The 121,890-nt window shown below is 45.3% G+C and overlaps 1 protein-coding gene across 1 annotated transcript; it reads left to right on the forward strand.

Moving 5' to 3' along the window:
- Positions 1-33,317: 33,317 nt before the first annotated feature.
- On the forward strand, positions 33,318-91,166 carry LOC128699495 (uncharacterized). The gene is made up of 2 exons (XM_070080711.1): positions 33,318-33,423; positions 88,732-91,166. The coding sequence occupies exon 2, from the start codon at positions 89,066-89,068 to the stop codon at positions 90,698-90,700; it is 1,635 nt and encodes a 544-aa protein (XP_069936812.1). The 5' UTR covers positions 33,318-33,423; positions 88,732-89,065; the 3' UTR covers positions 90,701-91,166.
- The last annotated feature ends 30,724 nt before the right edge of the window (positions 91,167-121,890 follow it).

Raw genomic sequence — 121,890 nt, forward strand, 5'->3', positions numbered from 1 at the left:
CTTATTTCAGGGGAGAATCTCTTGATGCAAGGGAGCGGAGCGACCCTCCCTAACCTCGAATCACTCGCTAGGTCCCCTTTACCTATTAGGGTGACAGTGACCCCTTAAGTGGACCCATACAACTACAAATAGGGTAAAATAAAGGGAGGTGCCCTGTTTTCCGGCTTAGGTACCTCGACAGATACTTAGATATGTTAGTGGGTACTTAGGGCCATCAGTAGGTACTCAGGATGTTAGTAGGTAATTAGGGTCTCGGTAGGTACTTAAGGGTCTCAGTAGGTACTTAGGAACTTCAGTAGATATTTAAGGCCTCGGTAGTTACTTAGGAGCCTCAGTAGGTACTTATGGGCCTGAGTAGATATTTAGGGGCCTCAGTAGCTACTTAGTGGCCTCAGTAGGTACTTATGGGCCTCAGTAGGTACTTAGGAACCTGAGTAGATATTTAGGGGCCTCAGTAGCTACTTAGGGCCTCAGTGCTCAGGGCCTCAGTAGGCACTTAGGGTCTCAGTAGGTATTTATGGGCCTCTGTAGGTACTCAGGGCCTCAGTAGGTACTAAATGTCTCAGTAGGTATTTAGGGGCCTCAGTAGGTACTTAGGGCCTCAGTAGGTATTTAGGATGTTAGAAGGTAATTAGGGCCTCAGTAGGTACTTAAGGGTCTCAGTAGGTACTCAGGAACTTCAGTAGGTATTTAGGGCCTCAGTAGTTACTTAGGGGCCTCAGTAGGTACTTAGAGACTCAGTAGCTACTTAGTGGCCTCAGTAGTATTTAGGGGCCTCAGTAGGTACTTAGCGGCCTCAGTAGCCTCTTAGGGCCTCAGTAGGTGATTAGGGCCTCAGTAGGTACTCATGGTCTCAACAGGTACTTAGGACCTTCAGTAAGTAGTTATAGCTTCAGTTGGTACTTAAAGACCTCAGTAGGCTCTTAAGGCCTCAGTAGGTGCTTAGGGTCTCAGTAGGTACTTAGGAGCCACAGTAGGTACTTAGGGCCTCAGTAGGTACTCAGGGCCTCAGTAGGTACTTAGGCACTCAGTAGGTACTCAGGGCCTAAGCAGGTACTTAAGGCCTCAGCAGGTACTTAGAGCCTTCAGTAGGTTCTTAGGGCCTCAGTAGGTACTTATGGCCTCAGTAGGCACTTGGAGTCTCAGTAGCTACTTAGGGCCTTCAGTAGGTACTTAGGGCCTCAGTAGGTGCTTAGGGCCTCATAGGTACTTAGGGCCTCCGTAGGTACTTAGGGCCTCAGTAGGTACTCAAGGCCTCAACAGGTACTCAGAGCCTTCAGTAGGTACTTAGGGCCTCAGTAGGTACTTAGGGGCCTCAGTAGGCTCTTAGGGCCTCAGTAGGTACTTAGGGTCTCAGTAGATACTTAGGAGCCACAGTAGGTATTTAGGGCCTCAGTAGGTACTTAGGGGCCTGAATAGATATTTAGGGGCCTCAATCTTTGAAAGGGTCCTAAGAAGCAAGATCACCACCCATCTAGAAACCCATCAGTTACACAACCCAGGGCAACATGGGTTTAGAACAGGTTGCTCCTGTCTGTCTCAACTATTGGATCACTACGACAAGGTCCTAAATGCACTAGAAGATAAAAAGAATGCTGATGTAATATATACAGACTTTGCAAAAGCCTTCGCCAAGTGTGACCATGGCGTAATAGCGCACAAAATGCGTGCTAAAGGGATAACAGGAAAAGTCGGTCGATGGATCTATAATTTCCTCACTAACAGAACACAGAGAGTAGTCGTCAACAGAGTAAAGTGCGAGGCAGCTACGGTGAAAAGCTCTGTTCCACAAGGCACAGTACTCGCTCCCATCTTGTTCCTCATCCTCATATCCGACATAGACAAGGATGTCAGCCACCGCACCGTGTCTTCCTTTGCAGATGACACCCGAATCTGCATGACAGTGTCTTCCATTGCAGACACTGCAAGGCTCCAGGCGGACATCAACCAAATCTTTCAGTGGGCTGCGGAAAACAATATGAAGTTAAACGATGAGAAATTTCAATTACTCAGATATGGTAAACACGAGGAAATTAAATCTTCATCAGAGTACAAAACAAATTCTGGCCACAAAATAGAGCGAAACATCAACGTCAAAGACCTGGGAGTGATCATGTCGGAGGATCTCACCTTCAAGGACCATAACATTGTATCAATCGCATCTGCTAGAAAAATGACAGGATGGATAATGAGAACCTTCAAAACTAGGGAGGCCAAGCCCATGATGACACTCTTCAGGTCACTTGTTCTATCTAGGCTGGAATATTGCTGCACACTAACAGCACCTTTCAAGGCAGGTGAAATTGCCGACCTAGAAAATGTACAGAGAACTTTCACGGCGCGCATAACGGAGATAAAACACCTCAATTACTGGGAGCACTTGAGGTTCCTGAACCTGTATTCCCTGGAATGCAGGCGGGAGAGATACATGATTATATACACCTGGAAAATCCTAGAGGGACTAGTACCGAACTTGCACACGAAAATCACTCACTACGAAAGCAAAAGACTTGGCAGACGATGCAACATCCCCCCAATGAAAAGCAGGGTTGTCACTAGCACGTTAAGAGACCATACAATAAGTGTCAGGGGCCCGAGACTGTTCAACTGCCTCCTAGCATACATAAGGGGGATTACCAACAGACCCCTGGCAGTCTTCAAGCTGGCACTGGACAAGCACCTAAAGTCGGTTCCTGACCAACCGGGCTGTGGCTCGTACGTTGGTTTGCGTGCAGCCAGCAGCAACAGCCTGGTTGATCAGGCTCTGATCCACCAGGAGGCCTGGTCACAGACCAGGCCGCGGGGGCGTTGACCCCCGGAACTCTCTCCAGGTACTCCAGGTAAATAGGTACTTAGGGCCTCAGAAGGTACTTAGGGCCTCAGAAGGTACTTAGGGCCTCAGTAGGTACTCAGGGCCACAGTAGGTACTTAGGGTCTCAGTATGTATTTTGGGGTCTCAGTAGGTACTCAAGGTCTAAATAGGTACTTAAGGTCTCAGTAGGTATTTAGGGGCCTCAGTAGGTACTTAGAGCCTCAATAAATACTTAGGGCCTCAGTAGGTACTCAGGGCCTCAGCATGCACTTACGGCCTCAGTAGGTACTTACTGCCTCAGTAGGTACTTAGGGCCTTCAGTAGGTATTTATATCCTTAGTAGGTACTTAGGGGCCTCAGTAGGTTCTTAGATCCTCAATAGGTAGTTAGGGCCTCAGTAGGTGCTTAGGGCCTTCAGCAGGTACTTAGGGCCTCAGCAGGTACTCAGGGCCTCAGCAGGTACTCAGGGCCTCAGCAGGTACTTAGGGCCTTCAGTAGGTACTTAGGGCCTTCAGTAGGTACTTAGGGCCTTCAGTAGGTACTTAGGGCCTTCAGTAGGTACTTAGAGCCTCAGTAGATTAAGCTTAAGCTTGCTATACAGTGCACGCTGCTTCAGCAGAAAGGTGAGAGAGTCACAGGTGAGCACAAGTTTTCCTGGAGCGGAGGGTAGATCCCTGAGGGTGTCAGGGAGAGGAATACAGCCTCCATCGCTTGTCTTAAACAGTAGGAGGTACTTAGGAGCTTCAGTAGGTACTTAACGAAACCAGAGGAACCTCTCATCCCCGTGGCCTGGCTGACGGGTGCCCCTGTGGCCTGGCTGACGGGGGCCCCTGTGATCTGGCTGACGGGTGCCACTGTGGCCTGGCTGATGGGTGCCCCTGTGGCCTGGCTGACGGGTGCCCCTGTGGCCTGGCTGACGGGTGCCCCTGTGGCCTGGCTGATGGGTGCCCCTGTGGCCTGGCTGACGGGTGCCCCTCTGGCCTAGCTGCCTTTAGGATAGATGGCCAAACACTTCAAACCTCACTCAAGGAGAAAGATCTAGGAGTGAGTGTAATACCGAGTACATCGCCAGAAGCACACATTAACCAGATAACTGCTGCGGCATTTGGGCGCTTGGCAAACCTGAGAATAGCGTTCCGGTACCTCAGTAAGGAATCGTTCAAGACTTTATACACTGTGTACGTCAGGCCCATACTGGAGTACGCAGCAACAGTTTGGAACCCACACCTGGTCAAACACGTCAAGAAATAATAGAAAGCGCAAAGGTTTGCAACAAGGCTAGTTTCAGAGGTAAGGGGAATGTCCTATGAAGAAAAGTTAACGGAAATCGGTCTGACGACACTGGAGGATAGGAGGGTCAGGGGAGACATGATAACAACATACAAAATACTGCATGGAATAGACAAGGTGGACAGAGACAGGATGTTCCAGAGATGGGACACACAAACAAGAGGTCACAAGTGGAAGTTGAAGACTCAGGTGAATCAAAGGGATGATAGGAAGTATTTCTTCAGTCATAGAGTAGTCAGGAAGTGGAACAGTCTGGCAAGTGATGTAGTGGAGGCAGGAACTATACATAGCTTTAAGATGAGGTATGATAAAGCTCATGGAGGAGGGAGAGAGAGGACCCAGTAGCGGTCGGTGAAGAGGCGGGACCAGGAGCTGAGTCTCGACCCCTGAAACCACAATATTCAAAATAAAGTTGCTAGTAATGGCAAATCAATTGATCAACAAACAAAGAGAGATAGTAGAGGGCAACTAATGACTAGCTCCCATAAGGTTTACTATACAAATAGTAGGAGTCTAAGAAATAAGATAGATGAGCTAAGATTACTTGCAAGTGTAGGTAATATAACATTATTGGTATAACAGAGACCTGGTTCAACCTGAAAGATAGAGAAATGCCTTCTGAATGCAACATACAGGGTTATAAACTATTCCACACTGATAGGGTCAACAGGAAGGGTGGTGGAGTGGCGATGTAAGTCAGAGAAAATTTAAATTGTTGTCTTAGACATGATATAAGATTAGAAACGTCGAACACAGAATCTGTTTAACTACAGTTTCTGGAGGGACGTGATTCGTTGGACGGATTCGTTGAACAATAAAGCAGACCGTAAACAGACGGGGTTTTAGGCGCCCTTATCAAACACAAACAATAAATATAAAACAAACGTACTCCGGTAAGCTGTCCTAATATACAAGTACAGTTAGAAATAGAAATACAAATAGCTAGAGCTTCACTTTAAGGAGGTTATTAGTAGAATATTCAAGAGGTTGCTAGTAGAATTACAGTAAATCAACCATTCAAATCATTATGAAGCTGTGTGTAGTCTGCAGTCAATCAAACAAACGGGCTTCCACATGGATAAATTGTCATTTTTGTGGAAATTGGTGTCACGCCCCTTGTGTAGATATCCAAGAACTAGCTACAAGCAATATTAAAACAGGGAAGTGTTTTTGGGTATGTCCAAATGAGATAAATCTGTGGACTAAAATCACACAAGGGTATTAAAGAAGGATAACATCAAAGCTGCTTTCATAGACAATCTGGAAGCATTCTATAACAGATGGGAAAATAAAAAGTCTGGGCTGGATGGTATCACCCTTGGTGCTGGCCATGTAGTTAGAAACTGTAAGGCTGGAGGTGCTGCCCTGGTAGTCAGTAAATGTGGGGCTGATAATGCTGTCCTGGGAGACAGTAATGGTGAAGCTGGAGGTGCTGTCCAGGTAGTCAGGAAATATACGCATTAGGGAATGCACATAAATGACCTCATGGGAGACAGGAGCTGTAATGGGGAAACAAGTGTAGTCAAGGACAAGATAAAACCAATATTGCAAACTAGAAATACCACAGGAAATAGCAAACAAGAGGACTCCACTAGCAATAGTGAGGATATATTACCAAAAACAACTGGTGGGAGCTCCATTGTTAGTGCTAGGGAGGATAGGAAAGACACAGGTAAACATGCACCAACAGGGAATACAGTCACAGAAACCCAAGGCAAACGGAAACCAAGCCTGTGCACATACTTTGCACTTGGTATCTGCAGGCATGGGAAATCTGGAAAAACAGACGGGACGTGCAACTATGACCACCCTAGAAAATGCCATGCCCATATGACAGCAGGAAAATGCAAACTCCCTTCCTGTAAGCTTTTTCACCCTGAAATGTGTACCTCTTCAGTACAGGAAAAACTGTGCTATAACTTAAATTGCCAGGCACACCATCTAAAGGGGACAAAAAGATACAAAACATCCAGGCCATGGGAAAACCTGGGTAGCCACAGCCACTCAAGATGGAGAGGTTTTTTAGTGCCACATTGCCCCCTATCCACCCTGTCATACGCCTTTTCCAAATCCATAAATGCCACAAAGACCTCTTTAGCCTTATCTAAATACTGTTCACTTATATGTTTCACTGTAAGCACCTGGTCCACACACTCCCTACCTTTCCTAAAGCCTCCTTGTTCATCTGCTATCCTATTCTCCGTCTTACTCTTAATTCTTTCAATAATAACTCTACCATACACTTTATCAGGTATACTCAACAGACTTATCCCCCTATAATTTTTGCACTCTCTTTTGTCCCCTTTGCCTTTATACAAAGGAACTAACTTTTAAGGATTAAATAACAAGCAGGAAACGGCAGAAATCGTACACCAAATCCAGTCATTCCTGGAGTGGAACCACAGTCGATGGCCTCCACTCCAAACCAACAGATACAGATACTAATGCCGGAAAAAAAGTCCCCCCCCCAGTACCAACAATACCACCAGTCCGATGACATTCTTCTTTGCAAATATACAGGGTCTAAAGCCAGCAACAAACAACAAAATACCTTTCATCCGTGGACTGCTTGCAGAGGCAAATGCAATGTCCGCGGCTTTCACTGAGACCCACATAAAGGATCACTTGGAGAACGAAATATGGCTCCCAGGTTACAACCTATACAGATGTGACAGAGTGAACAGACAAAAGGGGGGGGTTGGCCTGTATATTGCAGAATCACTTGTTTGCACAGAACTGCTTAATGCCTCAAATGATGTAGTGGAAGTTTTAGCAAAAAAGATCGAGAACCAAAACCTAGTCATTGTGGTAGTCTACAAGCCTCCGGATGCAACGTCCCAGCAATTCCAGGAACAGCTGTTAAAAGTTGACCACTGTCTGGAAAATCTGCCAGCTCCTGCCCCCAACATGAGCACGGTCGACAATACGTACAAGTATTGTCGACCATGCTCATTTCTTTTCCCCTGTGCTTGCAGTGAGAGATAGATCCGTTATCTCCCTTGCTCACTGCGTGTTATAGCGCTATTTTTCAACCGGGAAGAGTCATCCACTACACCGAGTTTGTTCATTCCTCCAATAAGAACGAACAGATCCCATGTGGTTCAAATTCAAATTCAAATTCAAATTCAAAGTTTATTCTCTATAAGGATTACAATGCTGAGTTTACAGAAATTTGGTTATTGTGTGGTTTACATGTAGTAAAATAGTGATTACAGAGTGTACCACTAGAACGCTTAGCATGGCTAGGCATTTCGGGCAGACTTAGTTTTATTCTTAATTGTAAAATATTACAAATTATGAGGTAAGTTGGTATTATGGCTAAGTGACTAAATACTAGTTTGTGAGTTTAGCAATGTGAATGCTTTTGTTTTGGCACAGTACATAGTTTCAGTATTGGAGTATCACAGGATTCATTATTTTAAGATTGAGATTAATATTTCTGTTTATGGTCAAAGTGAGTGAGTGTAAGTGTGAACCACCAGGTGGTATTCGTGTAGTTAGTTGACGGGGTGTATCAGGGAGATAAGATGTTTTCTAATGGTAGTTTTGAAGGTGATGAATGTGTCTGCAGTTCTAGAGTTCTCAGGTAGGGTATTCCAGATTTTAGGGCCTTTGACATACATTGAATTTTTGTAAAGGTTTAGTCGGACACGGGGAATGTCGTAGAGATGTTTGTGTCTGGTGTTATGCCTGTGGGTTCTGTCACAACTATCAAGAAAGCGTTTTAGGTCAAGGTTGATATTAGAGTTTAAGGCCCTGTAGATGTAGATTGCACAGTAGTAAGTGTGGATGTACTGAACAGGGAGTAAGTTTAGGTCTATGAAGAGTGGGGGGGTGTGTTGCCAGGGATGGGATTTAGTGATTATTCTTACTGCAGCTTTTTGTTGGGTTATTATTGGCTTTAGGTGTGTTGCTGCAGTTGATCCCCAAGCACAAATAGCATAGGTGAGGTATGGATAAATAAGTGAGTGGTATAGTGTGAGAAGGGCATTTTGCGGCACGTAGTATCGTATCTTGGAGAGGATCCCAACCGTTTTGGATACTTTTTTGGTTATATGCTGGATATGGGTGCTGAAATTCAGGTTGTTGTCAAGGTATAAGCCTAGGAATTTGCCCCCATTATTTCTGGTAATTAGAGTGTTGTCAATCTTAATGTTAATTTGTGCATCTCCTGCTCTGCTACCAAACATAATATAGTAGGTTTTGTCAGTGTTAAGCGTAAGTTTATTGGCTGTCATCCAAGTCGATATTTTAATCAGCTCCTCATTCACAATGGTGTTGAGGGTGGCAAGATTAGGGTGAGAGATGACATAAGTCGTGTCGTCAGCAAAGAGAATGGGTTTCAGGTGTTGGGATACGTTTGGAAGGTCATTGATGTATATGAGGAAGAGCAGGGGACCAAGGACACTTCCCTGCGGAACTCCAGTATCAAGTGGCCGTGTTGCTGATGCTGTGTCTTTAATGGTGACATACTGATACCTATTAGTAATGTAAGATTTGAAATAAGCAAGCGCATGGCCTCTTATACCGTAATGATCAAGTTTGTGGAGTAGGATGTCGTGGTCTACTGTGTCAAAAGCTTTTCTTAGGTCAATAAAAATTCCTAGTGGATATTCCTTATTTTCCAATGCTGTGTAAAGCAGATCTAGCATTTTTATGATTGCATCATTAGTGCTTTTATTTTTCCTGAATCCAAATTGGCAGGGGTTGAGTATGTTTTGAGCCGTTATAAATGAATACAGTCTCCTGTGCACGAGTTTCTCAAAGATTTTGGATAGCAATGGTAAGTTAGATATTGGCCTATAGTTGTTTAAGTCTGTAGGGTCACCACCTTTATGTATTGGTGTAACCCTTGCCATCTTGAGTAGTTTCGGGAAGGTGCTAGTCTCTAGTGACTTGTTAAAAAGTAATGAAATAGCATGCGAAAGGACATGGGCCGCTCGCTTGTACAGTAATGGTGGGACATGAGACAGATTCCCCGAGTTATTTTTAAGTGACTTTATAATCTCGGTGACTTCCATGGGCTCAGTTGGTGCAAGATAGAAGGAATTAGGGAAATTCCCATCTAGGTAGTCCCCGGCATGGGCATTGGTATGTGGGATTTTACTGGCGAGATTAGATCCTATGGTTGAGAAGAAGTCGTTTATCTTGTTAGCTGTGTCAGTGGGATGTAGTGGTGTTTCATTAGGTTTAGTTAGGACAATATTCTTGGTTTTTCTCAGTTTGTGGGTCCCTAGAATCTGAGAGAGTGTTTTCCAGGTCTTTTTTATATCTCCTCTAGTGTCTGTGAATCTACTGGAGTAGTATAGTTGTTTGGCTTTCTTTATTACTTTGGTGAGAGCTGATGAATAGTGTTTAAGAATATCTTTGTGTATTAAGCCCTGTCTATATTGCTTTTCATATTGGTGTTTCTTGTCAATGGATTTCAGAATGGTGCTGGTTAGCCATGGGCAACCAAGCCGTTTGTTTGTGATCTGTTTTGTTTTTATAGGACAATGTTTGTTGTATAGTCTAAGTAATTTGTTAAGAAAAATGTCTGTCCAGTCATCAATACCATTGGCCTTGGAGAATTCTGTAGGCCAGTCAACAGTCTCTAGGTCAGCTGTGAACTTCCTTACTGAGGCCTCGTCATGGAGTCTAAATGAGACTTTGTTGTATTCAAGTGGTGGTTTACTAATGTTTGTCAGGAGGAAGGTAGGGTAGTGGTCTGTAGTGCTATCTGTGATTATCCCTGATTTAAGGGGGGCTAGTATATTGGTCCATATGTGGTCTATTATGGTTGCACTTGTCTCAGTGAGCCTGGTTGGTTTAGTTATTGTTGGTATGAGAAGTGTGTTGTTCATATTGTTGATGAAGTCAGTTACAGGCTGATCATCTAGTAAGCCAAGGTTGATGTTGAAGTCTCCAGCTAAGAGAAGGTGGTGCTTATTCATTTGTCTGTTTGTTATTAGTGACTTTAATTTCTCACTGAAATTTGGGATGTTTGTGTGAGGTATCCGGTAAATGGCACCGATTGTTATAGGCTGCATGAAACATAAAGGTAATGCTAATGGTCCTAATCCAATCCAAGTGTATCCAACTACTAGTGAACCGTGGGAAAGAGTTGCACTAGATTTGTTAACTAATTTCCAATGTTCCCTCCAAGGCAACAAACATCTGTGTGTTATGGTAGACCATTTCACCAGATATTGTGAGTTAGTTCCTATTGCAGATAAGACTGCCGAGACAGTAGCTAAAGCGTTTAAAGAACGCATTATCTGCAGGCATACCACCCCTAAGTCCCTAGTAACAGATAATGGAGGTGAATTCTGTAATGAGATTCTTGAAAATTTGTGTACCTTGTACAAGATCTCTAAATCCACCATTGTTCCTCATCATCCTGCCAGCAATGGGTTAGCGGAACGAACCAATAAGAAAGTACTTGATGTCTTGAGAGCCACTATCAATCCCAACAGTGAAACTTGGGATGAAGTTATACCTGATGTGCAGTGTGCTATAAATTCTGCTTACAATGTTTCTATAGGTGACACTCCACATTATGCATTGTACGGTGTAGATAAACGTTTGCCTTATGAGTTGCTATATTCTAATCCAAAACCAAATTACAACCCTGATGATTTCATAGCAACTCGTACCAGCCTAGCTCAAAGCATCTTTAGAAGAATCCGTGAAACACTTCATAAATCAACAGCAGAATTTACAAGAGTCGCAAACACTCAAGCAAAGTCGTCCAAAATCAAAGTAGGTTCAAGAATTATGCTGACTAACTTTAACAAAACGTCTGCAATGCCAAAGCTTGATCAAAAGTTTGTTGGTCCTTATCGAGTAGTTGAACATATCACTGGTAATAAGTATAAGGTTAGAGAAATCAGTACTGGTCAGTATAAAGAATCGCATTTAGATCATATGAAGTTAGTATGTGATGATAATGATGCTCCAACCCAGACTAATGTGACAGACTCTGACAATCCTCCTGATCCTGTACTCTCTACCTCTGATACTCAGTCAGACGATCAACCTGAATGTCGTTATTCCCTACGTACACGACAGGTATTGAGAAATCCTGAAGTATCATTTGTTACTTCCAATTCAGATTTGCCTCAAATACAGCATGAGTTAGCCAGTGCAACAGAGTTTGATCCTCCCAGAGATGACACCCATTCTGCTTATGTCAATCTCACCCTAGCAGAGTTGGGGTTAAATGTAAATAACCTGTATAGATGAATAATTACAGTATCAACTTATCAGTATTCAAGAATTTTTTTTTTTTGTGTTCGTGTTCTCTCCGAATTCTGAGAGTTAACAGTCTAGATCTGAGTGCACCGAATCTGCCTTTCTGTTAAACACTTCTTTCTTTGTATATATTCCTCCCTCAGAATCCGTAGATCACATGAATACAGAACGATCGATCAAATTTTTTTTTATCACTTCTATTGTGTAATCTCAACGTTGAGTTTCATTCGATGAATTGTGCTATATTATACCTTGTATTGCATTACAGTTTCATTACCTGGAGTTTACCTGGAGTTTACCTGGAGAGAGTTCCGGGGGTCAACCCCCCCGCGACCCGGTCTGTGACCAGGCCTCCTGGTGGATCAGAGCCTGATCAACCAGGCTGTTGCTGCTGGCTGCACGCAAACCAACGTACGAGCCACAGCCCGGCTGATCAGGAACTGACTTTAGGTGCTTGTCCAGTGCCAGCTTGAAGACTGCCAGGGGTCTGTTGGTAATACCCCTTATGTATGCTGGGAGGCAGTTGAACAGTCTCGGGCCCCTGACACTTATTGTATGGTCTCTTAACGTGCTAGTGACACCCCTGCTTTTCATTGGGGGGATGTTGCATCGTCTGCCAAGTCTTTTGCTTTCGTAGTGAGTGATTTTCATGTGCAAGTTCGGTACTAGTCCCTCTATGATTTTCCAGGTGTATATAATCATGTATCTCTCCCTCCTGCATTCCAGGGAATACAGGTTTAGGAACCTCAAGCGCTCCCAGTAATTGAGGTGTTTTATCTCCGTTATGCGCGCCGTGAAAGTTCTCTGTACATTTTCTAGGTCGGCAATTTCACCTGCCTTGAAAGGTGCTGTTAGTGTGCAGCAATATTTCAGCCTAGATAGAACAAGTGACCTGAAGAGTGTCATCATGGGCTTGGCCTCCCTAGTTTTGAAGGTTCTCATTATCCATCCTGTCATTTTTCTAGCAGATGCGATTGATACAATGTTATGGTCCTTGAAGGTGAGATCCTCCGACATGATCACTCCCAGGTCTTTGACGTTGGTGTTTCGCTCTATTTTGTGGCCAGAATTTGTTTTGTACTCTGATGAAGATTTAATTTCTCTCCCTCCTGCGTTCCAGGGAATACAGGTTTAGAAACCTCAAGCGCTCCCAGTAATTGAGGTGTTTTATCTCCGTTATGCGCGCCATGTACAGAGAACTTTCACAGCGCGCATAACGGAGATAAAACACCTCAATTACTGGGAGCGCTTGAGGTTTCTAAACCTGTATTCCCTGGAATGCAGGAGGGAGAGATACATGATTATATACACCTGGAAAATCCTAGTGGGACTAGTACCGAACTTGCACATGAAAATCACTCACTACGAGAGCAAAAGACTTGGCAGACGATGCACCATCCCCCCAATGAAAAGCAGGGGTGTCACTAGCACGTTAAGAGACAATACAATAAGTGTCAGGGGCCCGAGACTGTTCAACTGCCTCCCAGCACACATAAGGGGGATTACCAACAGACCCCTGGCAGTCTTCAAGCTGGCACTGGACAAGCACCTAAAGTCAGTTCCTGATCAGCCGGGCTGTGGCTCGTACGTTGGTTTGCGTGCAGCCAGCAGCAACAGCCTGGTTGATCAGGCGCTGATCCACCAGGAGGCCTGGTCACAGACCGGGCCGCGGGGCGTTGACCCCCGAAACTCTCCAGGTAAACTCCAGGTAATAGTACTAGGGGGAGAGAACAATCATAGTACTAGGGGGAGACAACAATCATAGTACTAGGGGGAGACAACAATCATAGTACTAGGGGGAGAGAACAATCATAGTACTAGGGGGAGACAACAATCATAGTACTAGGGGGAGACAACAATCATAGTACTAGGGGAGACAACAATCATAGTACTAGGAGGAGACAACATTCATAGTACTAGGGGGAGACAACAATCATAGTACTAGGGGAGACAACAATCATATTACTAGGGGGAAACAACAATCAAAGTACTAGGGGAGACAACAATCATAGTACTAGGGGGAGACAACAATCATATTACTAGGGGGAAACAACAATCAAAGTACTAGGGGAGACAACAATCATAGTACTAAGGAGAGACAACAATCATAGTACTAGGGGGAGACAACAATCATAGTACTAGGGGGAGACAACAATCATAGTACTAGGGAGAGACAACAATCATAACGCTACGGGGAGACAACAATCATAGTACTAGGGGAGACAACAATCATAGTACTAGGGGGAGAGAACAATCATAGTACTAGGGGGAGACAACAATCATAGTACTAGGGGGAGACAACAATCATAGTACTAGGGGGAGACAACAATCATAGTACTAGGGGGAGAGAACAATCATAGTACTAGGGGGAGAGAACAATCATAACGCTACGGGGAGACAACAATCATAGTACTAGGGGAGACAACAATCATAGTACTAGGGGGAGAGAACAATCATAGTACTAGGGGGAGAGAACAATCATAGTACTAGGGGGAGACAACAATCATAGTACTAGGGGGAAACAACAATCATAATACTAGGGGGAGACAACAGTCATAGTACTAGGGGGAGAGAACAATCATAGTACTAGGGGGAGACAACAATCATAGTACTAGGGGGAGACAACAATCATAGTACTAGGGGGAGAAAACAATCATAGTACAAGGGGAGACAATCATAGTACTAGGGGGAGACAACAATCATAGTACTAGGGGGAGACAACAAACATAGTACTAGGGGGAGACAACAATCACAGTACTAGGGGGAGACAACAATCATAGTACTAGAGGGAGACAACAATCACAGTACTAGGTGAGACAACAATCATAGTACTAGGGGGAGAAAACAATCATAGTACTAGGAAGAGACAACAATCACAGTACTAGGGGGAGACAAGTATCATAGTACTAGGGGGAGGCAACAATCATAGTACTAGGGGGAGACAACAATCATAGTACTAGGGGGAGGCAACAATCATAGTACTAGGGGGAGACAACAATCATAGTACTAGGGGGAGACAACAATCATAGTACTACAGGGAGACAACAATCACAGTACTAGGTGAGACAACAATCATAGTACTAGGGGGATACAACAATCATAGTACTAGGGGGAGAGAACAATCATAGTACTAGGGAGAGACAACAATCATAGTACTAGGGGGACGACAATCATAGTACTACAGGGAGACAACAATTACAGTACTAGGTGAGACAACAATCATAGTACTAGGGGGACGACAATCATAGTACTAGGGGGAGAGAACAATCATAGTATTAGGGGGAGACAACAATAATAGTACTAGGGGGAGAGAACAATCATAGTACTAGGGGGAGACAACAATTACAGTACTAGGTGAGACAACAATCATAGAACTAGGGGGACGACAATCATAGTACTAGGGGGAGAGAACAATCATAGTACTAGGGGGAGACAACAATCATAGTACTAGGGGGAGACAACAATCATAGTACTAGGGGGAGACAACAATTACAGTACTAGGTGAGACAACAATCATAGAACTAGGGGGACGACAATCATAGTACTAGGGGGAGACAACAATAATAGTACTAGGGGGAGAGAACAATCATATTACTAGGGGTAGACAACAATCATAGTACTAGGGGGACGACAATCATAGTACTAGGGGGACGACAATCATAGTACTAGGGGGAGAGAACAATCATAGTATTAGGGGGAGACAACAATAATAGTACTAGGGGGAGAGAACAATCACAGTACTAGGGGGATACAACATTCATAGTACTAGAGGGAGAGAGCAACCATAGTACTAGGGAGAGACAACAATCATAGTACTAGGGGGACGACAATCATAGTACTAGGGGGAGAGACAACAATCATAGTACAAGGGGGAGACAACAATCATAGTACTAGGGGAGACAACAATCATAGTACTAGGGGGAGAAAACAATCATAGTACTAGGGGGAGAAAACAATCATAGTACTAGGGGGAGACAACAATCATAGTACTAGGGGGAGAAAACAATCATAGTACTAGGGGGAGAAAACAATCATAGTACTAGGGGGAGAAAACAATCATAGTACTAGGGGGAGAAAACAATCATAGTACTAGGGGGAGACAACAATATTAGTACTAGGGGGAGACAACAATAATAGTACTAGGGGGAGACAACAATTATAGTACTAGGGGGAGAGAACAATCACAGTACTAGGGGAAGTTTACCTGGAGTTTACCTGGAGAGAGTTTCGGGGGTCAACGCCCCCGCGGCCCGGTCTGTGACCAGGCCTCCTGGTGGATCAGCGCCTGATCAACCAGGCTGTTGCTGCTGGCTGCACGCAAACCAACGTACGAGCCACAGCCCGGCTGATCAGGAACTGACTTTAGGTGCTTGTCCAGTGCCAGCTTGAAGACTGCCAGGGGTCTGTTGGTAATCCCCCTTATGTGTGCTGGGAGGCAGTTGAACAGTCTCGGGCCCCTGACACTTATTGTATGGTCTCTTAACGTGCTAGTGACACCCCTGCTTTTCATTGGGGGGATGGTGCATCGTCTGCCAAGTCTTTTGCTTTCGTAGTGAGTGATTTTCGTGTGCAAGTTCGGTACTAGTCCCTCTAGGATTTTCCAGGTGTATATAATCATGTATCTCTCCCTCCTGCGTTCCAGGGAATACAGGTTTAGAAACCTCAAGCGCTCCCAGTAATTGAGGTGTTTTATCTCCGTTATGCGCGCCGTGAAAGTTCTCTGTACATTTTCTATGTCGGCAATTTCACCTGCCTTGAAAGGTGCTGTTAGTGTGCAGCAATATTCCAGCCTAGATAGAACAAGTGACCTGAAGAGTGTCATCATGGGCTTGGCCTCCCTAGTTTTGAAGGTTCTCACTATCCATCCTGTCATTTTTCTAGCAGATGCGATTGATACGTGGCCCGGTGGCCTGGTGGCTAAAGCTCCCGCTTCACACACGGAGGGCCCGGGTTCGATTCCCGGCGGGTGGAAACATTCGACACGTTTCCTTACACCTGTTGTCCTGTTCACCTAGCAGCAAATAGGTACCTGGGTGTTAGTCGACTGGTGTGGGTCGCATCCTGGGGGACAAGATTAAGGACCCCAATGGAAATAAGTTAGACAGTCCTCGATGACGCACTGACTTTCTTGGGTTATCCTGGGTGGCTAACCTCAGGGGTTAAAAATCCGAACGATATCTTATCTTCCAATGTTATGGTCCTTGAAGGTGAGATCCTCCGACATGATCACTCCCAGGTCTTTGATGTTGGTGTTTCGCTCTATTTTGTGGCCAGAATTTGTTTTGTACTCTGATGAAGATTTAATTTCCTCATGTTTACCATATCTGAGTAATTGAAATTTCTCATCGTTGAACTTCATATTGTTTTCTGCAGCCCACTGAAAGATTTGGTTGATGTCCGCCTGGAGCCTTGCAGTGTCTGCAATGTCTGCCTGGAGCCTTGCAGTGTCTGCAATGGAAGACACTGTCATGCAGATTCGGGTGTCATCTGCAAAGGAAGACACGGTGCTGTGGCTGACATCTTTGTCTATGTCGGATATGAGGATGAGGAACAAGATGGGAGCTAGTACTGTGCCTTGTGGAACAGAGCTTTTCACCGTAGCTGCCTCGGACTTTACTCTGTTGACGTCTACTCTCTTTGTTCTGTTAGTGAGGAAATTATAGATCCATCGACCGACTTTTCCTGTTATTCCTTTAGCGCGCATTTTGTGCGCTATTATGCCATGGTCACACTTGTCGAAGGCTTTTGCAAAGTCTGTATATATTACATCTGCATTCTTTTTGTCTTCTAGTGCATTTAGGACCTTGTCGTAGTGATCCAGTAGTTGAGACAGACAGGAGCGACCTGTTCTAAACCCATGTTGCCCTGGGTTGTGTAACTGATGGGTTTCTAGATGGGTGGTGATCTTGCTTCTTAGGACCCTTTCAAAGATTTTTATGATATGGGATGTTAGTGCTATTGGTCTTTAGTTCTTTGCTGTTGCTTTACTGCCCCCTTTGTGGAGTGGGGCTATGTCTGTTGTTTTTAGTAACTGAGGGACGACCCCCGTGTCCATGCTCCCTCTCCATAGGATGGAAAAGGCTCGTGATAGGGGCTTCTTGCAGTTCTTGATGAACACAGAGTTCCATGAGTCTGGCCCTGGGGCAGAGTGCATGGGCATGTCATTTATCGCCTGTTCGAAGTCATTTGGCGTCAGGATAACATCGGATAGGCTTGTGTTAATCAAATTTTGTGGCTCTCTCATAAAAAATTCATTTTGATCTTCGACTCTCAGTCTGGTTAGCGGCTTGCTAACAACTGAGTCATATTGGGACTTGAGTAGCTCACTCATTTCCTTGCTGTCATCTGTGTAGGACCCATCTTGTTTAAGTAGGGGCCCAATACTGGACGTTGTTCTCGATTTTGATTTGGCATAGGAGAAGAAATACTTTGGGTTTCTTTCGATTTCATTTATGGCTTTTAGTTCTTCCCGCGATTCCTGACTCCTAAAGGATTCTTTTAGCTTAAGTTCGATGCTTGCTATTTCTCTGACCAGTGTCTCCCTGCGCATTTCAGATATATTGACCTCTTTTAGCCGCTCTGTTATTCTTTTCCGTCGCCTGTAAAGGGAGCGCCTGTCTCTTTCTATTTTACATCTACTCCTCCTTTTTCTTAGAGGAATAAGCCTTGTGCATACATCGAGTGTCACCGAGTTAATCTATTCTAGGCATAAGTTTGGGTCTGTGTTGCTTAGTGTATCTTCCCAGCTTATATCGGTTAGGACTTGGTTTACTTGGTCCCACTTTATGTTTTTGTTATTGAAGTTGAATTTGGTGAATGCTCCCTCGTGACTAGTCTCATTTTGTCGGTCTGGGGCTCCGCGCATACATGTCTGAACCTCAATTATGTTGTGATCTGAGTATATTGTTTTTGATATGGTGACATTTCTTATCAGATCATATTACTAGGGGGAGACAATAATCCTAGTACTAAGGGGAGACAACACTCATAGCACTAGGAAGAGAAAACAATCATAGTACTAGGGGGAGAGAACAATCATAGTACTAGTTGAGACAACAATCATAGTACTAGGGTTAGATAACAATCATAGTACTAGGGAGAGACAACAATCATAGTACAAAGGGGAGAGAACAATCATAGTACTAGGGGGAGAGAACAATCATGGTACTAGGGGGAGAGAACAATCATAGTACTAGGGGGAGACAACAATCATAGTACTAGGAAGAGAGAACAATCATAGTACTAGGGAAGAGAACAATCATAGTACTAGGGGAGACAACAATCATAGTACTAGGGGAAGACATCAAAATAGAGCCACAAAATAGAGCGAAACACCAACGTCAAAGACCTGGGAGTGATCATGTCGGAGGATCTCACCTTCAAGGACCATAACATTGTATCAATCGCATCTGCTAGAAAAATGACAGGATGGATAATGAGAACCTTCAAAACTAGGGAGGCCAAGCCCATGATGACACTCTTCAGGTCACTTGTTCTATCTAGGCTGGAATATTGCTGCACTCTAACAGCACCTTTCAAGGCAGGTGAAATTGCCGACCTAGAAAATGTACAGAGAACTTTCACGGCGCGCATAACGGAGATAAAACACCTCAATTACTGGGAGCGCTTGAGGTTTCTAAACCTGTATTCCCTGGAACGCAGGAGGGAGAGATACATGATTATATACACCTGGAAAATCCTAGAGGGACTAGTACCGAACTTGCACACGAAAATCACTCACTACGAAAGCAAAAGACTTGGCAGACGATGCACCATCCCCCCAATGAAAAGCAGGGGTGTCACTAGCACGTTAAGAGACCATACAATAAGTGTCAGGGGCCCGAGACTGTTCAACTGCCTCCCAGCACACATAAGGGGGATTACCAACAGACCCCTGGCAGTCTTCAAGCTGGCACTGGACAAGCACCTAAAGTCAGTTCCTGATCAGCCGGGCTGTGGCTCGTACGTTGGTTTGCGTGCAGCCAGCAGCAACAGCCTGGTTGATCAGGCGCTGATCCACCAGGAGGCCTGGTCACAGACCGGGCCGCGGGGGCATTGACCCCCGAAACTCTCTCCAGGTAAACTCCAGGTAAATAGTACTAGGGGAGAGAACAATCATAGTACTAGGGGAGACAACAATCATAGTACTAGGGGAGAGAACAATCATAGTACTAGGGGGACACAACAATCATAGTGCTGGGGGGAGAGAACAATCATAGTACCTGGAGTTTACCTGGAGAGAGTTTCGGGGGTCAACGCCCCCGCGGCCCGGTCTGTGACCAGGCCTCCTGGTGGATCAGCGCCTGATCAACCAGGCTGTTGCTGCTGGCTGCACGCAAACCAACGTACGAGCCACAGCCCGGCTGATCAGGAACTGACTTTAGGTGCTTGTCCAGTGCCAGCTTGAAGACTGCCAGGGGTCTGTTGGTAATCCCCCTTATGTGTGCTGGGAGGCAGTTGAACAGTCTCGGGCCCCTGACACTTATTGTATGGTCTCTTAACGTGCTAGTGACACCCCTGCTTTTCATTGGGGGGATGGTGCATCGTCTGCCAAGTCTTTTGCTTTCGTAGTGAGTGATTTTCGTGTGCAAGTTCGGTACTAGTCCCTCTAGGATTTTCCAGGTGTATATAATCATGTATCTCTCCCTCCTGCGTTCCAGGGAATACAGGTTTAGAAACCTCAAGCGCTCCCAGTAATTGAGGTGTTTTATCTCCGTTATGCGCGCCGTGAAAGTTCTCTGTACATTTTCTAGGTCGGCAATTTCACCTGCCTTGAAAGGTGCTGTTAGAGTGCAGCAATATTCCAGCCTAGATAGAACAAGTGACCTGAAGAGTGTCATCATGGGCTTGGCCTCCCTAGTTTTGAAGGTTCTCATTATCCATCCTGTCATTTTTCTAGCAGATGCGATTGATACAATGTTATGGTCCTTGAAGGTGAGATCCTCCGACATAATCACTCCCAGGTCTTTGACGTTGGTGTTTCGCTCTATTTTGTGGCCAGAATTTGTTTTGTACTCTGATGAAGATTTAATTTCCTCATGTTTACCATATCTGAGTAATTGAAATTTCTCATCGTTGAACTTCATATTGTTTTCTGCAGCCCACTGAAAGATTTGGTTGATGTCCGCCTGGAGCCTTGCAGTGTCTGCAATGGAAGACACTGTCATGCAGATTCGGGTGTCATCTGCAAAGGAAGACACGGTGCTGTGGCTGACATCCTTGTCTATGTCGGATATGAGGATGAGGAACAAGATGGGAGCTAGTACTGTGCCTTGTGGAACAGAGCTTTTCACCGTAGCTGCCTCGGACTTTACTCTGTTGACGACTACTCTCTGTGTTCTGTTAGTGAGGAAATTATAGATCCATCGACCGACTTTTCCTGTTATTCCTTTAGCGCGCATTTTGTGCGCTATTACGCCATGGTCACACTTGTCGAAGGCTTTTGCAAAGTCTGTATATATTACATCTGCATTCTTTTTGTCTTCTAGTGCATTTAGGACCTTGTCGTAGTGATCCAGTAGTTGAGACAGACAGGAGCGACCTGTTCTAAACCCATGTTGCCCTGGGTTGTGTAACTGATGGGTTTCTAGATGGGTGGTGATCTTGCTTCTTAGGACCCTTTCAAAGATTTTTATGATATGGGATGTTAGTGCTATTGGTCTGTAGTTCTTTGCTGTTGCTTTACTGCCCCCTTTGTGGAGTGGGGCTATGTCTGTTGTTTTTAGTAACTGAGGGACGACCCCCGTGTCCATGCTCCCTCTCCATAGGATGGAAAAGGCTCGTGATAGGGGCTTCTTGCAGTTCTTGATGAACACAGAGTTCCATGAGTCTGGCCCTGGGGCAGAGTGCATGGGCATGTCATTTATCGCCTGTTCGAAGTCATTTGGCGTCAGGATAACATCGGATAGGCTTGTGTTAATCAAATTTTGTGGCTCTCTCATAAAAAATTCATTTTGATCTTCGACTCTCAGTCTGGTTAGCGGCTTGCTAAAAACTGAGTCATATTGGGACTTGAGTAGCTCACTCATTTCCTTGCTGTCATCTGTGTAGGACCCATCTTGTTTAAGTAGGGGCCCAATACTGGACGTTGTTCTCGATTTTGATTTGGCATAGGAGAAGAAATACTTTGGGTTTCTTTCGATTTCATTTATAGCTTTTAGTTCTTCCCGCGATTCCTGACTCCTAAAGGATTCTTTTAGCTTAAGTTCGATGCTTGCTATTTCTCTGACCAGTGTCTCCCTGCGCATTTCAGATATATTGACCTCTTTTAGCCGCTCTGTTATTCTTTTCCGTCGCCTGTAAAGGGAGCGCCTGTCTCTTTCTATTTTACATCTACTCCTCCTTTTTCTTAGAGGAATAAGCCTTGTGCATACATCGAGTGCCACCGAGTTAATCTGTTCTAGGCATAAGTTTGGGTCTGTGTTGCTTAGTATATCTTCCCAGCTTATATCGGTTAGGACTTGGTTTACTTGGTCCCACTTTATGTTTTTGTTATTGAAGTTGAATTTGGTGAATGCTCCCTCGTGACTAGTCTCATTTTGTCGGTCTGGGGCTCCACGCATACATGTCTGAACCTCAATTATGTTGTGATCTGAGTATATTGTTTTTGATATGGTGACATTTCTTATCAGATCATCATTGTTAGTGAAGATGAGGTCTAGAGTATTCTCCAGTCTAGTAGGCTCTATTATTTGCTGGTTTAAATTGAATTTTGTGCAGAGATTTAAAAGCTCGTGTGAGTGTGAGTTTTCATCAGAGCTGCCGTTTACCTGGAGTTTACCTGGAGAGAGTTCCGGGGGTCAACGCCCCCGCGGCCCGGTCTGTGACCAGGCCTCCTGGTGGATCAGAGCCTGATCAACCAGGCTGTTGCTGCTGGCTGCACGCAAACCAACGTACGAGCCACAGCCCGGCTGGTCAGGAACCGACTTTAGGTGCTTGTCCAGTGCCAGCTTGAAGACTGCCAGGGGTCTGTTGGTAATCCCCCTTATGTATGCTGGGAGGCAGTTGAACAGTCTCGGGCCCCTGACACTTATTGTATGGTCTCTTAACGTGCTAGTGACACCCCTGCTTTTCATTGGGGGGATGTTGCATCGTCTGCCAAGTCTTTTGCTTTCGTAGTGAGTGATTTTCGTGTGCAAGTTCGGTACTAGTCCCTCTAGGATTTTCCAGGTGTATATAATCATGTATCTCTCCCGCCTGCGTTCCAGGGAATACAGGTTTAGGAACCTCAAGCGCTCCCAGTAATTGAGGTGTTTTATCTCCGTTATGCGCGCCGTGAAGGTTCTCTGTACATTTTCTAGGTCAGCAATTTCACCTGCCTTGAAAGGTGCTGTTAGTGTGCAGCAATATTCCAGCCTAGATAGAACAAGTGACCTGAAGAGTGTCATCATGGGCTTGGCCTCCCTAGTTTTGAAGGTTCTCATTATCCATCCTGTCATTTTTCTAGCAGATGCGATTGATACAATGTTATGGTCCTTGAAGGTGAGATCCTCCGACATGATCACTCCCAGGTCTTTGACGTTGGTGTTTCGCTCTATTTTGTGGCCAGAATTTGTTTTGTACTCTGATGAAGATTTAATTTCCTCGTGTTTACCATATCTGAGTAATTGAAATTTCTCATCGTTGAACTTCATATTGTTTTCTGCAGCCCACTGAAAGATTTGGTTGATGTCCGCCTGGAGCCTTGCAGTGTCTGCAATGGAAGACACTGTCATGCAGATTCGGGTGTCATCTGCAAAGGAAGACACGGTGCTGTGGCTGACATCCTTGTCTATGTCGGATATGAGGATGAGGAACAAGATGGGAGCGAGTACTGTGCCTTGTGGAACAGAGCTTTTCACCGTAGCTGCCTCGGACTTTACTCTGTTGACGACTACTCTCTGTGTTCTGTTAGTGAGGAAATTATAGATCCATCGACCGACTTTTCCTGTTATTCCTTTAGCACGCATTTTGTGCGCTATTACGCCATGGTCACACTTGTCGAAGGCTTTTGCAAAGTCTGTATATATTACATCTGCATTCTTTTTGTCTTCTAGTGCATTTAGGACCTTGTCGTAGTGATCCAATAGTTGAGACAGACAGGAGCGACCTGTTCTAAACCCATGTTGCCCTGGGTTGTGTAACTGATGGGTTTCTAGATGGGTGGTGATCTTGCTTCTTAGGACCCTTTCAAAGATTTTTATGATATGGGATGTTAGTGCTATCGGTCTGTAGTTCTTTGCTGTTGCTTTACTGCCCCCTTTGTGGAGTGGGGCTATGTCTGTTGTTTTTAGTAACTGTGGGACGACCCCCGTGTCCATGCTCCCTCTCCATAGGATGGAAAAGGCTCGTGATAGGGGCTTCTTGCAGTTCTTGATGAACACGGAGTTCCATGAGTCTGGCCCTGGGGCAGAGTGCATGGGCATGTCATTTATCGCCTGTTCGAAGTCATTTGGCGTCAGGATAACATCGGATAGGCTTGTGTTAACCAAATTTTGTGGCTCTCTCATAAAAAATTCATTTTGATCTTCGACTCTCAGTCTGGTTAGCGGCTTGCTAAAAACTGAGTCATATTGGGACTTGAGTAGCTCACTCATTTCCTTGCTGTCATCTGTGTAGGACCCATCTTGTTTAAGTAGGGGCCCAATACTGGACGTTGTTCTCGACTTTGATTTGGCATAGGAGAAGAAATACTTTGGGTTTCTTTCGATTTCATTTATGGCTTTTAGTTCTTCCCGCGATTCCTGACTCCTATAAGATTCCTTTAGCTTAAGTTCGATGCTTGCTATTTCTCTGACCAGTGTCTCCCTACGCATTTCAGATATATTGACCTCTTTTAGCCGCTCTGTTATTCTTTTCCGTCGCCTGTAAAGGGAGCGCCTGTCTCTTTCTATTTTACATCTACTCCTCCTTTTTCTTAGAGGAATAAGCCTTGTGCATACATCGAGTGCCACCAAGTTAATCTGTTCTAGGCATAAGTTGGGGTCTGTGTTGCTTAGTATATCTTCCCAGCTTATATCGGTTAGGACTTGGTTTACTTGGTCCCACTTTATGTTTTTGTTATTGAAGTTGAATTTGGTGAATGCTCCCTCGTGACTAGTCTCATTATGTCGGTCTGGGGCTCCACGCATACATGTCTGAACCTCAATTATGTTGTGATCTGAGTATATTGTTTTTGATATGGTGACATTTCTTATCAGATCATCATTGTTAGTGAAGATGAGGTCTAGTGTATTCTCCAGTCTAGTAGGCTCTATTATTTGCTGGTTTAAATTGAATTTTGTGCAGAGATTTAAAAGCTCGTGTGAGTGTGAGTTTTCATCAGAGCTGCCTCCTGGTGTTATTACTGCAACAATATTATTTGCTATATTCCTCCATTTTAGGTGCCTTAAGTTGAAATCCCCCAGGAGCAAGATGTTGGGTGCAGGAGCTGGAAGATTTTCCAGACAGTGGTCAATTTTTAACAGCTGTTCCTGGAATTGCTGGGATGTTGCATCCGGAGGCTTGTAGACTACCACAATGACTAGGTTTTGGTTCTCGACCTTTACTGCTAAAACTTCCACTACATCATTTGAGGCATTTAGCAGTTCTGTGCAAACAAGTGACTCTGCAATGTACAGGCCAACCCCCCCCCCCCTTTTGCCTGTTCACTCTGTCACATCTGTATAGGTTGTAACCTGGGATCCATATTTCGTTGTCCAAGTGATCCTTTATGTGGGTCTCAGTGAAAGCCGCGAACATTGCCTTTGCCTCTGCAAGCAGTCCACGGATGAAAGGTATTTTGTTGTTTGTTGCTGGCTTTAGACCCTGTATATTTGCAAAGAAGAATGTCATCGGACTGGTGGTATTGTTGGTACTGGGGGGGGGGATTTTTTTTCCGGCATTAGTATCTGTATCTGTTGGTTTGGAGTGGAGGCCATCGACTGTGGTTCCACTCCAGGAATGACTGGATTTGGTGTACGATTTCTGCCATTTCCTGCCAGTTTTTTTTCCTTCCTGGCACTAAAAAACCTCTCCCTCTTGAGTGGCTGTGGCTACCCAGGTTTTCCCATGGCCTGGATGTTTTGTATCTTTTTGTACCCTTTAGATGGTGTGCCTGGCAATTTAAGTTATAGCACAGTCTTTCCTGTACTGAAGAGGTACACATTTCAGGGTGAAAAAGCTTACAGGAAGGGAGTTTGCATTTTCCTGTTGTCATATGGGCATGGCATTTTCTAGGGTGGTCATAGTTGCACGTCCCGTCTGTTTTTCCAGATTTCCCATGTCTGCAGATACCAAGTGCATAGTATGTGCACAGGCTTGGTTTCCGTTTGCCTTGGGTTTCTGTGACTGTATTCCCTGTTGGTGCATGTTTCCCTGTCTTATTCCTATCCTCCCTAGCACCAACAATGGAGCTCCCACCAGTTGTTTTTGGTAATATATCCTCACTATTGCTAGTGGAGTCCTCTTGTTTGCTATTTCCTGTGGTATTTCTAGTTTGCAATATTGGTTTTATCTTATCTTTGACTACACTTGTTTCCCCACTACGGCTCCTGTCCCCTATGAGGTCATTTATATGTATTCCTTCCTGCGTATAATTCCCGACTACCTGGACAAAATCTCCAGCTTCACCATTACTGTCTCCCAGGACAGCACCTCCAGCTTCACCATTACTGTCTCCCAGGACAGCACCTCCAGCTTCACCATTACTGTCTCCCAGGACAGCACCTCCAGCTTCACCATTACTGTCTCCCAGGACAGCACCTCCAGCTTCACCATTACTGTCTCCCAGGACAGCACCTCCAGCTTCACCATTACTGTCTCCCAGGACAGCACCTCCAGCTTCACCATTACTGTCTCCCAGGACAGCACTATCAGCCCCACATTTACTGACTACCAGGACATCACCTCCAGCCTTACAGTTTCTGACTACATGGCCAGTATCAAGGGCAGTACCATTCAGCCCAGACTTTTTATGTTCCCATCTGTTGTAGAAAGCTTCCAGGTTGTCTATGAAAGCAGCTTTGATGTTATCCTCTTTTAATACCCTTGTGATTTTAGTCCACTGACCACAGACTACACACAGCTTCATAAGTACTAGGGGGAGAGAACAATCATAGTACTAGGTGGAGAGAACAATCATAGTACTAGTGGGAGACAACAATCATAGTACTAGGGGGAGACAACAATCATAGTACTAGGTGGAGAGAACAATCATAGTACTAGGTGGAGAGAACAATCATAGTACTAGTGGGAGACAACAATCATAGTACTAGGGGGAGACAACAATCATAGTACTAGGGGGAGACAACAATCATAGTACTAGGTGGAGAGAACAATCATAGTACTAGGTGGAGAGAACAATCATAGTACTAGTGGGAGACAACAATCATAGTACTAGGGGGAGAGAACAATCATAGTACTAGGTGGAGAGAACAATCATAGTACTAGGTGGAGAGAACAATCATAGTACTAGTGGGAGACAACAATCATAGTACTAGGGGGAGACAACAATCATAGTACTAGGTGGAGAGAACAATCATAGTACTAGGTGGAGAGAACAATCATAGTACTAGTGGGAGACAACAATCATAGTACTAGGGGGAGACAACAATCATAGTACTAGGTGGAGAGAACAATCATAGTACTAGGTGGAGAGAACAATCATAGTACTAGTGGGAGACAACAATCATAGTACTAGGGGGAGACAACAATCATAGTACTAGGGGGAGACAACAATCATAGTACTAGGTGGAGAGAACAATCATAGTACTAGGTGGAGAGAACAATCATAGTACTAGTGGGAGACAACAATCATAGTACTAGGGGGAGAGAACAATCATAGTACTAGGGGGAGAGAACAATCATAGTACTAGGTGGAGACAACAATCATAGTACTAGGTGGAGAGAACAATCATAGTACTAGTGGGAGACAACAATCATAGCACTAGGTGGAGACAACAATCATAGTACTAGGTTGAGAAAACAATCATAGCACTAGGTGGAGACAACAATCATAGTACTAGTGGAAGACAACAATCATAGTACTAGGGGGAGACAACAATCATAGTACTAGGGGGAGACAACAATCATAGTACTAGGGGGAGACAACAATCATAGTACTAGGTGGAGACAACAATCATAGTACTAGGTGGAGACAACAATCATAGTACTAGGTGGAGACAACAATCATAGTACTAGGTGGAGACAACAATCATAGTACTAGGTGGAGAGAACAATCATAGTACTAGGTGGAGAGAACAATCATAGTACTAGTGGGAGACAACAATCATAGTACTAGGGGGAGACAACAATCATAGTACTAGGTGGAGAGAACAATCATAGTACTAGGTGGAGAGAACAATCATAGTACTAGTGGGAGACAACAATCATAGTACTAGGGGGAGACAACAATCATAGTACTAGGGGGAGACAACAATCATAGTACTAGGTGGAGAGAACAATCATAGTACTAGGTGGAGAGAACAATCATAGTACTAGTGGGAGACAACAATCATAGTACTAGGGGGAGAGAACAATCATAGTACTAGGTGGAGAGAACAATCATAGTACTAGGTGGAGAGAACAATCATAGTACTAGTGGGAGACAACAATCATAGTACTAGGGGGAGACAACAATCATAGTACTAGGTGGAGAGAACAATCATAGTACTAGGTGGAGAGAACAATCATAGTACTAGTGGGAGACAACAATCATAGTACTAGGGGGAGACAACAATCATAGTACTAGGGGGAGACAACAATCATAGTACTAGGGGGAGACAACAATCATAGTACTAGGTGGAGACAACAATCATAGTACTAGTGGGAGACAACAATCATAGTACTAGGGGGAGACAACAATCATAGTACTAGGTGGAGAGAACAATCATAGTACTAGTGGAGACAACAATCATAGTACTAGGGGGAGACAACAATCATAGTACTAGTGGAGACAACAATCATAGTACTAGGGGGAGACAACAATCATAGTACTAGGTGGAGAGAACAATCATAGTACTAGAGGGAGAGAACAATCATAGTACTAGTGGAGACAACAATCATAGTACTAGGTGGAGACAACAATCATAGTACTAGTGGGAGACAACAATCATAGTACTAGGGGGAGACAACAATCATAGTACTAGGGTAGACAACAATCATAGTACTAGGGGGAGACAACAATCATAGTACTAGTGGGAGACAACAATCATAGTACTAGGGTAGACAACAATCATAGTACTAGGGGGAGACAACAATCATAGTACTAGGGGGAGAGAACAATCATAGTACTAGGGGGAGACAACAATCATTGTACTAGGGTAGACAACAATCATAGTACTAGGTGGAGAGAACAATCATAGTACTAGTGGGAGACAACAATCATAGTACTAGGGGGAGACAACAATCATAGTACTAGGTGGAGAGAACAATCATAGTACTAGGGGGAGACAACAATCATAGTACTAGTGGGAGACAACAATCATAGTACTAGGGTAGACAACAATCATAGTACTAGGGGGAGACAACAATCATAGTACTAGGGGGAGAGAACAATCATAGTACTAGGGGGAGACAACAATCATAGTACTAGGGGGAGAGAACAATCATAGTACTAGGGGGAGAGAACAATCATAGTACTAGGGGGAGACAACAATCATAGTACTAGGGGGAGACAACAATCATAGTACTAGGGGGAGACAACAATCATAGTACTAGGGGGAGACAACAATCATAGTACTAGGGGGAGACAACAATCATAGTACTAGGGGGAGATAACAATCATAGTACTAGTGGAGACAACAATCATAGTACTAGTGGGAGACAACAATCATAGTACTAGGGTAGACAACAATCATAGTACTAGGGGGAGACAACAATCATAGTACTAGTGGGAGACAACAATCATAGTACTAGGGGGAGACAACAATCATAGTACTAGGGGGAGACAACAATCATAGTACTAGAGGGAGACAACAATCATAGTACTAGGGGGATACAACAATCATAGTACTAGGGGGAGACAACAATCATAGTACTAGGGGGAGATAACAATCATAGTACTAGGGGGAGACAACAATCATAGTACTAGTGGGAGACAACAGTCATAGTACTAGGGTAGACAACAATCATAGTACTAGGGGGAGACAACAATCATAGTACTAGGGGGAGACAACAATCATAGTACTAGGGGGAGGCAACAATCATAGTACTAGGGGGAGACAACAATCATAGTACTAGGGGGAGGCAACAATCATAGTACTAGGGGGAGAGAACAATCATAGTACTAGAGGGAGACAACAATCATAGTACTAGGGGGAGACAACAATCATAGTTCTAGGGGGAGACAACAATCATAGTACTAGGGGGAGAGAACAATCATAGTACTAGGGGGAGAGAACAATCATAGTACTAGGGGGAGAGAACAATCATAGTACTAGAGGGAGACAACAATCATAGTACTAGGGGGAGAGAACAATCATAGTACTAGGGGGAGACAACAATCATAGTACTAGGGGGAGACAACAATCATAGTACTAGGGGGAGACAACAATCATAGTACTAGGGGGAGACAACAATCATAGTACTAGGGGGAGACAACAATCATAGTACTAGGGGGAGAGAACAATCATAGTACTAGGGGGAGAGAACAATCATAGTACTAGGGGGAGACAACAATCATAGTACTAGGGGGAGAGAACAATCATAGTACTAGGGGGAGAGAACAATCATAGTACTAGTGGGAGAGAACAATCATAGTACTAGTGGGAGAGAACAATCATAGTACTAGTGGGAGAGAACAATCATAGTACTAGTGGGAGAGAACAATCATAGTACTAGTGGGAGAGAACACAACTTTGTAGTACACACAGTCAGTGGCCAGGCTTCAAACACCTGTTATTGTAGAACAATAAAGGAATGGAACAAACTGTCTGCACATGTCAGTCATAACATGAACCAGTTCTTGGAGACAATCAAAAGATAATGAATGTAGCGACAGAAAGGGAGGAGAATGATTTTTTATATTTTAAGCTAACACACTCGTAAATATAAATGACTCATTTTACTTTATTCCTGATATATCTCCTTTATAGTACAATAATAAGATATTTTCTCCTTTATAGTGGAATAATTAAGTATTAAAAGGACTTCAATGGAAATTAGTCACTGTGTCTGACTTTTTTGTGACATCCCAGGTTGTGTTTTCTGTGACATCCCAGGTTGTGTACAGTAAGTAAGTAAGTAAGTAAGTAAGTAAGAAAGTAAGTAAGTAAGTAAGTTTATTCAGGTATACACAAATACAGTTACATAGAATTATCATACATAGCAGCATATGTGTAGACAACCTGGGATAACACAAAAAAGTCAGACAGACTGACTTATTTCCATTGTGGTCCTTTCATTTGTTGCTATATATGATAATCTATGTAACTATAATGTATACCTGAATATAAAGGCAGTTTTAGCATGTACACCAGATTGTTATACTCCATTGTACAAACATGTGTCAGGCTGAAATAAAATTATTATTATTAGCATTATTATTGTAATTTTGATTACTGGGTCTAAAAATAAATTAACATAAAAGTGTACCCTTGGAAATACGTTTTCTCTGGTAAGTGTCACTTTCCATTTTCTATGATATAAGGGTCACTGTCCTCCTGATACCGTTACTCTCTGTCACTGTTGCTGTATAGCCCTTGTGGCTTAGCGCTTCTTTTTGATTATAATAATCTGTCACTGTTGATTAATAATAACACTGACCTACTTATGTACCTACTCATTTATCTACTAACCTAATTACATTCATACTTACCTAATTACATGCCTGCTTAATTACATACATAATTATTGACCTACTTATCTAAATATCTAGAGACTGGACGCTACTCCCACGAGCCCTCCTAGGGCGGGGAAGGTCCAAGAGCCAGAGCTCGCTACCACCTGCAGTTCACAAGGCTGCCATCCCCACGAGCCCTGTGAGGGTGGGGAATGAGGCTAGGCCTGGGGACAGTTGGTCCCAGAATGTGGCTAGGCCTGGGGACAGTTGGTCCCAGAATGTGGCTAGGCCTGGGGACAGTTGGTCCCAGAATGTGGCTAGGCCTGGGGACAGTTGGTCCTAGAATGTGGCTAAGCCTGGGGACAGTTGGTCCCAGAATGTGGCTAGGCCTGGGGACAGTTGGTCTCAGAATGTGGCTTGGCCTGGGGACAGTTGGTCCCAGAATGTGGCTAGGCCTGGGGACAGTTGGTCCCATAATGTGGCTAGGCCTGGGGACAGCTGGTCCCAGAATGTGGCTTGGCCTGGGGACAGTTGGTCCCAGAATGTGGCTAGGCCTGGGGACAATTGGTCCCAGAATGTGGCTTGGCCTGGGGACAGTTGGTCCCAGAATGTGGTTAGGCCTGGGGACAGTTGGTCCCAGACCGGGAGAATACCGGCGAATCAAGAACAACAACCTACTTTACCTACTTACTTACCTTCATACAGACCTACTTAAGTACTTATCTTCATACATACATACTTAACTACCTACTTACCTGCTAACATTCCTACTTACCTACCTATTTACCTACATAACTACCCACTTACCAAAATATGTACTTACCTGTTTACCTACCTACTGATTTAACTACCTATTTACTTGCCTATTTATGTACCTATGTACCTACCTACTTACCTACCTCCTTACCTTCCTACTTACTTATTTACCTAGATAAGATAAGATAATCCTACCTACCTACCTACTTACTTATCTAAATACCTACTTACCCTTCTACTTATCATCCTATTTACCTACTTACCTGCTTATCTACTTACATACCTACCTATTTACCTACTTACTCTCCATCTTATCTTCCTTCTTACCCACTTTCTTACCTACCTGCCAACTCAACTACCTACCTATTTGCCTACTTATTCTTCTATTTACCTACCTACCTACTTACGTACCTACTTACTTGCCTACTTACCTATCTACTCACCTGCCTACCTATTTAGCTACCTACCTACTTACATACCTATTTTCTCTCCTAGTTACGTACTTTCCTACCTACTTACCTACTATTTTACATACCTACCTACTTAAGTGCCTACATACCTACTTCCTCACTTACTTACCTACATGCTTACCCTCCTACTTACCTACCAACTTTAATACCAACCTATTTACCTACCTACCTATTTACCTACCTGCCTATTTACCCTTCTACTTATATAATTTCCTATTTACTTACGTACCTACTTACCCTGTTTACTTAGCTACTTACCCTCCTGCTTACCTACTTGCCTATCTACCTACTTACCATCCTGCTTACCTACTTGCCTATCTACCTACTTACCATCCTGCTTACCTACTTGCCTATCTACCTACATACCATCCTGCTTACCTACTTGCCTATCTACCTACTTACCCTCCTGCTTACCTACTTGCCTATCTACCTACTTACCATCCTGCTTACCTACTTGCCTATCTAACTACTTACCATCCTGCTTACCTACTTGCCTATCTAACTACTTACCATCCTGCTTACCTACTTGCCTATCTAACTACTTACCATCCTGCTTACCTACTTGCCTATCTAACTACTTACCATCCTGCTTACCTACTTGCCTATCTAACTACTTACCATCCTGCTTACCTACTTGCCTATCTACCTACTTACCATCCTGCTTACCTACTTGCCTATTTACCTACTTGCCTATCTACCTACTTACCATCCTGCTTACCTACTTGCCTATCTACCTACTTACCATCCTGCTTACCTACTTGCCTATCTACCTACTTACCATCCTGCTTACCTACTTGCCTATCTACCTCCATACCATCCTGCTTACCTACTTGCCTATCTACCTACTTACCATCCTGCTTACCTACTTGCTTATGTACCTACATACCATCCTGCTTACCTACTTGCCTACCTACCTATATATTTACCCTTTTACCAATTTGTTTTACCTTCTTACCCTCCTACTTACCTACCTACTTACCCACCTACTTACATAGTGGGCTACACTGCTGTCGCCCATCAGTGTGGGTTAAGACGTCAGTGGGAGGGTGTGTGCGCCTCTCCTATCACCGTTATACCAAGAATATACACCGCTATACCTCGCTCTCTGGATATACTATATACTTGTGGGTATACTAAATATTTTTAGGTAGGCTATACACTTGGGTGTATCCACACTAGTGAGTATACTAAACACTTAGGTATATCCACACTTTGGGTATACTGTACACCTGTGGGTATACTATACACCTGTGGGTATACTATGCACTTGTTTATATATTATACACTTGGTAGTAAACTATACACTTACGTGTGTACTATACACTTGAGGGTATACTATACACTTGAGGGTAAACTATACACTTGTAGGTATACTATACACTTGAGGGTATACTATACACTTGAGGGTAAACTATACACTTGTAGGTATACTATACACTTGAGGGTATACTATACACTTGAGGGTATACTACACACTTGAGGGTATAATATACACTTGAGGGTATACTATACACTTGAGGGTAAACTATACACTTGTAGGTATACTATACACTTGAGGGTATACTATACACTTGAGGGTATACTACACACTTGAGGGTATACTATACACTTGAGGGTATACTGTACACTTGAGGGTAAACTATACACTTGTAGGTATACTGTACACTTGAGGGTATACTACATACTTGAGGGTAAGCTATACACTTGTGGGTATACTATACTCTTGTGCGTATACTATATACTTGAGGGTATACTATACACTTGAGAGTAAACTATCCATATGTGGGTGTACTATACACTTGTAGGTATACCATATACTTGATCGTATACTATACACTTGTAGGTATACCATATACTTGATCGTATACTATACACTTGTGGGTATACTACAAACCTATATATTTACTGTAGTCGATATACCAACCGTGTTATACCCGGAAACACACCTCTGGGTATACTGTATAAATCTGTATATACCTTGGAGAATATTCCAGCCATAAACTGCCCGGATATACACGTCCAGGTATACAATACGTTTCTGGGTATACCAAATACAATCTTGTATACATAAGTGCTAAAGGAATATATATGAGATATACCAGTATGATGTAAGTATTATTATTATTATTATTATTATTATTATTATTATTATTATTATTATTATTATTATTATTATTATTACAAATGTTTTTAATTTGAATACATTTCTGTATATCTCTCAGTGTATATACACTAAGAGGTGTATATGTCAGTGTATATACACCGAGAGATGTATCTCTCAGTGTATGTACACTGAGATGTGTATATCTCTCAGTGTCTACAGACCCAGATGTGCATACCTTAGTGTATATACTCTGAGGGATCTATATCTCTGTGTATATTCACTGGGAGGTGTATATTTCTCAGTGTATATACAGTGGGAGGTGTATATTTCTCAGTGTATATACACTGGGAGGTGTATATTTCTCAGCATATATATATAGGGAGGTACATAACTCTCAGTATAAATACACTGAGAGTTGTATATTTCACTGTGTATATACGACGAGACGTGTATATCTCTCAGAGTATATATTGTGACAGGTGTTTGTCTCTGTATATATAATGACAGGTGTAGATCTGTGTATATATACACTGAGAGACATATATATCAGTGTATAAATACTGAGAGATGTATATATGTCAGTGTATATGCACTGACAATTTGTATTTCCCAGTATGTAGAGGATACACACTGAGATATTCTCGTAGAGGCGAATATCTCAGCGTATATCCACTGAAAGGTGTATAACTAAGTGTATATACTGTGAAAGGTGTATATATCAGTGTATATATAATGACAGGTGTATATCTGTATGTATATACGCTGAGAGACATATATATCAGTGTATATACACTGAGAGATGTATAAATCTCATTGTATATGCACTGAGAGGTGTATATCTCTCAGAGTACATACACTGACAATTTGTATTTCCCAGTATGTATACACGTAGAGGTGAATATCTCAGTGTGTATGCACTGATTGGTGTATATCTTTGTGTATATACACTGAAATGTGTATAGTTCAGTTTATGTACACTAAGAGGTGTATTTCTCAGGATATATGCACTGAGATGTATATTTCTGAGTGTATATACATGCATCGGGAGGTGTATTTCTGAGTGTATATATATGCATCGGGAGGTGTATTTCTGAGTGTATATATATGCATCGGGAGGTGTATTTCTGAGTGTATATATATGCATCGGGAGGTGTATTTCTGAGTGTATATATATGCATCGGGAGGTGTATTTCTGAGTGTATATACATGCATCGGGAGGTGTATATCTCATAATATATATACACAGGAAGGTGTATATCTCTGCGAATAAATACTGAGAATTGTATTTATCAGTGTATATGCACTGAGAGGTGTATATATCGGTGTATATCTCAGTTCTCAGTATATGTACCGAGAGGTGTATATCTCTGCGCATGTACACTGAAAGGTTTGTATATATATATATATATATATATATATATATATATATATATATATATATATATATATATATATATACAAAGAGGTATGTATGTCTCAGTGTATATACATTGGCCGTATATACACTATATATATCATACCATATACCACTGTGTATATATCAGTGTATATTAGAGATGTATATCTCCGTGTATTTACAAAGAAACGTGATATATCTGTGTATATACTCTGGAAGGTGTTTGTAACTTAGTGTATATACTCTGGAAGGTGTTTGTAACTTAGTGTATATACTCTGAAAGGTGCATATCTAAGCGTATATACACTGAGAGGAACGTATATCTTAGTGTATATACAATGAGATATATACACCTGTCAATAGTTCAGGAAGACACAAGAACCACCACTAGGGTATATTAGACAATGTTTGAGTCCTGGGACCTGGAAAATGTTTGAGTCCTGGGTCCTGGAAAATGTTTGAGTCTTGGGTCCTGGAAAATGTTTGAGTCTTGGGTCCTGGAAAATGTTTGAGTCTTGGGTCCTGGAAAATGTTTGAGTCCTGGGTCCTGGAAAATGTTTGAGTCCTGGGTCCTGGAAAATGTTTGAGTCTTGGGTCCTGGAAAATGTTTGAGTCCTGGGTCCTGGAAAATGTTTGAGTCCTGGGTCCTGGAAAACGTTTGAGTCCTGGGTCCTGGAAAATGTTTGAGTCCTGGGTCCTGGAAAATGTTTGAGTCTTGGGTCCTGGAAAATGTTTGAGTCCTGGGTCCTGGAAAATGTTTGAGTCCTGGGACCTGGAAAATGTTTGAGTCTTGGGTCCTGGAAAATGTTTGAGTCCTGGGTCCTGGAAAATGTTTGAGTCCTGGGTCCTGGAAAATGTTTGAGTCCTGGGTCCTGGAAAATGTTTGAGTCCTGGGTCCTGGAAAATGTTTGAGTCCTGGGTCCTGGAAAATGTTTGAGTCCTGGGTCCTGGAAAATGTTTGAGTCCTGGGTCCTGGAAAATGTTTGAGTCCTGGGACCTAGAAAATGTTTGAGTCCTGGGTCCTGGAAAATGTTTGAGTCCTGGGTCCTGGAAAATGTTTGAGTCCTGGGTCCTGGAAAATGTTTGAGTCCTGGGACCTGGAAAATGTTTGAGTCCTGGGTCCTGGAAAATGTTTGAGTCCTGGGTCCTGGAAAATGTTTGAGTCCTGGGTCCTGGAAAATGTTTGAGTCCTGGGACCTAGAAAATGTTTGAGTCCTGGGACATGGAAAATGTTTGAGTCCTGGGTCCTAGAAAATGTTTGAGTCCTGGGACCTAGAAAATGTTTGAGTCCTGGAACCTAGAAAAAGCTTGGGCACTTGGACCTAGAAAACGCTTGGGCCCTGGGACCTAGAAAACGCTTGGGCCCTGGGACCTAGAAAACGCTTGGGCCCTGGGACCTAGAAAACGCTTGGGCCCTGGGACCTAGAAAACGCTTGGGCCCTGGGACTTAGAAAACACTTGGGCCCTGGGACCTAGAAAACGCTTTTGCCCTGGGACCTAGAAAGTGCTTGGGCCCTTGGACCTAGAAAACACTTGGGTCCTGGGACCTAGAAAACGCTTGGGCCCTGGGACCTAGAAAACGCTTGGGCCCTGGGACCTAGAAAACGCTTTGGCCCTGGGACCTAGAAAACGCTTGGGCCCTGGGACCTAGAAAACACTTTCGCCCTGGGACCTAGAAAACGCTTGGGCCCTGGGACCTAGAAAACGCTTGGGCCCTGGGACCTAGAAAACGCTTGGGCCCTTGGACCTAGAAAACACTTGGGTCCTGGGACCTAGAAAACGCTTGGGCCCTGGGACCTAGAAAACGCTTGGGCCCTGGGACCTAGAAAACGCTTGGGCCCTGGGACCTAGAAAACGCTTGGGCCCTTGGACCTAGAAAACACTTGGGTCCTGGGACCTAGAAAACGCTTGGGCCCTGGGACCTAGAAAACGCTTGGGCCCTGGGACCTAGAAAACGCTTGGGCCCTGGGACCTAGAAAACGCTTGGGCCCTGGGACCTAGAAAACGCTTGGGCCCTGGGACCTAGAAAACGCTTGGGTCCTGGGACCTAGAAAACGCTTGGGCCCTGGGACCTAGAAAACGCTTGGGCCCTGGGACCTAGAAAACGCTTGGGCCCTGGGACCTAGAAAACGCTTGGGCCCTGGGACCTAGAAAACGCTTGGGCCCTGGGACCTAGAAAACGCTTGGGCCCTGGGACCTAGAAAACACTTGGGCCCTGTGACCTAGAAAACGCTTGGGTCCTGGGACCTAGAAAACGCTTGGGCCCTGGGTTTCGATCGCTTCTAAGACCCAGAGATTTAAAAGTGACAGTACATATACAGGGAGAGTGAAGTGTGAGTGACACAGTGACATGATGAATAATATACTGAGATGAGGACAGGTAGACAAGTAGGTCATGTCACTCCTGTGTTGTTAGGTTAGATTGTGGGAACTTGTGAGATGCTGACTCAGTGAGTGACGTGGCTAATAAAGACCACTTTATTCTGTCTTCACAAGCTTCCTCTCCTTTACTTATTTGTAAAGTGTTAAGTGAGTGTAAGAAAAGTAGTGACCTTTTCCCCATATACACACTAGAAGATACTTGATGTGAGTCCAGCAGAGGCAGTAATTCCCTGAATCTACCAGACTCTTGACTTCTGTAAGATTTCTCTCTCTTGGATGTCTGGTGAATGAAGGAATGGTTCCTGTAACCAGATGGAAGATATCAATAATCCCACCATACATTCTAGGTGTTCCTGTGTTCATTATGGCTTCCCAAACTAGTATGTAAGGTGACCCGTGGCTGGGTTGGTAGCGCACTCACACACTGAGTTCCGTGTTTCAATACTCATTACTGGTGGAAATATTAGATGTTTTCTTAAGACTCCTGCTGTCCCTGTTCACCTAGCAGTAGATAGGTACCTGGGTGTTAGTCACCTTACTCCTGCTGTCCCTGTTCACCTAGCAGTAGATAGGTACCTGGGTGTTATCCGAAATACTCTGCATAACCGAGTGAGATATCAGCTCTCAGCTTTGAGTTCTTATTCCCACAAGTGCTGATACCAGAATGAAGAACCTGTGTCTAGTAGACGTCAGTTCTCCATGCTGGTTCAGAGATGTTGGCTTTATAAATATCATAAGATAAGATTTTGTTTATATTTTAACACGTTGGGTTAGCCACCCAGAATGACCTAGGAAAGTCAGTGTGTCACCGGGGAGTGTCTTATCTCCACAGTGGTCCTTCAGTCTTGTCCCCCAGGATGCCACCCACACTAGTCGACTAAAACCCAGGTAGCTACTGTACCTAGGTAGCTACTGTAGCTAGGTGTACCTACGTACTTATTAATGATTGAAGCCTTCAGGCATAAATGCTAATTAATACGTTAGTCTGTGTAAGGGCGCGATACAACACTCTCGCCAGCCCTGTGACCACGACCCTTAATTATTTACACGGTAGAATTCGGTACCAAACAAATTCCCACATAGGTGATGCTCTGCCTGGGTGAGTATGTTAATGTTTTTAAAAATTAGTATCTTCCAGTGTTGTGTTCTATGGTGTCTGTGACGGGGATCAGTGAGGCTTCCAAACATCGTCGACGTCTAAGATCTTGTTGATAAATTAGACACATGTGCAACATCTGGGTATCTTTATTGTAGACGTTTCGCCATCCAGCGGCTTTATCAATACAAATTCCAGACATAATTTGAAGACATTAGAATTATATACAGAAGATGAGGTAATCAGTCCCTCAACCTTGGAGTTGGTGTGAAGAACACCGTAGTCGTGGAGATTCTGGACGAACAGTGCAACTTGTCTAAGATCTTCTTCAGTGAGGATGAGTTGTGCCTCATCCCAATTCATCAAATGTCCCATGGAGTCCCTGTGGAGGACACAGGTGTACCTTAAGTTGTCTCTGTTGCTATCGTTTACATGTTGCTTGAGGTGGACCTATACATTTCTGTCTCTCTTACATATTTCTTGGGACAGTATACATAAGTGATGATGTAGACGCCGGTTGTTGATGTTAGAGGTGTGAGGCTACGTTACATAGTGAGGTCTTTGATAGATGACGTGTTTATTGTTGAAACTATGTTGTTAGTAGCGAGTATTCTTGGCAACATCACCACATGGAAGATGAACTGCTTTACTGACTTTTCCATGGAGGATTTGTTGATGCTAACTTGTGTCTTGAGACTCCAATCCCGAATGAAGAATGATGGAAACTGAAGACGTGTGAAGACTTGTGTTATGTAGGTACATTCTTCAAGGGTACAAGGGTTGGAGATGCGAAAAGCTCCCAGGAAGACGCCAATGAGGACACCTCTTTTAGTGCGGGTGTCTTGGTGCGAATAGAAGTGTATGAGATCGTCCATGTTGGTAGGTTTTCTATCCACTTTGAAGAGAAGTTTGTCACTGTCGGGAGACCTGCACAGGAGTACGTCCAGGAAAATAAGTTTGGGCATCTTTTCCGAGTTCAAGTGTAAACTTTATTGATGGTTGGACAGCACTGATCTGGTTACTCCTTCATGATAAAGTTGACATGTTAGCCAAGAAGAGTACCCAGAAGGAGAATGTAGAATATAACTTTGGTATATCTGTGTCTAGCATTAGGAATAATATTAGGAGAGAAGTAAATAATGAAAATTATTGTTATAGGCTTAGGCTTTGTTACAAGTACTGACTGATGTTGTAGTGGTCAGACTTAGGCTTCGTTACAAGTACTGACTGATGTTGTAGTGGCCAGACTTAGGCTTCGTTACAAGTACTGACTGATGTTGTAGTGGCCAGACTTAGGCTTGGTTACAAGTACTGACTGATGTTGTAGTGGCCAGACTTAGGCTTGGTTACAAGTACTGACTGATGTTGTAGTGGCCAGACTTAGGCTTGGTTACAAGTACTGACTGATGTTGTAGTGGCCAGGCTTAGGCTTGGTTACAAGTACTGACTGATGTTGTAGTGGTCAGGCTTAGGCTTGGTTACAAGTACTGACTGATGTTGTAGTGGTCAGGCTTAGGCTTGGTTACAAGTACTTCTGGCAGTTTGGGAGACACACAGATGATGATCAAACTAAATGTAAATTATGTGATCAGACATATGGTCACTGTCTTGAACACTATGTGCTTAATTGTCCACTTATTGAGGAATACAGAGACAGACAGTATAATAACCTATGTGACATGTCAAGATATCTTATTAATGAAAATAAGATACCAGATATATTAAGCAAATTTCCTAAATTTGCTTGTAACAGATAAGTGAACTGTAGATATGTAGATAAAAAATAATCCATATGCACACCTGTTAACCCTTTTGGGGCCTAGTTCCTAGGCCTTTTGTGTATCCACATGCTCTCACGCTACCGTCCACAGGATGGATATGGGGTGCACAATAAACTAGCAACTTCGGTGGCAAAATCTAATATGATGTTGTTGATGACCACCTGGATATTGAAACCAATATAACGCCAACATATCTTAACAAAGGAAACGGTGTTGGGAATGATGGTAGTGAATTCCTCTGTCTCTAGGTTCTTCATGATGTTAGTGAGCACAGCACTGAGAGGGCTGCCCATTGCCATCCCAAGTTTTGTTTGTAACGCTTGTCTTGATACTTGAAGAAGTTGAAACTAACACAGCTATCCACTAGACTGATGGATTCCAGAAGATGTAATGTGAAGTCGTGGATATCGGTGAGCCTCTGTCTCGGAATATTTATTGCAGCATCAGCAGGAACATTGGTAAAAAAGGCTGTGACATCGAAAGAAGCCATGCTTCTGTTTTTGACATTCAGGTTGATAATGCTAGAGAAAACGTCACCTGAGTGTTTGTAGCCTGACTGATGGTGCCTAGAAGTGCTGAGAGATATTAAGCAAGGTGGGCAGCTAATGTGTGTCGTGCGCTCCCAGTGCCCAGAGTGGCAGGATATAATGGGATGCCAGGCTTATGTACAGGAATGCATCTACATAACATGAGCCATCACACGTCTTCAGTTTTAATCCTTCTTCATCCAAGTTGTAGACTTAAACTCCTCCTGTTCTTCACCATTCTCTTATGTATAGACTGATGAAGCCACTGTGTGGCGAAACGTTTCCTCAATAAAGATACCCAAGAGTTGCACATGTGTCTAATTTATCAACGTGTCGGTTCCCTGAACCACTCATCTACAATCCTGTCACACACTGCAACTTCTTGGGATCTTAATACAGGAAATTCTTCACTTGCAACATAAATATACGACCTACTTCTACACTGGACAAATGTGACACCACCTACGACTGCTGCACCTCACCTGCCTACTGTACATAAGCCACTTCTTCGCACATATGCTGTATTCTTTTCAAAATTGATGGACTGATTATATCGACTCAAGACTGAGGGACTGATTACCTCAAACTCCTCCTGTTCTTCACCATTCTCCTTTGTATGGACTGATGAAGTCACTGTATGGAGAAACGTTTCCTCATTAAAGATACCCAAGAGTTGTACTGACTTTAGGTGCCTGTCCAGTGCCCTCTTGAAGACAGCCAGGGATCTAGTGGTAATCCCCCTTATGTATGCTGGGAGGCAGTTGAATAGTCTTGGACCCCTGACACTTATTGTGTTATCTCTCACCTATGTGGGAATTTATTTGGTACTGAATTCCACCGCCAAGTTCGTATGTAAATAATTTAGGGTCGTGGTCACAGGGATGGCGAGTGTTCTAGCGTACCCATACAGAGATTAATTATTGATTAACAGATTTAGGCCTAGAGAAAAATTTATGTAGGCTTGAATCATTAGTATATAATATTAGAATTAACAATGTAGATTCAGATATTAATTTTGTTATATTTAGAGGAGAGATTAGGCCTGGTAGGCAACGCTGTCGCCTCACACACTGAGTGTTCGTAGTTCGATTCTCCGTTGGGCGTGTTTCCTTACACCTAGTGTCACTGTTCACCTAGCAATAAGTAGTTACCTGTTAGTGGACTGGTGTGGGTAGCATCCTGGGGGGCAAGATTGAAGGACCACAGTGGAAATAAGACAACCAAACCTCAATGATGCACTGACTTGCTTGGGTTATCAGTGGTGGATAACATTCTGGTACCAACACTTGTGGGATTAACATTCTGGTACCAACACTTGTGGGATTAACATTCTGGTACCAACACTTGTGGGATTAACATTCTGGTACCAACACTTGTGGGATTAACATTCTGGTACCAACACTTGTGGGATTAACATTCTGGTACCAATACTAGTGGGATTAAGAACCTAAAGAAGCCCAGAGCTTATATCTCACTCGGTCTACAAAAATATTCACCTGGTAGCCAGTGAATAAGAAGTCAGAAACCTTCCCAGAGTACCGAGGATATACAGTCACTACACCAGGCTTCCATCATCACATTATTCTGGTTTCTTACACAGAAATTGGGGGTCGTCATTATTTTGGAGAACGTAAGGTATTTTAAACTATAATTTTTAGAGGGTAGGACTAGTAAGCCAGCGGAAGGCCTCGATCACATGACAAAAAGTTACCAATAACTCACTACAGTTGTGACCGGGTGTGGAAGTGTGAATTGCTCATTACTCTATAATTTGTTCATGATTGTAGCCATGTATAAACGTAAGTAACCATTCTTACAGGATTCATTACCTTTGTAACTTGTGAGTTCATTACCTTTGTACCTAGTTCAGCTATCAAAACTTTGGGAGCCCGGTCCCTGGACCCATTACGTACCTCTGTAATCTGTAAATACCTTTGTAACTTGTCATGATTGTGACTAGACCTACCTGGAGTTCATTACCTTTGTAAATTGTGAGTTCATTACCTTTGTAAATTGTGAGTTCATTACCTTTGTAAATTGTGAGTTCATTACCTTTGTAAATTGTGAGTTCATTACCTCTGTAACTTGCTCAGCTATCAAAACTTTGGAGTCCAGTCCCTGGACCAATTATGTACCTCTGTAATCTTTTGACTACCGCCCACAGGATGGGTATGTGGTGACTACCGCCCACAGGATGGGTATGTGGTGACTACCGCCCACAGGATGGGTATGGGGTGCATAATAAACATATTAAACTAACTAACTCACCCACTGACTATAAACCCAGAAATACTAATCTTAATCTTAAAATAATAAATCCTAACTAGTCATAAGTTTGCCTATGATACTCCAATATAGACACTTTGTATTGTGCCAAAACAAAAACATTCACATTGTTAAACTCACAAATTATGATGTAGTCACTTAGCCTTAATACCATAATCTGTAAGGATTTAATGTTAAGAATTAATCTAAGTCTGCTCGAAATGCCTAGCCATGCTAGGTGTCCTAGTGGCCCCCTCTGTAATGCCTAGCCATGCTAGGTGTCCTAGTGGCCCCCTCTGTAATGCCTAGCCATGCTAGGTGTCCTAGTGGCCCACTCTGTAATGCCTAGCCATGCTAGGTGTCCTAGTGGCCCCCTCTGTAATGCCTAGCCATGCTAGGTGTCCTAGTGGCCCACTCTGTAATGCCTAGCCATGCTAGGTGTCCTAGTGGCCCCCTCTGTAATGCCTAGCCATGCTAGGTGTCCTAGTGGCCCCCTCTGTAATTAGTATTTTATAACATGTAAACCACACAATACCCAAAACCTGTAAACCCCACATTGTAACCCTTATAGAGAATAAACTTGAATTGAATTGAAGTTGGTGCCCCGTGGCCTGGTAGCAAAAGGTCTCGCTTCACACGGTGGTGTCCGGGTTCGATTCCCGGCGAAGGGGTGGAAATATCGGACGTGTTTCCTTACACCGGTTGTCTATATTGACTCAGCAGTAAAATGGGTACCTGGGTGTTAGTGGAGTGGACTGGTGTGGGTCGCATAATGGGTGTTAGTGAACTGGTGTGGGTCGCATCCTGGGTGTTAGTGGATTTGTGTGGGTCGCATCCTGGGTGTTAGTGAACTGGTGTGAGTCGCATCCTGGGTGTTAGTGGACTGGTGTGGGTAACATCCTGGGTGTTAGTGGACTGGTGTGGGTCGCATCCTGGGTGTTAGTGAACTGGTGTGGGTCGCATCCTGGGTGTTAGTGGACTGGTGTGGGTGGCATCCTGGGTGTTAGTGAACTGGTGTGGGTGGCATCCTGGGTGTTAGTGAACTGGTGTGGGTCGCATCCTGGGTGTTAGTGAACTGGTGTGGGTCACATCTTGGGTGTTAGTGGACTGGTGTGGGTGGCATCCTGGGTGTTAGTGGACTGGTGTGGGTCGCATCCTGGGTGTTAGTGGACTGGTGTGGGTCACATCCTGGGTGTTAGTGAACTGGTGTGGGTCACATCCTGGGTGTTAGTGGACTGGTGTGGGTGGCATCCTGGGTGTTAGTGGACTGGTGTGGGTCGCATCCTGGGTGTTAGTGGACTGGTGTGGGTCACATCCTGGGTGTTAGTGAACTGGTGTGGGTCACATCCTGGGTGTTAGTGAACTGGTGTGGGTCGCATCCTGGGTGTTAGTGGACTGGTGTGGGTCACATCCTGGGTGTTAGAGGACTGGTGTGGGTCGCATCCTGGGTGTTAGTGGACTGGTGTGGGTGGCATCCTGGGGACATAACAAGGGACTTTCTATATAGTAGTAAGTCATTGATGTCAACTATGGTCTGTATAACTTGTACATGTACTTGTATACCTTGTACATGTACTTGTATACCTTGTATACATATTACTCGGGTAGATAATTTCCAGTAGATCCTTCGTGTGTTAGCCCAAATCACCGACCTGTATGTTTTAAATAAGTGACCCACTGATCAGATCAGACTGGTCCGAACCCTCGACTGGTCCGAACCCTTGACTGGTTTCAAACGGATTCGTTGGACAATAAAGCAGACTGTAAATGGATGGGGTTGTAGACGCCCTTATCAAACACAAACAATAAATATAAAACAAACGTACACCGGTAAGCTGTCCTAATATACAAGTACAGTTAGAAATAGAAATACAAATAGCTAGAGCTTCATTTAAGGAGGTTATTAATAGAGTATTCAAGAGGTTGCTAGTAGAATTACAGTAAATCAACCATTCAAATCATTATGAAGCTGTGTGTAGTCTGCAATCAATCAAACAAACGGGCTTCAACATGGATGAATTGCCATTTTTGTGGAAATTGGTGTCACGCCCCTTGTGCAGATATCCAAGAACTAGCTACAAGCAGTATTAAAACAGGGAAGTGTTTTTGGGTATGTCCAAATGAGGAAAATCTGTGGACTAAAATCACAAGGGTATTAAAAGAGGACAACATCAAAGCTGCTTTCATAGAAAACCTGGAAGCTTTCTACAACAGATGGGAACATAAAAAGTCTGGGTTGAATGGTACTGCCCTTGATACTGGCCATGTAGTCAGAAACTGTAAGGCTGGAGGTGATGTCCTGGTAGTCAGTAAATGTGGGGCTGATAGTGCTGTCCTGGGAGACAGTAATGGTGAAGCTGGAGGTGCTGTCCTGGGAGACAGTAATGGTGAAGCTGGAGGTGCTGTCGTGGGAGACAGTAATGGTGAAGCTGGAGGTGCTGTCCTGGGAGACAGTAATGGTGAAGCTGGAGATTTTGTCCAGGTAATCGAGAATTATACGCAGGAAGGAATGCATATAAATGACCTCATAGGGGACAGGAGCCGTAGTGGGGAAACAAGTGTAGTCAAAGATAAGATAAAACCAATATTGCAAACTAGAAATACAACAGGAAATAGCAAACAACAGGACTCCACTAGCAATAGTGAGGATATATTACCAAAAACAACTGGTGGGAGCTCCATTGTTGGTGCTAGGGAGGATAGGAATAAGACAGGTAAACATGCACCAACAGCAAATACAGTCACAGAAACCCAAGGCAAATGGTAACCAAGCCTGTGCACATACTATGCACTTGGTATCTGCAGACATGGGAAATCTGGAAAAACAGATGGGACGTGCAACTATGACCTCCCTAGAAAATGCCGTGCCCATATGACAACAGGAAAATGCAAACTCCCTTCCTGTAAGCCTTTTCACCCTGAAATGTGTACCTCTTCAGTACAGGAAAGACTGTGCTATAACTTAAATTGCCAGGCACACTATCTAAAGGGGACAAAAAGATACAAAACATCCAGGCCATGGGAAAGCCTGGGTAGCCACAGCCACTTAAGAGGGAGAGGTTTTTTAGTGCCAGGAAGGAAAAAAAACTGGCAGGAAATGGCAGAAATCGTACACCAAATCCAGTCATTCCTGGAGTGGAACCACAGTCGATGGCCTCCACTCCAAACCATCAGATACAGATACTAATGCCGGAAAAAAGTCCCCCCCAAGTACCAACAATAGTACCAGTCCGATGACATTCTTCTTTGTAAATATACAGGGTCTAAAGTCAGCAAAAACAACAAAATACCTTTCATCCATGGACTACTTGCAGAGGCAAATGCAATGTTCGCGGCTTTCACTGAGACCCACATAAAGGATCACTTGGACAACGAAATATGGCTCCCAGGTTACAACCTATACAGATGTGACAGAGTGAACAGGAAAAAAAAGGGGGGGGGGTTGGCCTGTACATTGCAGAGTCACTTGTTTGCACAGAACTGTTTAATGCCTCAAATGATGTAGTGGAAGTTTTAGCAGTAAAGATCGAGAACCAAAACCTAGTCATTGTGGTAGTCTACAAGCCTCCGGATGCAACATCCCAGCAATTCCAGGAACAGCTGTTAAAAATTGACCACTGTCTGGAAAATCTTCCAGCTCCTGCACCCAACATCTTGCTCCTGGGGGATTTCAACTTAAGGCACCTAAAATGGAGGAATATAGCAAATAATATTGTTGCAGTAATAACACCAGGAGGCAGCTCTGATGAAAACTCACACTCACACGAGCTTTTAAATCTCTGCACAAAATTCAATTTAAACCAGCAAATAATAGAGCCTACTAGACTGGAGAATACACTAGACCTCATCTTCACTAACAATGATGATCTGATAAGAAATGTCACCATATCAAAAACAATATACTCAGATCACAACATAATTGAGGTTCAGACATGTATGCGTGGAGCCCCAGACCGACATAATGAGACTAGTCACGAGGGAGCATTCACCAAATTCAACTTCAATAACAAAAACATAAAGTGGGACCAAGTAAACCAAGTCCTAACCGATATAAGCTGGGAAGATATACTAAGCAACACAGACCCCAACTTATGCCTAGAACAGATTAACTTGGTGGCACTCGATGTATGCACAAGGCTTATTCCTCTAAGAAAAAGGAGGAGTAGATGTAAAATAGAAAGAGACAGGCGCTCCCTTTACAGGCGACGGAAAAGAATAACAGAGCGGCTAAAAGAGGTCAATATATCTGAAATGCGTAGGGAGACACTGGTCAGAGAAATAGCAAGCATCGAACTTAAGCTAAAGGAATCTTATAGGAGTCAGGAATCGCGGGAAGAACTAAAAGCCATAAATGAAATCGAAAGAAACCCAAAGTATTTCTTCTCCTATGCCAAATCAAAGTCGAGAACAACGTCCAGTATTGGGCCCCTACTTAAACAAGATGGGTCCTACACAGATGACAGCAAGGAAATGAGTGAGCTACTCAAGTCCCAATATGACTCAGTTTTTAGCAAGCCGCTAACCAGACTGAGAGTCGAAGATCAAAATGAATTTTTTATGAGAGAGCCACAGAATTTGGTTAACACAAGCCTATCCGATGTTATCCTGACGCCAAATGACTTCGAACAGGCGATAAATGACATGCCCATGCACTCTGCCCCAGGGCCAGACTCATGGAACTCCGTGTTCATCAAGAACTGCAAGAAGCCCCTATCACGAGCCTTTTCCATCCTATGGAGAGGGAGCATGGACACGGGGGTCGTCCCACAGTTACTAAAAACAACAGACATAGCCCCACTCCACAAAGGGGGCAGTAAAGCAACAGCAAAGAACTACAGACCGATAGCACTAACATCCCATATCATAAAAATCTTTGAAAGGGTCCTAAGAAGCAAGATCACCACCCATCTAGAAACCCATCAGTTACACAACCCAGGGCAACATGGGTTTAGAACAGGTCGCTCCTGTCTGTCTCAACTATTGGATCACTACGACAAGGTCCTAAATGCACTAGAAGACAAAAAGAATGCAGATGTAATATATACAGACTTTGCAAAAGCCTTCGACAAGTGTGACCATGGCGTAATAGCGCACAAAATGCGTGCTAAAGGAATAACAGGAAAAGTCGGTCGATGGATCTATAATTTCCTCACTAACAGAACACAGAGAGTAGTCGTCAACAGAGTAAAGTCCGAGGCAGCTACGGTGAAAAGCTCTGTTCCACAAGGCACAGTACTCGCTCCCATCTTGTTCCTCATCCTCATATCCGACATAGACAAGGATGTCAGCCACAGCACCGTGTCTTCCTTTGCAGATGACACCCGAATCTGCATGACAGTGTCTTCCATTGCAGACACTGCAAGGCTCCAGGCGGACATCAACCAAATCTTTCAGTGGGCTGCAGAAAACAATATGAAGTTCAACGATGAGAAATTTCAATTACTCAGATATGGTAAACACGAGGAAATTAAATCTTCATCAGAGTACAAAACAAATTCTGGCCACAAAATAGAGCGAAACACCAACGTCAAAGACCTGGGAGTGATCATGTCGGAGGATCTCACCTTCAAGGACCATAACATTGTATCAATCGCATCTGCTAGAAAAATGACAGGATGGATAATGAGAACCTTCAAAACTAGGGAGGCCAAGCCCATGATGACACTCTTCAGGTCACTTGTTCTATCTAGGCTGGAATATTGCTGCACACTAACAGCACCTTTCAAGGCAGGTGAAATTGCTGACCTAGAAAATGTACAGAGAACTTTCACGGCGCGCATAACGGAGATAAAACACCTCAATTACTGGGAGCGCTTGAGGTTCCTAAACCTGTATTCCCTGGAACGCAGGCGGGAGAGATACATGATTATATACACCTGGAAAATCCTAGAGGGACTAGTACCGAACTTGCACACGAAAATCACTCACTACGAAAGCAAAAGACTTGGCAGACGATGCAACATCCCCCCAATGAAAAGCAGGGGTGTCACTAGCACGTTAAGAGACCATACAATAAGTGTCAGGGGCCCGAGACTGTTCAACTGCCTCCCAGCATACATAAGGGGGATTACCAACAGACCCCTGGCAGTCTTCAAGCTGGCACTGGACAAGCACCTAAAGTCGGTTCCTGACCAGCCGGGCTGTGGCTCGTACGTTGGTTTGCGTGCAGCCAGCAGCAACAGCCTGGTTGATCAGGCGCTGATCCACCAGGAGGCCTGGTATATACTTGTATACCTTGTGCATGTACTGGTATACCTTTTATATGTACTTGTATACCTTGTACATGTACTGGTATACCTTGTACATGTACTTGTATACCTTGCACATGTACTGGTATACCTTGTACATGTATTTGTATACCTTGTACATGTACTGGTATACCTTGTACATGTACTTGTATACCTTTTACATGTACTGGTATACCTTGTACATGTACTTGTATACCTTGTGCATGTACTGGTATACCTTGTACATGAACTTGTATACCTTGTACATGTACTGGTATATCTTGTACATGTACTTGTATTCCTTGTACATGTACTTGTATACCTTGTACATGTACTTGTATACCTTGTTATGGACTTGTATACCTTGTACATGTACTTGTATACCTTGTACATGTACTTGTATACCTTGTACATGTACTTGTATACTTTGTACAAAAACTTGTATACCTTGTACATGTACTTGTATACCTTGTACATGTACTTGTATACCTTGTACATGAACTTGTATACCTTGTACATGTACTTGTATCCCTTGTACATATACTAGTATACCTTGTACATGTACTTGTATACCTAGTACATTTACTTGTATACCTTGTACATATACTTGTATACCTTGTACATGTACTGGTATACCTTGCACATGTACTTGTATGCCTTGTACATGTACTTGTATACTTTGTACATGTACTGGTATACCTTGTACATGTACTTGTATACCTTGTACATGTACTGGTATACCTAGTACATGTGCTTTTATACCTTGTACATATACTTGTATACCTTGTACATGTATTTGTATAGCTTGTACATGTACTGGTATACCTTGTACATGCACTTGTATACCTTGTACATGTACTGGTATACCTTGTACATGTACTGGTATACCTTGTACATGTACTGGTATACCTTGTACATGCACTTGTATACCTTGTACATGTACTGGTATACCTTGTACATGTACTGGTATACCTTGTACATGTATTTGTATAGCTTGTACATGTACTGGTATACCTTGTACATGCACTTGTATACCTTGTAAATGTACTGGTATACCTTGTACATGTACTGGTATACCTTGTACATGTACTTGTATACCTTGCACATGTACTGGTATACTTTGTACATGTTTACCTGGAGTTTACCTGGAGAGAGTTCCGGGGGTCAACGCCCCCGCGGCCCGGTCTGTGACCAGGCCTCCTGGTGGATCAGAGCCTGATCAACCAGGCTGTTGCTGCTGGCTGCACGCAAACCAACGTACGAGCCACAGCCCGGCTGATCAGGAACTGACTTTAGGTGCTTGTCCAGTGCCAGCTTGAAGACTGCCATGGGTCTGTTGGTAATCCCCCTTATGTGTGCTGGGAGGCAGATGAACAGTCTCGGGCCCCTGACACTTATTGTATGGTCTCTTAACGTGCTAGTGACACCCCTGCTTTTCATTGGGGGGATGGTGCATCGTCTGCCAAGTCTTTTGCTTTCGTAGTGAGTGATTTTCGTGTGCAAGTTCGGTACTAGTCCCTCTAGGATTTTCCAGGTGTATATAATCATGTATCTCTCCCTCCTGCGTTCCAGGGAATACAGGTTTAGGAACCTCAAGCGCTCCCAGTAATTGAGGTGTTTTATCTCCGTTATGCGCGCCGTGAAAGTTCTCTGTACATTTTCTAGGTCGGCAATTTCACCTGCCTTGAAAGGTGCTGTTAGTGTGCAGCAATATTCCAGCCTAGATAGAACAAGTGACCTGAAGAGTGTCATCATGGGCTTGGCCTCCCTAGTTTTGAAGGTTCTCATTATCCATCCTGTCATTTTTCTAGCAGATGCGATTGATACAATGTTATGGTCCTTGAAGGTGAGATCCTCCAACATGATCACTCCCAGGTCTTTGACTTTGGTGTTTCGCTCTATTTTGTGGCCAGAATTTGTTTTGTACTCTGATGAAGATTTAATTTCCTCATGTTTACCATATCTGAGTAATTGAAATTTCTCATCGTTGAACTTCATATTGTTTTCTGCAGCCCACTGAAAGATTTGGTTGATGTCCGCCTGGAGCCTTGCAGTGTCTGCAATGGAAGACACTGTCATGCAGATTCGGGTGTCATCTGCAAAGGTAGACACGGTGCTGTGGCTGACATCCTTGTCTATGTCGGATATGAGGATGAGGAACAAGATGGGAGCTAGTACTGTGCCTTGTGGAACAGAGCTTTTCACCGTAGCTGCCTCGGACTTTACTCTGTTGACGACTACTCTCTGTGTTCTGTTAGTGAGGAAATTATAGATCCATCGACCGACTTTTCCTGTTATTCCTTTAGCACGCATTTTGTGCGCTATTACGCCATGGTCACACTTGTCGAAGGCTTTTGCAAAGTCTGTATATATTACATCTGCATTCTTTTTGTCTTCTAGTGCATTTAGGATCTTGTCGTAGTGATCCAATAGTTGGGACAGACAGGAGCGACCTGTTCTAAACCCATGTTGCCCTGGGTTGTGTAACTGATGGGTTTCTAGATGGGTGGTGATCTTGCTTCTTTGGACCCTTTCAAAGATTTTTATGATATGGGATGTTAGTGCATGTATTCGTATACCTTGTACATGTACTGGTATACCTTGTACATGTACTTGTATACCTTGTACATGTACTGGTATACCTTGTACATGTACTTGTATACCTTGTGCATGTACTGGTATACCTTGTACATGTACTTGTATACCTTGTACATGTACTGGTATACCTTGTACATGTACTTGTATTCCTTGTTCATGTACTTGTATTCCTTGTACATGTACTTGTATACCTTGTTATGGACTTGTATACCTTGTTCATGTACTTGTATACCTTGTACATGTACTTGTATACCTTGTACATGTACTTGTATACCTTGTACATGTACTTGTATGCATTTTACATGTACTTGTATAACTTGTACATGTACTTGTATACCTTGTACATTTACTTGTATACATTGTACATGTACTTGTATACCTTGTACATGAACTTGTATACCTTGTACATGTACTTGTATACCTTGTACATATACTGGTATACCTTGTACATGTACTTGTATACCTTGTACATGTACTTGTATACCTTGTACATGTACTTGTATACCTTGTACATGTAGTTGTATACATAGTACATGTACTTTAATACCTTGTACAAGTACTGGTGTGCCTTGTACATGTACTTGTATACCTTGTACATGTACTTGTATACCTTGTACATGTAATTGTATACCTTGTACATGTACTTGTATACCTTGTACATGTACTTGTATACCTTGTACATGTACTTGTATACCTTGTACATGTACTTGTATACCTTGTACATGTACTTGTATACCTTGTGCATGTACTTGTATACCTTGTACATGTACTTGTATACCTTGTACATGTACTGGTATACCTTGTACATGTACTTGTATACCTTGTACATGTACTTGTATACCTTGTACATGTACTTGTATACCTTGTACATGTACTTGTATACCTTGTACATGTACTTGTATACCTTGTACATGTACTTGTATACCTTGTACATGTACTTGTATACCTTGTACATGTACTTGTATACCTTGTACATGTACTGGTATACCTTGTACATGTACTTGTATACCTTGTACATGTACTGGTATACCTTGTACATGTACTGGTATACCTTGTACATGTACTTGTATACCTTGTACATGTACTTGTATACCTTGTACATGTACTGGTATACCTTGTACATGTACTGGTATACCTTGTACATGTACTGGTATACCTTGTACATGTACTGGTATACCTTGTACATGTACTTGTATACCTTGTACATGTACTTGTATACCTTGTACATGTACTGGTATACCTTGTACATGTACTTGTATACCTTGTACACGTACTGGTATACCTTGTACATGTACTTGTATACCTTGTACATGTACTTGTATACCTTGTACATGTACTTGTATACCTTGTACACGTACTTGTATACCTTGTACATGTACTTGTATACCTTGTACACGTACTTGTATACCTTGTACATGTACTTGTATACCTTGTACATGTACTTGTATAACTTGTACACTGTATACTTGTATACCTTGTACATGTACTGGTATACCTTGTACATGTACTTGTATACCTTGTACATGTACTTGTATACCTTGTACATGTACTTGTATACCTTGTACATGTACTTGTATACCTTGTACATGTACTTGTATACCTTGTACATATACTTGTATACCTTGTACATGTACTTGTATACCTTGTACATGTACTTGTATACCTTGTACTTGTACTTGTATAACTTGTACTTGTACACCTTGTACTTGTATACCTTGTACATGTACTTGTATACATTGTACATGTACTTGTATACCTTGTACATGTACTGGTATACCTTGTACATGTACTTGTATACCTTGTACATGTACTTGTATACCTTGTACATGTACTTGTATACCTTGTACATGTACTTGTATACCTTGTACATGTACTTGTATACCTTGTACATGTACTTGTATACCTTGTACATGTATTGGTATACCTTGTACATGTACTTGTATACCTTGTACATGTACTTGTATACCTTGTACATGTACTTGTATACCTTGTACATGTACTTGTATACCTTGTACATGTACTTGTATACCTTGTACATGTACTGGTATACCTTGTACATGTACTGGTATACCTTGTACATGTACTTGTATACCTTGTACATGTACCAGTATACCTTGTACATGTACTTGTATACCTTGTACATCTACTTGTATACCTTGTACATGTACCAGTATACCTTGTACATGTACTTGTATACCTTGTACATGTACCAGTATACCTTGTACATGTACTTGTATACCTTGTACATGTACTTTTATACCTTGTACATGTACTTGTATACCTTGTACATGTACTTGTATACCTTGTACATGTACTTGTATACCTTGTACATGTACTTGTATACCTTGTACATGTACTTGTATACCTTGTACATGTACTTGTATACCTTGTACATGTACTTGTATACCTTGTACATGTACTTGTATACCTTGTACATGTACTTGTATACCTTGTACATGTACTTGTATACCTTGTACATGTACTTGTATACCTTGTACATGTACTTGTATACCTTGTACATGTACTTGTATACCTTGTACATGTACTTGTATACCTTGTACATGTACTTGTATACCTTGTACATGTACTTGTATACCTTGTACATGTACTTGTATACCTTGTACATGTACTGGTATACCTTGTACATGTACTTGTATACCTTGTACATGTACTTGTATACCTTGTACATGTACTGGTATACCTTGTACATGTACTCGTATACCTTGTACATGTACTCGTATACCTTGTACATGTACTTGTATACCTTGTACATGTACTGGTATACCTTGTACATGTACTTGTATACCTTGTACATGTACTTGTATACCTTGTACATGTACTGGTATACCTTGTACATATACTGGTATACCTTGTACATGTACTTGTATACCTTGTACATGTACTGGTATAAATTGTACATGTACTTGTATACCTTGTAAATGTACTTGTATACCTTGTACATGTACTGGTATACCTTGTACATGTACTGGTATATCTTGTACATGTACTTGTATACCTTGTACATGTACCAGTATACCTTGTACATGTACTGGTATACATTGTACATGTACTGGTATACCTTGTGCATGTACTCGTAGTAAATATTGATTTTATTATTATTGCATGTTATTATTATTATTACCAGTATACCTTGTATTATTGTTATTATTATTATTATTATTATTATTATTATTATTATTATTATTATTATTATTATTATTATTATTATTATTATTGCTTGTATACCTTGTTATTATTATTATTATTATTATTATTGTACTTGTATTACCTTGTACATGTACTGGTATACCTTGTATTATTGTACTTGTATTATTATTATTATTATTATTATTATTATTATTATTATTATTATTATTATTATTATTATTATTATTATTATTATTATTATTTTAACTTATCCTGACAATAGCTAACATTAGTAGCAAACTATTTAATATTGTTACTAATACTACTAATAATAATCCACAACTAATACAGTAATACAACTTATACAGTAATACAACTTATACAGTAATACAACTTATACAGTAATACAACTTATACAGTAATACAACTTATACAGTAATACAACTTATACAGTAATACAACTTATACAGTAATACAACTTATACAGTAATACAACTTATACAGTAACACAACTTATACAGTAATACAACTTATACAGTAATACAACTTATACAGTAATACAACTTAAACAGTAATACAACTTATACAGTAACACAACTTATACAGTAATACAACTTATACAGTAATACAACTTATACAGTAATACAACTTATACAGTAATACAACTTATACAGTAATACAACTTATACAGTAATACAACTTATACAGTAATACAACTTATACAGTAATACAACTTATACAGTAATACAACTTATACAGTAACACAACTTATACAGTAATACAACTTATACAGTAATACAACTTATACAGTAATACAACTTAAACAGTAATACAACTTATACAGTAACACAACTTATACAGTAATACAACTTATACAGTAATACAACTTATACAGTAATACAACTTATACAGTAATACAACTTATACAGTAATACAACTTATACAGTAATACAACTTATACAGTAATACAACTTATACAGTAATACAACTTATACAGTAATACAACTTATACAGTAATACAACTTATACAGTAACACAACTTATACAGTAACACAACTTATACAGTAATACAACTTATACAGTAATACAACTTATACAGTAATACAACTTATACTGTAACACAACTTATACAGTAATACAACTTATACAGTAACACAACTTATACAGTAATACAACTTATACAGTAATACAACTTATACAGTAATACAACTTATACAGTAATACAACTTATACAGTAATACAACTTATACAGTAATACAACTTATACAGTAATACAACTTATACAGTAATACAACTTATACAGTAATACAACTTATACAGTAATACAACTTATACAGTAATACAACTTATACAGTAATACAACTTATACAGTAATACAACTTATACAGTAATACAACTTATACAGTAATACAACTTATACAGTAATACAACTTATACAGTAATACAACTTATACAGTAATACAACTTATACAGTAATACAACTTATACGGTAATACAACTTATACAGTAATACAACTTATACAGTAACACAACTTATACAGTAATACAACTTATACAGTAATACAACTTATACAGTAATACAACTTATACAGTAATACAACTTATACAGTAATACAACTTATACAGTAATACAACTTATACAGTAATACAACTTATACAGTAATACAACTTATACGGTAATATAACTTATACAGTAATACAACTTATACAGTAACACAACTTATACAGTAATACAACTTATACAGTAATACAACTTATACAGTAATACAACTTATACGGTAATACAACTTATACAGTAATACAACTTATACAGTAATACAACTTATACAGTAATACAACTTATACAGTAATACAACTTATACGGTAATACAACTTATACAGTAATACAACTTATACAGTAATACAACTTATACAGTAATACAACTTATACAGTAATACAACTTATACAGTAATACAACTTATACAGTAATACAACTTATACAGTAATACAACTTATACAGTAATACAACTTATACAGTAATACAACTTATACAGTAACACAACTTATACAGTAATACAACTTATACAGTAACACAACTTATACAGTAATACAACTTATACAGTAATACAACTTATGCAGTAATACAACTTATACAGTAATACAACTTATACAGTAATACAACTTATACAGTAATACAACTTATACAATAATACAACTTATACAGTAATACAACTTATACAGTAATACAACTTATACAGTAATACAACTTATACAATAATACAACTTATACAGTAATACAACTTATACAGTAATACAACTTATACAGTAATACAACTTATACGGTAATACAACTTATACAGTAATACAACTTATACAGTAATACAACTTATACAGTAATACAACTTATACAGTAATACAACTTATACGGTAATACAACTTATACAGTAATACAACTTATACAGTAATACAACTTATACAGTAATACAACTTATACAGTAATACAACTTATACAGTAATACAACTTATACAGTAATACAACTTATACAGTAATACCTCTTATATAGACCATAGCTGACATCGGTGACATACAGTATAGGCAGTTCCTGGTTATACAGAGCGTTTCGGATAACACACAGATACCTGTCTTCTGCTAGGTGAACAGGGACAGCAGGTGTAAGGTGACTAACACACAGGTACCTACTTACTGCTAGGTGAACAGGGACAGCAGGTGTAAGGTGACTAACACACAGGTACCTACTTACTGCTAGGTGAACAGGGACAGCAGGTGTAAGGTGACTAACACACAGGTACCTACTTACTGCTAGGTGAACAGGGACAGCAGGTGTAAGGTGGCTAACACACAGGCACCTACTTAATGCTAGGTGTACAGGGACAGCAGGTGTAAGGTGAATAACACCCAGGTACCTACTAACTGATAGGTGAACAGGGACAGCAGGTGTAAGGTGACTAACACACAGATACCTACTTACTGCTAGGTGAACAGTGACAGGTGTAAGGTGACTAACACCCAGGTACCTACTTACTGGTAGGTGAACAGGGACAGCAGGTGTAAGGTGACTAGCACCCCAGGTACCTACTTACTGCCAGGTGAACAGGGACGGCAGGTGTAAGGTGTCTAACACCCCAGTTACCTACTTACTGCTAGGTGAACAGTGAAAGCAGGTGTAAGGTGACTAACACCTTCAGGTACCTACTTGCTGCTAGGTGAACAGGGATAGCAGGTGTAAGGTGACCAACACCCCCAGGTACCTACTTACTTCTAGGTGAACAGGGACAGCAGGTGTAAGGTGACTAACACCCAGGTACCTACTTACTGCTAGGTGAACAGGGACAGCAGGTGTAAGGTGATTACCATCCAAGTACCTACTTACTGCTAGGTGAACAGGGACAGCAGGTGTAAGGTGACTACCACCCAGGTACCTACTTACTGCTAGGTGAACAGGGACAGCAGGTATAAGGTGACTACCACCCAGGTACCTATTTACTGCTAGGTGAACAGTGACAGCAGGTGTAAGGTGACTAACACCCAGGTACCTACTTACTGCTAGGTGAACAGGGACAGCAGGTGTAAGGTGACTAACACCCAGGTACCTACTTACTGCTAGGTGAACAGGGACAGCAGGTGTAAGGTGACTAACACCCAGGTACCTTCTTACTGCTAGGTGAACAGGGATAGCAGGTGTAAGGTGACTAACACCCAGGTACCTTCTTACTGCTAGGTGAACAGGGACAACAGGTGTAAGGTGACTGACGCCCAGGTACCTACATACTGCTAGGTGAACAGGGACAGCAGGTGTAAGGTGACTAACACCCAGGTACCTACTTACTGCTAGGTGAACAGGGACAACAGGTGTAAGGTGATTAACACCCAGGTACCTTCTTACTGCTAGGTGAACAGGGACAGCAGGTGTAAGGTGACTAACACCCAGGTACCTACTTACTGCTAGGTGAACAGGGACAGCAGGTGTAAGGTGACTGACACCCAGGTACCTACTTACTACTAGGTGAACAGGGACAGCAGGTGTAAGGTGACTAACACCCAGGTACCTACTAACTGCTAGGTGAACAGGGACAGCAGGTGTAAGGTGACTAACACCCAGGTACTACTTACTGCTAGGTGAACAGGGACAGCAGGTGTAAGGTGACTAACACCCAGGTACCTACTTACTGCTAGGTGAACAGGGACAGCAGGTGTAAGGTGACTAACACCCAGGTACCTACTTACTGCTAGGTGAACAGGGACAGCAGGTGTAAGGTGACTAACACCCAGGTACCTACTTACTGCTAGGTGAACAGGGACAACAGGTGTAAGGTGACTAACACCCAGGTACCTACTTACTGCTAGGTGAACAGGGACAGCAGGTGTAAGGTGACTAACACCCAGGTACCTTCTTACTGCTAGGTGAACAGGGACAGCAGGTGTAAGGTGACTAACACCCAAGTACCTACTTACTGCTAGGTGAACAAGGACAGCAGGTGTAAGGTGACTAACACCCAGGTACCTACTTACTGCTAGGTGAACAGGGACAGCAGGTGTAAGGTGACTAACACCCAGGTACCTACTTACTGCTAGGTGAACAGGGACAGCAGGTGTAAGGTGACTAACACCCAGGTACCTACTTACTGCTAGGTGAACAGGGACAGCAGGTGTAATGTGACTACCATCCAGGTACCTACTTACTGCTAAGTGAATAGGGACAGCATGTGTAGAGTGACTACCACCCAGGTGCCTACTTACTGCTAGGTGAACAGGGACAGCAGGTGTAAGGTGACTACCAATCAGGTACCTGCTTACTGCTAGGTGAACAGGGACAGCAGGTGTAAGGTGACTAACACCCAGGTACCTACTTACTGCTAAGTGAACAGGGACAGCAGGTGTAAGGTGACTAACATCCTCGTACCTACTTACTGCTAGGTAAATAGGGACAGCAGGTGTAAGGTGACTAACACCCAGGTACCTACTTACTGCTAGGTGAACAGAAGCAGCAGGTGTAAGGTGACTAACACCCAGGTACCTACTTACTGCTAGGTGAACTGGGACAGCAGGTGTAAGGTGACTAACACCCAGATGCCTACTTACTGCTGGGTGAACAGAAGCAGCAGGTGTAAGGTGACTAACACCCAGATACCTACTTACTGCTAGGTGAACAGGGACAGCAGGTGTAAGGTGGCTAACACCTAGGTGCCTGCTTACTGCTAGGTGAACAGGGACAGCAGGTGTAAGGTGACTAACACCTAGGTGCCTGCTTACTGCTAGGTGAACAGGGACAGCAGGTGTAAGGTGACTAACACCCAGGTGCCTGCTTACTGCTAGGTGAACAGGGACAGCAGGTGTAAGGTGACTAACACCCAGGTACCTACTTACTGCTAGGTGAACAGGGACAGCAGGTGTAAGGTGACTAACACCCAGGTACCTTCTTACTGCTAGGTGAACAGGGATAGCAGGTGTAAGGTGACTAACACCCAGGTACCTTCTTACTGCTAGGTGAACAGGGACAGCAGGTGTAAGGTGACTAACACCCAGGTACCTACTTACTGCTAGGTGAACAGGGACAGCAGGTGTAAGGTGACTAACACCCAGGTACCTTCTTACTGCTAGGTGAACAGGGACAGCAGGTGACTAACACCCAGGGTGACAGCAGGTATAAGGTGACTAACACCCAGGTACCTACTTACTGCTAAGTGAACAGGGACAGCAGGTGTAAGGTGACTAACACCCAGGTACCTACTTACTGCTAGGTGAACAGGGACAGCAGGTGTAAGGTGACTAACACCCAGGTACCTACTTACTGCTAAGTGAACAGGGACAGCAGGTGTAAGGTGACTAACACCCAGGTACCTACTTACTGCTAGGTGAACAGGGACAGCAGGTGTAAGGTGACTAACACCCAGGTACCTACTTACTGCTAGGTGAACAGGGACAGCAGGTGTAAGGTGACTAACACCCAGGTACCTACTTACTGCTAAGTGAACAGGGACAGCAGGTATAAGGTGACTAACACCCAGGTACCTACTTACTGCTAGGTGAACAGGGATAGCAGGTATAAGGTGACTAACACCCAGGTACCTACTTACTGCTAAGTGAACAGGGACAGCAGGTATAAGGTGACTAACACCCAGGTACCTACTTACTGCTAGGTGAACAGGTGCAGCAGGTATAAGGTGAATAACAGCCCGAGGTACCTACTTACTGCTAGGTGAACAGGGGCAGCAAGTGTAAGGTGACTAAAATCCCCAGGTACCTACTTATTGCTAGGTGAACAGGGCCAGCAGGTGTAAGGTGACTAACACCCAGGTACCTACTTACTGCTAGGTGAACAGGGACAGCAGGTGTAAGGTGACTAACACCCAGGTACCTACTTACTGCTAGGTGAACAGGGACAGCAGGTGTAAGGTGACTAACACCCAGGTACCTACTTACTGCTAGGTGAACAGGGACAGCAGGTGTAAGGTGACTAACACCCAGGTACCTACTTACTGCTAGGTGAACAGGGACAGCAGGTGTAAGGTGACTAACACCCAGGTACCTACTTACTGCTAGGTGAACAGGGACAGCAGGTGTAAGGTGACTAACACCCAGGTACCTACTTACTGCTAGGTGAACAGGGACAGCAGGTGTAAGGTGACTAACACCCAGGTACCTACTTACTGCTAGGTGAACAGGGACAGCAGGTGTAAGGTGACTAACACCCAGGTACCTACTTACTGCTAGGTGAACAGGGACAGCAGGTGTAAGGTGACTAACACCCAGGTACCTACTTACTGCTAGGTGAACAGGGACAGCAGGTGTAAGGTGACTAACACCCAGGTACCTACTTACTGCTAGGTGAACAGGGACAGCAGGTGTAAGGTGACTAACACCCAGGTACCTACTTACTGCTAGGTGAACAGGGACAGCAGGTGTAAGGTGACTAACACCCGGTACCTACTTACTGCTAGGTGAACAGGGACAGCAGGTGTAAGGTGACTAACACCCAGGTACCTACTTACTGCTAGGTGAACAGGGACAGCAGGTGTAAGGTGACTAACACCCAGGGACCTATTTTACTGATAAGTGAACAGGGAGCAGGTGTAAGGTGACTAACACCAAGGTACCTACTTACTGCTAGGTGAACAGGGACAGCAGGTTTAGCTAACACCCAGGTACCTAGTTACTGCTGGGTGAACAGAGACACCAGGTGTAAGGTGACTAACACCCTGGTACCTACTTACTGCTAGGTGAACAGGGACAGCAGGTGTAAGATGACTAACACCCAGGTACCTACTTACTGCTAGGTGAACAGGGACAGCAGGTGTAAGGTGACTAACACCCAGGTACCTACTTGCTAGATGAACAGGGACAGCATGTGTAAGGTGACTAACACCCAGGTACCTACTTGCTAGATGAACAGGGACAGCAGGTGTAAGGTGACTAACACCCAGGTACCTACTTGCTAGATGAACAGGGACAGCAGGTGTAAGGTGACTAACACCCAGGTACCTACTTACTGCTAGGTGAACAGGGACAGCAGGTGTAAGGTGACTAACACCCAGGTACCTACTTACTGCTAGGTGAACAGGGACAGCAGGTGTAAGGTGACTAACACCCAGGTACCTACTTACTGCTAGGTGAACAGGGACAGCAGGTGTAAGGTGACTAACACCCAGGTACCTACTTACTGCTAGGTGAACAGGGACAGCAGGTGTAAGGTGACTAACACCCAGGTACCTACTTACTGCTAGGTGAACAGGGACAGCAGGTGTAAGGTGACTAACACCCAGGTACCTACTTACTGCTAGGTGAACAGGGACAGCAGGTGTAAGGTGACTAACACCCAGGTACCTACTTACTGCTAGGTGAACAGGGACAGCAGGTGTAAGGTGACTAACACCCAGGTACCTACTTACTGCTAGGTGAACAGGGACAGCAGGTGTAAGGTGACTAACACCCAGGTACCTACTTACTGCTAGGTGAACAGGGACAGCAGGTGTAAGGTGACTAACACCCAGGTACCTACTTACTGCTAGGTGAACAGGGACAGCAGGTGTAAGGTGACTAACACCCAGGTACCTACTTACTGCTAGGTGAACAGGGACAGCAGGTGTAAGGTGACTAACACCCAGGTACCTACTTACTGCTAGGTGAACAGGGACAGCAGGTGTAAGGTGACTAACACCCAGGTACCTACTTACTGCTAGGTGAACAGGGACAGCAGGTGTAAGGTGACTAACACCCAGGTACCTACTTACTGCTAGGTGAACAGGGACAGCAGGTGTAAGGTGACTAACACCCAGGTACCTACTTACTGCTAGGTGAACAGGGACAGCAGGTATAAGGTGACTACCACCCAGGTACCTATTTACTGCTAGGTGAACAAGGACAGCAGGTGTAAGGTGACTATCAACCAGGTACCTACTTACTGCTAGGTGAACAGGGACAGCAGGTGTAAGGTGACTAACACCCAGGTACCTACTTACTGCTAGGTGAACAGGGACAGCAGGTGTAAGGTGACTAACACCCAGGTACCTACTTACTGCTAGGTGAACAGGGACAGAAGGTGTAAGGTGACTAACACCCAGGTACCTACTTACTGCTAGGTGAACAGGGAAAGCAGGTGTAAGGTGACTAACACCCAGGTACCTACTTACTGCTAGGTGAACAGTGACAGCAGGTGTAAGGTGACTAACACCCAGGTACCTACTTACTGCTAGGTGAACAGGGACAGCAGGTGTAAGATGACTAACACCCAGGTACCTACTTACTGCTAGGTGAACAGCAGGTGTAAGGTGACTAACACCCAGGTACCTACTTACTGCTAGGTGAACAGTGACAGCAGGTGTAAGGTGACTAACACCCAGGTACCTACTTACTGCTAGGTGAACAGTGACAGCAGGTGTAAGGTGACTAACACCCAGGTACCTACTTACTGCTAGGTGAACAGTGACAGCAGGTGTAAGGTGACTAACACCCAGGTACCTACTTACTGCTAGGTGAACAGTGACAGCAGGTGTAAGGTGACTAACACCCAGGTACCTACTTACTGCTAGGTGAACAGTGACAGCAGGTGTAAGGTGACTAACACCCAGGTACCTACTTACTGCTAGGTGAACAGTGACAGCAGGTGTAAGGTGACTAACACCCAGGTACCTACTTACTGCTAGGTGAACAGTGACAGCAGGTGTAAGGTGACTAACACCCAGGTACCTACTTACTGCTAGGTGAACAGTGACAGCAGGTGTAAGGTGACTAACACCCAGGTACCTACTTACTGCTAGGTGAACAGTGACAGCAGGTGTAAGGTGACTAACACCCAGGTACCTACTTACTGCTAGGTGAACAGTGACAGCAGGTGTAAGGTGACTAACACCCAGGTACCTACTTACTGCTAGGTGAACAGTGACAGCAGGTGTAAGGTGACTAACACCCAGGTACCTACTTACTGCTAGGTGAACAGTGACAGCAGGTGTAAGGTGACTAACACCCAGGTACCTACTTACTGCTAGGTGAACAGTGACAGCAGGTGTAAGGTGACTAACACCCAGGTACCTACTTACTGCTAGGTGAACAGTGACAGCAGGTGTAAGGTGACTAACACCCAGGTACCTACTTACTGCTAGGTGAACAGTGACAGCAGGTGTAAGGTGACTAACACCCAGGTACCTACTTACTGCTAGGTGAACAGTGACAGCAGGTGTAAGGTGACTAACACCCAGGTACCTACTTACTGCTAGGTGAACAGTGACAGCAGGTGTAAGGTGACTAACACCCAGGTACCTACTTACTGCTAGGTGAACAGTGACAGCAGGTGTAAGGTGACTAACACCCAGGTACCTACTTACTGCTAGGTGAACAGGGACAGCAGGTGTAAGGTGACTAACACCCAGGTACCTACTTACTGCTAGGTGAACAGTGACAGCAGGTGTAAGGTGACTAACACCCAGGTACCTACTTACTGCTAGGTGAACCGTGACAGCAGGTGTAAGGTGACTAACACCCAGGTACCTACTTACTGCTAGGTGAACCGTGACAGCAGGTGTAAGGTGACTAACACCCAGGTACCTACTTACTGCTAGGTGAACAGTGACAGCAGGTGTAAGGTGACTAACACCCAGGTACCTACTTACTGCTAGGTGAACAGTGACAGCAGGTGTAAGGTGACTAACACCCAGGTACCTACTTACTGCTAGGTGAACAGTGACAGCAGGTGTAAGGTGACTAACACCCAGGTACCTACTTACTGCTAGGTGAACAGTGACAGCAGGTGTAAGGTGACTAACACCCAGGTACCTACTTACTGCTAGGTGAACAGTGACAGCAGGTGTAAGGTGACTAACACCCAGGTACCTACTTACTGCTAGGTGAACAGTGACAGCAGGTGTAAGGTGACTAACACCCAGGTACCTACTTACTGCTAGGTGAACAGTGACAGCAGGTGTAAGGTGACTAACACCCAGGTACCTACTTACTGCTAGGTGAACAGTGACAGCAGGTGTAAGGTGACTAACACCCAGGTACCTACTTACTGCTAGGTGAACAGTGACAGCAGGTGTAAGGTGACTAACACCCAGGTACCTACTTACTTCTAGGTGAACAGTGACAGCAGGTGTAAGGTGACTAACACCCAGGTACCTACTTACTGCTAGGTGAGGATGGACAACAGGTGTAAGGTGATTAACACCCAGGTACCTACTTACTGCTAGGTGAACAGTGACAGCAGGTGTAAGGTGACTAACACCCAGGTACCTACTTACTGCTAGGTGAACAGTGACAGCAGGTGTAAGGTGACTAACACCCAGGTACCTACTTACTGCTAGGTGAACAGTGACAGCAGGTGTAAGGTGACTAACACCCAGGTACCTACTTACTGCTAGGTGAACAGTGACAGCAGGTGTAAGGTGACTAACACCCAGGTACCTACTTACTGCTAGGTGAACAGTGACAGCAGGTGTAAGGTGACTAACACCCAGGTACCTACTTACTGCTAGGTGAACAGTGACAGCAGGTGTAAGGTGACTAACACCCAGGTACCTACTTACTGCTAGGTGAACAGTGACAGCAGGTGTAAGGTGACTAACACCCAGGTACCTACTTACTGCTAGGTGAACAGTGACAGCAGGTGTAAGGTGACTAACACCCAGGTACCTACTTACTGCTAGGTGAACAGTGACAGCAGGTGTTAGGTGACTAACACCCAGGTACCTACTTACTGCTAGGTGAACAGTGACAGCAGGTGTAAGGTGACTAACACCCAGGTACCTACTTACTGCTAGGTGAACAGTGACAGCAGGTGTAAGGTGACTAACACCCAGGTACCTACTTACTGCTAGGTGAACAGTGACAGCAGGTGTAAGGTGATTAACACCCAGGTACCTACTTACTGCTAGGTGAACTTACTGCTAGGACAGCAGGTGTAAGGTGACTAACACCCAGGTACCTACTTACTGCTAGGTGAACAGTGACAGCAGGTGTAAGGTGACTAACACCCAGGTACCTACTTACTGCTAGGTGAACAGTGACAGCAGGTGTAAGGTGACTAACACCCAGGTACCTACTTACTGCTAGGTGAACAGTGACAGCAGGTGTAAGGTGACTAACACCCAGGTACCTACTTACTGCTAGGTGAACAGTGACAGCAGGTGTAAGGTGACTAACACCCAGGTACCTACTTACTGCTAGGTGAACAGTGACAGCAGGTGTAAGGTGACTAACACCCAGGTACCTACTTACTGCTAGGTGAACAGGGACAGCAGGTGTAAGGTGACTAACACCCAGGTACCTACTTACTGCTAGGTGAACAGTGACAGCAGGTGTAAGGTGACTAACACCCAGGTACCTACTTACTGCTAGGTGAACAGTGACAGCAGGTGTAAGGTGACTAACACCCAGGTACCTACTTACTGCTAGGTGAACAGTGACAGCAGGTGTAAGGTGACTAACACCCAGGTACCTACTTACTGCTAGGTGAACAGTGACAGCAGGTGTAAGGTGACTAACACCCAGGTACCTACTTACTGCTAGGTGAACAGTGACAGCAGGTGTAAGGTGACTAACACCCAGGTACCTACTTACTGCTAGGTGAACAGTGACAGCAGGTGTAAGGTGACTAACACCCAGGTACCTACTTACTGCTAGGTGAACAGTGACAGCAGGTGTAAGGTGACTAACACCCAGGTACCTACTTACTGCTAGGTGAACAGTGACAGCAGGTGTAAGGTGACTAACACCCAGGTACCTACTTACTGCTAGGTGAACAGTGACAGCAGGTGTAAGGTGACTAACACCCAGGTACCTACTTACTGCTAGGTGAACAGTGACAGCAGGTGTAAGGTGACTAACACCCAGGTACCTACTTACTGCTAGGTGAACAGTGACAGCAGGTGTAAGGTGACTAACACCCAGGTACCTACTTACTGCTAGGTGAACAGTGACAGCAGGTGTAAGGTGACTAACACCCAGGTACCTACTTACTGCTAGGTGAACAGTGACAGCAAGTGTAGGGTGACTAACACCCAGGTACCTACTTACTGCTAGGTGAACAGGGACAGCAGGTGTAAGGTGACTAACACCCAGGTACCTACTTACTGCTAGGTGAACAGTGACAGCAGGTGTAAGGTGACTAACACCCAGGTACCTACTTACTGCTAGGTGAACAGTGACAGCAGGTGTAAGGTGACTAACACCCAGGTACCTACTTACTGCTAGGTGAACAGTGACAGCAGGTGTAAGGTGACTAACACCCAGGTACCTACTTACTGCTAGGTGAACAGTGACAGCAGGTGTAAGGTGACTAACACCCAGGTACCTACTTACGGATAGGTGAACAGTGACAGTAGGTGTAAGGTGACTAACACCCAGGTACCTACTTACTGCTAGGTGTGAGCAGGGACAGCAGGTGTAAGGTGACTAACACCCAGGTACCTACTTACTGCTAGGTGAACAGTGAGAGCAGGTGTAAGGTGACTAACACCCAGGTACCTACTTACTGCTAGGTGAACAGTGACAGCAGGTGTAAGGTGACTAACACCCAGGTACCTACTTACTGCTAGGTGAACAGTGACAGCAGGTGTAAGGTGACTAACACCCAGGTACCTACTTACTGCTAGGTGAACAGGGACAGCAGGTGTAAGGTGACTAACACCCAGGTACCTACTTACTGCTAGGTGAACAGTGACAGCAGGTGTAAGGTGACTAACACCCAGGTACCTACTTACTGCTAGGTGAACAGTGACAGCAGGTGTAAGGTGACTAACACCCAGGTACCTACTTACTGCTAGGTGAACAGTGACAGCAGGTGTAAGGTGACTAACACCCAGGTACCTACTTACTGCTAGGTGAACAGTGACAGCAGGTGTAAGGTGACTAACACCCAGGTACCTACTTACTGCTAGGTGAACAGTGACAGCAGGTGTAAGGTGACTAACACCCAGGTACCTACTTACTGCTAGGTGAACAAGGACAGCAGGTGTAAGGTGACTAACACCCAGGTACCTATTTACTGCTAGGTGAACAGGTACAGCTGGTGAACGGAAACTAACACCCAGGTACCTATTTACTGCTAGGTGAACAGGTACAGCTGGTGAACGGAAACTAACACCCAGGTACCTATTTACTGCTAGGTGAACAGTGACAGCAGGTGTAAGGTGACTAACACCCAGGTACCTACTTACTGCTAGGTGAACAGTGACAGCAGGTGTAAGGTGACTAACACCCAGGTACCTACTTACTGCTAGGTGAACAGGGACAGCAGGTGTAAGGTGACTAACACCCAGGTACCTACTTACTGCTAGGTGAACAGTGACAGCAGGTGTAAGGTGACTAACACCCAGGTACCTACTTACTGCTAGGTGAACAGTGACAGCAGGTGTAAGGTGACTAACACCCAGGTACCTACTTACTGCTAGGTGAACAGTGACAGCAGGTGTAAGGTGACTAACACCCAGGTACCTACTTACTGCTAGGTGAACAGTGACAGCAGGTGTAAGGTGACTAACACCCAGGTACCTACTTACTGCTAGGTGAACACTGACAGCAGGTGTAAGGTGACTAACACCCAGGTACCTACTTACTGCTAGGTGAACAGTGACAGCAGGTGTAAGGTGACTAACACCCAGGTACCTACTTACTGCTAGGTGAACAGGGACAGCAGGTGTAAGGTGACTAACACCCAGGTACCTACTTACTGCTAGGTGAACACTGACAGCAGGTGTAAGGTGACTAACACCCAGGTACCTACTTACTGCTAGGTGAACAGGGACAGCAGGTGTAAGGTGACTAACACCCAGGTACCTACTTACTGCTAGGTGAACAGTGACAGCAGGTGTAAGGTGACTAACACCCAGGTACCTACTTACTGCTAGGTGAACAGGGACAGCAGGTGTAAGGTGACTAACACCCAGGTACCTACTTACTGCTAGGTGAACACTGACAGCAGGTGTAAGGTGACTAACACCCAGGTACCTACTTACTGCTAGGTGAACAGGGACAGCAGGTGTAAGGTGACTAACACCCAGGTACCTACTTACTGCTAGGTGAACACTGACAGCAGGTGTAAGGTGACTAACACCCAGGTACCTACTTACTGCTAGGTGAACAGGGACAGCAGGTGTAAGGTGACTAACACCCAGGTACCTACTTACTGCTAGGTGAACAGGGACAGCAGGTGTAAGGTGACTAACACCCAGGTACCTACTTACTGCTAGGTGAACAGGGACAGCAGGTGTAAGGTGACTAACACCCAGGTACCTACTTACTGCTAGGTGAACAGGGACAGCAGGTGTAAGGTGACTAACACCCAGGTACCTACTTACTGCTAGGTGAACAGGGACAACAGGTGTAAGGTGACTAACACCCAGGTACCTACTGGCTGCTAGGTGAACAGGGACAGCAGGTGTAAGGTGACTAACACCCAGGTACCTACTTACTATTAGGTGAACAGGGACAGCAGGTGTAAGGTGACTAACACTCAGGTACCTACTTACTGCTAGGTAAACAGGGACAGCAGGTGTAAGGTGACTAACACCCGGTACCTACTTACTGCTAGGTGAACAGGGACAGCAGGTGTAAGGTGACTAACACCCAGGTACCTACTTACTGCTAGGTGAACAGGGACAGCAGGTGTAAGGTGACTAACACCCAGGTACCTACTTACTGCTAGGTGAACAGGGACAGCAGGTGTAAGGTGACTAACACCCAGGTACCTACTTACTGCTAGGTGAACACTGACAGTAGGTGTAAGGTGACTAACACCCAGGTACCTACTTACTGCTAGGTGAACAGGGACAGCAGGTGTAAAGTGACTAACACCCAGGTACCTACTTACTGCTAGGTGAACAGGGACAGCAGGTGTAAGGTGACTAACACCCAGGTACATACATACTGCTAGGTGAACATGGACAGCAGGTGTAAGGTGTCACTCACACTTCACTCTCCCTGTATATGTACTGTCACTTTTAAACCTCTGGGTCTTAGAAGCGATCGAAACCCAGGGCCCAAGCGTTTTCTAGGTCCCAGGACCCAAGCGTTTTCTAGGTCACAGGGCCCAAGTGTTTTCTAGGTCCCAGGGCCCAAGCGTTTTCTAGGTCACAGGGCCCAAGCGTTTTCTAGGTCACAGGGCCCAAGTGTTTTCTAGGTCCCAGGGCCCAAGCGTTTTCTAGGTCACAGGGCCCAAGCGTTTTCTAGGTCCCAGGACCCAAGCGTTTTCTAGGTCACAGGGCCCAAGCGTTTTCTAGGTCACAGGGCCCAAGTGTTTTCTAGGTCCCAGGGCCCAAGCGTTTTCTAGGTCACAGGGCCCAAGCGTTTTCTAGGTCCCAGGGCCCAAGCGTTTTCTAGGTCACAGGGCCCAAGCGTTTTCTAGGTCACAGGGCCCAAGCGTTTTCTAGGTCACAGGGCCCAAGTGTTTTCTAGGTCCCAGGACCTAAGCGTTTTCTAGGTCCCAGGGCCCAAGCGTTTTCTAGGTCCCAGGGCCCAAGCGTTTTCTAGGTCCCAGGGCCCAAGCGTTTTCTAGGTCCCAGGGCCCAAGCGTTTTCTAGGTCCCAGGGCCCAAGCGTTTTCTAGGTCCCAGGGCCCAAGCGTTTTCTAGGTCCCAGGGCCCAAGCGTTTTCTAGGTCCCAGGGCCCAAGCGTTTTCTAGGTCCCAGGGCCCAAGCGTTTTCTAGGTCCCAGGGCCCAAGCGTTTTCTAGGTCCCAGGGCCCAAGCGTTTTCTAGGTTCCAGGGCCCAAGCGTTTTCTAGGTCACAGGGCCCAAGTGTTTTCTAGGTCCCAGGGCCCAAGTGTTTTCTAGGTCCCAGGGCCCAAGTGTTTTCTAGGTCCCAGGGCCCAAGTGTTTTCTAGGTCCCAGGGCCCAAGTGTTTTCTAGGTCCCAGGGCCCAAGTGTTTTCTAGGTCACAGGGCCCAAGTGTTTTCTAGGTCCCAGGGCCCAAGTGTTTTCTAGGTCCCAGGGCCCAAGTGTTTTCTAGGTCACAGGGCCCAAGTGTTTTCTAGGTCCCAGGGCCCAAGTGTTTTCTAGGTCACAGGGCCCAAGTGTTTTCTAGGTCCCAGGGCCCAAGTGTTTTCTAGGTCACAGGGCCCAAGTGTTTTCTAGGTCCCAGGGCCCAAGTGTTTTCTAGGTCACAGGGCCCAAGTGTTTTCTAGGTCCCAGGGCCCAAGTGTTTTCTAGGTCACAGGGCCCAAGTGTTTTCTAGGTCCCAGGGCCCAAGTGTTTTCTAGGTCACAGGGCCCAAGTGTTTTCTAGGTCCCAGGGCCCAAGTGTTTTCTAGGTCACAGGGCCCAAGTGTTTTCTAGGTCCCAGGGCCCAAGCGTTTTCTAGGTCACAGGGCCCAAGTGTTTTCTAGGTCCCAGGGCCCAAGTGTTTTCTAGGACCCAGGGCTCAAGCGTTTTCTAGGTCACAGGGCCCAAGTGTTTTCTAGGTCCCAGGGCCCAAGCGTTTTCTAGGTCCCAGGACCCAAGCGTTTTCTAGGTCACAGGGCCCAAGTGTTTTCTAGGTCCCAGGGCCCAAGCGTTTTCTAGGTCCCAGGGCCCAAGCGTTTTCTAGGTCACAGGGCCCAAGCGTTTTCTAGGTCACAGGGCCCAAGTGTTTTCTAGGTCCCAGGGCCCAAGCGTTTTCTAGGTCCCAGGGCCCAAGCGTTTTCTAGGTCCCAGGACCAAAGCGTTTTCTAGGTCCCAGGGCCCAAGCGTTTTCTAGGTCCCAGGGCCCAAGTGTTTTCTAGGTCCCAGGGCCCAAGCGTTTTCTAGGACCCAGGGCTCAAGCGTTTTCTAGGTCGCAGGGCCCAAGTGTTTTCTAGGTCCCAGGGCCCAAGCGTTTTCTAGGTCCCAGGGCCCAAGCGTTTTCTAGGTCCCAGGGCCCAAGCGTTTTCTAGGTCCCAGGGCCCAAGTGTTTTCTAGGTCCCAGGGCCCAAGTGTTTTCTAGGTCCCAGGGCCCAAGTGTTTTCTAGGTCCCAGGGCGCAAGTGTTTTCTAGGTCCCAGGGCCCAAGCGTTTTCTAGGTCCCAGGGCCCAAGTGTTTTCTAGGTCCCAGGACCCAAGTGTTTTCTAGGTCCCAGGGCCCAAGCGTTTTCTAGGTCCCAGGGCCCAAGAGTTTTCTAGGTCCCAGGGCCCAAGCGTTTTCTAGGTCCCAGGGCCCAAGCGTTTTCTAGGTCCCAGGGCCCAAGTGTTTTCTAGGTCCCAGGGCCCAAGTGTTTTCTAGGTCCCAGGGCCCAAGCGTTTTCTAGGTCCCAGGGCCCAAGCGTTTTCTAGGTCCCAGGGCCCAAGCATTTTCTAGGTCCCAGGGCCCAAGCGTTTTCTAGGTCCCAGGGCCCAAGTGTTTTCTAGGTCCTAGGGCCCAAGCGTTTTCTAGGTCCCAGGGCCCAAGCATTTTCTAGGTCCCAGGGCCCAAGCGTTTTCTAGGTCCCAGGGCCCAAGCGATTTCTAGGTCACAGGGCCCAAGCGTTTTCTAGGTCCCAGGGCCCAAGCGATTTCTAGGTCCCAGGGCCCATGCGTTTTCTAGGTCCCAGGGCCCAAGCGTTTTCTAGGTCACAGGGCCCAAGCGTTTTCTAGGTCCCAGGGCCCAAATGTTTTCTAGGTCCCAGGGCCCAAGCGTTTTCTAGGTCCCAGGGCCCAAGCGTTTTCTAGGTCCCAGGGCCCAAGCGTTTTCTAGGTCCCAGGGCCCAAGCGTTTTCTAGGTCCCAGGGCCCAAGCGTTTTCTAGGTCCCAGGGCCCAAGCATTTTCTAGGTCCCAGGGCCCAAGCGTTTTCTAGGTCCCAGGGCCCAAGCGATTTCTAGGTCACAGGGCCCAAGCGTTTTCTAGGTCCCAGGGCCCAAGCGTTTTCTAGGTCCCAGGGCCCAAGCGTTTTCTAGGTCCCAGGGCCCAAGCGTTTTCTAGGTCCCAGGGCCCAAGCGTTTTCTAGGTCCCAGGGCCCAAGCGTTTTCTAGGTCCCAGGGCCCAAGCGATTTCTAGGTCCCAGGGCCCAAGCGTTTTCTAGGTCCCAGGTCCCAAGCGTTTTCTAGGTCCCAGGGCCCAAGCGTTTTCTAGGTCCCAGGGCCCAAGCGTTTTCTAGGTCCCAGGGCCCAAGCGTTTTCTAGGTCCCAGGGCGCAAGTGTTTTCTAGGTCCCAGGGCCCAAGCGTTTTCTAGGTCCCAGGACCCAAGCGTTTTCTAGGTCCCAGGGCCCAAGCGTTTTCTAGGTCCCAGGGCCCAAGCGTTTTCTAGGTCCCAGGGCCCAAGCGTTTTCTAGGTCCCAGGGCCCAAGCGTTTTCTAGGTCCCATGACCCAAGTGTTTTCTAGGTCCCAGGGCCCAAGCGTTTTCTAGGTCCCAGGGCCCAAGCGTTTTCTAGGTCCCAGGGCCCAAGCGTTTTCTAGGTCCCAGGGCCCAAGCGTTTTCTAGGTCCCAGGGCCCAAGCGTTTTCTAGGTCCCAGGGCCCAAGCGTTTTCTAGGTCCCAGGGCCCAAGTGTTTTCTAGGTCCCAGGGCCCAAGCGTTTTCTAGGTCCCAGGGCCCAAGCGTTTTCTAGGTCCCAGGGCCCAAGCGTTTTCTAGGTCCCAGGGCCCAAGTGTTTTCTAGGTCCCAGGGCCCAAGTGTTTTCTAGGTCCCAGGGCACAAGTGTTTTCTAGGTCCCAGGGCCCAAGCGTTTTCTAGGTCCCAGGGCCCAAGTGTTTTCTAGGTCCCACGGCGCAAGTGTTTTCTAGGTCCCAGGGCCCAAGCGTTTTCTAGGTCCCAGGGCCCAAGTGTTTTCTAGGTCCCAGGGCGCAAGTGTTTTCTAGGTCCCAGGGCCCAAGCGTTTTCTAGGTCCCAGGGCCCAAGCGTTTTCTAGGTCCCAGGGCCCAAGCGTTTTCTAGGTCCCAGGGCCCAAGCATTTTCTAGGTCTCAGGGCCCCAGCGTTTTCTAGGTCCCAGGGCCCAAGCATTTTCTAGGTCCCAGGGCCCAAAGGATTTCTAGGTCCCAGGACTCAAACGTTTTCTAGGTCTCAGGGCCCAAACGTTTTCTAGGTCCCAGGGCCCAAGCGTTTTCTAGGTCCCAGTGCGCAAGTGTTTTCTAGGTCCCAGGGCCCAAGCGTTTTCTAGGTCCCAGGGCCCAAGCGTTTTCTAGGTCCCAGGGCCCAAGCGTTTTCTAGGTCCCAGGGAGCAAGTGTTTTCTAGGTCCCAGGGCCCAAGCGTTTTCTAGGTCCAAGGGCCCAAGCGTTTTCTAGGTCCCAGGGCCCAAGCGTTTTCTAGGTCCCAGGGTCCAAGCGTTTTCTAGGTCCCAGGGCCCAAGCGTTTTCTAGGTCCCAGGGCCCAAGCGTTTTCTAGGTCCCAGGGCCCAAGCATTTTCTAGGTCCCAGAGCCCAAGCATTTTCTAGGTCCCAGGGCCCAAGCGTTTTCTAGGTCCCAGGACCCAAGCGTTTTCTAGGTCCCAGGGCCCAAACGTTTTCTAGGTCCCAGGGCCCAAGCTTTTTGTAGGTCCCAGTGTGCAAGTGTTTTCTAGGTCCCAGGGCCCAAGCGTTTTCTAGGTCCCAGGGCCCAAGCGTTTTCTAGGTCCCAGGGCCCAAGCGTTTTCTAGGTCAAAGGGAGCAAGTGTTTTCTAGGTCCCAGGGCCCAAGCGTTTTCTAGGTCCAAGGGCCCAAGCGTTTTCTAGGTCCCAGGGCCCAAGCGTTTTCTAGGTCCCAGGGTCCAAGCGTTTTCTAGGTCCCAGGGCCCAAGCGTTGTCTAGGTCCCAGGGCGCAAGTGTTTTCTAGGTCCCAGGGCCCAAGCGTTTTCTAGGTCCAAGGGCCCAAGCGTTTTCTAGGTCCCAGGGCCCAAGCGTTTTCTAGGTCCCAGGGCCCAAGTGTTTTCTAGGTCCCAGGGCCCACGCGTTGTCTAGGTCCCAGGGCCCAAGCGTTTTCTAGGTCCCAGGGCCCAAGCGTTTTCTAGGTCCCAGGGCCCAAGCATTTTCTAGGTCCCAGGGCCCAAGTGTTTTCTAGGTCCCAGGGCCCAAGTGTTTTCTAGGTCCCAGGACCCAAGCGTTTTCTAGGTCCCAGGGCCCAAGCATTTTCTAGGTCCCAGGGCCCAAGCGTTTTCTAGGTCCCAGGGCCCAAGCGTTTTCTAGGTCCCAGGGCCCAAGCGTTTTCTAGGTCCCAGGGCCCAAGTGTTTTCTAGGTCCCAGGGCCCAAGTGTTTTCTAGGTCCCAGGGCCCAAGTGTTTTCTAGGTCCCAGGGCGCAAGTGTTTTCTAGGTCCCAGGGCCCAAGCGTTTTCTAGGTCCCAGGGCCCAAGTGTTTTCTAGGTCCCAGGACCCAAGTGTTTTCTAGGTCCCAGGGCCCAAGCGTTTTCTAGGTCCCAGGGCCCAAGCGTTTTCTAGGTCCCAGGGCCCAAGCGTTTTCTAGGTCCCAGGGCCCAAGCAGTTTCTAGGTCCCAGGGCCCAAGTGTTTTCTAGGTCCCAGGGCCCAAGTGTTTTCTAGGTCCCAGGGCCCAAGCGTTTTCTAGGTCCCAGGGCCCAAGCGTTTTCTAGGTCCCAGGGCCCAAGCATTTTCTAGGTCCCAGGGCCCAAGCGTTTTCTAGGTCCCAGGGCCCAAGCGTTTTCTAGGTCCTAGGGCCCAAGCGTTTTCTAGGTCCCAGGGCCCAAGCATTTTCTAGGTCCCAGGGCCCAAGCGTTTTCTAGGTCCCAGGGCCCAAGCGATTTCTAGGTCACAGGGCCCAAGCGTTTTCTAGGTCCCAGGGCCCAAGCGATTTCTAGGTCCCAGGGCCCATGCGTTTTCTAGGTCCCAGGGCCCAAGCGTTTTCTAGGTCACAGGGCCCAAGCGTTTTCTAGGTCCAAGGGCCCAAATGTTTTCTAGGTCCCAGGGCCCAAGCGTTTTCTAGGTCCCAGGGCCCAAGCGTTTTCTAGGTCCCAGGGCCCAAGCGTTTTCTAGGTCCCAGGGCAAAAGCGTTTTCTAGGTCCCAGGGCCCAAGCGTTTTCTAGGTCCCAGGGCCCAAGCATTTTCTAGGTCCCAGGGCCCAAGCGTTTTCTAGGTCCCAGGGCCCAAGCGATTTCTAGGTCACAGGGCCCAAGCGTTTTCTAGGTCCCAGGTCCCAAGCGTTTTCTAGGTCCCAGGGCCCAAGCGTTTTCTAGGTCCCAAGGCCCAAGCGTTTTCTAGGTCCCAGGGCCCAAGCGTTTTCTAGGTCCCAGGGCCCAAGCGTTTTCTAGGTCCCAGGGCCCAAGCGATTTCTCGGTCCCAGGGCCCAAGCGTTTTCTAGGTCCCAGGTCCCAAGCGTTTTCTAGGTCCCAGGGCCCAAGCGTTTTCTAGGTCCCAGGGCCCAAGCGTTTTCTAGGTCCCAGGGCCCAAGCGTTTTCTAGGTCCCAGGGCGCAAGTGTTTTCTAGGTCCCAGGGCCCAAGCGTTTTCTAGGTCCCAGGACCCAAGCGTTTTCTAGGTCCCAGGGCCCAAGCGTTTTCTAGGTCCCAGGGCCCAAGCGTTTTCTAGGTCCCAGGGCCCAAGCGTTTTCTAGGTCCCAGGGCCCAAGCGTTTTCTAGGTCCCATGACCCAAGTGTTTTCTAGGTCCCAGGGCCCAAGCGTTTTCTAGGTCCCAGGGCCCAAGCGTTTTCTAGGTCCCAGGGCCCAAGCGTTTTCTAGGTCCCAGGGCCCAAGCGTTTTCTAGGTCCCAGGGCCCAAGCGTTTTCTAGGTCCCAGGGCCCAAGCGTTTTCTAGGTCCCAGGGCCCAAGTGTTTTCTAGGTCCCAGGGCCCAAGCGTTTTCTAGGTCCCAGGGCCCAAGCGTTTTCTAGGTCCCAGGGCCCAAGCGTTTTCTAGGTCCCAGGGCCCAAGTGTTTTCTAGGTCCCAGGGCCCAAGTGTTTTCTAGGTCCCAGGGCCCAAGTGTTTTCTAGGTCCCAGGGCGCAAGTGTTTTCTAGGTCCCAGGGCCCAAGCGTTTTCTAGGTCCCAGGGCCCAAGTGTTTTCTAGGTCCCACGGCGCAAGTGTTTTCTAGGTCCCAGGGCCCAAGCGTTTTCTAGGTCCCAGGGCCCAAGTGTTTTCTAGGTCCCAGGGCGCAAGTGTTTTCTAGGTCCCAGGGCCCAAGCGTTTTCTAGGTCCCAGGGCCCAAGCGTTTTCTAGGTCCCAGGGCCCAAGCGTTTTCTAGGTCCCAGGGCCCAAGCATTTTCTAGGTCCCAGGGCCCAATCGTTTTCTAGGTCCCAGGGCCCAAGCATTTTCTAGGTCCCAGGGCCCAAGCGTTTTCTAGGTCCCAGGCCCCAAGGGTTTTCTAGGTCCCAGGGCCCAAACGTTTTCTAGGTCCCAGGGCCCAAGCGTTTTCTAGGTCCCAGTGCGCAAGTGTTTTCTAGGTCCCAGGGCCCAAGCGTTTTCTAGGTCCCAGGGCCCAAGCGTTTTCTAGGTCCCAGGGCCCAAGCGTTTTCTAGGTCCCAGGGAGCAAGTGTTTTCTAGGTCCCAGGGCCCAAGCGTTTTCTAGGTCCAAGGGCCCAAGCGTTTTCTAGGTCCCAGGGCCCAAGCGTTTTCTAGGTCCCAGGGTCCAAGCGTTTTCTAGGTCCCAGGGCCCAAGCGTTTTCTAGGTCCCAGGGCCCAAGCGTTTTCTAGGTCCCAGGGCCCAAGCATTTTCTAGGTCCCAGAGCCCAAGCATTTTCTAGGTCCCAGGGCCCAAGCGTTTTCTAGGTCCCAGGACCCAAGCGTTTTCTAGGTCCCAGGGCCCAAACGTTTTCTAGGTCCCAGGGCCCAAGCTTTTTGTAGGTCCCAGTGCGCAAGTGTTTTCTAGGTCCCAGGGCCCAAGCGTTTTCTAGGTCCCAGGGCCCAAGCGTTTTCTAGGTCCCAGGGCCCAAGCGTTTTCTAGGTCCCAGGGAGCAAGTGTTTTCTAGGTCCCAGGGCCCAAGCGTTTTCTAGGTCCAAGGGCCCAAGCGTTTTCTAGGTCCCAGGGCCCAAGCGTTTTCTAGGTCCCAGGGTCCAAGCGTTTTCTAGGTCCCAGGGCCCAAGCGTTTTCTAGGTCCCAGGGCGCAAGTGTTTTCTAGGTCCCAGGGCCCAAGCGTTTTCTAGGTCCAAGGGCCCAAGCGTTTTCTAGGTCCCAGGGCCCAAGCATTTTCTAGGTCCCAGGGCCCAAGTGTTTTCTAGGTCCCAGGGCCCAAGCGTTTTCTAGGTCCCAGGGCCCAAGCGTTTTCTAGGTCCCAGGGCCCAAGCGTTTTCTAGGTCCCAGGGCCCAAGCATTTTCTAGGTCCCAGGGCCCAAGTGTTTTCTAGGTCCCAGGGCCCAAGTGTTTTCTAGGTCCCAGGACCCAAGCGTTTTCTAGGTCCCAGGGCCCAAGCATTTTCTAGGTCCCAGGGCCCAAGCGTTTTCTAGGTCCCAGGGCCCAAGCGTTTTCTAGGTCCCAGGGCCCAAGCGTTTTCTAGGTCCCAGGGCCCAAGTGTTTTCTAGGTCCCAGGGCCCAAGTGTTTTCTAGGTCCCAGGGCCCAAGTGTTTTCTAGGTCCCAGGGCGCAAGTGTTTTCTAGGTCCCAGGGCCCAAGCGTTTTCTAGGTCCCAGGGCCCAAGTGTTTTCTAGGTCCCAGGACCCAAGTGTTTTCTAGGTCCCAGGGCCCAAGCGTTTTCTAGGTCCCAGGGCCCAAGCGTTTTCTAGGTCCCAGGGCCCAAGCGTTTTCTAGGTCCCAGGGCCCAAGCGTTTTCTAGGTCCCAGGGCCCAAGTGTTTTCTAGGTCCCAGGGCGCAAGTGTTTTCTAGGTCCCAGGGCCCAAGCGTTTTCTAGGTCCCAGGGCCCAAGCGTTTTCTAGGTCCCAGGGCCCAAGCATTTTCTAGGTCCCAGGGCCCAAGCGTTTTCTAGGTCCCAGGGCCCAAGCGTTTTCTAGGTCCTAGGGCCCAAGCGTTTTCTAGGTCCCAGGGCCCAAGCATTTTCTAGGTCCCAGGGCCCAAGCGTTTTCTAGGTCCCAGGGCCCAAGCGATTTCTAGGTCACAGGGCCCAAGCGTTTTCTAGGTCCCAGGGCCCAAGCGATTTCTAGGTCCCAGGGCCCTTGCGTTTTCTAGGTCCCAGGGCCCAAGCGTTTTCTAGGTCACAGGGCCCAAGCGTTTTCTAGGTCCAAGGGCCCAAATGTTTTCTAGGTCCCAGGGCCCAAGCGTTTTCTAGGTCCCAGGGCCCAAGCGTTTTCTAGGTCCCAGGGCCCAAGCGTTTTCTAGGTCCCAGGGCAAAAGCGTTTTCTAGGTCCCAGGGCCCAAGCGTTTTCTAGGTCCCAGGGCCCAAGCATTTTCTAGGTCCCAGGGCCCAAGCGTTTTCTAGGTCCCAGGGCCCAAGCGATTTCTAGGTCACAGGGCCCAAGCGTTTTCTAGGTCCCAGGTCCCAAGCGTTTTCTAGGTCCCAGGGCCCAAGCGTTTTCTAGGTCCCAAGGCCCAAGCGTTTTCTAGGTCCCAGGGCCCAAGCGTTTTCTAGGTCCCAGGGCCCAAGCGTTTTCTAGGTCCCAGGGCCCAAGCGATTTCTCGGTCCCAGGGCCCAAGCGTTTTCTAGGTCCCAGGTCCCAAGCGTTTTCTAGGTCCCAGGGCCCAAGCGTTTTCTAGGTCCCAGGGCCCAAGCGTTTTCTAGGTCCCAGGGCCCAAGCGTTTTCTAGGTCCCAGGGCGCAAGTGTTTTCTAGGTCCCAGGGCCCAAGCATTTTCTAGGTCCCAGGACCCAAGCGTTTTCTAGGTCCCAGGGCCCAAGCGTTTTCTAGGTCCCAGGGCCCAAGCGTTTTCTAGGTCCCAGGGCCCAAGCGTTTTCTAGGTCCCAGGGCCCAAGCGTTTTCTAGGTCCCATGACCCAAGTGTTTTCTAGGTCCCAGGGCCCAAGCGTTTTCTAGGTCCCAGGGCCCAAGCGTTTTCTAGGTCCCAGGGCCCAAGCGTTTTCTAGGTCCCAGGGCCCAAGCGTTTTCTAGGTCCCAGGGCCCAAGCGTTTTCTAGGTCCCAGGGCCCAAGCGTTTTCTAGGTCCCAGGGCCCAAGTGTTTTCTAGGTCCCAGGGCCCAAGCGTTTTCTAGGTCCCAGGGCCCAAGCGTTTTCTAGGTCCCAGGGCCCAAGCGTTTTCTAGGTCCCAGGGCCCAAGTGTTTTCTAGGTCCCAGGGCCCAAGTGTTTTCTAGGTCCCAGGGCCCAAGTGTTTTCTAGGTCCCAGGGCGCAAGTGTTTTCTAGGTCCCAGGGCCCAAGCGTTTTCTAGGTCCCAGGGCCCAAGTGTTTTCTAGGTCCCACGGCGCAAGTGTTTTCTAGGTCCCAGGGCCCAAGCGTTTTCTAGGTCCCAGGGCCCAAGTGTTTTCTAGGTCCCAGGGCGCAAGTGTTTTCTAGGTCCCAGGGCCCAAGCGTTTTCTAGGTCCCAGGGCCCAAGCGTTTTCTAGGTCCCAGGGCCCAAGCGTTTTCTAGGTCCCAGGGCCCAAGCATTTTCTAGGTCCCAGGGCCCAAGCGTTTTCTAGGTCCCAGGGCCCAAGCATTTTCTAGGTCCCAGGGCCCAAGCGTTTTCTAGGTCCCAGGACCCAAGCGTTTTCTAGGTCCCAGGGCCCAAACGTTTTCTAGGTCCCAGGGCCCAAGCGTTTTCTAGGTCCCAGTGCGCAAGTGTTTTCTAGGTCCCAGGGCCCAAGCGTTTTCTAGGTCCCAGGGCCCAAGCGTTTTCTAGGTCCCAGGGCCCAAGCGTTTTCTAGGTCCCAGGGAGCAAGTGTTTTCTAGGTCCCAGGGCCCAAGCGTTTTCTAGGTCCAAGGGCCCAAGCGTTTTCTAGGTCCCAGGGCCCAAGCGTTTTCTAGGTCCCAGGGTCCAAGCGTTTTCTAGGTCCCAGGGCCCAAGCGTTTTCTAGGTCCCAGGGCCCAAGCGTTTTCTAGGTCCAAGGGCCCAAGCATTTTCTAGGTCCCAGGGCCCAAGCGTTTTCTAGGTCCCAGGTCCCAAGCTTTTTCTAGGTCCCAGGGCCCAAGCGTTTTCTAGGTCCCAGGACCCAAGCGTTTTCTAGGTCCCAGGGCCCAAACGTTTTCTAGGTCCCAGGGCCCAAGCTTTTTGTAGGTCCCAGTGCGCAAGTGTTTTCTAGGTCCCAGGGCCCAAGCGTTTTCTAGGTCCCAGGGCCCAAGCGTTTTCTAGGTCCCAGGGCCCAAGCGTTTTCTAGGTCCCAGGGAGCAAGTGTTTTCTAGGTCCCAGGGCCCAAGCGTTTTCTAGGTCCAAGGGCCCAAGCGTTTTCTAGGTCACAGGGCCCAAGCGTTTTCTAGGTCCCAGGGTCCAAGCGTTTTCTAGGTCCCAGGGCCCAAGCGTTTTCTAGGTCCCAGGGCGCAAGTGTTTTCTAGGTCCCAGGGCCCAAGCGTTTTCTAGGTCCCAGGGCCCAAGCGTTTTCTAGGTCCCAGGGCCCAAGTGTTTTCTAGGTCCCAGGGCCCAAGCGTTTTCTAGGTCCCAGGGCCCAAGCGTTTTCTAGGTCCCAGGGCCCAAGCGTTTTCTAGGTCCCAGGGCCCAAGCATTTTCTAGGTCCCAGGGCCCAAGTGTTTTCTAGGTCCCAGGGCCCAAGTGTTTTCTAGGTCCCAGGACCCAAGCGTTTTCTAGGTCCCAGGGCCCAAGCATTTTCTAGGTCCCAGGGCCCAAGCGTTTTCTAGGTCCCAGGGCCCAAGCGTTTTCTAGGTCCCAGGGCCCAAGCGTTTTCTAGGTCCCAGGGCCCAAGCGTTTTCTAGGTCCCAGGGCCCAAGCGTTTTCTAGGTCCCAGGACCCAAGCGTTTTCTAGGTCCCTGGGCCCAAGCGTTTTCTAGGTCCCAGGGCCCAAGCATTTTCTAGGTCCCAGGGCCCAAGCGTTTTCTAGGTCCCAGGGCCCAAGCGTTTTCTAGGTCCCAGGGCCCAAGCGTTTTCTAGGTCCCAGGGCCCAAGTGTTTTCTAGGTCCCAGGGCCCAAGCGTTTTCTAGGTCCCAGGGCCCAAGCGTTTTCTAGGTCCCAGGGCCCAAGCGTTTTCTAGGTCCCAGGGCCCAAGCGTTTTCTAGGTCCCAGGGCCCAAGCGTTTTCTAGGTCCCAGGGCCCAAGCGTTTTCTAGGTCCCAGGGCCCAAGCATTTTCTAGGTCCCAGGGCCCAAGCGTTTTCTAGGTCCCAGGGCCCAAGCATTTTCTAGGTCCCAGGGCCCAAGCGTTTTCTAGGTCCCAGGACCCAAGCGTTTTCTAGGTCCCAGGGCCCAAACGTTTTCTAGGTCCCAGGGCCCAAGCGTTTTCTAGGTCCCAGTGCGCAAGTGTTTTCTAGGTCCCAGGGCCCAAGCGTTTTCTAGGTCCCAGGGCCCAAGCGTTTTCTAGGTCCCAGGGCCCAAGCGTTTTCTAGGTCCCAGGGAGCAAGTGTTTTCTAGGTCCCAGGGCCCAAGCGTTTTCTAGGTCCAAGGGCCCAAGCGTTTTCTAGGTCCCAGGGCCCAAGCGTTTTCTAGGTCCCAGGGTCCAAGCGTTTTCTAGGTCCCAGGGCCCAAGCGTTTTCTAGGTCCCAGGGCCCAAGCGTTTTCTAGGTCCAAGGGCCCAAGCATTTTCTAGGTCCCAGGGCCCAAGCGTTTTCTAGGTCCCAGGGCCCAAGCATTTTCTAGGTCCCAGGGCCCAAGCGTTTTCTAGGTCCCAGGACCCAAGCGTTTTCTAGGTCCCAGGGCCCAAACGTTTTCTAGGTCCCAGGGCCCAAGCTTTTTGTAGGTCCCAGTGCGCAAGTGTTTTCTAGGTCCCAGGGCCCAAGCGTTTTCTAGGTCCCAGGGCCCAAGCGTTTTCTAGGTCCCAGGGCCCAAGCGTTTTCTAGGTCCCAGGGAGCAAGTGTTTTCTAGGTCCCAGGGCCCAAGCGTTTTCTAGGTCCAAGGGCCCAAGCGTTTTCTAGGTCACAGGGCCCAAGCGTTTTCTAGGTCCCAGGGTCCAAGCGTTTTCTAGGTCCCAGGGCCCAAGCGTTTTCTAGGTCCCAGGGCGCAAGTGTTTTCTAGGTCCCAGGGCCCAAGCGTTTTCTAGGTCCCAGGGCCCAAGCGTTTTCTAGGTCCCAGGGCCCAAGTGTTTTCTAGGTCCCAGGGCCCAAGCGTTTTCTAGGTCCCAGGGCCCAAGCGTTTTCTAGGTCCCAGGGCCCAAGCGTTTTCTAGGTCCCAGGGCCCAAGCATTTTCTAGGTCCCAGGGCCCAAGTGTTTTCTAGGTCCCAGGGCCCAAGTGTTTTCTAGGTCCCAGGACCCAAGCGTTTTCTAGGTCCCAGGGCCCAAGCATTTTCTAGGTCCCAGGGCCCAAGCGTTTTCTAGGTCCCAGGGCCCAAGCGTTTTCTAGGTCCCAGGGCCCAAGCGTTTTCTAGGTCCCAGGGCCCAAGCGTTTTCTAGGTCCCAGGGCCCAAGCGTTTTCTAGGTCCCAGGACCCAAGCGTTTTCTAGGTCCCTGGGCCCAAGCGTTTTCTAGGTCCCAGGGCCCAAGCATTTTCTAGGTCCCAGGGCCCAAGCGTTTTCTAGGTCCCAGGGCCCAAGCGTTTTCTAGGTCCCAGGGCCCAAGCGTTTTCTAGGTCCCAGGGCCCAAGTGTTTTCTAGGTCCCAGGGCCCAAGCGTTTTCTAGGTCCCAGGGCCCAAGCGTTTTCTAGGTCCCAGGGCCCAAGCGTTTTCTAGGTCCCAGGGCCCAAGCGTTTTCTAGGTCCCAGGGCCCAAGCGTTTTCTAGGTCCCAGCCCAGGGCCCAAGCGTTTTCTAGGTCCCAGGGCCCAAGCGTTTTCTAGGTCCCAGGGCCCAAGTGTTTTCTAGGTCCCAGGGCGCAAGCGTTTTCTAGGTCCCAGGGCCCAAGCGTTTTCTAGGTCCCAGGGCCCAAGCGTTTTCTAGGTCCCAGGGCCCAAGCGTTTTCTAGGTCCCAGGGCCCAAGTGTTTTCTAGGTCCCAGGGCCCAAGCGTTTTCTAGGTCCCAGGACCTAAGCGTTTTCTAGGTCCCAGGGCCCAAGCGTTTTCTAGATCCCAGGGCCCAAGCGTTTTCTAGGTCCCAGGACCCAAGCGTTTTCTAGGTCCCAGGGCCCAAGCGTTTTCTAGGTCCCAGGGCCCAAGCGTTTTCTAGGTCCCAGGGCCCAAGCGTTTTCTAGGTCCCAGGGCCCAAGCGTTTTCTAGGTCCCAGGGCCCAAGTGTTTTCTAGGTCCCAGGGCGCAAGCGTTTTCTAGGTCCCAGGGCCTAGGTCCCAGGGCCCAAGCGTTTTCTAGGTCCCAGGGCCCAAGTGTTTTCTAGGTCCCAGGGCCCAAGCGTTTTCTAGGTCCCAGGGCCCAAGTGTTTTCTAGGTCCCAGGGCCCAAGCGTTTTCTAGGTCCCAGGGCCCAAGTGTTTTCTAGGTCCCAGGGCCCAAGCGTTTTCTAGGTCCCTAGGACCCAAGCGTTTTCTAGGTCCCAGGGCCCAAGCGTTTTCTAGGTCCCAGGGCCCAAGTGTTTTCTAGGTCCCAGGGCCCAAGCGTTTTCTAGGTCCCAGGGCCCAAGCGTTTTCTAGGTCCCAGGGCCCAAGCGTTTTCTAGGTCCCAGGGCCCAAGCGTTTTCTAGGTCCCAGGGCCCAAGTGTTTTCTAGGTCCCAGGACCCAAGCGTTTTCTAGGTCCCAGGGCCCAAGCGTTTTCTAGGTCCTAGGGCCCAAGCGTTTTCTAGGTCCCAGGGCCCAAGCGTTTTATAGGTCCCAGGGCTCAAGCGTTTTCTAGGTCCCAGGGCCCAAGCGTTTTCTAGGTCCCAGGGCCCAAGCGTTTTCTAGGTCCCAGGGCCCAAGCGTTTTCTAGGTCCCAGGGCCCAAGCGTTTTCTAGGTCCCAGGGCCCAAGCGTTTTCTAGGTCCCAGGGCCCAAGCATTTTCTAGGTCCTAGGGCCCAAGCGTTTTCTAGGTCCCAGGACCCAAGCGTTTTCTAGGTCCCAGGACCCAAGCGTTTTCTAGGTCCCAGGGCCCAAAGGATTTCTAGGTCCCAGGACTCAAACGTTTTCTAGGTCTCAGGACCCAAACGTTTTCTAGGTCCCAGGACTCAAACGTTTTGTAGGTCCCAGGACTCAAACGTTTTCTAGGTCTCAGGACCCAAACGTTTTCTAGGTCCCAGGACTCAAACGTTTCTAGGTCCCAGGACTCAAACATTTTCTAGGTCTCAGGACCCAAACTTTTTCTAGGTCTCAGGGCCGAAACGTTTTCTAGGTCCCAGGACCCAAACGTTTTCTAGGTCCAAGGACTCAAACGTTTTCTAGGTCTCTGGTTTCTACCCAAAATTTTCTAGGTCTCGATTTTCTAGGTCCCAGGTCTCAAACATTTTCTAGGTCTCAGGATCCAAACGTTTCTAGGTCCCAGGTCTCAAACATTTTCTAGGTCTCAGGACCCAAACGTTTTCTAGGTCCCAGGACTCAAACGTTTCTAGGTCCCAGGTCTCAAACATTTTCTAGGTCTCAGGATCCAAACGTTTTCTAGGTCTCAGGACCCAAACGTTTTCTTGGTCCCAGGACCCAAACGTTTTTTAATATACCTGGAGTCTACCTAGAAGATATTCCGGGAATCAACGCCCCCGCGGACCTGTCCATGACCAGGCCTCCCGTTGGATCAGGGTCTAATCAACGAGACTGTTATTGTAATAAAGTTGGTAGAATTACCGACAATATGTAAAGTAAAAGGACACAAGTGCAACTAATGTGACATTTATTGTGGCAACGTTTCGCTCTCCAGGAGCTTTATCAAGCCATTACAAACAATACATGGACACAGAGGGTATATAAAGGCTCAGAGTGAGGTGCAATACTAGTGAGGTACCATTTCGATGTTCACTAGTGGTAGTAGTAGTAGTAGTAGTAGTAGTAGTGGTAGTAGTAGTAGTAGTAGTGGTAGTGGTATTACTTTTGTCACTACCACTACTACTACTACTACTACTACTACTACCACCACTAGTGAACATCGAAATGGTACCTCACTAGTATTCACCTCACTCAGAGCCTTTATATACCCTCTGTGTCCATGTATTGTTTGTAATGGCTTGATAAAGCTCCTGGAGAGCGAAACGTTGCCACAATAAATGTCACATTAGTTGCACTTGAGACTGTTATTGCTGGCCCTGCGCAGTCCAACGTAAGAACCACGCCCCGGTGATCCGTCACTGACTTTATATATCTGCCAGCTCCATCTTGAAGATAACCAGAGGTCTATTTCCCTTATGGTTGGTGGGAGGCTGTTGAACAGTCTTGGGCTCTTGACACTTATTGTGGCGCTCCTACTTTTCACTGGGGGTATGTTGCATCGCCTGCCAAGTTTTTTGCTTTTGTAAGGAGTGACTTCTATGTGCAGATTAGGGACCAGTCCCTCCTGGATCTTCCAGGTGTAGATTATGATGTATCTCTCTCGCCTGCACTCCAGAGAGTGAAAGTCAAGTGCTTCCAAGCGCTCCCAGTAGTTAAGGTGTTTGATGGAACTTATAAGTGCAGTAAAGGCTCTCTCTACATTCTCTAAATCGGCAATTTCACCTGTCTTGAATGTAGACGTTAATGTACAGCAGTATTCCAGCCTAGAGAGAACAAGTGATTTAGAAAGGACCATCACTGGCTTAGCATCTCTTGTCTTGAATGTTCTCATTATCCATCCTATCAGTTTCCTCGCTGATGTGATAGTGGCATTGTTGTGATCCTTGAAGGTGAGATCCTCAGACATTACCACTCCCAGGTCCTTCACATTACTTTTCTGCTCTATTGTGTAATTAGAGTTTGTAGTGTACTCAGTCCTAGTTATTATTTCCTCCAGTTTTCCATAACGGAGTAGTTGGAATTTGTCCTCATTGAACATCATATTGTTCTCTGTTGACCATTGGAAAACTTGGTTTATATCTTCTTGGAGATTTACCGTGTCCTCAATGGATGACACTCTCATGCAGATCCTAGTATCGTCTGCAAAGGATGATACAGTGCTATTGTTTACATCTCTGTCTATGTCAGACATGAGGATAAGGAACAGTCTGGGGGCGAGTACTGTGCCTTGTGGAACAGAGCTCTTCACTATGTCAGCTTCCGATTTAACTCTGTTTATCACTACTCTTTGTGTTCGATTTGTTAGATAGTTGAAGATCCATCTGCCCACTTTGAGAGTTATCGCTAGTGGTGGTTCATGTGTCTTCCTGAGCCATTGAGAGGTTTATATATCTCAGTGCATATACACTGGGAGATACACCTTTCAGTATAATTACACAAAAAGATACATCTCTCGGTGTATATGCACTGAAATATACACCTCTCAGTGTATATACACTGAAATTTACACCTCTCAGTATGTATACACAGAGACATTCACCTCTCTGTGTATATATATACACACCTCTCAGTGTATATACCCTGAGATATAAACACCAATCATTGTATATACCCTGAGATATACACACCAATCATTGTATATACCCTGAGATATACACACCAATCATTGTATATACCTTGAGATATACACACCAATCATTGTATATACACTGAGATATAAACACCAATCATTGTATATACACTGAGATATACACACCAATCATTGTATATACACTGAGATATACACTTGTCTAAGAAATCCTCTGTATACTGTGTGTGTTTGTATACTTTAAGCTGTATATGTGTATACTGAGAGAATTTTACCATATAGTAATTTTTACCTTTCATATCTTAAAAGCTGTGGCTGTGACGGGTCTGTGGGTACCTGTCTGTGGCTGTGACGGGTCTGTGGGTACCTGTCTGTGGCTGTGACGGGTCTGTGGGTACCTGTCTGTGGCTGTGATATGTCTGTGGGTACCTGTCTGTGGCTGCGACACGTCTGTAGGCATCTGCCTGTGGTTGTGACATGTCTATGGGCACATGTCTGTGGCTGTGACTGGCCTGTGATGACTTGCTAGTGGTTATGGATACGTCTATGAGGATCGCTGCCTATGGTGTCTGTTAATATAGACCAGCACCTATGAACTCGTCTGAGGAGGTAGGCATATGGGTGTGTGTATACCTTGGGGAAGATGCTACCCAAGCGAAGGGTCTTAAGAAGGCTTGCTCCAGTCATCTTATTTTTCGTCTTACTTAAGATCTACAGCATCACTGAGGTTGGAGATGATCTTCTGGGTAAGGATAATGAGATGTTGGGATATGCTCCTTCTTGGGACGTCTTGGATAAGGATGCTCGTCATTTATCCTTCGAAGATTTGCTTCGAAATCCTGCTATAGTTTTAGATAAAGATGTGGGCACTGGAGTCCTTAAAGAAGACACAAAGATGAGAGCATCTAACCTTGACAGTATGAAACAAGAAGGTCGTCAGTTATCCAGGGTTCCTGCAGGATCCAAAAGTAGTGTGGATGACTCCATTATTCCGATGAGAAAGGATGTTTCCGGGAGAGCTCTGTGGATGCGAGTCTCAGATGACGTCTACACCTACAGTGCCTTTTGGGACTCTCGCAGCGGCCTACCTGATGGCCCAGTAGTCAGGGTACTGGGTATCATGAGGTACTGGAAGGAGCTGGTGAAGGAGGAACCAGGATACAAATGGAGTGGGGTCGTGAAAGAGGACAAGCTCAACATCTCCTGTTTTCTCTGGTATAAACACCAACAGAAGCCCAAACAGGGATCCTTGAAAGCATTTATCTTTGAAGAAGGCTTAAAGGAATTCGTGGGTACGTTCTTCCTCTGTTATCCACGACAAATAAAAGATGATTTACCGTTGAACGGTAACATCGCAAACCCTATTCCATACGCCATATCGTTCAGCAATAACAGTACAGTCGATACCACCCATAAGTTAGTTTACATAAAGGACACTGATAATACTACGACTGGGTCCTCTGAAGGGACCATCAGTGCTGTTTGTGTACGTCCTCTCCACGGCCCTTACACTGACCTCGTAACCATAACTCAATTCATCTCGTACTACAAGACAGTTCTACGAGTCACCTATTTCTACTTCTATGACTTAGCTGTCAGTGCTGAAGTCAGGGAGCTCTTGGGCCGCCTTTCAGAGGCTGTCAACATTGAGATACTAGCCTGGAACGTACCGTCAAGTGACTGGCGGCAACTGTGGGATTTAGGCTCACTCACTGCTCTCAACGATTGTGTTTATCGAAGTTCATCTCACCATAGTTACATAGCTATAGTAGACCTGGATGAGTTCATAGTACCCAGAGTACCTGCTACGAGCCTCGATGGGATCTACAGCAGTGTTTTAAAACACAAACGAGGCCAAATGGGTGATGCTGCCCTAATCCCCAACGCATTTTTTTGCCACGAATTCAGTGAAAATCTCAATGTGACCCGAGAAAACTTCCCAATTTTTGGGTTGACCCGGAGAGAGGCTCGTCTCTGGCCTCCGAAATCTCGCTCCAAAATGATTTTGACTCCATGGTCCATTGTGTCCGTGGGCCACCACATGGTCCACTCCTTCCTGGCCACAACCTCCAAGAACCGGCCATCACCCAAACAGGTCTCAGTTTTGCATCACTACCGGGAGTGTGTAGGCCTGAGGCTCGGGATTCATGCCACGGGCCGTCTGGTCCTGAACCAGGAGACACAGAAGGACGCCACTATTGTTAAGTACAAGAAAGATGTACTCACGTCCAAGATTGTGTCCATATATGAGGACTTTGTTAACAAGGACTCTCCATAGGTACATTGGTGGACCAGGAGACTCCATAGGACTGGTACTGGACCACAAGACTCCATAGGCCTGATACTGGAACAGTACACACCATAGATCTGGTACTGGACCAGGACACCATAGATCTGGTACTGGACCAGGACACACCATAGATCTGGTACTGGACCAAGGCACACTATAGATCTGGTACTGGACCAAGACACACTATAGATCTGGTACTGGACCAATATACCATAGATCTGGTACTGAACGGGAACTACTACCATCATCTCCACCTCTGGATACAACAATCAGATGGAACATATGGCTCAAGGAGCAGTTACAGAAGGCCTACTGGTCCATACCAACCAAGTCCACCTCATTCACACAACAAATTCTAACTCATCAACTCTCCTGACAGTTCTACACACCAGTCTACCTCAGGCATAAGGAGTGAGCAAAGCCCCAAACGAGCGAAACCTAGGCCTCCAAGCCAACTTACCAAACAGGTGCATACACTGTGCTAAAGTACGAATGAAAAACAGAAAAGGCACCTTATGTAAAATGTGTAAGGGGTGGGTGCATGATGGATGTATGTACAATTATAACAACGGTGCCAGAATTCATTTTGTGTGTAACAAATGCACTTTGGCACAGTTACCCTTTAGCAGTGATGACATTGATTTACCTAATTTTAATACAAATGACCCATTGCCATATATTGATGATTATAATTGTTTTATGAAAACAGGCCTTCACTTTATTCATGTCAACGCAAGATCACTTCTTCCTAAATTGGCAGAGATTAGGATTCTAGCTAACAAAATTAGGGCGGCAGTTATAACCATCTCTGAATCCTGGTTGGATGATACGGTGACTGACGACGAGGTCAAAATAGAAGGTTACAATATAAAACGCTTAGATAGGAACAGAAAGGGTGGTGGAGTATGTGCCTACATTAGAAATGACTTAGCTTACAACCCAAGACCTGATTTAAATAACAATAAACTGGAGATTCTATGGTTTGAAGTGCTGCTTCCCAAGACCAAACCCATCTTAGTAGGAACTAGTTACCGCCCTCCTACCCAGGATCAGTTCTTAGAAGACTTTTCCAGAGTCTTGTCCGGACTTGAAAACAATTGCGAGACAATAATACTGGGCGACTTCAATATCTGTTTTCAGCAGCAAAATAACGGGCTATGCAAAAGGTATAAGCAAATTCTAGGTTTAAATAGTTACACTCAACTAATTAATACACCAACCCGGATCACACAGTTCTCAGCCACCCTAATTGACCACATACTTTGTAACCGCTCTGAGAACATTAGTCAGTCAGGCGTCATTACCACAGGTCTTAGTGATCATTTCATCATTTACTGCACCAGGAAAATCACTAGGGATAGGATAGGCCTACACAGGACAATAAAAATGAGGTCAACTAGAAACTACAGTAAAGAAACACTGGTAAATAGGCTACACAATTGTGACTGGACAGAGATAACAAGTTGCACGGACGTAAACGATGCCTGGGAAAAATTCAAAACAATGTTCACTACCATCCTTGATAATATTGCACCAGTTAAAGAGGTTAGGATTAAACGAAGAACTGAACCCTGGATGACTACTGAGATATTAGATAATATGAAATTCAGAGACCAGCTGCTAAAAAGATTTAAAGCAAACAGACAGGATATTGCAGCACTAAATGAATTCCAAAGGGTGAGGAACAGAGTACAGAGACTTATAAAAGGAGCAAAGGCAAAGCACTATTGCTCAAAAATTGAAGAGTATAAGCATAACCCCAGAAAGCTCTGGCAACAACTAAAACAGTTGGGGTATAGCCATAAGCCAGTAGATAGGTCTAACATAGTACTCACTATCGATAATGAGGTATGCCACGAAACATCTAAGGTGGCAAATTGCTTTAATTCCTACTACACATCTGTTGCATCAACACTAGTAAGTAAACTACCAGCTGCATCAAATACCTTTAACACAGACTCTGATAAGTTTCAAACATACTATACCAATAAAGGGGTAACCCCAAACAGTTGTCAACTAGTAAGTGTATCTCATGACTTTATTCAAAAAGAACTAAGCAGGTTAAACCCAACTAAGAGCACAGGCCCTGATAACATCCCGTCTAAGTTCCTAAAAGATGGTGCTTCTGAACTGTCAATCCCTATTGCTCACATAATAAATCTATCAATCACCACTAATACCGTACCGGAGGGGTTCAAGGAGGCCAGAGTTACTCCTATCTTCAAGAAAAATAGTAGGTCTGATGTAAGCAACTATAGGCCTGTTAGTATACTCAGTATAATATCCAAAATTCTAGAGAGGGCGGTGTACTCTCAAGTAGTTAAGTACCTTAATGACAACAACATTCTCCATAGCTATCAATCGGGCTTTAGAAGATCTTACTCAACCGACACCTCCCTAATTAATCTGATGGATTACCTGAGAACTGAAATGTCAAAGGGGAACCTCATAGGTATGGTAACCTTAGACCTGCAAAAGGCCTTCGATACTGTCAACCACAATATATTATGTAAGAAACTTCAAGCTATCGGTATAGGTTCTGTAGACTGGTTTAAGTCCTACCTTAGCAACAGGAGACAAATTGTCAAAATCAACAAAACGGAATCAGAACCCCTGCCGATAACATGTGGAGTTCCCCAAGGTAGTATTCTGGGTCCCTTATTATTCTTATGTTATGTCAATGACATGCCTATCAGTGTCAAGTGCAAACTCCTACTGTATGCAGATGACAGTGCTCTGTTAGTGTCAGGTAAAGACCCACAAGATATAGCTAATGTTTTAACACTGGAACTGGAGTCCTGCAGCAAATGGTTAGTAGACAACAAACTATCATTACACCTCGGGAAAACTGAAGCCATTCTCTTTGGCACGAAACATAAACTGAGAAGGGTAAATAATTTTAATGTCCAGTGTAATGGGGAGCCCATCACTTTGGTTTCATCAGTAAAATATCTGGGAATCCCCTTTGACCCATGCATGTCAGGAGAATTGATAGGGAACAGTGTAGTAAAGAAAGCGAATGCCAGACTGAAGTTCCTGTATAGACAAGCACAGTGTCTACCTACTGAGGCTCGCAGGACCCTATGTCTAGCCCTTATACAATGCCATATGGATTACGCTTGCTCTTCATGGTACTCTGCCTTGACAAAAAAACTGAAAGATAGACTGCAAATCACCCAGAACAAAATCGTAAGATTCATCCTGGGGCTGGGACCAAGAGAACATGTAGGCCAGGATGAATTACAGCAGTTGGATATGCTGAATGTTGAAGACAGAGTAAAACAACTGAAGCTAAATCATGTTTATAAAATTGCTCACAAACAGTGTCCAGAATATCTTGCTGTCAATTTTGTCAAGGTTGGGAACCAAAGCAATCATAGTACTAGGGGGAGAGAGCACAACTTTGTAGTACCCACAGTCAGTGGCCAGGCTTCAAACACCTTTTATTGTACAGCAATAAAGGAATGGAACAGACTGCCTGCACATGTCAAAGCCAGTCATAGCATGAACCAGTTCAAGAAGAGTGCCAAAAGGTGTCTGATGAATGTAGCTACAGAAAGGGAGGGGAATGATTTTCTATTTTTTAGCTAACACACGTGTAATTTTACCTTATTCCTAGTAATGACCCTCGTATTGTAGATAGTCTTAATGACCCTCGTGTAGTAGATAGTCTTAATGACCCTCGTGTAGTAGATAGTCTTAATGACCCTCGTGTAGTAGATAGTCTTAATGACCCTCAGCTAGTAGATAGTCTTAATGACCCTCGTGTAGTAGATAGTCTTAATGACCCTCGTGTAGAAGATAGTCTTAATGACCCTCGTGTTGTAGATAGTCTTATTGACCCTCGTGTAGTAGCTAGTCTTAATGACCCTCGTGTAGTAGATAGTCTTAATGACCCTCAGCTAGTAGATAGTCTTAATGACCCTCAGCTAGTAGATAGTCTTAATGACCCTCGTGTAGTAGATAGTCTTAATGACCCTCGTGTAGTAGATAGTCTTAATGACCCTCGTGTAGTAGATAGTCTTAATGACCCTCGAGTAATAGATAGTCTTAATGACCCTCTGGTAGTAGATAGTCTTAATGACCCTCGTGTAGTAGATAGTCTTAATGACCCTCGTGTAGTAGATAGTCTTAATGACCCTCGTGTAGTAGATAGTCTTAATGACCCTCGTGTAGTAGATAGTCTTAATGACCCTCGTATTGTAGATAGTCTTAATGACCCTCGTGTAGTAGATAGTCTTAGTCACATCCTGGGTGTTAGTGGACTGGTGTGGGTCACATCCTGGGTGTTAGTGGACTGGTGTGGGTCACATCCTGGGTGTTAGTGGACTGGTGTGGGTCACATCCTGGGTGTTAGTGGACTGGTGTGGGTCACATCCTGGGTGTTAGTGGACTGGTGTGGGTCGCATCCTGGGTGTTAGTGGACTGGTGTGGGTCGCATCCTGGGTGTTAGTGGACTGGTGTGGGTCACATCCTGGGTGTTAGTGGACTGGTGTGGGTCACATCCTGGGTGTTAGTGGACTGGTGTGGGTCACATCCTGGGTGTTAGTGGACTGGTGTGGGTCACATCCTGGGTGTTAGTGGACTGGTGTGGGTCACATCCTGGGTGTTAGTGGACTGGTGTGGGTCACATCCTGGGTGTTAGTGGACTGGTGTGGGTCACATCCTGGGTGTTAGTGGACTGGTGTGGGTCACATCCTGGGTGTTAGTGGACTGGTGTGGGTCACATCCTGGGTGTTAGTGGACTGGTGTGGGTCACATCCTGGGTGTTAGTGGACTGGTGTGGGTCACATCCTGGGTGTTAGTGGACTGGTGTGGGTCACATCCTGGGTGTTAGTGGACTGGTGTGGGTCACATCCTGGGTGTTAGTGGACTGGTGTGGGTCACATCCTGGGTGTTAGTGGACTGGTGTGGGTCACATCTTGAGTGTTAGTGGACTGGTGTGGGTCACATCTTGGGTGTTAGTGGACTGGGGTGGGTCGCATCCTGGGTGTTAGTGACTGGTGTGGGTCATATCCTGGGTGTTAGTGGACTTGTGTGGGTCATCCTGGGTGTTAGTGGACTGGGTGTTAGTGGGTCACATCCTGGGTGTTAGTGGACTGGTGTGGGTCACATCCTGGGTGTTAGTGTACTGGTGTGGGTCACATCCTGGGTGCTAGTGGACTGGTGTGGGTCACATCCTGGGTGTTAGTGGACTGGTGTGGGTACCCTCTTGGGTGTTAGTGGACTGGTGTGGGTCACATCCTGGGTGTTAGTGGATTGGTGTGGGTCACATCAAGGGTGTTAGTGGACTGGAGTGGTTCATATCTTGGGTGTTAGTGGACTGGTGTGGGTCACATCCAGGGTGTTAGTGGACTGGTGTGGGTCACATCCTGGGTGTTAGTGGACTGGTGTGGGTCACATCCTGGGTGTTAGTGGACTGGTGTGGGTCACATCCTGGGTGTTAGTGGAATGGTGTGGGTCACATCCTGGGTGTTAGTGGACTGGTGTGGGTCACATCCTGGGTGTTAGTGGACTGGTGTGGGTCACATCCTGGGTGTTAGTGGACTGGTGTGGGTCACATCCTGGGTGTTAGTGGACTGGTGTGGGTCACATCCTGGGTGTTAGTGGACTGGTGTGGGTCACATCCTGGGTGTTAGTGGACTGGTGTGGGTCACATCCTGGGTGTTAGTGGACTGGTGTGGGTCACATCCTGGGTGTTAGTGGACTGGTGTGGGTCACATCCTGGGTGTTAGTGGACTGGTGTGGGTCACATCCTGGGTGTTAGTGGACTGGTGTGGGTCACATCCTGGGTGTTAGTGGACTGGTGTGGGTCACATCCTGGGTGTTAGTGGACTGGTGTGGGTCACATCCTGGGTGTTAGTGGACTGGTGTGGGTCACATCCTGGGTGTTAGTGGACTGGTGTGGGTCACATCCTGGGTGTTAGTGGACTGGTGTGGGTCACATCCTGGGTGTTAGTGGACTGGTGTGGGTCACATCCTGGGTGTTAGTGGACTGGTGTGGGTCACATCCTGGGTGTTAGTGGACTGGTGTGGGTCACATCCTGGGTGTTAGTGGACTGGTGTGGGTCACATCCTGGGTGTTAGTGGACTGGTGTGGGTCGCATCCTGGGTGTTAGTGGACTGGTGTGGGTCACATCCTGGGTGTTAGTGGACTGGTGTGGGTCACATCCTGGGTGTTAGTGGACTGGTGTGGGTCACATCCTGGGTGTTAGTGGACTGGTGTGGGTCACATCCTGGGTGTTAGTGGACTGGTGTGGGTCACATCCTGGGTGTTAGTGGACTGGTGTGGGTCACATCCTGGGTGTTAGTGGACTGGTGTGGGTCACATCCTGGGTGTTAGTGGACTGGTGTGGGTCACATCCTGGGTGTTAGTGGACTGGTGTGGGTCACATCCTGGGTGTTAGTGGACTGGTGTGGGTCACATCCTGGGTGTTAGTGGACTGGTGTGGGTCACATCCTGGGTGTTAGTGGACTGGTGTGGGTCACATCCTGGGTGTTAGTGGACTGGTGTGGGTCACATCCTGGGTGTTAGTGGACTGGTGTGGGTCACATCCTGGGTGTTAGTGGACTGGTGTGGGTCACATCCTGGGTGTTAGTGGACTGGTGTGGGTCACATCCTGGGTGTTAGTGGACTGGTGTGGGTCGCATCCTGGGTGTTAGTGGACTGGTGTGGGTCACATCCTGGGTGTTAGTGGACTGGTGTGGGTCACATCCTGGGTGTTAGTGGACTGGTGTGGGTCACATCCTGGGTGTTAGTGGACTGGTGTGGGTCACATCCTGGGTGTTAGTGGACTGGTGTGGGTCACATCCTGGGTGTTAGTGGACTGGTGTGGGTCACATCCTGGGTGTTAGTGGACTGGTGTGGGTCACATCCTGGGTGTTAGTGGACTGGTGTGGGTCACATCCTGGGTGTTAGTGGACTGGTGTGGGTCACATCCTGGGTGTTAGTGGACTGGTGTGGGTCACATCCTGGGTGTTAGTGGACTGGTGTGGGTCACATCCTGGGTGTTAGTGGACTGGTGTGGGTCACATCCTGGGTGTTAGTGGACTGGTGTGGGTCACATCCTGGGTGTTAGTGGACTGGTGTGGGTCACATCCTGGGTGTTAGTGGACTGGTGTGGGTCACATCCTGGGTGTTAGTGGACTGGTGTGGGTCACATCCTGGGTGTTAGTGGACTGGTGTGGGTCACATCCTGGGTGTTAGTGGACTGGTGTGGGTCACATCCTGGGTGTTAGTGGACTGGTGTGGGTCACATCCTGGGTGTTAGTGGACTGGTGTGGGTCACATCCTGGGTGTTAGTGGACTGGTGTGGGTCACATCCTGGGTGTTAGTGGACTGGTGTGGGTCACATCCTGGGTGTTAGTGGACTGGTGTGGGTCACATCCTGGGTGTTAGTGGACTGGTGTGGGTCACATCCTGGGTGTTAGTGGACTGGTGTGGGTCACATCCTGGGTGTTAGTGGACTGGTGTGGGTCACATCCTGGGTGTTAGTGGACTGGTGTGGGTCACATCCTGGGTGTTAGTGGACTGGTGTGGGTCACATCCTGGGTGTTAGTGGACTGGTGTGGGTCACATCCTGGGTGTTAGTGGACTGGTGTGGGTCACATCCTGGGTGTTAGTGGACTGGTGTGGGTCACATCCTGGGTGTTAGTGGACTGGTGTGGGTCACATCCTGGGTGTTAGTGGACTGGTGTGGGTCACATCCTGGGTGTTAGTGGACTGGTGTGGGTCACATCCTGGGTGTTAGTGGACTGGTGTGGGTCACATCCTGGGTGTTAGTGGACTGGTGTGGGTCACATCCTGGGTGTTAGTGGACTGGTGTGGGTCACATCCTGGGTGTTAGTGGACTGGTGTGGGTCACATCCTGGGTGTTAGTGGACTGGTGTGGGTCACATCCTGGGTGTTAGTGGACTGGTGTGGGTCACATCCTGGGTGTTAGTGGACTGGTGTGGGTCACATCCTGGGTGTTAGTGGACTGGTGTGGGTCACATCCTGGGTGTTAGTGGACTGGTGTGGGTCACATCCTGGGTGTTAGTGGACTGGTGTGGGTCACATCCTGGGTGTTAGTGGACTGGTGTGGGTCACATCCTGGGTGTTAGTGGACTGGTGTGGGTCACATCCTGGGTGTTAGTGGACTGGTGTGGGTCACATCCTGGGTGTTAGTGGACTGGTGTGGGTCACATCCTGGGTGTTAGTGGACTGGTGTGGGTCACATCCTGGGTGTTAGTGGACTGGTGTGGGTCACATCCTGGGTGTTAGTGGACTGGTGTGGGTCACATCCTGGGTGTTAGTGGACTGGTGTGGGTCGCATCCTGGGTGTTAGTGGACTGGTGTGGGTCACATCCTGGGTGTTAGTGGACTGGTGTGGGTCGCATCCTGGGTGTTAGTGGACTGGTGTGGGTCGCATCCTGGGTGTTAGTGGACTGGTGTGGGTCACATCCTGGGTGTTAGTGGACTGGTGTGGGTCACATCCTGGGTGTTAGTGGACTGGTGTGGGTCACATCCTGGGTGTTAGTGGACTGGTGTGGGTCACATCCTGGGTGTTAGTGGACTGGTGTGGGTCACATCCTGGGTGTTAGTGGACTGGTGTGGGTCACATCCTGGGTGTTAGTGGACTGGTGTGGGTCACATCCTGGGTGTTAGTGGACTGGTGTGGGTCACATCCTGGGTGTTAGTGGACTGGTGTGGGTCACATCCTGGGTGTTAGTGGACTGGTGTGGGTCACATCCTGGGTGTTAGTGGACTGGTGTGGGTCATATCCTGGACCAAAACCGACCTAATTTGAGGGAAATTCTCAGCATAACAAGGGTCTTTCTATATAGTAGTATGTCATAGGTGTCAGCTATGGTCTGTATAAGTTTTATCATGTACTTGTAGCAAACAAAGATTATATTATCATCATTATATAAAAATAAGTAAAATTCCTTGAATTTATTACTTAATAGTAATATAGGCCTATCCTTGAGTCCTTTTACCATTATTATTATTATTATTATAAGTGTTATCCAGGGCCATTAATGGTCATAGTCACTCCAGCCAAAAATGACATATAGGAACCTTCCTAGGCAGACAAAGTACATATTTCCCGTACTACAAAAGCCTACATAGGCCTGCATAATAAATTCTTCCAGAACTACAAAAGCCTACATAGGCCTACATAATACATACTTCCAGCACTACATAAGCTTGCATTCGCCTGGCCTACAGAATTCTCCAAGGTCAATGGTATTGATGACTGGACAGACATTTTTCTTAACAAATTACTTAGACTATACAACAAACATTGTCCTATAAAAACGAAACAGATCACAAACAAACAGCTTGGTTGTCCATGGCTAACCAGCACCATTCTGAAATCCATTGACAAGAAACACCAATATGAAAAGCAATATAGACAGGGCTTAATACACAAAGATATTCTTAAACACTATTCATCAGCTCTCACCAAAGTAATAAAGAAAGCCAAACAACTATACTACTCCAGTAGATTCACAGACACTAGAGGAGATATAAAAAAGACCTGGAAAACACTCTCTCAGATTCTAGGGACAAATTACTTAGACTATACAACAAACATTGTCCTATAAAAACGAAACAGATCACAAACAAACACTTGGTTGTCCATGGCTAACCAGCACCATTCTGAAACTCCAGTAGACATTCACACATAGAGGAAAGCCAAACAACTATATACTCCAGTAGATTCACAGACACTAGAGGAGGACCTGGAAAACACTCTCTCAGATTCTAGGGACCCACAAACTGAAAAAAAACAAGAACATTGTCCTAACTAAACCTAATGAAACACCACTACATCCCACTGACACAGCTAACAAGATAAACGACTTCTTCTCAAACATAGGATCTAATCTCACCAGTAAAATCCCACGTACCAATGCCCATGCTGGGGACTACCTAGATGGGAATTTCCCAAATTCCTTCTATCTTGCACCAGCTGAGCCCACGGAAGTCACCGAGATTATAAAGTCACTTAAAAATAACTCAGGGAATCTGTCTCATGTCCCACCATTACTGTACAAGCGAGCGGCCCATGTCCTCTCGCATGCTATTTCATTACTTTTTAACAAGTCACTAGAAACTAGCACCTTCCCGAAACTACTCAAGATGGCAAGGGTTACACCAATATATAAAGGTGGTGACCCTACAGACTTAAACAACTATAGGCCAATATCAAACTTACCATTGCTATCCAAAATCTTTGAGAAACTCGTGCACAGGAGACTGTATTCATTTATAACGGCACAAAACATACTCAACCCCTGCCAGTTTGGATTCAGGAAAAATAAAAGCACTAATGATGCAATCATAAAAATGCTAGATCTGCTTTACACAGCATTGGAAAATAAGGAATATCCACTAGGAATTTTTATTGACCTAAGAAAAGCTTTTGACACAGCAGACCACGGCATCCTACTCCACAAACTTGACCATTATGGTATAAGAGGCTATGCGCTTGCATATTTCAAATCTTACCTTACTAATAGGTATCAGTATGTCACCATTAAAGACACAGCATCAACAACACGGCCACTTGATAATGGAGTTCCACAGGAAAGTGTCCTTTGTCCCCTGCTCTTCCTCATATACATCAATGATCTTCCAAACGTATCTCAACACCTGAACCCCATTCTCTTTGCTGACGACACGACTTATGTCATCTCTCCCCCTAATCTTGCCACCCTCAACACCATTGTTAACTAGGAGCTGATCAAAATATCGACTTGGATGACAGCCAATAAACTTACGCTTAACACTGACAAAACCTACTACATTATGTTTGGTAGCAGAGCAGGAGATGCGCAAATTAACATTAAGATTGACAACACTCTAATTGCCAGACATAATGAGGGCAAATTCCTAGGCCTATACCTTGACAACAACCTGAATTTCAGCACCCATATCCAACACATAACCAAAAAAGTATCCAAAATGGTTGGGATCCTCTCCAAGATACGATACTACGTGCCGCAAAATGCCCTTCTCACACTATACCACTCACTTATTTATCCATACCTCACCTATGCTATTTGTGCCAATAATAACCCAACAAAAAGCCACAGTTAGAATAATCACTAAATCCCATCCCTGGCAACACCCCCCCCCACTCTTCATAGATCTAAACTTACTCCCTGTTCAGTACATCCACACTTACTACTGTGCAATCTACATCTACAGGACCTTAAATTCCAAGATTAACCTTGACCTAAAACGCTTTCTTGATAGTTGTGACAGAACCCACAGGCATAACACCAGACACAAACATCTCTATGACATTCTCCGTGTTCGACTAAACCTTTACAAAAATTCAATGTATGTCAAAGGCCCTAAAATCTGGAACACCCTACCTGAAAACTCTAGAACTGCAGACACATTCATCACCTTCAAAACTACCATCAGAAAACATCTTATCTCCCTGATACACCCTGTCAACTAACTACACGAATACCACCTGGTGGTTCACACTTACACTCACTCACTCATTTGACCATAAACAGAAATATTAATCTCAATATTAAAATAATGAATCTTAACTAGTCATAAGTTGGCCTGTGATACTCCAATACTGAAACTATGTACTGTGCCAAAACAAAAGCATTCACATTGCTAAACTCACAAACTAGTATTTAGTCACTTAGCCATAATACCAACTTACCTCATAATTTGTAATATTTTAAAATTAAGAATTAAACTAAGTCTGCCCGAAATGCCTAGCCATGCTAGGTGTTCTAGTGGTATACTCTGTAATTATTATTTTACTACATGTAAACCACACAATAACCAAATTCTGTAAACTCAGCATTGTAATCCTTATAGAGAATAAACTTTGAATTTGAATTTGAATAAAGCTCAGGGGGCAGGGAGAGAGAGGACCTAGTACCGTTCAGTGAAGAGGCGGGGCCAGGAGCTGGGTCTCGACCCCTGCAGCCACAATTAAGCGAGAACAATGAGGTGAGTATTCACACAGTTGCTGGACAGGCTGCAAGCCTGGTTCAGTAACTGGCTCCTAGAGTTTAGTCCCACCAAGTGCAAAGTCTTGAAGATTGAGGAAAGGCAGAAGACTGCAGACAGAGTACAGTCTAGGGGCCCAAAGACTGCAAATCTAACTGAGGGAAAATGATCTTGGAGTGTCTTGTGTGTAGTAGTAGTAGTAGTAGTAGTAGTAGTAGTAGTAGTGGCAGTAGTAATAGTAATAGGAGTATTAGTAGCAGTAGTTTTAGTTGTGGCAGTAGCAGTAGCAGCAGCAGCAGTACATGCAGCAGGAGTGCAGCAGCAGCACAAGCAGCAGGAGTGCAGCAGCAGCACAAGCAGCAGGAGTGCAGCAGCAGCACAAGCAGCAGGAGTGCAGCAGCAGCACAAGCAGCAGGAGTGCAGCAGCAGCACAAGCAGCAGGAGTGCAGCAGCAGCACATGCAGCAGGAGTGCAGCAGCAGCACAAGCAGCAGGAGTGCAGCAGCAGCACAAGCAGCAGGAGTGCAGCAGCAGCACAAGCAGCAGGAGTGCAGCAGCAGCACATGCAGCAGGAGTGCAGCAGCAGCACAAGCAGCAGGAGTGCAGCAGCAGCACAAGCAACAGGAGTGCAGCAGCAGCACATGCAGCAGGAGTGCAGCAGCAGCACAAGCAGCAGGAGTGCAGCAGCAGCACATGCAGCAGGAGTGCAGCAGCAGCACAAGCAGCAGGAGTGCAGCAGCAGCACAAGCAGCAGGAGTGCAGCAGCAGCACATGCAGCAGGAGTGCAGCAGCAGCACAAGCAGCAGTTGTAGTGAAAATAGTAATATCCGCATTAGTAGTAGCGGCTTTAGTAGTGGTTCAGTATTAATTGTTGTACTGTTAGTTTTTATTGTTATTGTTACTATTATTATCATTTATGTAGTAGTAGCAGTAGCAGTAGTACTAGTAGTAGCAGTAGTAGTAACAGAAGTAATAACAGTAGTAGCAGTAGTACTAGTAGTAGCAGTAGTAGTAACAGAGGTAATAACAGTAGTAGCAGTAGCAGCAGTAGCAGTAGTACTAGTAGTAGTACTAGCAGTAGCAGTAGTACTAGTAGTAGCAGCAGTAGTAACAGAAGTAATAACAGTAGTAGCAGTAGCAGTAGCAGTAGTACTAGTAGTAGCAGCAGTAGTAACAGAAGTAATAACAGTAGTAGTAGTAGCAGTAGCAGTAGCAGTAGTACTAGTAGTAGCAGCAGTAGTAACAGAAGTAATAACAGTAGTAGCAGTAGCAGTAGCAGTAGTACTAGTAGTAGCAGCAGTAGTAACAGAAGTAATAACAGTAGTAGCAGTAGCAGTAGTACTAGTAGTAGCAGCAGTAGTAACAGAAGTAATAACAGTAGTAGCAGTAGCAGTAGCAGTAGTACTAGTAGTAGCAGCAGTAGTAACAGAAGTAATAACAGCAGTAGCAGCAGTAGTTGACAAAGGTAGTCACAATAGTGTTGGTGGTAAAAAATCTTTGTGTTAAATATCGATCTCATGAAAATGCGATAACTGTTCTGAATTGTTTTAAGAGTCACATTAAACAATATTTATCAGCTGAACATGTCACACAAAAGGTTAGTCTTACTTGTACAAACAAAGATTTATGTTACGTTAGTGAAAAAAGTTTGCAAATGTCTCTCAGGGTAATGAATGTTGCTGTCACTGACGTAAATACCAAACAAGACGACTGACTGTCTGCCGTGTTGCAGGACTGTAATTTGTGAAGTTGTTGGTGATGGCTTTGATCAACACAATGGTAAACTTAGTGGATAGTGTTAAAACTTGTGCAATGATACTTGCCAGGTGGTAATTATGTAGTTGACGGATGGTACCCAAGTTGTGGCAAAGTTAGTAATTAGAGTGGAAATTTTCTCAATATTCACTTTATGCAGTGGTAATGTTGGTCTGGATGCGGGTAGCTGTAGGCGGATGAAAGGATAATCGTAGTATACATTTAATGATGAGAGCGACTATCAGCAGAGTGGTCATTACCATCCCAGGCGACTATCAGCAGAGTGGTCATTACCATCCCAGGCGACTATCAGCAGAGTGGTCATTACCATCCCAGGCGACTATCAGCAGAGTGGTCATTACCATCCCAGGTTTCTTCTGAATCATTCTGGATGGTAAACCTGGTGGTTAGTGTTAGAACTTGTGCAGTGATGCGTACCAGGAGGTATTTATGTAGTTGAGGGATGGTACCGAGGTTGTAGTTGAGGGATGGTACCGAGGTTGTAGTTGAGGGATGGTACCGAGGTTGTAGTTGAGGGATGGTACCGAGGTTGTAGTTGAGGGATGGTACCGAGGTTGTAGTTGAGGGATGGTACCGAGGTTGTAGTTGAGGGATGGTACCGAGGTTGTAGTTGAGGGATGGTACCGAGGTTGTAGTTGAGGGATGGTACCGAGGTTGTAGTTGAGGGATGGTACCGAGGTTGTAGTTGAGGGATGGTACCGAGGTTGTAGTTGAGGGATGGTACCGAGGTTGTAGTTGAGGGATGGTACCGAGGTTGTAGTTGAGGGATGGTACCGAGGTTGTAGTTGAGGGATGGTGTTGCGGGATGGTACCGAGGTTGTAGTTGAGGGATGGTACCGAGGTTGTAGTTGAGGGATGGTACCGAGGTTGTAGTTGAGGGATGGTACCGAGGTTGTAGTTGAGGGATGGTACCGAGGTTGTAGTTGAGGGATGGTACCGAGGTTGTAGTTGAGGGATGGTACCGAGGTTGTAGTTGAGGGATGGTACCGAGGTTGTAGTTGAGGGATGGTACCGAGGTTGTAGTTGAGGATGGTGTAGTTGAGGGATGGTACCGAGGTTGTAGTTGAGGGATGGTACCGAGGTTGTAGTTGAGGGATGGTACCGAGGTTGTAGTTGAGGGATGGTACCGAGGTTGTAGTTGAGGGATGGTACCGAGGTTGTAGTTGAGGGATGGTACCGAGGTTGTAGTTGAGGGATGGTACCGAGGTTGTAGTTGAGGGATGGTACCGAGGTTGTAGTTGAGGGATGGTACCGAGGTTGTAGTTGAGGGATGGTACCGAGGTTGTAGTTGAGGGATGGTACCGAGGTTGTAGTTGAGGGATGGTACCGAGGTTGTAGTTGAGGGATGGTACCGAGGTTGTAGTTGAGGGATGGTACCGAGGTTGTAGTTGAGGGATGGTACCGAGGTTGTAGTTGAGGGATGGTACCGAGGTTGTAGTTGAGGGATGGTACCGAGGTTGTAGTTGAGGGATGGTACCGAGGTTGTAGTTGAGGGATGGTACCGAGGTTGTAGTTGAGGGATGGTACCGAGGTTGTAGTTGAGGGATGGTACCGAGGTTGTAGTTGAGGGATGGTACCGAGGTTGTAGTTGAGGGATGGTACCGAGGTTGTAGAAAAGTTAGTAATTACAGTGATAATTCTCAGTAATTCACTTTATGGAGATGAGTGTAATAAATGCAGTGGTAATGTTGGTCTGGGTGCAGACAGCAGGATGCAGTTAAAAGGATAAACAAACTTTAAATTTGATGATGAGAGAATCAACACATTGGTCATTATTATCTTTGGTTTCTCCTGAGTCATTCTGGGTGCAAGAAAGTAATTATGTTCATCTTGTGTCTCCTGAAGGCTTAAGAGATTTGTGCCATTGTTACTGCTGTCTGATTTATGTTGAATTCTACGTAAAACTTATTGACACGAGTAACTACTTTCAGTTGTGTGTTTTTCAGTTGTGTGTATTTATTTCCGATATTATTGGTTCTTTAAATGGACTACATTGCTGCGACTCCCATTTTTGGTTTATTTTCCATGTCTGAGATGCTGTGACTAACATAATTAGGTATCACCGAAGAGGGAAAGATGCATCATAATCTACAACAGGAAAATCGTAGATTGACTGATCAGAAATCTGCACACAAAAATCACTGCCTACGACAGCAAAAGTCTAGGTAGACGCTGGAACATAGCAACGATGAAGAGCTGGGATGCCATCAGTACACTAAGAGAAAACTCAATAGGTATCTGGGGTACAAGACTTTTCAACTACTTCCCATCATACATAAGGAGAATTACTAATAGATCCCTGGCTGTCTTCAAAAGAAAACTGGACAGATACCTTAAGTTAATGTCTGATCAGCCAGGTTGTGGACTGCGTGTAGCCATAAAAAAACAACCTGGTTAATAAGGACATGATCCACAGAATGCTGGTCGATGACAGGGCTTCGGGGGCGTTAACTCCCTGAACAACGTCCAGGTAGACTCCCCTCAAGGGAGGTTCCTTGACGCTGGTGAGGGGCTCTTGATCAAGGGAATTGGATCTGTGCTCCAGTTGCCTGAATTACGCCTGAATACCTTCCATTAACCCCCCCCCCACCCCACAGGCGCTGTATAATCCTATGGGTTTAGACATTCCCAATGATTATAAAAATAATCCAGGTAGACTACAGGGTAGGTAGTTCAGGTAGGTTCCAGGTAGACTCCAGGTAGGTTCCAGGTAGACTCCAGGTAGGTTCCAGGTAGACTCCAGGTAGGTTCCAGGTAGACTCCAGGTAGGTTCCAGGTAGACTCCAGGTAGGTTCCAGGTAGACTCCAGGTAGGTTCCAGGTAGACTCTAGGTAGGTTCCAGGTAGATTCCAGGTAGGTTCCAGGTAGACTCCAGGAAGGCTCCAGGTAGACTCCAGGAAAGTTCCAGGTAGACTCCAGGTAGGTTCCAGCATGATCAGTGAGGCAGTATACTGTAACACAGCATGATGGGTGAGGCAGTATACTGTAACACAGCATGATCAGTGAGGCAGTATACTGTAACACAGCATGATCAGTGAGGCAGTATACTGTAACACAGCATGATGGGTGAGGCAGTATACTGTAACACAGCATGATCAGTGAGGCAGTATACTGTAACACAGCATGATCAGTGAGGCAGTATACTGTAACACAGCATGATGGGTGAGGCAGTATACTGTAACACAGCATGATCAGTGAGGCAGTATACTGTAACACAGCATGATCAGTGAGGCAGTATACTGTAACACAGCATGATCAGTGAGGCAGTATACTGTAACACAGCATGATCAGTGAGGCAGTATACTGTAACACAGCATGATCAGTGAGGCAGTATACTGTAACACAGCATGATGGGTGAGGCAGTATTCAGTAACACAGCATGATCAGTGTGATGGGAGGATTCATGGAGATGTGATGGTTGGAGATAAACACAGTCATTGGATGGTAACACATATATTAGCAGAGAGTGAGAGGGGAGCCCAGACTGCCTGTGTTGCCTGTTCGTAGACCTAAGCGCAGAGTGAGGACGAGACTGGGAGCGCAGCACTCACATGCGACATCACATGACGACACACATGCTAGTCACTGAGCCTAACAAGGGGTCAACTATGTAAAACATATGCATGGTACTAACTATGATACTCAGATAACATATACATATACAGGGGATCAGCAACTATGCTTACAGCTCGGTCATGTTACATATGTCGTCTCAACATAACATACTATGTTATTGGCTGAACAGGCAAGTGGCTTTAGGCTGATTCTATACAATAGCAAAGACATATGTAACTTAGAACTAATGGATGGTATCGTAATAGATGTTAATGTAATGGGTGTTAACGTAATGGGTGTTAACGTAATGGGTGTTAACATAATGCATTACGAATTATAATTACAAATCATAGTATAATAAAGGATGGAATTGATTGATCGATCTGTATTCATGCACTCTTCAGATTCTGAGGAAGAATATATATATTTACAAAGGTGAAAGTAATTAACAGCAAAGGCAGATCTGGCACGCACAGATCAGTACTGCTAAATTCTCAGAATTCGGATTGAACGTGAACACAAAAAAAAAATTCTGAAAAACTGATCAGCTAATAATAAAAACACAGTTGATGACTTCATTCATCTTGGACATCTAATTATACAGGCTATGTACATTTAAGCCCAACTCTGCGAGGGTAAGATTTACATCTGCAGAATGGTTATCGTCTTTGGGTGGATCGAATTCCTTTGCAATGGCTAACACATGCCTTGACTGAGGGAGATCTGAACAAGTATCTACAAAAGATACAGCTACATTCACTAGTTACAGTGGAATTACTAATGGGTATACTCTTCTGCTTGGAGTTCCCAACTCGATTGTTCGATACAGTAATTCTTGGTTCATGACAAAGTCACTTATGGGTGCTGGTGGCTTCACAGTCAGAATAAGATCTTCCTGGAGCAGGAATCGAATCACACCTGACCACATGGGATCAATTCTTTCTTACTGGAGGAATGTGAGGGAAAAATTCAATAGATGGAAGTACCGAGGGAGTGTATAGTAACAATAGTTTCATTGCCGGCTACTTGTTAAGGTAGGGTAAGTCCAGCTCCTGCTATTCCCCCCCCCTTTTTTCCCCCTCCCCAAAAGTGATAGTTTGATTGCCAGCTGTTTGTTAAGGTAGGGTCAGTCTAGCTCCCGCTATCCCTTCCCCTCCCTCTTCCCCCCCCCCCGAAAGGTGATGTGTGGAGTTCCGGTCAAACAGTAAATCACTCGACTCACAGCTCCCAACACTACTCTTGGAATGACAGAGAGGATCACCTGCAAACCAACGAGAAGAATAGAAGGAGATGGACTAACGTCCTGAGACGTCCCATGTTTAGTCTACTTACCTGTTATGTAAGCCAACACAGGACCTAACCCCTCATCATAGCAGTGGTAACGAACCTGTTTTCCTGTCATCTGAAGTACTTACTCACGGCTATACTCTGTGAAGAACGAGCCGGTGGTGGTCACCAACACCTGCTACCCCCCCACATCAGCAACAGCTACGATTTCAACAACACGCAGTGTCACCAACACCTGACACCCCATTACCACGACATACCTATATTAGCAGTGAGTTCAAATGCAATTTTTTTCATTTCATTTTTCATTTTTCTTTCAATTAGGATACCCATTCATGTTTTATTGTTTTACATTTTCCGTTTCTAAATAATAAAGTGCTTATCATTGTCTGTTATTTCTTTTTCTATTCATTAATTTTCCTGAGGAGGAGCCAGCCTTGGTAATACTGACTGAAGTTGTTACAGGGCTGAGTAAGCCTTCACAAGTGGCGACCTTGCCAGGATCAACTCGACTGAATCAAGATTCAACTCCATCTCGAATCTACCATTGGAACTTCAACGCCGCATACCACAGACGGTTACCACCAGCCATGAGTAATTCTCTATGGTAGGACTACGGTACAGGTATTTAAAAGATTTGGTAATTGTTATAGTCTCAATTTATTGTAAGTCAAGTCAGGCAGGATATAATATTTAATTCTGCCACCTTTTCGAGCTTGAAACACTTTGGAGGATTAGACTCTAGGGACCCGAGATTTTCCAGTGACAATTTGTTTCATTGAGCTCTTTATTATATCAAGGGAACTGTCGTAGGACACTCTTGATTTGTTGGTGAGAAGATTGGATGGTCAAGGGACCCCATTCTACTTACTGTTTGCTCGGAGCCGGCATAGAACCCTTCGTTTTCATTAATACATATTGTTTAATTGAAGCAGGGATCGAGCCCTCTGATTTATTTACAGGTTGAGCAGAGCAGGAATTGAACCCTCCGTTTTCTTTAATACCAGTATCACTTTTTCCTCTGGTAGTTTAAGTTATTCTTGCAAGTATGGAGGAATACCAGTTTTGGATGAATGCTGGAAGTAAGTTAGGAATAACAGGGAAAAATTTAGAATCTTTAATTAGTGCTAAGATCCAGGAAAGACTTGAAAGAGAGAGGATTGAGAGAGAAGAGAGACAGAAAGGGAAAGACAAGGAGAAAAGGAGAGAGAGAGAATCGAAAGAGAAGAGAAAAAGGAGAAAGAGAACCTTGAAAGACAGGAGAAAAAGGAGAGAGACAGAACTGAAAGAGAAAGCAAAGAAAGACAGTTAGAAAGAGAGCAAGACTTAAACAACTATAGGCCAATATCTAACTTACCATTGCTATCCAAAATCTTTGAGAAACTCGTGTACAAGAGACTGTATTCATTTATAACGGCTCAAAACATACTCAACCCCTGCCAGTTTGGATTCAGGAAAAATAAAAGCACTAATGATGCAATCATAAAAATGCTAGATCTGCTTTACACAGCATTGGAAAATAAGGAATATCCACTAGGAATTTTTATTGACCTAAGAAAAGCTTTTGACACAGTAAACCACGAAATCCTACTCCACAAACTTGACCACTACGGTATAAGAGGCCATGCGCTTGCTTATTTCAAATCTTACATTACTAATAGGTATCAGTACGTCACCATTAAAGACACAGCATCAGCAACACGGCCACTTGATACTGGAGTTCCGCAGGGAAGTGTCCTTGGTCCCCTGCTCTTCCTCATATACATCAATGACCTTCCAAACGTATCCCAACACCTCAAACCCATTCTCTTTGCTGATGACACGACTTATGTCATCTCTCACCCTAATCTTGCCACCCTCAACACCATTGTGAATGAGGAGCTGATTAAAATATCGACTTGGATGACAGCCAATAAACTTATGCTTAACACTGACAAAACTTACTATATTATGTTTGGTAGCAGAGCAGGAGATGCACAAATTAACATTAAGATTGACAACACTCTAATTACCAGAAATAATGGGGGAAAATTCCTAGGCTTATACCTTGACAACAACCTGAATTTCAGCACCCATATCCAGCATATAGCCAAAAAAGTATCCAAAACGGTTGGGATCCTCTCCAAGATACGATACTACGTGCCGCAAAATGCCCTTCTCACACTATACCACTCACTTATTTATCCATACCTCACCTATGCTATTTGTGCTTGGGGATCAACTGCAGCAACACACCTAAAGCCAATAATAACCCAACAAAAAGATGCAGTAAGAATAATCACTAAATCCCATCCCTGGCAGCACACCCCCCCACTCTTCAAAGATCTAAACTTACTCCCAGTTCAGTACATCCACACTTACTACTGTGCAATCTATATCTACAGGGCCTTAAACTCTAATATCAACCTTGACCTAAAACGCTTTCTTGATAGTTGTGACAGAACCCACAGGCATAACACCAGACACAAACATCTCTACGACATTCCCCGTGTCCGACTAAACCTTTACAAAAATTCAATGTATGTCAAAGGCCCTAAAATCTGGAATACCCTACCTGAGAACTCTAGAACTGCAGACACATTCATCACCTTCAAAACTACCATTAGAAAACATCTTATCTCCCTGATACACCCCGTCAACTAACTACACAAATACCACCTGGTGGTTCACACTTACACTCGCTCACTCATTTGACCATAAACAGAAATATTAATCTCAGTCTTAAAATAATGAATCCTGTGATACTCCAATACTGAAACTATATACTGTGCCAAAACAAAAGCATTCACATTGCTAAACTCATAAACTAGTATTTAGTCACTTAGCCATAATACCAACTTACCTCATAATTTGTAATATTTTACAATTAAGAATAAAACTAAGTATGCCCGAAATGCCTAGCCATGCTAAGCGTTCTAGTGGTACACTCTGTAATCACAATTTTACTACATGTAAACCAAACAATAACCAAATTTCTGTAAACTCAGCACCGTAATCCTTATAGAGAATAAACTTTGAATTTGAATTTGAAAAAAGAGCGTGATAGACTTGATCGTGAGGAAAGAGCTAGAGAACATGAGTTAAGGGAGAGAGAAAAAGATCGTTAGCTCGAAAAATCTCGCCTTGAATTAGAGAATAAAAAGTTAACTTTTACACAACAACAATTAGAGGAAGGAGTAATGGAACAACGTGCAGTCAGTGCACATATTCCAACACCTAATTTACCTCCCTTCACAGAGGGGGAAGACATTACTTCATATATTATCAGGTTCGAAAATACCGCTACCCTCTGTGAATGGCCTGCTGACACCTGGGCTACTAGGTTAGGAATGTTATTTTCTGGTACAGCCTTGAATATCTATTCAACTTTGTCGCAGGATATCATATGTAATTATAACCTACTGAAGAAGGCAATCCTTGAAGCATATCAAAAAACCACAAATTCTTACAGGAAAGATTTCAGGTATGCCACCTTACAGCCTGGCCAGAACTTTCAGCAGTTACAGGTAACACTCTTTCGTTTGTTCAACTTTTGGATAGAGAGTTCAGGAATTGATCACAGTTATGAATCTCTTAGAGACTTCATGGTTGCTGACCAGTTCCTGACAGCTCTTCCCCACCAGATAAGAACATTCATTAGAGAATGCAACCTGATTAAAGCTGAGGAAGTTGCTGAGGCCGCTGACCTGTATGCTGAGGCTCACAATTCCTATAAAGACCTAAAAGGATCGAACCTTAAGGGCAATGGTTTACCTGAACCAAAGATTAAGAAGCCTACAGTAGAAGCAGTCACCAGCTATTATATCAACATGTCATCGGTGTGGTGGTATCGGACATAAACGTCCAGATTGTCCTTCCAAGAAAATAGAGAAAGTTGGTAGATGTTTTGTTGACGGTAATGACCAAGTTCCCTTCAGTTCAGGAGCAGTTAATGGTATAAAAGTCTCAGACATATTACGTGACACTGGATGTACGTGCATCGTAATTTCGGACAAACTGTTCCCTTACTTTAAAACCTCTCGTGTCTTCACTATTCTTTCAGATTACTTGGGAGGTGAAAATACTTTCCCTACAAAACGTTGTTACTTGAAAACTAAATGGTTCACCGGTTGGACTAATGCAGTACTAGCCCCAATTACTTGTTCTATAATAGTGGGTAACATTAAAGGTGCCGTTCTTCCTTCAGAGGCGGATCTAAGTTTTCCAGCTCTTCCTCCTTGCCAGTTAAATAAGCCCCTTAACAATTCCGCACCGGAAGCTGCATTGTCTCGTACTGTTCATTTGGGGGTGGAAACAGATGATACTGCTCTCGATAGTGAGGTAGCAGGATCACCTGTCCACTCGTCGAGTGAAAGTAAGGGTATTGCCTCCGGCACTCTCAATGTCTTGACTAGGGCTCAGACCATAACCCTGGCTTCTCCTACCTCTCCTCCCAGCGTAAGTCCTTTTATTTTCCCAGATTTTATGTCCAAGGATGACTTTGTCAATATACAGCGCAATTGCCCTTCACTTCGGAATTGTCATAATCAAGCTTTTAACAACAAAGTTATCCATGAGAGATACGTATCTCATAAGTTTGAATATATTAATGGTATCTTATATAAGTCGGTCTTTAAATCTCATTCTTCAGTGATAGATTATTCCCTACTTGTTGTTCCTAAACCATGTCGAGAGACTATTCTTCAAATGGCTCATGATTTGCCAGTGACCAAACACTTGGCTCATTGTAAGACGTGGCATAAACTCAAGCACACTTATTTTTGGCCAAACATGTATTCTCAGGTTACGAAGAAGTATAGTTCTTGCAATAGGTGTCAGATGCTTACTACACAAAATACACACACTCCTAGTTCCTGTATATTTATTAAATCTAAAACTTCCTTCCTGCAGAAACGAGATACTCCACCATAGAAAAGGAATGTTTGGCCCTTGTGTGGGGTATCTCCAAGCTTAAATTTTATTTACTGAGAAAAGAATTCATTTTAGAGACGGATCACAAACCTTTGATATACCTAGAAACTTTTAAGGGAACCAACAGTCGCCTCTTGAGGTGGACATTGGATCTCCAAGCTTTTAAGTTCCATATTGTGTATATCAATGGTTCATCCAATTATTTCTCTGACTGGTTAAGTCATGACAGTCGGTAGAAGATTTGTTGCCATATGCGACTTCAATGTGTTAGAACTTTTTCCTCGCCTATTCTTCTTATACTCCTTGACTATAAGTCTTGGTATGGGGGAGTGTGAGGGAAAAGTTCAATAGATAGGAGTAGCAAGGGAGTGTATAGTAACAATAGTTTCATTGCCGGCTACTTGTTAAGGTAGGGTAAGTCCAGCTCCCGCTATTCCCCCCCCCCTTTTTCCCCCTCCCCGAAAGTGATAGTTTGATTGCCGGCTGCTTGTTAAGGTAGGGTCAGTCTAGCTCCCACTATCCCTTCCCCTCCCTCTTTCCCCCCCCCCCCAAAAGGTGACGTGTGGGGCTCCGGTCAAACAGTAAATCACTCGACTCACAGCTCCCAACACTACTCTTGGAATGACAGAGAGGATCACCTGCCAACTAACGAGAAGAATAGAAGGAGACGGACTAACGTCCTGAGACGTCCCATGTTTAATTCAATTCAATTCAAAGTTTATTCTCTATAAGGATTACAATGCTGAGTTTACAGAAATTTGGTTATTGTTTGGTTTACATGTAGTAAAATTGTGATTACAGAGTGTACCACTAGAACGCTTAGCATGGCTAGGCATTTCGGGCATACTTAGTTTTATTCTTAATTGTAAAATATTACAAATTATGAGGTAAGTTGGTATTATGGCTAAGTGACTAAATACTAGTTTATGAGTTTAGCAATGTGAATGCTTTTGTTTTGGCACAGTATATAGTTTCAGTATTGGAGTATCACAGGATTCATTATTTTAAGACTGAGATTAATATTTCTGTTTATGGTCAAATGAGTGAGCGAGTGTAAGTGTGAACCACCAGGTGGTATTCGTGTAGTTAGTTGATGGGGTGTATCAGTGAGATAAGATGTTTTCTAATGGTAGTTTTGAAGGTGATGAATGTGTCTGCAGTTCTAGAGTTCTCAGGTAGGGTATTCCAGATTTTAGGGCCTTTGACATACATTGAATTTTTGTAAAGGTTTAGTCGGACACGGGGAATGTCGTAGAGATGTTTGTGTCTGGTGTTATGCCTGTGGGTTCTGTCACAACTATCAAGAAAGTGTTTTAGGTCAAGGTTGATATTAGAGTTTAAGGCCCTGTAGATATAGATTGCACAGTAGTAAGTATGGATGTACTGAACTGGGAGTAAGTTTAGATCTTTGAAGAGTGGGGGGGTGTGCTGCCAGGGATGGGATTTAGTGATTATTCTTACTGCAGCTTTTTGTTGGGTTATTATTATTCATACTCTGAGTCGCACACAAGTGACACGAGGTATCAGCTATAACACGCAATATAAAGAGACTGCTCTATCTCTCAAAACGTTAACAACATGTGAAAGTTACTCGAGAAACAACTTTTTACATTGCAGCGAGGATAGTATCACCATCTGGAACACAAGGAACAACAACAACACTCAAGTGAGTACACTAGTCACAGAAACGGCTTTCTGCAACGGCTTGTGGTATCAGCAAGAGATGGCATAACTCATTACAAGTAAAGTTCTTCACAAAGCGTCCCCTGGAAGGAACGACTACCTGAACAAGTCGCCATCACAGGGATAGTAGTCTCAGCACCCAGGGTTGTCTGAGGTTCCTCTGAAACCCAAGGTAACTGTACACTATCCTGCGTGCACGATATTGTGGCTGGATTCCAGACAGGAGTGACAGTATTACTAGTGCCTGACCGCTCGGCTATGTTAATAAGTAATTCACGGATCTGTAGGAACTTAATCTGAACTTCACATTCCGCAGCACTTTAACAAATCTCAGATACAAGCTGTGAGAACAAACACATTGCTCAAGGGCTAGGTATTGTCTTTCAGACAGTAAGGGAATATTGGTACTGTGGACTGATTAACATTTACTTTGACTGGCATGATACACTAAGTAAGCAAAAGTGACTGGGACCTCTTCTCAGGGAACTTATTTAAGGACATAAAAGTGAGAATAATGAAGAGAATGACACAATAAGCTTAAATGGGAAGAAAATGATTAAGTATTCTGCATAAGTAAAGAAAATAAATGACAAGTCACACTTTGGAGCAAAGAAAACTCACATAAAACAAACACTCAACTGGATAAGCAACACTTTGAAAATCAAGAGAAATTTTACTTTACTCAGATCAAATTTACTCAAATTTACTTTAATTAGAATTAATGGCACAAAGAATTGTCTTTACTCTCAATTCAATAAGGAAATTCAATAATAAATGATAAATCACTCAAAAATGATAAAATATAATCAATGAACCTTGTGCAAAATTAAAATGGACTGGGAAAGCAATTCTCTGAAATCACAGAAAAAAAAAATTAAGTGACACACAAAGAATAAAATATTATGCACAGCAAACAAGAAATGTAAAACTGAAATCACAGAATATTGCACTGAAATAAACTGTAGCAATATTGCACTGAAATAAACTCTAGCAAATTTACTAACTCTAGCAAAACTGAAATACTGCACAACACAACACTACATAAAAAAATTCTGAAAGGAAAAATTAATGGCAGCACAATACTTGCACAAGAATCATTGCAGAATGAGGCAATACTGCAAAAATAAAAAAAATGAACACACAAGAAATGAAGTTTACAAAAACAATAAAAAAATGATCAAGGGATGAACTTATTGAACACTTTAACTCTTAACTGCAGCTTAAGAAACACTTGCTGAACAAGCAAAAGAATGATTTACTTTAAAAAAAAAAGTTAAAGATTGCACTAAGAGTGAATTTGTTCAATGAAATATGAAAAATAATAAAGGGCAAAAAATACAAAACAGAGAAAGGTTAACACTTACAATGAGGCAGGAACAAAACACATCAATATATGCACAATACTATGAAAATTGTCTTGCAATAAGGTCTTGTGTAGACAAAAATTGGAAAATAATTCTCTTGCTTCAACAAAATAATGGCACTATTGTCTGTGGAGATTGGACAAATTAGACACTGGCTAAATGAAGGGAATTAACACAAGAATGTTCAACACACAGTAAAAAAAATGAATTAATGCAAAATCAGCAAGGACACAAATGCTGGGAGAAAAAAAAACTGAGACAACACTGAATTGTGATGCAGAATATAAGATAAGTTACTGAATTACTTCACTGCATAAATTACTAGGCAAGGAACACAGTACTGTGAACACACGATAATTGTGCTTAGTAAACACAAGTTTATACTGCTTATATAGTGCACACAACAGGGAAAAATGTTAAAATTCTTACTTCAAGTATATATATAAAAAAAAAGGAACAACACAACAGTCATAAAAATAAACCACGAAAATTTAAACACTGAAGCAAAAAAAAATATTGCAAACAGAATGTAATGAACACTGAGTCTAATTAAAAGTCACCGAATGTCACTAAGAAATCACTGAAAAAGAAATGTCACTAAGAAATCACTGAAAAAGAAATGTCACTAAGAAATCACTGAAAAATTGTCTCATCACTTGCAAATGTCTCTATAAAAAAATACTATTTATTATCACTGGAGCGATGTTAGTGAAGAATGAGAGTAGTGGTGGAGTCTCGTGGGCTGTCGGTGTCTCTCCACTATCAACACGTTAATGTCTCGATGAATTTGTGCTTAAATCGATGACAGACTCACACAGGAGGCTTTTACATAGGCGCACTGGGTTAAAGGAACACTCTTGTCTCTTGACCTCTTATGTGGTCTGTAAAATAAGGTGCTAGGACCCGTTATGAGGGTACAAAAAAAAAAACAGTGGTAGTGGTGGAAGGTGTGGGTGGTTGAGGCAGTGACACCGCATGGTGGCTGGGCCTATGGGAAAATGGCATAATCCACATGCTCTGGGTACACCCACACTAGGCACGAGAATATTCTAAGCCAGGCTGGCTTAAAAACCCACAAAATACCACAACACCACAGGGATGGTACAAGCACTCAGGATGGCTTGGAACTTGGAGCACAAGTGATGGTGAAGGCTGGAACTCAAGTGGCTTGCTTGAGTACTGGGTTAGCACCTGGGTTAGTTGCTGGCTGGCTTGGCTTAACCCTTCACACAGACTGGCTTGAGAACTTGTAACGATGAGCACAACATGGGTGGAAAGCTGGCTTATCAGGCAAGACTGGTACTCAAGACAGGCTGGATGGTGTAGGGCTGACTCCCCCCACAGACTGGCTTGGTGGCTTGGCTTAATTTGCAAACCTGGGTCAACCTCTCGGAAGTAATGAAAATAAGCAGTTAAACACTAAGACACAAAGATTGACCAATAAGCTGGAGTCAAACAGGCTGGTGAATGCTTGCTTGGGTAGCTGGCTGCTAGGCTAAGCCTGCTGGTGACACAAAATGTCCGTCATCGGCTGACAGAAGCTGTCTCCATACACCTGCGTAAATATCAAATTTTACGCGCTCACCACTGGCACCATTTGTCGGGAGGGTTCGTGGAGATGTGATGGTTGGAGTTAAACACAGTTGTTGGATGGTAACATATATTAGCAGAGTGTGAGAGGGGAGCCCAGACTGCCTGTGTTGCCTGTTCGTAGACCTAAGCGTGGAGTGAGGACGAGGCTGGGAGCAGCAGCGACTCACATGACGGCATCACGTGACTATGTCACACATGCTAGTCACTGAGCCTAGCAAGGGGTCAACTATGTAAAACATATGGATGGTACTATGATACTCAGATAACATATACATATACACCCGGGGATCAGCAACTATGCTGACACTAAATATTTACAGTAATATACCATTTAGACAGAGTGCAGCATTTAAATGTTAACAGCATGATGAGTGAAGCATGATACATAATTATGAGGAGCAGAGGGTGATGAGCACTTTTCACAGCAATCTCCGTCTAAGGTGTTTTAGCACCTCCTAGGATGATATCCACAATCTAACTAATACCAAGGTACCTTCTGACTGCTAGTTGAATATGGGAAACAGGTGGAAGGAAATACACCCAACATGTCTTTCCATGCCGAGGATCGAACCACGAACCCTCTATATGGGATGTGAGCTCGCTACCAACTGAGGAACATAACACAGTGACTGACGCAGTGTACTGCACATTGAGGAAGAGTACAGTATACCAAGGTATGCATTCATCAGTATCAATCATCTGATCATTTATTTGTAAAAGAAATATTCTTCGTGAATCATGTGGTGAAATTTATGCCACCGGATATTTCTTACCTTCTCCCTCTCTCTCTTGACATAGCTATGTGACCCCGAGGTCACTTCGACGGTATCCCTTTTCGACCAAATGGCGGAGGAAGGTGGGGGTTTCTTAAAGACTTTCCCCTCACCTAGGAGATAGACCACAAAATGCCACATCTCACTCCTTCTGACATGTCTAAATCTTCAATGGCTCAATATTAGTAATGAGATCTGTGTGTCACCAGATCTCAGAACCTTGAATTTATGAATGTCATAATGAGTGACATTCTTACATATCAAGAACACTTATTTAGCTCTCTTTATTGCCAGTACTGGCGACGGAGCCCAAGGCAAGGCTGGCACTTGAGCAAGTCAAGTCTGAATTCCCGGGGCAGTTAGTTTCTAACCTAACATAAGATCTAATCAAGGACAGGTGTGTGAGAATATCAAGACTCATTTATGTGATTTAGTGGATCTCTGGATCTAGAGTAGTAAACTATGACCTTGTGAGTGTTACTAGTGCACGGCTTAAGCTGAGTGAATGTCAACTATGGTGACTGATGACATTCTAATTAAATGTCTGCTCATCATTTTACAGGATCAAAGTCAATGGGTCTTGTGGTGATGTCTATAAGTACCACACTGAGTCCTCAGGTAGAGAAGAATTGGACCACGCAAGTTCATGTAGCCACCTTGTTCATTAAGTAGATTGCAATCCATGATATTGTTTGTACAAGTAGCCAGTGTCCTGTATCCTTGGTTTGACAAAACCATTGTGAAGGAATTGATTATCATGTTCATAATTAGTGGGGAGTTCTTGTATTCTTGGTGACGTAGGTGGCTCTAACAGTCAGCTAACTACACACGCAAGAGGGACAGTTCTCCACAAGTTATGTGCGAGTGATTTGTGTGTGTTTCGAGAAATACACTGTGTGAGTCATTTGATCTCATCAATGAGAGATGTCCTGTGTGAATCACCTGGACATACGATTAGTGTTGCAGTCATTTTGAAGTAACATAGAAGTAATGGATAGTTTGAGGGTCATCTGCGTTAATAATTATACGAGAGATACTGGGTGTGAGAGTCTTTGAGACTGAATTCTGAGAGAGAGATGCATTGTTTGAGGCTCATCTGGGCCGACCTGTGATTGTATGATATAACTACGTCTAACCAATAAGCTGTATTCTGTGTATTGATCATGTAAACTGAAGAATGAAAGAGAAGTATTGTTTGTGTTCCACCTGTTCTAACACATGAGATGCTCATGTGTGAGTTATCATGACTGACCTATGAGAGATGCAAGTCTGAGTCATCTGGACTCACCTATACATGTGAGTCATCAGGACTGACTTAAGAGAAGTATTCAGTGATAGTCATCTGGACTAAGATGTAATAACGAGTGAAATATATCCTCTATGTTAACACAAGCCTATCTGATATTATCCTGACGCCAAATGACTTCAAACAGGCGATAAATGACATGGCCATGCACTCTGCCCCAGGGCCAGACTCATGGAGCTCCGTGTTCATCAAGAACTGCAAGAAGCCCCTATCACGTCCTTTTACCATCCTATGGAGAGGGAGCATGGACACGGGGATCGTCCCACAGTTACTAAAAACAACAGACATAGCCCCACTCCACAAAGGTGGCAGTAAAGCAATAGCAAAGAACTACAGACCGATAGCACTAACATCCCATGTCATAAAAATCTTTGAAAGGGTCCTAAGCAGCAAGATCACCACCCATCTAGAAACCCATCAATTACACAACCCAGAGCAACATGGGTTTAGAGCAGGTCGCTCCTGTCTGTCCCAACTACTGGATCACTACGACAAGGTCCTAGATGCACTAGAAGACACAAAAATTGCAGATGTAATAAATACAGACTTTGCAAAAGCCTTCGACAAGTGTGACCATGGCGTAATAGAGCACAAAATGCCTGCTAAAGAAATAACAGGAAAAGTTGGTAGATGGATCTATAACTTCCTCACAAACAGAGCACAAAGAGTAGTAGTCAACAGAGTAAAGTCTGATGCGGCTACGGTGAAAAGCTCTGTTCCGCAAGGCACAGTACTCGCTCCCATCTTGTTTCTCAACCTCATATCTGACATAGACAAGGATGTCAGAAACAGCACCGTGTCTTCCTTTGCAGATGACACTCGAATCTGCATGACAGTGTCTTCCATTGCAGACACTGCAAGGCTCCAGGCGGACATCAACCAAATCTTTCAATGGGCTGCAGAAAACAATATGAAGTTCAACGATGAGAAATTTCAATTACTCCGATATGGTAAACA

Source organism: Cherax quadricarinatus, unplaced genomic scaffold (assembly GCF_038502225.1).
Source record: "Cherax quadricarinatus isolate ZL_2023a unplaced genomic scaffold, ASM3850222v1 Contig821, whole genome shotgun sequence".
Classification (NCBI taxonomy): Eukaryota; Metazoa; Arthropoda; class Malacostraca; order Decapoda; family Parastacidae; genus Cherax; species Cherax quadricarinatus.

Bases quoted from the DNA above. Each gene is read 5' to 3' on its own strand.
- LOC128699495 (XM_070080711.1), top strand. From the start codon at position 89,066: ATGCTACCCAAGCGAAGGGTCTTAAGAAGGCTTGCTCCAGTCATCTTA.